Here is a 113,452-nt window from a genome sequence, read left to right as displayed (position 1 = left end):
TTTGATTTATTGGTTTTCAAAAAACTAAAAAGAAATATATATAATGAACTTTATGAACAGTTTTTCGTATATATTATCATGCAATTAACCTTTTGTTTGTTTTCGCACGCATCGCGTGCATACAAGACTAGTAGTCATACAGGCAAGCATTTGAAGAAAACTTGAGAGGGAGACCTTTGATTTAATTCCATTTCATAACATTGCTCTAATGCTCTTTTGTGGCATTTTATAGACAAAAAATGAATTATAGACAAAGACTATTATAGAGTCATGGTAAACTGGTTATATTATTCTTATGATAACAAGGTTTTAAAACATATGAAGCAAATTTTCTGAACTTTTATGTTTTCATATGTGGCGAAATTGAGGTAAGTGAATATCACTTGTGAAGTCATCTTTTGCTCATGTTGATTTTGGTAGAAACTTTTATGGATATAGGATGACTAATATGTTGCTATGAACCAATATTATTTCCTAGTAAAAAGAAAAAAAAGGGACGAACCACATATTATATTGATAAATCACTATTTACAAATTCTTATATACAACGCGTCACACTATTAATTGATAGTGTACCACGAGTTATTAAAAAGATATAAATCATATTACTGATGTTAATGAGCAATTGATTACATTAGTGGATTATACAAGATATTTTCTTAACTGATAAACATGAGTAGGATATAACGTGACTATTGCTATTGCATATATTAGGATCCAATATTCCGATACAAATTCTAAAGGGGTCATTGCTGTCAGAGGACCAACTCAACCAAAAGTTTACGCTGATGATTGAGGCTCCAAGAATAGATTTATACTCTATCACGCCCCCTCACGCGAGACCCCATTGGGCTTGAAGTGTGGATGCAGCACAGGCTCTCTCATACCTGTCGCTAAATATTCCACTTAGAAATGAGGGGTGGATGAGATTTGAACTTATGACCTTTATGTCACGCTGGCTCTGATACCATGTCAGAGGACCAACTCAACCAAAAGCTTAAGCTGATGGTTGAGGCCCCAAGAATAGATTTATACTCTATCAATTGCTAATGGTTAATGGTGTTACCGAATAAGTCGTATCTGTATTTCAGCGTATGCCAATTCATATAGGATAGCGTATGAGCCGATTATGAATCAAGATTATGCTAGTTGGTTCGGCTTGGAACCTCGACGTGCTACCTACGAAATGGTATCAAATAAAGGTTCTTAGCTTATTTTCAACTAGTCTAATCTACAAAGCTTTTCCCTTCTTTACCTTGAAGTTTTAGTATACATTAAGTGATGGAAAAGAGACAATTAGTTTGAGAAGCACAGCTTTCAAATTACAGAAAATGTGTGATTTGTAAAGATGTTTAAGCAATATACACCTAGAAATCAACAAATCACAAACTAAGCATTAACTTCATCAAGCATTCTCAAGGCCAAAATCCTCAAGTTATCATCCTAAAACTTTGAGCAACAGTGAGTTTTATCATACAAAAGATCAGGTGTTAAAAGCACGTTTTAAGGCCTTTTTCTGTTCTGATGTCAAATTAGTAGGAAACTTAATCTTGAACTTGATTCTCAGATCACCTTTACTCTTGGGATCTTTTGCAATAGGCATCCCTTCCTTAGTAATAACAAGCTCATAGTCTGGTGTGATCATATCTCTGACAGGTATGGACAAGGTCCGGCTATCTAGCGTTGTAACCTTGACCGTGGCTCCTCCAATGGCCTCCGCCAAAGTCACATTCTGAGTCATGATCAAGTCGTTACTGTCTCTCGTGTACACGTCGTGTGGCCTCTCGTCGATCACAAATACTAAGTCTGCTGGAAGCTGGTTTGGTTGCTCATTTCCCTTGTCCGGAAATGTTATCTTCGTTCCTTTTTTCCATCCAGGCTTTACTTCTATTGTTAGTATCTCTGTTTCTGGTACTTGACATCTATAAATGAAAGAATGTTATGGTTGCTTAATCAAGTATCACTTTAGATATTAAGAGGAATATGGTAGTACTTCATAATAAGAGAGCAAAATGTTTTCAGATCCTTAGTTAAGCTTGCAATCTAAGGTTAGATACATCTGTAATTATGAATATACACATTGAAATATGGTTGCATAATCAGATTTGATCCATGATAATTATGTATCATTTTAAAACTTGGTCAAAACTCAAAGCTAATGAACACAGTAACCATGTAACATTATATGTCGCAACTAATTAGAGACGGAGGGAGTATATATCAGGAATTACCCATTTACATCTGTAATTATGAATATACACAATGAAATATGGTTGCATAATCAGATTTGATCCATGATAATTATGTATCATTTTAAAACTTGGTCAAAACTCATAGCTAATGAACATTGAACACAGTAACCATGTAACATTATATGTCGCAACTAATTAGAGACGGAGGGAGTATATATTGGGAATTACCCATTAGCATCGACGATGGTCCTTGAGATCTTCATCTTTCGTGTCGATCCAGTATAGAGTTCTTGAAGTGTACAAGGCAGCTTATTTTCAATAGGAGGTGGTTTCTTTGGTGTAGTACTAGCTGTTCCACCTTCATTATATGTTCTATATGTGCTCTCATTTCCACCTTCACTATATGAATATCTTTTGCCTCTTCCACCACTTGGTGATGACCCAAATTCAAAAGGACTAGTCCCAAAAAATTCAGCAAATATGTCTTCTGCACTTCGAGGATTGAACCCATTTTTGTTGGTTCCATAGGGGGAGCCACTTGACCCTGCTGGTGCATCCTTAAGACCTTCTTCACCATGTTGGTCATAGAATTGTCTCTTGTTTTCATCACTTAGAACCTGAAGGTTTTTTAATAGAATTATTAGTCATATTCGTCGCGCTATCTAATAGAGTGTTTAAAGTGACCCGTAACAAATAGTTATTAGATTAGCTCGTAAAGGTGTTAATTTAGCTTAATACATAGATTAGAGTTCGAGGAGTTCTTAGATCAGACAACATTACTTGTCGGAAGAGCTTTTCCACGTTAATTAGTAGGGCTCACTAGGATCGAATTTGAATTAGACAAAGTCTAGTACACATTACATAATCAGGTGCCTTAGTCCTTACACCAATAAAATAGAAGGGTCCCAAATTATCAAATGGTTCAAACAATAAAGAAACCTCAAGCTTCTAGGTGTAAATTTTTTAGTATATACCTAATTCATTATTTATGAGTACCATTTGGTCTTTTGGTGTATGAAGAGTCACAAACGTGTGAATTAGATAAGAATTGATTCAATTTACGAGTATAATTTTCATAAGACTTTGTCAACTAATTTAGCCGATAGCTTGATATCTATTTATGAAATTCTTGATTATTCTTCTTTATTTCTTAGATATTTTTGCCTGAATACATCTAACACAAAAAAATAATCATCAAAGATGCTAAAACTGAACCAAGCACACCTTAATATATAATATGGTTAGCTTTCATTCTTAGGTGATGACTGCTGAGTTTGTTTCATTATCCTATTTCTTGCTAATTTCCATTTCCTAAATTTATACATATTCTACTACTTCCTCCGTTTTAATTTAGTCGTGACACTTTTAAAATCATAGACTCCTAAACAATTTTCGGAGATGAGAGAGATAGAGAAAAATAAATAAAAGGGTCACATGTGATAGGAGATAGATAGAAATTATTACCCAAAATGAAAGTGTCACAACTAAATTCTGAAACTTTCTAAAATAAAATATGTCACAACTAAATTGAAACGGAGGAAGTATAATTTTGCAGTGCAACCAACTAACTGCCAAATTTCAGAAGTTGATCATCTTTTCTACTTCTTTTATAAAAAAGAATTACTACAATGCTAGATAATCTTCTTTTTACTGAATCTACACCATATCTAACATTGATAAACCAACATTATATCACAAGAACTCCACAAAATTACAAATAATTAACATATGATTAAAATTTTCATTTTCTGGACTAAAATACCTCAATTTTATGTTTGCATAATTACCCAATTGAACATAAATTCATTATATAAAAAAAATCCAGTTTTGCAATCAAAAAGCAAGAAAAACTATACTAATTAATGAAATTAATTAACAAAGGGAAATAAATAATTAAAAATAAAAAAATTTACCTCATATGCTTCAGAAATTTGCTTGAATTTAGCCTCTGCTTCTTTCTTGTTATTTGGGTTTTTATCTGGATGCCATTTCATTGCTAATTTTCTGTATGCTTTTTTTAAATCATCATCTGTTGCATTTCTATCTACCTGTAATTCATTGTAATAATCTACACCCATTTTCTTCTTCTTTCTATATATTTAACCTTAAATAAATCTGCTTTTCTTTTTCTCCTTGAAAAAAACCCAGAAATTTGATAAACTTCATGCACAATTTTGTAAAACTTTGATTATATTCTAAATTTCAAAGTTGTAAGCTTTTTAAATGGGTAGATTACACCCTAAATTTTAAAAATACACTTTTATTTTTTATTAATGTGATTTTATAAGAATTGGAAATGGATAGCTACAAAAAAAAGTACAGAAAAAAATGTAAAAGAATGATTTTTTCTGGCATTAATGAGGAAGATGATGATACAGATGCAACCTTATATTATAAGTTTATATCATGCACAATATTCGGGATATGTTTAAAAAAATTGAGATGGTTATGCCAGATCACCATGTTATAACTAACTGGAAGACCACTACTACTACTACAAAAAAAAAACTTCATACTATGTTTTGGAATTCAACATGTCTTAATTCGTTGTAGTTAGTAGTTTTTTTTATAATGAGAAATCGTAAATTAATTAAAAGAGAAAGTAGAATTTAATGCTAATATAATTAAATCTAAATCAAATAAATAATTTTAAAGGAACTTTATGAGCTTTTACAGTTCATAGAAAACAAAAATAAGCAAAACCGATAAGGAGGGTATGCTGGTCAATGCTTGTGATGATGGAGTCAAAATGTTAATGGCTGATGACAGTAGGAAGAGTTGCGAGTGTCAGTCACGACTTGGACAACGTACAACCAACGACGTACGTTGCACCTCATCGCATGAGCAGTCCCAACAATTTCCTATAGCTTGGGATTCTGGGCTCGTGATATGATGAACAATCACGCTCCTTTGTGACTCAGTACTTTCTCTCTAGAGTATTTCATGTTTCTCCCTGAGATAGGAGAAACGCATTGGAGTGGGCGTGCTGAAAACCACCAGATACAATTAGGTTGTCGTCTTCATATTTGAATTTGTCAAGGCAAGAACCATAATCCCCTCAAAAAAACAAAAGGCAAGGACCATAGAGGTCAATGCCAAGCTAAAAAGAGAGGTAAATAAAGTGAGCTCTCGAACACACCTACGGGTTTGTGAAATCGGAAAATAAAAGTCCTAATCGATCGTGAAAAACGTTCATCGCCTCGTCCACACGCACAATCCTCTTGATTCACCTTATCTCTCATCACAGAGTCCAAAAACACCACATATTCTACTGTTATAATTCCCCACGCCTTAACCAATTGATAGAAGTCACAAACAAGAGTGTAAAGAACACAAAAACAACTTATTCCTACCATGTTAAGACGAACCACACATATTAAGAAATCGATTAACAAACTGACATTTACCCTACCTAGGGGAAAAACCAACAACCAGGGGGAGGAGAATCCCAAAGACGAGGGGAGGGCCGGGGGAGGGGATCGGGGTGCCCGACACAAACAGGGGAGGGGGAGGGAAAAGGGGTGCCCGACAAAACCGGTGGAAAGGGAGAAGGGGAAGCCCGACACAAAACAAGGGGGAAAAAGGGGCGGGGAAACCCGAGAAACTGTAAGGAAGACACCATAGGGATGGGGGAGGGGACACCGATGCGCTACAGGGGAGGAAGATGGAAACCGATAAACATCGGAAAAGGGGACGTGGCCGACGTAACTACGACGGTGGGGGATCTACATGACTGTGGGGGTGGGGGAAAACATCATCAACACCAACGAGGGAGAATACTTGGACCACAAAAACAAAAAGGGAAATAGGGAGGGCTTGACTGCCGGCGTGAGGAGCCCGAGGTGGCTCACGCTGCAGTCGAGCCTGCTGGGGTGGTAGTTTTGCCGCTGAGTGTTTTTAGGGTTTGGAGGCAGAGGAAATCTTTTAGAGAGAGAGTGTAGAACCCCCGTATGTTAGTTTTCGGAGTTGTAGTACTAGTTAGTACACAGACTTAACATGTCTTCATGTCTTTCAAATTGAATTATGTTTTATGTAACTAATATTACAAACAACATAACGCAAGATCCACGACAGTGTGGTAATTTCATTCTAGTACAATATTAAAAACTAGAGTCTAGTTGATGTTGGAGTTGTCAAAAAGATCATTTCGTTCAACTTACTTTTGAAAAAACAAGATAAAAATAAGTTAGGTTAAGATAAGATAAGATAATCTGAATAAAACAGATTAACTGTATACAATTTGACCAAAACACGCACATTAAAATATAATTGATAATATCTTGTAAATTGTAATGTTATACTTCTTGAACTTGAAAATTTATGATTGATAAAATAAGTTTTGATCTAAATGTGCGTGTTTTGGTCAAATTGATTATATATTTTAGCCTAATATGCACAAGATTGACGTAAACACATTAAATATTCTCAAAGAGGGTCATTTACGGTCTAAATTTGTAAACCAAACTATGACTGTATAACTTTTTTTTAATAAAGGTAGGGAAAAAGAAGGTCAGGAGACCCTCCGCACGAGGGGAGCTCCAACCAACAAGGAATGAATGAAGAGCTAAATGAGTACAATTTTCAATAAAAAACTAGAATCTATGAGGTGGCCAACATTGGCAATTCAATCTGCTGCTTTCATTGCTTTCCCGTAGACATGTCTAATAGTCCAAGAAAAAAAGGAGCGGAAAGAAGTCTGGTTATCCTGAATGATGTGAATGATCTGCCAAGGGGGGACCAGATGCCTTTGAAGGAGTTGATAACCATGAAGTTATCTCCTTCAATGTGAAGATGAGTAATAGCATTTCGAATAGCTAGCCAAACTCCAAGCTGAAGGGTCGTAGCTTCTGCCACCGAGACTGAAGATTTACCAAGGTTTAAGGCTGCGGTTTTGACTAGGTTGGCGTCAAAATCTCTGATGATAAAACCTGCTGCTGCTGAAGAATTACGAACAGAACCATTGAAGTTGAGTTTTGATGGAGGCTCCAAAGCCACCAAGATTGAAGAAGGGTACTTAGGAGTGGAGGAATGGAGAGAGAAGAGTGGAAAAAATATATTGAAAACCGTGAAAAGTCAAAAGTAACATCAATTAGAGAACCTAAATAATTTTTCATGTTGTGCTTAATAAATTTCTCCTCCATCTAAAATTAATTCTTACATATTTTTTTGGTAAACAAAGTACCATAGGAATTTAGTTTTAGATACTCCAAAATAAATTGCTAGAAACAAAAATTAGGGGGATCGGAGATCCCCTTCTCCTTAGGTACATTAAAACTACGGTTTTTTCACCAAAGACCCCCGAGTTTTCAAAAAATTCACCTGGTACCCTCCAAGTTTTCAAAATTCACAGGGTACCCCTAAGTTTCAAACTAATACACGGGGTACCCTTAAATGCCCTTAATGACTAACGGCGTTAACCGCAGTTAGTCATTAACCCTAATTTTCTGTTTTCAACTCTAATTAACCTCTAAACCTAACCCCTACCCTAATCCTAAACCCTAAACCCTAAACCTAACCACCCTTCCCCCACCCTCCCACCACCCCTACCCCCTGTCCTACCCCCACCCCACCGCCCCAGCCCCCCTCCCTCACCCAGCAGCCCCCCACCCCACCCTCGCAACCCCCACCCACGCAGCCCCCACCCTCCTCCCCCACTCCATGCAATTTTCGCAGCCCCTAAAATCTCACCCCTCCCCCACACCCGCACCCCCCAGCACACCCCAACCCCGCGCCACCACAACACCACCTCGCTTCCATTTTTGCACCCTCCCCCACCGTCGTTGCACCACTCTCCTCCAATTTCCGCGAAACAAAAAGTCCCCCCACAGCGAAAAAAACAGAGGGAAGAAAAAGGGGTTGCGGGCGGCGCGGGGGGCGCAGGCGATGGGGTGCGAAAATGAAAGGGGGTGGTGCTGTGGTTGGCCGGGGGTGGGGGAAGGTCGGGGGTGCGCGACGGGGAGGGAGGGGTGGGGGGACTGCTGAAATGAACTGAGAGGGGGAGGAGGGCGGCGCGAGGGTGGGGGAGGGGCTGCGGGGGGTGGGGTAGGAGGGCGCCGCGAGGGCGCAAGGGTAGGGGAGGAGGGCGGCGCGAGGGTGGGGAAGGGGGCAGGGGTGGTGGGTTAGGGTTAGTGTTAGTGTTAGGGTTTAATGTTAGGGTTAGGGGTAGGGGTTAGGATTAGGGTTAAGATTAGGGGATTAATTAGGGTTAAAGCAGAAAATTAGGGTTAATGACTAACGGCGGTTAACGCGTTAGTCATTAAGGGCATTTAAGGGTACCCCGTGTATTAGTTTGAAACTTAGGGGTACCCTGTGAATTTTGAAAACTTGGAAGGTACCAGGTGAATTTTTTGAAAACTCGGGGGTACTTGGTGAAAAAACCGTTAAAACTAGCCATAGGCCAATATTATCTGCAAAGTTGTGCTCTCTTCCAACATGTTTAATCCTTCACCTTCTTGAATATCTTGCACAAGTTTCTACAATTAGTTAATTCTCCTGTTCACTCAAATCTAGTTTATTGATTGATTATGTACAAATATCCTTTATAATAGTTATGTAGATTTTACTTGGTTTGAGTATTGGTACATAAACAAATTCAATTCTTAATTAATTTTAGTTTTTAAAGATAACTGACAATTTTTCGAACATCACAAAATTTACCCAAGATGGGTTTGGGCCGACATATTGGCCTGAAACGGACCATCAATTTAAATTATAAGTCCGGTCTGGCCAAACCCGATCCTTAATCACTCATATAATGCAAAACATCGTGGGTGGATTAGATTAATAATAATTTATTATGCATCTAAACTTACTTTATTGCACAAAAACTGACTATATTAGAAAAAAAGAATCCGACTATATCTTTTTGAAAACTGACTATATTAGAAAATTGACTATATCATACAATAAATGACTATTTACAAGGTGATTATATCATACATATATGAAAAAACATTGACTATATCAAATGAACATTGACTATCTCATATGATTCTCTATATACACCTCATCCGTTTTTTTAGATGACCCATTTTGGCTTTTAACACTATTCACATATGTGACTTTGATTATCCTTTGTGATTTCTACTTAAGGAAAAAATATAATCATGTGAAATCAAATCTTAATAGATTCGTCTTACTATATATTTTTCAAATATCAACTTTTTGTAATTTTTGCTCAATTATAATTAAAGATATAAAAATTCAAAATAATACATTGACAAGTATGCCCAGAGGAAACAAATCAACTAAAAATAAATTAAAAAAAGATATAAATTATTGTAGACTCGAAACAATTAAGTTTTTTTTTTTTGGCACCCCAATCCAGACATCAAGACGAGGAATGAATTTTATCCTAGAAAAGAATAAAGAGCAAAATACATTTTGATTTTTGTTATGCCTTTTGTTTTTTGTTTCGTTGTCGTCACAAATTAGTGACGAAGCAGATGAGAAGAGAGAGAGAGAAAGGAGGTGATGACATGAGGTGCAAATTGGCGAGCTATGCACCACCCAAAATAGGACCTCATATCTTCTTTAACCAATAAGATTTTGCCACTCGTATATATGTGGATTTTGTACTTCTCAAATATAATCTAAATTCTAAGGTGTACTTTTGCTATAACTTCAATTTACTAATTATCCATTCAAATAATGATAAGTTTATCTATCCACATAATTCTTAATTTTACCCTAAATAGTTACTAATACATATATACAACTATACAAGTAAAGTATTGATAATGTGGTTAACACTTAACACCTATATATAAATCATGATTATACGAGATCACTCATTATGCAAAATTATTATTTGGATACGAAACACTGTTATTTGATCTTAAGACATGTTACAAAAAGAAGAAGCTGAAAACATAATCATGATTCAACATTTATATCAAAAGGATTCTATTTAAATAGTAAGACTTATAATGACATTACTCCCACTTGTTCTTACATTAAGTGTTCAACATAATAATCAATTTAATTATTTCATGAAAAAACATTAATTTTTTTTATCTCGAAATAATTCTTTTATTCGTTATCCTGAATAAAAAAATGATATATGCAGCCTTGTATTGCATAAAATAAATTAAAAGTGGAAATATCAAGCAATAACGAAACATTAATAACACCAATCGACATGTGTTTTTCTCAAAAGCTCCTATATTAATGAATTACCATCATACGATATGTATAAAATACTTATATTTATCTTTGAATCCTGCATATAACAAAAACGTTTATTATTATGATTCGCCAACACCATTACCTAAAAACCTACTTTTTAGAAATAAAGTTCACATAAATTCTTGATCCCTCCCCAAAGAAAGTAACTTTAATAAAACAACATTAATAATAATGACTACTAAGGTAGTCATTCATAAAAATTAGGAAAACTTGTCAGAAAAAAAACATTTTAAAAGTTCAATTTTGCGAAAAAAACCTTATAAAATATTCTTTGCAAAAAGAAACAACAAACGTAATTTTTCTTGCAAGAAGAAACTTATTCCCATTTTCCGGTGTGTTTTTTCTCAATTCCGGCAATACCCTTCTATTTTTCTTTAATTAAGTGCAGCAACACTTCTATGCATCACAAAAACCACACCGAAAACTGAGAATATGTTTCATCTTGCAATAAAATTTAAGTTTATGGTTTTTTTTCGCAAAAAATTTTTTTTAAAAGGTTTTTGCACACAAAATTGAACATTTAAAAGTTTTTTTTTTTTTACAAAATTTTCAATTAATCACCCATAATTAATTTAATCCTAAACAATTAAAATTAGAAAAAAAAGAAGGTATGTTGGTTGAGCTATAAACCTTTTGAGACCCCATATAGTCATGGAAACGTGGACAACCACAGCCACAAGAACAAGAAATAAAACAAAAACACACACAAATAATCTCAATCTTATTGCACTCACAATACTGTTAACACACCCATAACAGATTTTCTCTCTCACTTTCTCTTTCTCTCAACTGTGAAAATAGTGTGAATTTCTTAAGCTTTACACTCAAATTCAGGTAAAGTTTCCTTCTTTTTGCTCTCCAATTAATATGTAAAGTTTTTGTGATCAAGCAATAAATGATCATTTATTTTGTGAGAATTTTGCTGTTTCTCTGATTTTGTTGCTATTATTTGCAATCTTTCTCAATTAATTGATTGGTTGTTTTTTTGGTAAATCACCCATGAAATATATACTGTTGCATTGATTTAATTTTGCTTCATGGAAAAGATTTAAGCTTTTAATTATGATATATGGATTCTGAAGCTTGATTTTTGTGCTACAATGTGTAGTTCATAAGTATTTGTTTGAATTTTGATGAAGTAGAATCTTGTAACTTCTTAAGAATGGAGTTTGAAGTTGTTATGTTCCTTGTTTAATCCGCCAAATTTTTGTCTTCATAAAAAGAGGATAGGTAGTGTTTGTGTTGGATCCTAAAAGCTTTCGAGTAATTGTTGGAAATTGGAAGATTATCAACCCAGAAAACAAAAAAAAACCCGAAAATGACTGAGAATTTTCTAGATTAAGATCATGGTTGAGTTGCCTCAATTGATAATACAACTTCCATCATCCTACATGGGACGCGGGTGTAATTTTACACTCTCTGAGATTCTCACACTTGCCAATCCATGTACTCGTGTGCAAAGACGGAGGAAAATGTGAGAGGGTGTAAAATTAGACTCGGATATATGTTGAGTATTGACAATTAATAAATCATATGATCATTGAAAGTGAGATATATAGCAAAAAATAATGAAATTGTGGTTATTGTGCCAGTCTTTTTGTCCTGATATAAGACTAATTGATTTTACGGCATTATGAGATGAAGGTAACTTTAATAGACAAATACTAACTTTCAAGTGTTATGGAGTTGTAAATATTCACTTCTGCAAGGCAATGACCTATGCCCATAGGAATACACACGAGCTACATCTTTGAGTGCGATATGTGTTCCGGTAGGATAGTTTTATTTATTGCCTAATAAGCCAGTTTTCTACTTCCTCCTTTCATATGTAAGTGCAACATTTGCATTTTTGAGTTCACAAAATTTGACCATATTGTTATACTAATGTATTAATCAAAACCTTACCATGTGAGATCTTGTTGGATTTATTACAATATCTGCTTTTACAATATCAATTTTTCATATCTTCGAATCAGCACATCGAAGACCATCAAAAGTAAGTGTTGCACTTATCTCTGAACAGAGGAAGTATATTGGTAGTGACTTGTCTTGCCTGTTGTACTTTTATTTTCTATTGCACACTCGATTCCCCTCCCTAAGTGAAAATATGGAAAATTAAAAATATGACGAGAAGGCTAACATAGAGATCTCGGGCAGATTGTAGAAGAATTCCCTTGGGACAAGGTGATTCATTTGAGCTTTGGAGTCCAATGCTCTGATGGTGTTGCATGTTCAGGCTTACAATGGCCACGGCTGCTGTCGTTGGGCTTAGTGCTGGCCAAAGGCTTTTAAGCTCCTCCTTTTGTTACTCTGATCTCACAGAAAAGCTTTCCTATACCGGTGAACAGCATCAGATTACTCCCACAAAAACTGTAATTGTTGCCAAGAGAACAGCTAATTTTAATCAGAGAGGATCATCAGTCAAAGCTCTTAAAGAATGTATAGATGGTACTTTCATTCCTCCAACTTCTGAAACATGGAATCCAGGATCTTCTCCTTTAGAAGAGGAAAATTCAAGTCCTGAAACTCCATTGGAAGCTCTCCTTTTGCTGCAGAAATCCATGCTTGAGAAGCAGTTAGAGCTATCCTTTGAGCGCAATAGCATGACTGATATGCCAAGGGAGTATACTTCTAAGGGATCACACGTCACGGCCTCAGGAATTCCTGCTCGAGTACGAAGGATTAACGCTAAGAAGAGAAGTCAGGGGAAAAAGATTTTTACAAAGGAAAGTGAGAGAGGGAAACCTCCAATGGCTACTGTAAGTCCTGAGCTACTCCAGAATCGTTCAATAGGCTATGTGAGGGGTTTGACAAGTGATGAATTGCTGACTCATGCTCAAGTTGTGAATTTATCTCAAAAGATAAAAGCCGGTCTTTCCTTGGAGGATCAAAAGTCAAGGTAGCTAGCTTTCCTTTATTTCAGCTGTATCGTTTCTTGTGGTCCATCTTTCTCCTAACAATGCTGGATATCTTGCAATGATCAAGTGCTCTTTCTTTGTTCCAACTCAGATTTAGATTGCGTTCTCTACACCCTAAAAACATTTAGTTTAGAAACAAGTTTAGATTAGTTCAGATAGGTTTCAATAACTTTAGATAAGTTCCAATAATTTGTATCAATAAGTTCCAGTAAGTTTAGATAACTTCAAGTGAAGAGACCATAAGTCTGACTACAGAGAGTGAAAAATATCTTGGCACTTCCAGTGGTCTTCTTCTTTATTCCAAAAATAAGTGGGATGATCTCCATCAGGGTGGGGCAAAATTGTATATAAAATCTTCTTCTTTTTTATAAAATGTTTTTTTGGGTGTTCCAGAAACTGTGTATAGTATTGGTTAGGGGTTATTGTTGTTGCAGATATAATTTGTGTCAGTCATCCATGCTATGGCTTTCCCACTAAGTTCAAGAATTCTTATGGATATCGATCTTTTGACTGTGCTTTATCAGACTGAAGGAGAAACTAGGGTGTGAACCTTCTGACGAGCAACTTGCAAACTCCTTGAGGATGAACCGTGCTGAAGTGAGATCCAAATTAATTGAATGTTCTCTGGCCAGAGAGAAGTTGGCTATGAGCAATGTTCGGTTGGTCATGTCCATTGCTCAAAGGTATGAGAACATGGGTGCTGATATGACCGATCTTGTTCAGGTGACTTTTTTGTTCATAAACTTATGTCCGTGTTTGTTTATTCTATGCTTCATTTAGTACATCATCATGTGAAACATATCAACTTCTCATGTAGGGTGGACTGATTGGACTTCTCCGGGGAATTGAGAAGTTTGACTCATCCAAAGGGTTCAAAATTTCAACATATGTTTATTGGTGGATACGTCAAGTAAGTGAAATGCTCGTGTTAATTAATACAGTATATGTTTTACTTGAAACACAGTAATAATATGATTTATAATATCAATATTTACTTTACAGTACCCACATCTTTTGTATTTTTAAGTGATGTATCCTGAACCTGTTTCTCGCACTTGTCACGTACCTGAATTCGTGCAACTTAGTGTTTATCTTTCCGTCTTGTTTTAATTTCTGTACTTTGACTTCTTCTGCAGGGTGTTTCTAAAGCACTAGTAGAAAATTCAAGAACTCTGAGGTTACCTACTCATCTCCATGAAAGATTAAGTTTAATTCGCAGCGCGAAAAATAAACTTGAAGAGAAAGGGATAACTCCATCGATTGATGTAAGTTTTATTTCCTTTTGATGATGAAGAATGCTTCAAAACTTCTGTAATTTCAGTATGCTTCAGTTCTTGATCCTTCAACACTTCCTTTGGAAGAATGCAATTTGAAACACGTCTTCATTTTTATTTACTCATTGAGCCTATTTTCTTCTATGGTGTATTGTGCTGAATTGCTGATTTTTTTTCCCGCAGAGGATAGCTGAATCTTTGAATATGTCGCATAAGAAAATTAAAAATGCAACAGAGGTAAGTTAACGGTAGTAACAAAAATATAAGGATATATATAGTTTAATACCACTACTACAAATGGTAGTATTTCTCTTATGGCTTTGTTCTAAATGTTACTTATAATTGCGCAGGCCGTCAGATCTGTCTTATCACTGGACAGGGAAGTATTCCCCTCTTTGAATGGTTTACCAGGAGAGACATTTCATAGTGTAAGTACATTGACGAAAGAGAAATGACATAAGCAATGCTTCACCATCCAAACCCTCTGTAGCTGTAGTCATGCTTTTTGATTAGCGAAGTTGTTTTGACTTTCATGACTATCTGATCTCATTACCTTTCCTTGATTTTCAGTACATTGCGGACAATCGCCTAGAAAATAACCCGTGGCATGGTGTAGATGAATGGGCACTCAAGGTAATTTAGTTGACAATGTGCTTCATGGTTGTGAAAGACGTATTTGGTGGGTGGGAAATGTTTTCTAGGAAAAGTGATTTTCCCATTTTCCTTTGTTTTGTTTGTAAAGATAGAAAATGTGTGGGTAAAATCATTTTTCAATATTGTAATGCATATATTCTCCTCAGAAGCTTCATGAAACTAACATAGTACACTTGGGGGTGTTAGGAAATTATACCTCCAGGGTATTGTGATTCACGAAAATTCTTCCATTTTTTCTCATTTACTATTGTTTTTGCAGCACGAAGTAAGCAATCTTATAGACACTGCACTCAGGGAAAGAGAGAAAGAAATAATACGTCTCTATTATGGTCTGGAGGATGAATCTCTGACTTGGGAAGAAATTAGCAAAAGGTGAGGTGGTCTAAACATCGATTTCTTGCAACTTCTAGAAATGTGACTCTCCTCTTTAACCATATTGATCTTTTGCACTGTTTCACCAGTTCCTTGTGCATGGAATTATTTTTGAACTGCCGAGAATAATGGAAACTAAGTACATAATTTATTTACACAATGTATGTTCCAATGCATAACGTAGATCTGATTGTGCCAAACTACCTCTTCTACTACCTATAACAGCACATTTTGTTAGGGGTCGATCGATCTTAATGGATTGAGCATATACCATAATCATCGTTCTTTATGTGTCTTTTACATCCCCACAATTGAGTATATACCATAATCATAGCTCTTTTTGTGTGCTTTTATATTGCTTTAAGAATGTGGGTAAAAGTTAAAATAGAATTTCTCACTTACTAAGGCTAGAAAGTGGCCTATTATTTGAGCACCATAGAAATGTGCCCGATAATTTAGCTACAAACGGAGTAGAATCTTAGGTCGATCCAATTTCATTTTCTTTATCTCCTCTTGTTTTGAATGCTATAGTTATCTTGATCTATTTGGTAATTAACATGCCAATTTTCTGCTTGTTCAGGATTGGTTTGTCAAGAGAGCGAGTCAGACAAGTTGGACTAGTCGCGTTGGAGAAACTAAAACACGCTGCGAGAAAGAGAAGGATGGAAGCCTTGCTGGTGAAACACTAGTAAGGCATATGAATCATAGTCTACTGTAGAGCTTATTGACTGTATATATATATAACAGAAATGAAACATTTACATTCACTTTCTTACAGTAAGTATGAGTTGCATCACAGGGGCTTACACTAAACTTTTTTATTCTTAAAACCCTGTCTTTTGTTCCTGGGATCAGGAAGTTTGTTGTATAGTTGCATGTAAGAGGTCACAAAAACAACTACTTATGCTTCATGTATTAATACAAGTTTAAATTTTGATAAAAATAGGTATTTGTTTAAATACACAGCATATGATTTTCTGAACTTTGTGCTCTTCCTGTTCTGTTAATTAATTTGCAGCAATAAAGTATTGATGACCTATACCCAAAAGATTTATGTTTGATGTAAAAAAAAAAAAAAAGCCTCTGCTATACATCCAAGTGTCTGTATATGATTGGGCGGTGACGCGGTGATTGACAATTTGACATGTATGCTCCACATTGGTTGGGATTAGAAATTCTAAAAATGATTCTTTTCAAATATTGTAGCAAGCTATTCATTTAGGGGTTTGATCCTTACCAGCCAATATGTTGGTGTTTCCTACAGACTAGTAGCCTTGTAAGAGTTAGTCCTTGGGCTGACTTAATTTCCTAATAAAAAAATAAAAAAATATATAACTTAGAATTTGTTTTGTTGAAGTACTATAGTAACATGCATTTAATTTGTCTTGAAAGAAGGTTGTTATTTTGGTGGGGCACATGTTAACTAGGCTCCTTATCTGATCCCGGTCATATGTTTCTAACTAAAAGTGAAACTCGTTACTTCCCTCTCTTTTCTCACGAAGTCTGCTAAAATGCTTACGAACCAATTATAACCATTAGCAGAACAGGCACATGATGGTACTCAAGGCTATTTTTTTGCTCGTTGCTCATTTGAAATCTCCAAATGAGCATAATCACATAATAGGTAGGGCTCAAATGAGCAAATGGACAAAAAATAGCCTTGGGTGTACCATGAACATAGTACACCCGGGTGTATAATAAAAACACTCGCACATGATCGTCAATTTTATTGTGAAAATATTGAAAGTTAGCCATGAGCTTTAAGCAAAATTAAAATCACATCTTTGATAGAATATAGTTTTGGGTTGACATTATGAACAACCTCTCTTAGACATATATAATAGACAAACACACAATTACTGATTTGAACAATAGCTCAATAAGCCTAGTCTACATAAAATAACTAATCTATGTAGCAAGCTCAAGCTCTTTATTTGACACAAAAACTTCATAGGCAGTATAATATCCATCAATACGTGCATGCTTAAGTTGTAGTTGTTGGGCTTCAACTTAAAAACGAACGTACGTCCTAGACAGCATGAGGGCAGCACCTTTGGCAGTTACCATAGTAGTCTTTACGACCACAACAACCAAAACGGCAGTTGTTGCCATGGCCACCAGGATATCCGCCACGGCCGGGGTACCCACCACCAGGGTATCCTCCACGGCCGGGGTATCCACCACCAGGATATCCGCCACGGCCAGAGTACCCTCCACCAGGGTATCCACCGTACTTGGCATCTTCTATGCCATTCACCTTGTTGTCAACTGCATGACAAATTATGAGCATATGAAATGAAGTCATGAACCAATAAATACATAGTGAATCTTATAAAGGAAAAATGGTTAACCTGCTTGGTTAATATGCCTCTACCAAAAATAATAATAATGAAGAGTACGGAAATGTAAAATATGTTATAATCTTTATTCTATATGTGAACTCCTGACGCTTTGGTCCATCCTTAATTATCTAAATACCCTCAACTATCAACAAATATTACAAAATCAATTCAAAACTCTATTATTTATGGCAACTACCTACTTAAATTAAAAAAAGGAATTAAGATAACTATATCTCTATCTTTGTTATATATGAATAATTTTATAGAGTTTGTCTTGTAAGAGACCACCTACTTTTAAATTAAAATTAGGCAATGGTAAGCTCAATATTAACAAGAGAATTAGCCAAATAGTAACTAGGTTAATTTCTTTTTGTGAATAGTTTAATTCATTTAGTGATTAGGTCTACTTTTATATTAAAATTAGACCGTCTCTTTTAATGATTTTTGAATTTTATATACTTTCGCACGCATTACGTGCATATAAGACTAGTTTATAATTATATCAACTGATTAGTATGAAACTGGTTGGCAGTGTCATTGTGTCATCCCCAAGTTTCGTAAAATTCAGGAATAGTGTTTACTTAAAAACAATTTATTACGAGGCTTGGCCCAAAACGGCCAATATCATACCAATACTAATATGTCCGAACTAAAATGTGCTTATGATCCTAGCATAAAATAATTCAACATGTACGTGTGTTACATTTCAAAACTTTTAACTTATATAATTAAATCAACTGATTAGTATAAAATCTATGTGTGTACATATCACATATGCATATGAAGAATGTAAAGCTCACCATTTTTCTCAGCTTCATTAGAGTGAACAGTAGTAGTTTTTTCACTGGCTGATTCCTCAGCATAAGCTATCACAAAAACAACAGCTAAAATGCACACTAAAACTAAAGCTTTTGAAGCCATACTAATAGTTTTTTAACTCTCACGTACACAAACTGTTGTATATGGAAATTAAGGAGATTGTTGTTGATATAAACATGCATATGCTTATGCATCCTTTTATACTGTTGTTTCTTCTATTTTTTTCAGTGCATTGGTGGGTATGGGGGTGAGAAAGACAGGAAGTCTGAAGCCATATGTACAAGGAATGGGATGTCTGACTTGTACATGCAGTTGGTTGTTTTGATAATATACTTATTACTCAAATCGGTTGTTTTCTTATATTATCCCTAATTGAGACATTTATATCCTAGTAGTAGTAGATGTGGCAATTGTGTGTCCGAATTTTTTTGCTTTGGACAAGTCAAAAATGATTTTTTAGTCTATTTTTTTGCATCTACTCGATTTTAGCCCGAAAAGCCTGCTCATTTTGTCCCGAAATAACGGGCTTTGGGCACAAAATTTTGGCCCAGCCCGACCAACTGGTAAGTTTTTTAGGCCCAACCCGGCCCATGATCACCTCTAATAGGTTCGTTTGAAGTTCAAGCCTATTGTGTTTGCAAAGGTGGAGGTTGGATAGGGTTAATATCGTGGTGAGCCCAAATATATTAAAAGGCATGCGTGACAATGTATACACGCCACGTGGCACCTCGATTACTTCACTAGAATTGTCCAATGTGTACATAAGTCATGTCAAATAACAAAAATAAAATCAACTTGCAACAAGATTTAAACCGTGACATCTTGCTATTATAGCATGACACAATTACCATCTCAACCAACTTTTAATCATATTTTAAGTGTCCACATTATTATATTTGTATCTTTTAAATGTTGAGTTTTCCTTAGTATATTTTGATGGGAATGGAAAAAAATACATATCAAGTTCGAAAAGCAATACTGACCCGGGACAACTCCCGAGCCAATATTCTAGTTTTACCATTCATAACTTGTCATTTCGTAGCTGATCATTAACATTCAAACATTGGTCCCATGAGTACGTGTATTTCCTTGCTTCTTAAGACTAGTTCTCTATATTTTAGCATTTGCCTTGTGAAAAAGGCCTCCATACTTTGTTGTGATAGTGTATGAAGTTCCTTATAAGCCTCTATGAGACTGAAAACTAGAGAGTTTTATCGAAGTTGAATGATTTTATTTATTTTTTGTGAAATATAATCCAATAATCAATGTGAAAGCCTTGTTTTGAAGAGCTTGTTCATAAAATTGGTATTAGCGTCTGCGAAGTCGTTAAGAAGCTTGTAAGGCAAAATGGGTCACCTTCTTTGCTCTCCATCGAGTCCAATCATGAACGTATTCCACTCGGTTTTCTCTAATCACCCAAGAAAAGAAATTACTTCTAGTGTTCGTTTGTTGTTGTTTTACCAAGTTTTTGGCGTTTAAAGAGGCCAGAGGAGCAAGAAATGAGAACCAATCCCATAATCTCTTGAAATCGGGAGAGAAGCGCTAACCAACTAAGCTATCCCTCACTCTCAAAGTCTTATAATATTGTTCTTATATGTGCTTTCTAGGATGTAGTAATATCCAAGTCATTAGTGTCTCCCATGAAAAGGTCAATGACCAAAGTAGTGGGTAGTTCTTTAGTTATCTTTTTTGTTCTCTTTAAAAAAAATACAAAACCAAAAACAGAAAAAGAATCTATACTCCCTCTTTTTTTTTTTTTTTATCACTCTCACTTTTTTTGTGCGCGTCTCCCAATGCACTTCTTTGAACTTAAATATCTTTCATTATATATTAGTAAAAATTATAACGATTGAATATTAATAATGTACCAGTTGAGACGAATCAAACAAGATCCCACATGACTGTATTTTTTCTTATAGATTGAAAACAATTGAGAAGATTCTCTCTATGTATGAATAGTGCCAAGATTCTAAGTGAGAAAGATAAAAAAAAAAAAAGCAGAGGGAGTACTTTAGAGCACGTTCGATATTAATGTGGTTTTCTATGTTTTGATTTTTTGATTTTCAAAGTCATGATATATGTCCTGTAATGAATAAAAATTAGTCAAATTTATTGAAAACATAATGATTTTGAAAACTGACAACTGAAAAGTGAAAACCACTTTTTCTGGTTTACAGTTTTTGGTTTTTAATTTTCAAAAAAACTGAAAACTAAAATGAAAAACCGATAACGAACGGTAGGTAGTTATTCAATTAAACCTTATTTTACAACAAGGAGAATCATAGCTAGCCAAACCACAGTAGGAGCAAAATGATATAATACTTTGCAAAATCCAATTTTCCACACATTTTCCAATCAACAGACCAAGAACACTTGCTACATTATGTAACTCAATATGAGCATCACAAATTTATCCTAATTTCAAACACTTGGTAAAATACTAAAATGTAACCTTTGCAACTAATGTGGCACTGCTGAGCCCACACCAAAAAAAAAAAAATGATCCCCATCAAAAAGCAAGCAAATATTAACCTAGTTTGCTGCATTTCGTTTCAGACAAACAGTCGATTGACCAATACGATCAACGAGCGATGACTCTCCTAAAGAACAAAGAAATTCTTGTTTGGAGTAAGTAGCAAAAAAAACTATACAACTAAAAAGCATAAGGGGCGCCAGTGCAGTGTTCTCCCGGTATCAAAACTATCACACTTATCAACTCTTCTATTCACAGATATGAATATGTAAAACTAAGTAGAGCTGTTGAAAATTAATTTCTTGAGAGAGAAGTCAGGTAGCAACAGCTGATTCACTTGGAAAAGATGAACTGCTAGATTCACCTGTTACATTTGCAGCCTTCACAGATGAGCACTGACCCGGTGACACAGGCTTCTCAGGTTGTTCAATGTCCAAAACATCTGGAAGGTTATCAGCAGACTGCATATAGAGCAATGACAAGTTAGTAGTAGTAGTCGACAGGTTTGAAACTGCTTGAATAGATGATAGATCTGTTGTAATGCAATAGGAAAGCATAACACAACAAATTGCAAACTTGTCAATGATGTAATAACAACTGTATATGAGAACATTCAAGCGAACACAAACGATGTATATACCTCCAAGTGAGTCAGCATCTCAACTGCAGAGTCCAAGTCACCTCTATTGACATGATAGACATCGGCAAGAGACTGATCAGAAACACCAGGAAATATCATCTGGAGATAAGCTAGGTCCATTTCAGACTCTTCATCCATAAATTTACTATCTTCCTGAGAATTTTCAGACGATACACCATCAGCAGCATCAGCTTGTTGGCCCTTCAGCTTGTAGCCATCCACATTAGGCTGGGCATCAGAAACAGCAGATTGCCCAGAAAGGGTCTTTGAGGTTTTATCCTCATTTACCTCTCTTTTAAAGAGTGGCACATATGATGCCGCATACGGATTCAAAGTCGATGTGCTTGATTTCATTATAGCGGGTGGGCAGAAAAACACTGCAGAAAGAATGCAGAACACATCAACAAAAGCCACATACGCTGATACATCCAATACCAAACAAGGAGACAAATATAAACTTTCAACTATTTACAAGTGCCTACATGTCACAGAATAAGATCGATGTTAGTGGAGTTAATAGCTAATAAGTCCCAAAGCAAAGTCCAATGTTCTGAAGCAATGAAATGTATTGTACTATTGTTTTAACTTTCCAGAACTAATTCGTCCATTCGGCAATATGAAAAAATTAGTCAACTACTCAACAAGATGACGAAATAAATCCCATCTACTACTAGTGAGTAACCCCTTCAATGCACCTGAATTACTCAATTTCATTTGATCCAAAATATATGCCATTCTACAATATCATGTTACACATGATATATCGCTTCATATTATAAATGCAACATCAAATTCCATTTTACAATTCATATACTTCCTCCATTCTGAAATAAATGAAACGCTTCTCTCAAAAAGCTCCCACATAAAAGAGAGTGGCGTCACAATCTATTTCAGAACAAAGAAACTACATTTTCAACAAACTTAAAAGAAATCCAGAGATGTAGTCCCAGCTACAAAATGTAAACTATAAAGTATTTCGAGACATTCGATCCCAAAATCATCTATGCAACGCGAATTCGCCAATGCCAACATTCTTGAAGAAACCAAAACAAATCAGCAGATCATTCTTGAAGATATCATATCAACATCATAAACTTTAAAGCAAATTGAAGAAGAAAAAAAAAACATCCCAGCAATAAAGTAGGTATTATTAGGTAAGTAGAAGTTAGTTACTTCCCTAAACTTGACAAAATACAAAAAACACCAAGCTAACTTTGCTCAACATTTCCTAAAATCAATTTCATTTCTTTCTCACCATAATCAATTAGTGCAACAATTAACATCAATCAACAATAATCCAATCAACCAATTTCCCCCCCCAAAAAAAAAAAAACTTGCATGATCAAATTTCAAATATGATCAAATCCAAACACAAAGCAAGATTATAACTCAAAAAACAATAAAGAACAATTGATCAACAATCATAAACCAAAAAAGAAACATTACCCATCAAAATTAAACATACAAAAACCAAAATTATTCAACCTGAATCAATCAATAATCAAAAAATAACAATAATTGATGAATCAAAAGAAAAAGTGAGAAAGAATACTTACAAAAAAGAACCCTAAAAATGGAGAAAAAATTATGATGAATTGATGAAAAAGTTGCGATTGAAGAAGGTCTACAAGAGAGAGAGAGGAGAGAGAAAATGATGTAGATTTGTGCAGGTACTGCGCCTTTTTATATGGAGAAGGTGGATTTTGTGGAAGTAATAATGGAGGTTGAAAATGGTAACGGTTTTGGTTTGGTTACTACATGATCGTCACAATCAAGACCAATAATTATGTAGGTATCACAAATATTCAATATTATTATTATTATTTTTGTGAACATAAAATTTATATTTTTTTATTTTTTGTGTTGGAATAATTAGTAACCAATGAATGAATCCTGAAATAAACAATATCAATCAAATAAAACAAAATCTCTAGAAATATTGCGAGACCAGGTAATGGTGTTTTTTTTAAGCTAAATTTAAGGCGTATAAGAATGTGAGGTTATTTTGGAGGGATTGACGGGAGATGAGGAGAATCTAGTTTGTTGTGTTTATGATATTATATGCTTGTTAATTATATCGATCTTGTCTTTGTTTGTTTTCATTTTGTTGATCAGCTTATTTGGATTTGTTTTAATGGTGACTTTATATTTTATTATTTTATTTGTCTCAAAAAGATCCACGAATAGATGGAGTATGAGGGTAATTTTGTTGTAAAAGTAGATGTGATAGGAGTTAGTGCGTGAGCAAATAATATTTCAAAAAATTAATATAATAATTGGTGGGATCATGTCAAAAGTGTAAGTGTTCAAACTCATTCTTGAACAACTAAAAAGGATATGTTCGGACTATTTAAGGACAAAAGGAGTAGTGTATATATATAAGAAAATAATATATATAGTTATGTGGGATCTTGTTGAATTCGTCTCAATATGTATGTTTTAAGATGTTCATTTTACGTAGGTTTTACTTGTATATGATTAATGATAGTTTCCAATACGCACACTAAAAACTGTATAAAAAACAAATAGGTTTGAACATTTTGCCACAGATATAATTTTTGATAATGTCTTGAACTTAAAGTGTTAGAGCACCTATATTGGGGTTCTCCATTTGTAAAAATCAGAAAATAAGAACCCTCCCACCAATGGAGGTACGTCACTCATAATGAAAAAAAAAATAGGGAACACCAATAAATAGGTAACCATCTAATAATAATGGCCAATGGTGTGCTGCCATGTGGAAGAGAAATGGGGAGAATCCCACGTGAAGATGCAATTCCAGAATTTTGTTTTTGCAATAGAAATGTGGTGGAGCATAGATTAAAATTATTTTCCCCTAGTTAAGTCATGTGATTTCAATAAAAGAACCATAATTTATTATAAGACTTAATTAACTAATTGAGTCAACCCAACATGAACTCAAACCATTTAATAAATGGGTTGCTTGTGTTGAATTCGAGTTGAAAATTTTAACTTGAACTCAATCCGTTTATTAAGTTCATCGTGTCGTGTCAATTCATTACTTGAATAGATTAAACAGTGGAAACCAAACGAGCTAATTTCGTGTTTTTCGATCAAATCTTTTACCAGCACTATTCGAATGTAAATCGAACATATAAAATGTCATCAAAGTTAAGAATTTTGGAGACGATTATCAAAGTAAAAAAAAAAAAACTTTATCTAAATACTCGACGTACCCCAACATCGCGGATCTGAAATTTCATCCACTTATCAGAGTTTATTGTTTAACAGAATTATGAATTTATTGTACCACATAATACTAGGTTACATAAACAATAATTTGAATTTTTTTTTTAGGAATGCGAGGAGTATTTAAGTAGGAATATCAAATGTGCGCCTTATTAATATCGTCCCAGACCTCGTAAGCTAAACTATATATTACAAATTAAACTTATCGAGGATTCACTTGAGAAAAGATAAGAGAATTCCTCAAGTGAATCACATGCAATTTCATTCCTAAACATAAAAAAAAGAGTTTGTCTTATAAGAGACCGTCTATTTTTAAATTAAAATTACGCAATGGTAATCCCAATATTTAAAACAGCATTAGCCCAATAGTAACTAGGTTAATGTCGTTCGATGACTAATTTAATTTATTTAGTAACTAGGTCTACTTTTATATTAAAAATAGACAATCTCTTTTAATAATTTTTGTAAAAAAAATATAAGATGAAAAACGACGCCACTACTCCACTCTCACACCCCTCAACTAAACCCACTATTCATACAAAAAAAAAAAAAACTAAACCCACTAACCCACCTATAACTCACATAGTCACATTACATAACAACATAGTACAAAAAATAATAATTCCTCTTACTAAGCACACTGACATAGTAATTAAGAATTTCCAAAAAGAAGAAAAAATAGAAATAGAGGATAATTCCTTCCATTGTTAAGACTTTATCCTCCCTTAGCGCGGGAGAGTGAGAGACAATCAACAATCAACAATCAACAATCAACAATGGCTTCTGTTTTTCTTTCTTCAATTCCACCCATTTTCAACTCTCTCTCCAAACCAATACCTCACACTCTTTTCTTCAGGTACTTTTATCCCTCTTTTTTACATGCACTTTTCTTCTTCCTTTGCTTTTTTTCATTGTTGTTATTGTTCTTGTTGTTGTTGTTGCTAATATTGTTGTTGTTGCTAATGTTGTTATTGTTGTTGTTGTTAATATTGTTGTTGTTGCTAATGTTGTTGTTGTTGTTGTTGTTGTTGTTGTTGTTGTTGCTGTTGCTAATGTTGTTAATGTGGTTTGTTATTGCAGTATTTTGTTATGTGATAACCTTGTTTTCTTGGGTTTCAGAAATCAGATAAATTTCCCTGTTTTCCAGAAAAATTACAAATCTGAAGGGAAATTTATTGCAAATTCCAGCATTTCATCTTCACCCAATTCAGAATTTGGGTTTTACAAGAGGGATTTGTTGCTCTTTGGCTTCTCTACTTCCCTGACCTTAATCTTCCCTAACCTTGGTAAGCTCATAATTCTGCAATTTGTTTTGTTTATCATGTTATTTTTGGTATTTAAAAAAGTGGGTTTTACTCTGAATTTTTAAAAATTAAAGAAATAGTGCAATTTGGTTTGGTGTAATTTTGTAGGAATTGGTGCTGAGGAAGAGGTGAAAATGGCTAATTTTGTTGATGATATAAATGCATATACTTACTCATATCCCCTTGAACTTCCCTCCAAAAAGCGCGTCTTTAAATGGTATGATTTCTTTTTTCTTATATTATTGATTACATATGAGGACAATTGTATGATTTGAAACTCCAATGCTATTTTACTTGGGTTAGGAGAGAAGAATTTGGTACTAGTGGCCTATGTTGTGTGAGTTCATCCTTATGATTTAATTTGATCTACTAATCTAAGTTTTGTATGACATATGGTCCTTTGATTGGATTAATCTTTCAAAGGTCTAGGACTTTGGGTGATACTCCATCTTTTTTCTATAAGACATACACGAAATTCAGGGATGAACTTTGACACTTAACTACTCATTTACTCTCAATTTGTTTTGATGAAAATTAGAAGAAAATAATTATATGAGAGTATTCTTTGACAAGTCTAATGGCATAGTTTTTAATACTTATCTGGGAGCTTATCGTCTTCCCTCCAATAGCTCCGTCCTTGTGTCCTTGTAAGATGGTTGTACGCAGTTCACCCTCCTGATGCCTTCAATCTTGAGATATCAACTATTATAAACAACTCTTTTTGAGGCATACGTTGATAAGAACAATAACTTAGCATATGTTGTTTACTTCTACTTCTAGAGGGGTTAAACCACGAGCGATTATGATTAAGGGCTTGTTGAAAGCTTATATTAACCATGTACCACCGTGATACTAAAAAGGGTTATATCTTTCCTTATGTTCTATGTCCGCCATTAGTTTTATTTTCCCTTCGAATTGCTCTTGTTCTTTATTTTTGTTGGTGATAATGAACAAGGGAATACGTGAATAACAGAATGGATAGAGAAGGTAATCTTGTGTTTCCTTATTGTAGAGTGAGAAGAAGTAGCTTGTGCTTCCTATGACATTTTTAGTCTTCTTTGTTTGCTTTCGCGAATATAATGAACTACTTCTATTGCAAATCACTTCTGTTTGTCCTTAAATGTAGGGACCTGACTCTTTTCATCTATTTTAAGGGTGGAATCCAGAAAGCCAGAAAGGTACTCATCAGCTGCTCCTCTGTCACGTAAGTTAGTCTTTGTCTCACTCTCCGCTTAGAAGATATTCACTGAAATTTTGCTGATTTTTAAATAAGTAATCTTTATTCAATTATTTCTGAAGGTGATTAATGTAGTCATGAGTTTCTGTTTTTCTACCATATTACATTCCATATGCGTCTAAATTGTACTGATGAGATATTGGTATGTATTGATGAAGCTATGCGGTGCTAGTTAGTGCTGTGTTGTGCTATCGACAACCTCATCATATCTGTTACGGTGATGACCATAAACCATCTTCCTGCTTATGAGTATCTATTTTATCTTGACATATTAACTGACTTGCTATATTGATTCAGATAGGTCCTCCCAATCCAGAGTTCTTGAAATCAAAAGATAAGAGTACATGGAAAGCAAAAGATGTTGCTGATTCAGTTTTGTCTGACAAATCCGCATTAGTAATTTTCCTTTTTCTCTGTTGCTCTTTACTTGGCATGGAATGAAAATGTGAGTGATGATCTGGTTCTGTCTTCTCTAACGATGCAGAAAAAGTGTGTGAGAAAATGTCAATTTAATGGATAAAAGAGATAGGTATTGATTGTAGAATTCTATCTTAACCAGAATCTAGTTATCCGCGCGTTAATTCACTGAAAAATGGGAATTATTGCGGTGCGCAGGAACCACAGGCGATGTCATTAGCAGTCATTTTGTAATTGACTTATGTAAATCTGTTTCATGTAGCCTATACATAGTGTTAGCTGTATCCTTTTTAGTTATGAAATGACAGTAATATGACTTAAGAGGCATCCATCATCGTATTTCCCAAAATGCCAAAAGTAGATAGGCCAGGTTGCTGCTTGGCAATATGAATATTCTTTGAGATGATGCATCCCTTAATAATTTCAGATTGCGTATAGACTTGAACTAACAAAGCTTTGAATGTTTGCAGCGAGTTACTTCAACTCAAAAACTGGCTGAGAGCTCCATACTTGATGCACATTCAGATGAAGTAAATTCTCAGAGTTCTGCTTCTTTGATGTTTTAGTTGACCATTAACATCTACAGTTATTACATATAAACCTTCTCTTTCAGCTTTTAGAAACAATGTTGATTTATACATTTACATGTTTGCAGGTTGATGGTGAACAATACTGGTTATATGAATACTTGGTCCGAAAATCACCAACCAAATCTGTATGTAACTTTTCATCAAATTGAATTCAGTGGCTTTTTTTTTATAATTTTGATATGCGACTTTATCCCTCCCACCATAATCTGTAGGCCCGGGAGTCGAACAACTATAGGCAATATGTCGCTTCTACCGCTGAGCGTGATGGTATGTCCCTTGTCACTGTGTAGCTATATGACATGCCTATAGAAACCAATATATTTCTGCTGCACGGAGTAAAGTCCCCACAAGAGAGCTTCCTCTCTTTGATTTACATATCTTCAAGTAGAAAAACAAAATTAAGAGCACTGAAGATTAGGTTTTGCAATCAAAGAAAACAAAGGGGAGGATGAAAACCAATATTGTCCTCTGCCATATTTTTTACAGTATCATATTATTCAGAGGCTCATCTAACTCATGCAAAATTGCAGGCTTTTTATATACTGTGAACGCTTCAACTCTGAGCAAGCAATGGGAACTTGTAATTTCTCTTCCCTTAGCTTTCTCACCCTCCACACTTTGATATCGTTGATTACGATCATCCACAGTTCTCATTGAGTTGTTCTTATGGTTGTGACTATTGACTATTTGGTGCAGATGGGACCTATTGTGAAGAGTACGGTGAACTCCTTTCGGCTTCTTCCTGCAACTGAAAATTATGTCTCTCCTTCCAAGGATCCTTGGAGATTTTGGTGATTATGCTTTTTGATCAGTCATCTAGTGCTCGTGGCCTCTTGCTCTATCCTATATGTGGGGGAAAACGTCGAGTCAAATGCATATTGATGATATTTCCTTTGCCTTATCGAGTTTTGGCACATTTCAATTATGTTCTTGATCTGAGCAATGCAAAAATTTTCTGATACACGACATTGAAAGAGAGTTGAATGTATATGTAGTGGCTTTTATGTTTCTTTGCGTAGGTTGGGGAGAACTTATTCATGTTGATTTATGGATGAAATGTTAAGCAAACACATACATGTACATCTTCATTATTTCAATAGCACTTAATGAGTAAAAGTTATTTCGAAAACCGGCACATGAAACATCTAGTATTTCTTATGAAGTACTTCCTTTGTTCTTTAATAATTGTAACGGAAGGGTTGCACATTTTTTAAAGAGATGAGAGAGACACAGAGAGATGAAAAAAGGGACCCATGTGATGAGAAGAGAGATAGAGATAAGACATAGTCAAATTTAGTAATGTTGCAATTAATATGAAACTTCCAAATAAGGAAAATGTTGCAATAATAAAAGAACTGAGGAATTACTATCATATACACGTGGGCCTGTGGCGCTCTCCCTTAGGTTGTTTGTCTGCACATGATCTATATACAACAAAAATAATTAGTAAATGCATTGTATAGGATTTGATCCTATGACCCTCAAGTTTATATATTAAAGTATTAACCACTAAACCAAATGATATTCGGTGATATTATTTTAAAGTAAATTATTAATAATAAAACTATAAGTACTCGAGGCGTTGTCCAAGCATAGAAACTAATGGTCTAATTAATAGGTGATGAAGAATAGTAATTTTCATGCCAATAACTAGCTCGGCCCTGAATCCTGAATTGCCACTCTGAACCAACTAAAGCAAGATCCAATGCCGGGTCCAATCCATTATCAGGCTCAAACTTTGCAGCATTTAAATGCTCTCATTTAAGTCTAACCTGAAATATGGAATGAAAACATGAGTATCAAAGGATAGACTATTCTTAATTCTGGTCCAAGAACAAGCTTCAATTGATCAATTGCAAATCCACTTGTGGATTTTTACTTGTTCTGTTTGCTTTCCAACTTCAGACTGTTTTCCTGACAATGCCGGAGGTAGCACAGGAATGAGCCTAACAAGCCCAGAGACGAATATATATATTGCTCGGGACAACTTGAATAGAAATTCATGGAGGCCTGAGCTTGGCTATCTTCTAATACAATCTTAATTGAAGGTAAACCAAGAACATAATGTGTCAACAAGAGCTCAAATTTAAGTCAGAGGTACCTGAGGGTTGAAAGAAGCTGGAAGTTGAAGTTGCTGGTTTCGAGCCAAAAGATCGTGAAACATATCTTGCAGCAACCAATTGGTTATAAGTGTCCTTTGGGAGTCTTGTTCGATTATCCAGGGCAAACATGGTTTTGCAGCTCTTCATTATACTATTTTTGGTGATGCAATTCAAAGTAAACTCAAGTTTACATTAGAGCCTATTACTCTTTGTGATGATAATGCTGTAAATTATCAAGTTTATGGCAAGATAGTTGCACGTTACAGCTGCTACAAATACTCGACGCATTATAAGAAGAAATATTATCAAAGTAAGCTCTTAAAAAAGGGCAAGGAGGAGACTGTAGAACTTGGTGTAATACCTTTGTCACAATCAGTTGTTGCTGTCCCACTTAATGGTAGTACTTCACTGATTGTTTCAGCAAAACTGCATGTGTTCCTTAATGGTAACCATATTGAGACTGTGCAATATGTGCAGACATTTAATCCTCCATCTCCGAAAAGAACATGTTTCAAAAAAAAAAATTGATGAGTCTACCAGTAAAAACTTTCGTTTTCAAGCATCTGTCAAGTGGACCAGATTCAATCTCTAGCTTTTCATTGATCCAAGTATAAATTCATCACTGTTTATCATTGAATTCTAGTGGGTTGTAATCTATGATTAGGATTTGTGTTTTGTTGCTGTTTACAATTGGAGCTTAAGTTTGGTGGAATCTTGTTTCTTGTCAGATCCATTTGAATTATTTGTGTTTGTGATTGTTGTTCTATAGAATGAACTTGATATTTTGCATGATTGATTGGGAATATTTGGGTATATTTGCACATAACAATTTCCATTTAGCTGGATTTTCATTTATTTCTGTATATTATATGCAAGCCGTTTGAAGCTCTTCAAGGAGTTGAAGATCTTTAAGGGAACCATGGATATGAACCCTTATAGCTCTCAAATCAATGTCGGTCGTGCTCAAGCCATCATTAAACTCTTCACCTAAAATATTTTAGCATCTTGTCATCTAAGTTATCTAAAATGCTTCCTTAAATGCAGACACCTAAAATATGTTTGCTAAGGGAAATTGTTAATTGAAACTTCTTCGGTATTTTTTACTTTACCTATTTATATCTACAGATTCTAAGGCACTCGTTTTTTACCATTGATATATCTAATTACGCATTAGTAAAAATTATGAAAAGGTAATATTTTAAAAGTTTACATCAACATATATCTAACAAGATCTTATATGACTATATTTTTACTTATACGTTACTAATGAAACGTAGTCAAACCTAGGTTTAATTAATCCCTTTAGTTATTCTGGTGACATGCTCATCATGAAATGGTGATGTTCAATAATCACTACCCTTATATATATTGAGAGTTTAATTATACGGTTATTTCACCAAATACCCCCGACAAATCAAAAAATTCACAATATACCCTCAATGTTTCAGAAATGCACCGTATACCCTTGAGTTTTCGAAAACGTGCACCAGATACCCTTCTCCTAACTTCCGTTAACTCACCGTTAGCTTTATTTACCATTTTGCCATTATTAACCATAAACCCTAATTCTAATCTAACCCTAACTCTAAAACTAACTTTAAGCATAAACCCTAACCCCAACTCTAACCCTAACCCACCCCTAACCCTAACACCATGGCAGCCCCCACCCCTCCCCTTCCCCTCCACCCAGCCCAGGCCCCCGCCCCCTCCCCTCCCCTCCACTATCACTCCCCACTCCTCCCCTCCTCCCTTCACTGCCGCTGCCCCACCCCTCCCCTTCACTGTCGCTCCCCACCCCTTCCCTCCCCTCCACCGCTGCTCCCACACCCCTCCCCTCCACTGTCACTCCCCACTCCCTCCCTCCCCTTCACTGCCGCTGCCCCACCCCTCCCCTTCACTGTCGCTCCCCACCCCTCCCCCCCTCCACCACTGCTCCCCCACCCTCCCCTCAACTGTCGTTCCCTACCCTCTCCCCGTCGATTTCCCCAACCCCCCTGACAACCCTTCGAATTTCCCGCCGATTTCCCTAGCCACCCTTTGATTTCCCGTCGATTTCCCTAGCCATTAATTCCCGTCGATTTCCCCAACCATTAATTCTCGTCGATTTTCGCAGCCATTATTCTCGAGCTTCATGGTCGCCGGTGTTCGAAGGGGATGGGTGGGGGTTTAGCGTTCGAGGGGGAGGGGAGGGATGGGGTGGGGAATTTGAAAGGTCGGGCTGGAAAATCGACGAGGAAGGGTGAGGGGAGGTCGGGCGGTGAACGGACGCACGGGGGTGGGGAGGTCGGCAAGCGCAGCAGCGGTGAGGGGTAGGGGCGGGGAAATCACGGGGAAGAGGTGAGGGGAGGCCGGCGGTGGGATGCGCAGGGGTGGGGGGAGGTCGGTGGTGAGGGAGGGGTGGGGGGAGGTCGGTGGTGGGGGAGGGGGAGGGGTAGGGTGGGGGTTGCCAAAGAGTTAGGGTTAGGGTAAGAAGAAGGGTTTAGGGGTAGGATTAGAGGAAGGGTTAGGGTTAGATTTGGGTTAGGGTTAGGTTAGATTAAGTTTAGGGTTTAATGATGGCAAAATGGTAAATAATGCTAACGGTGGGCTAACGGAAGTTAGGAAAAGGGTATATGGTGCACGTTTTCGAAAACTCAAGGATATATGGTGCATTTCTGAAACATTAAGGGTATATTGTGAATTTTTTGATTTGTCGGGGGTATTTGGTGAAATAACCGTTAATTATATAATTTTCCATCTTAAACATACTGTATATTAATTTAAAGATTGCATTTTGCAAACATTAATTTGTATATAATCTACAATTTATTTATAATGTAAAGATGAGTAATCTAGCTAGAGTCGTATGATTATAAAAGGGCACTATAATCTATAAGGAAAAGCTATATGTTAAGATGTAACCCTAAGGGCTGTATATAAGAAGTTAAAAATGAAAATAAGTTATATTACTTGATCATTTGCAAAATTTTACTATAAATTCACAATTTATTTCCATTTTAAATAGTGTATTTATGTCTCTTTGACATACCATTAAGTCACGAGAAGCCATAAAACTATCGTTAAAAGAAGCTTATATTAAAATATGTACAAAGTTGCACCCAAAAAAAATATGTACAAAGAACATTTAGTCCAAACATATCACCTTCACATAGGATCCTTTATCAAAATTTACAAGTTAAACCATTAACAACCTCCAATGCGAGTTGAGGTTTCATCATGTAATCTCGCAACCCTATAGATTTAACAGAAGAAATTAAACCCTTAAATCTCGTATAAACTTCTTTGCTTCAGCTAAGGTAACTGACATCCACATACATATATGGTAGAGTACAAATAAATGGATGGTACGAGGCGCAGACTCGAGAAGCTCTTTAATGGCTTCAAAACAAATAATCAAATGAATGATATTCTTATTTACATAATCCAATCAGCTCCTTAGAGTAATGAGTCCTAAACCACTTACATTCATTGCTTCTCTAACCCTTATCCACATGTCTTTATGTTACACCAAAAAAAGGTACAATGGGGCACTTATGAACAAAGATATGGTTTTCCAGTACAAAAATGGGTACTTCTCTATGTACAAAATTCAATTAATTCCTACACGAATCGCTATTTCTAAATTCCTATTTTCAATCTTGCATTTCTGATTAGAGATTCATGAAGCAGGCAAGCCAATGAGCTAATCCTGTGATGTAGTAGAATATTCGAAAAGAAGTCGTTTGGAGGGTACAGACTGTAACAGTACCCTTAGGCGACTAGTAAGCTGGTATATCAACGTCCATTGCATTGCCATCTCTGAGTCTTTCATTTGTCTAACAATTGAAGCCTAAGAAGGAAGAGCATTTCATAAGATGCAAGACAAAGAAAGTGAGAAATGAGCAATGCTTAGATCTTATACCCGGTGTACACACTCAGTCAAATTTCACCCTTCTTCCCAAAAATTTTGCTACTTTAGGTATAATCCCAAGTTTGGCGGTACGTTCTCAATATAATACTATGAGTCTATGAGCTATTAATCTTCCTATACGACAGACCCAAAATGCATTAGCAAAGACAAAAAGGAACATGGACATATAATACAATAGAACATGCAGCTTCAATGAAAATAATGTGTAGCCTGGAGCATACAGGAGGTAAAGTGCCAGAAAGAGGCCATTGGTCAGGACATAATGTCTCTCTCTCTCTCCATTTCGCACCCCCCCCCCCCAACCACCCCAAACCCCCATCCCAAATAGAAAGTAGAATGGATGGCAGTATAACCTGTAGTCGTTTGCCAAGTTGCACTTCGACTTCCGTGCCAAATGATATATTGCTGGCCAGAGACTTGAGAGGATCAACAGTTGGGTCAACAGACAGGAGACTCGGGATTTGTGGTGCATAAACAAGCCTCCATCTAGCATGCCCAAACTCACCCTTCCCCTCAATTCTTGGCATTAAAGTTTCAAGAGTAGCAGTTGCAAGTTTCTTGAGTGCAAGCTGGCCATCACCTTCCAAGATTGACTCTGCCAGTTGACTTTCAAATACTCTAGCAGCCTGGAGAAAATGGAATTAATCATCAAAAAAGACACAATTTGAAAAGACAAGACCAGGTTTTTCCATAATGCGAGATTTCTCAAAAAGATCAAGCAGCACATCCCTATCAATATAAATTTATCAGCAAAAAATGATAGAAAACCATAGAAAGACCAGTTTAATATTGGATGAAAAGCATATAAATGTACGATCATGTCATCCACAATGAAAAAACAACCACCAAACGTGCAAAAAATTACCTCAGTAGGAGAGAGAACATCCTGTTCAACAGAGCGTGTAGAGGTCACTACCAATTTTTCATGCCAATTACTAGCTCGGCCCTGAATCCTGAATTGCCACTCTGAACCAACTAAAGCAAGATCCAATGTCGGATCCAATCCATTATCAGGCTCAAACTTTGCAGCATTTAAATGCTCTCGTTTAAGTCTAACCTGAAAGATGGAATGAAAACATGAGTATGTATAGCAGAATGTAGCCAGATAGACATTAGAAAAGAATTGAACTTTACCTGTGTTGCAACAAGATTAACATCACCATTCTCAAATGTAAGAAGTCCTTTAGGTTTGATCAGTTTAGGATGTGCCACACCATTCAGCTCCAACTCCCCGCTCACAGCAAAATTCAGTATCAAAGGATAGACTATTCTTAGTTCTGGTCCAAGAACAAGCTTCAAATTGATCAATTGCAAATCCACTTGTGGATTTTTATTTACTTGTTCTGTTTGCTTCCCAACTTCAGACTGTTTACCTGACAATGCCAAAGGTAGCACAGAAATGAGCCTAACAAGCCCAGAAACGAATATATATATTGCCCGGGACAACTTGAATAGAAATTCATGGAGGCCTGAGCTTGAATAATACAATCTTAATAGAAGTAAAACCAAGAACATAATGTGTCAACAAGAGCTCAAATTTAGGTCAGAGGTACCTGAAGGTTGAAACAAGCTGGAAGTTGAAGTAGCTGGTTCTGAGCCAAAAAACCGTGAAACATATCTTGCAGCAACCAACCGATTATAAGTGTCCTTTGGGAGTCTTGTTTGATTGGATGGCAATCTATTGAAAGGAGCAGCTCCACTACCCTTATCATGTGGTAGATATGCTTCTCCATGACTCAATTTTATCTTCCCAGAAATACTAGGTTGCAATATAGATCCACTTATTTGCAACTGAGTGTCAACCTGTCCACTATAAATCAGATAAAAATTAGTCTTGATAGGAGAATGTAACAATAGTTGGAGAACCAAATAGACTAGAAATACATGTGACACCTCCTACAACCAATGAATTAAATTACAAAAATGAACACAATGAGACAACGAAAGAGGTAACAAGCACCCACCTTAATACATTTTTCGCCCTTACTTCCAGGTCTTCACATTTCAAGTCAATCTTATCACCAGGGGAAGCTTCAGCTGTTGTGAGGGGAAGGTTCCCTTTAAGCAGTAGCTTTCCTCGTCTGCTAACCCTACTCTCCAAGGAGCTGATGCATAACCTATTGGATTTCACAAGAACTCTACCACCCAAGTTGGTAATAGGTTTACGAAGTACTGGTGAAGATATAGATGCCCTGTGGAAAGTGGCAGATCCATCAAGCTCAGGTTGTTCAACAGTACCTCTCACCTAGTCAATTGAAATAAAGTACGTGTATTAGAGATGCAAATTACAAACTAGTTCATATATATATGTATATATTATGTCCTTTTTTGAGCTAGAAATGGATGGAGAACGCGAAAGATCCAATAAACAAACCTGGAGCATGATTTCTGCATTACCGTGAAGCCAATTAGCATAAGGAGATAAAGCAGTTAATAACATCATGCCCCCATCCTTTATATCAGCATCAACTCTGACTTCTCCAGCATCTAATAAGTTCCAGTTCAATCCCCTCAAACTTTCAGCGAGCTGCATATCCCAAACATCTTCATTTCTATCCTTCGAAGCTTTTTTATCTGCATCACCATCACCAGGCTCTCTACCTTTAATTTTAGCCCAACCAGGACTCCAGTTTGATCTGCCACCATTAGTAGCTGTATCTTCTTCTTTTGAAACACCGTTGTGCACAAAAGTTACTGGAATGCTTCCTTGAACATGAACATGACCATTTTGAACAATAGGTTCAAACTTGGCATTGAAGAGAAAACGACTTCCTGAGGTCAAAGAAGCAACCACTTCTGCTCGACCAAGATCTATACCTCCAATAGCACCATCCAAAAGCCTTACTTGAACATCACACTCTGGTTTCATGAGATTTCCTCGTAGATCCCCTTCCATATGGAGTATCCCTTTCACAGGTGCTAAAAATTGCCTTAATGAAATAATTGCATCTGTGGTTGAAGATTCAATGACCTGCATAAGCATAGGTACTAAACTAACAGGAAAATTGAGAACTGCAAAATGAAGATTTGTCTTGAGTCCCAACAATGTCCCATCTGCATGAATGGTGGCATTGTCCTTCTGGATGAAAATCTTTTCAAGGCGTAAACCATCATCATGACTGTATGAACCAATTGCTTGAACATGCTGTGTTTGGTAAGCTCCCCACTCCCAGTCATCCCCGTGCAAATCAAATTCTGCCTGGAATGCAGATTAGTTTAAGCTAATTGTCAGCATGTAACGCCTCTAACTCTACAAACTCAGAATGCAGACGTTCAGTTAGTAATAAGAGGCCATAAAATATACATGAGAATAGGAAAATCAAACTGCAACGTAAAGCAGATGGAACCAAACTCAGTTAAAGCAACAAACTAAAAGATACAGTAAAACTACACAACCACCAGATGGAAGAACAAGAGTGCCACTGTCAACAGGTGGACAGGCCCCATCTTTACAGACGAAGACAAGTATAAACGGTCTGGAGTCTGGAACCTTCTTTCTTGTTTCTTTATTTTGCAGGCCTTCCCCCCCCCCCCCCCCCCCCCTCTTTTTTGATTAGCAAACATGAGCAATAAGCACATTGACCTCAAGGACTATACTTGCTTGTAGATAGCATTACATTGCAAAAGCCACCACCACCGAGCAATATGGATAACAATGATGGCGTTTGATTAGATCCAACCTCTAATCAATATTTAATAAAAGGAGGTTGTTCGATACAAAAAATACCAGGACTAAGAAAGAGAAGCAATGAAATGTTATCTTTTACGGTTTTTTCACCATATACCCCTGACAATTTTTTTTTTGCACCGTATACCCTTTCAACTTTCCAAATTCATCATATACCCCTCACATTTCGAAAAATACATCAACTTACCCTTTTGACTAACGGTGTTACACTTCCGTTAGTCATTAACCCCTAATCTCCCCTTAAATACTAATTAACTAACCTAAATTAAACCCTAACCCTAACCCCTACTGCCACATCACCCACCCTTACTCCACTGCCACATCACCCACTGCCCATCACCCCACCTTACCCCACTGCCACATCACCCCTCACCTTACCCCCACTGCCACATCACCCCCCACTGCCACATCACCCCTCACCACCACCCCTCCTTACTCCCCGGCAACCCCCTCCCCACTCCCTGCAACCCCACCCCCCTCCACCCTCCCCGCATCCCCCTTCCTTCTCCCGTCGTCGCGCAACCCCCTCCCCTTTCCCGTCGCCGCGCAACTCCTCTTTCCCCTGACTCCCCCGTAGACCCGCATCCCCCTCCCCTTTCCCGCACAACAGTCGCGACTGAGGAGGCGCCACACGAGATTCACCACAGCGGTGCGCGACTGAGTCAGGATTTGCGACTGAGGAGGTGCGACTGAGTGACGAGGCGCGATTGAGAAAGGAGGCGCCATAGGTTTTCGCCGGTGATGCGCTGAGGGGGTTCGAAGGGGATGGGGTCTACGGGATTCGAAGGGGAGGGGGAGGCTGGTAGGCTAGGGGTTTGGTGGGAGGCGCAACAGGTTGGGGGTGGTGGGAAAGGGGAGGTGCGACGCGGCTGGTGGGGCTGGTGGGTGGCGCAACAGGTTGGGGTGGTGGGAAGGGGGAGGCGCGACGCGGCTGGTGGGTGGCGCGACAGGTTGGGGTGGTGGGGAGGGGGGCTGGAGTTGTGGGGGTGGGGGTGGTGGGTTGTGGGTGGGTTGGGTTGGTGGGCTTTTAGGGTTAGGTTTTTTAATTAGTTAGGTTTAGGGTTAGTGTTAGTGTCATGGTTAGGTTTAGGTTAGTTAATTAGGATTTAAGGGGAGATTAGGGGTTAATGACTAACGGAAGTCTAACACCGTTAGTCAAAAGGGTAAGTTGATGTATTTTTCGAAATGTGAGGGGTATATGATGAATTTGGAAAGTTGAAAGGGTATACGGTGCAAAAAAAAATTTGTCAGGGGTATATGGTGAAAAAACCGTATCTTTTACTCCCTCTTTAATATACAAAATTCTACACTTGACATGAACAGAAAGCATCACATCTTTCTACACAGTATAGCCTATACTATCTTAGCCAATGAGAGCTAAAAACACACAAGAGATTAATTTTAAAACATAATGACTTTTCAAGTAATACGGCCTATGAGACTCAGACATATAAAAGTGTCAGGCACACCGAGATTCAATATTTCGCACCTGGAGGCCGCGTTCTATAATTGGACATGGGAGCAAGGAGCCAAGGACACAACATTCATGAAACATATCCCTAATTCAACATACTTTTGCGTGTCATTTTACATCACAAATACATATTTAGATTTACTCGTTTGCTAGTTCTGGTTAAAATGCTTATTACAAGCTCATTTCCTAGCATATATAGCATAACCTTTTCTTTGCTTTCCCTCTATTAATTAGTTTTTTTCTAAAATATGTGTATCAGTGCCAGGCACACTTTCCCTCTATTAGGCGAAGCGACGAAATTGGAAGTCTCAGGTAAGTGTTGCTTAGCCTTGTAGGAGGATTCATTTTCCAACATAGGTACTCATGAGTCAAAGTAACATAACTTACAGTAAGGGCTCAGAAGTACCTACCACTGTATCACCATTTCCACCACCACTTGCATCAAGAGATCCATGCCAGAGGCCTTTCAGTTCAGATAAACCTGGTAGACTTAGATCTTCAGGTACAATTTCGTCAGATGAAGTATAATTTCTCCTAACGACCTGAAAATCCATAGTATTCTACCTTAGCGTTTGTCAATGAAAGAGAAAAAAAAAAAGGAACATTATGCAACATAAGTATTTGGACATGGTACGAAAAAAAAGAAAGAAATGTAATTCATCTTCATCAAATCGCACTACTTCACTTTTGCGCTAAACTGAGATGAACCACAAACATGTTTGCTAATTAGAAGTAAATGAGAGAAACATGCAACTGTCACAGCACTAATTTTAATTGTAGACTAGCTTTTATTTCTACTAAAACTGGTGCAAATAGTTAAGGACGGACTTACCTCGAGCAGTTCTTGGAGACTTCCTTCACTTAAACCCACTGATTGCAAACTTTTCATGAAGAAATCCTGCAAGCATTTTGAAAGAGAGAGAATTACTTCGGCCATATCAGTGCCTGCTACGGAAGGGAAACACATTGCAGAGTTCTGATCTTGGGTTTCATGAAGCTACTGCCAGTGAGGCATAAACTAGTGGGTGAGTACAAAGCACACAACATATGCACAGGCGTAATAAATTACAGTAGTGGAAGTTATTGAGGAGAACACAACAAATTTAAGAATATCGAAATATGGAATATAAACATTAAACTACTCAGGTAATTTCTATAAATTACATTAACGCCCTCTTACAGGGAACCCAAGTAGAAACTACCCCAAAGCCCCCCCCCCCAACCCCCCTTGATGAGAATCGAACCCACAACCTGTGGGTGGAAGATGGAAGCGCTTACCAGTTACCACCCTCCCACTTCCTCATTCTCAAAATACTCAGGTAATTAGATGAAGTTCAAAAACAAAATTCTTAACACTTCCCTACGTGTTTTAGATTTTACTAAGAGATACAAAGTGACCCATGTTAAGAGGTGCAGCCGTGCAGGTGCAGAAGTAAGACAGAGAGGAAGTCATTCAAGAGGAGGAAGATATTTTTCATGGAAAGTGGAATATCTATTTAAAAACATCAAAAATAGGGATGTGGGATAGCTAAGTTCAAGCAGATGGAGTAACTCTTTCAGCTCCATAACAAATGCACAGAAAGCTTCGCCTAGATATTGACACCAAATACCATGGTAAAATTTTATGGAGCTTAATTATGGTCAAACAATTGTTGTTCCTTTGCCTTAGAGTATAAGATTAAACCTTTGATCTAGAGTGAACAGCAGGGTCAGTACTCCGGGAAAGAAGCCTTGCAAGTGGAAGCATTTCAGCAGCTTCAGCTCGAGGAACTTCAAGTCTCATTCTCCATCGACCCATTGATGATATAACACTACCCAGATGCCCAGCCATTCCCTTGCTGAAAAAACCACCGCTTTGCTTGGGACTAGACTTTCGGTCTCGTGTGCCAGGTAACACATATTCACCTTGAAGCTCATACCGGCTGTAGCTTTGTTCCAAAACAGTCTTTTCGACGGTAATCTAGAGTTGACAAGCCAAAAAATTATTAGTTAAAGAGTTCACGGTTGTGAATGCAGGGACAAATTAAAATTAAGACCTGACTCTCTGTCACACATACATTAAAGTACAACAAAATAATGTATGCATCCATAATGCTGATTGTAGGTGTGCATATATGCAGAACTAGTGCCTAAGCATAAGACAGTATATCAGAGGGATTAAAACAGTGCAACAATTGAATTCAAGTTTAGGCACTCCGCTTTAGAGAGGTGAGGTCTCAGAAGTGGATCATGTACGGTGTTTTTTTGTGCTCAATGCAGCACATCCTGTGTCTTTGCTCTTTAGAATGTTAATTTCAAAGGAGCCAGGCCCAAATTCATGCTAAGAGAATTTCTAATTTTCTAGACACTCATTCACGACGCATGGTACTCCAATTTACAAATAAAATAGGTGTCTCCTTATGCTTTTTTGATTTTCTTCATCTTTTGCCAGACAATGATATACAAGAGGCTAGCATTGACTAAGAAGACCTCGCAAGACATCAATAGAAATGAAACAAGAGGATATGAGATTTCCATGATTTTACAGCAGTTCCCTTGGTCTCAACTTGGACTCACGCCTAGCAGGTGTTTCGGGATTGAGGGGTGTATTCCTGTGCATGATTAGACTTTGTTTTGCATTTCTACTACAATGAACCAACTATTAATCCTCTTTGACATAAACATCTTATATCTATAAATGAAACTCAATTTATTTTTTTGAGGTGGATCAAGATATTATCAATACAAAATTAGGCCTGTCGATAATAATTATATACCTACTACTCCCTCCGTCTTTTTTTAGTTGCTACATTTTGCCATTTTCGGGTGTCTCAATTTACTTGCTACATTTGCTAAATATTTCTACTTTTAGTATGTGGTACCCACATATTATTTACCTTTGTACCCTTATTTTTGTCTTCATTACACAAAATGACAACTACTTTATGCTTTATTGCTCTATTTTTCAACGGTCCCCACATGTTTCCTTGGCAATTGTGCAAAAGTAAATGTAGCGACTAAAAAAAGACGGAGGGAGTATTAACCAGTATTAAATGGAAAATATTTTTCTGCAATGTGAACATTCACAGGAAAGAAAGTACAACCTCTATCGCTAAAGGATTGCTACATTTTAGATTGTCCTCGAAACATTGCTCCATCACCTTATAAGGTAACATGTTCCCCACAATCCCTCTCTACTTAAATACTGGCCCACATGCAAACACTTAAAACTACCTACCCACTCCCTAAATATCCATTACGATTGTCTGTACAATATGGTACTCTTATAAGGCAGGGAAAAGCTTATATGTCCATAACAACTTTTAAACATAAAAAAAAAGAGTTCTCCTAACCTAAATGATTATACATAAATTAGGGATGACTTCATGGGAGAACCATCCTAATGGTGAGAACCATTAGCAGGGAAAACACATCCTTCCTCAAAAAGTAGAAAAGAGCAAACGACTAAAGCAGTGGCATGGTCCAGTCAGGGGCTCCCATGTTAACATCAGATCACTCAAGTATTTCTCCAGCACATACAGCTTACTGATGCTATAACCTCTTTATATCCTCTTCCTTCCTCTCCTGGACCACAATTCCTTCAAACATCCATTCAAAATTGGTTGGTGGACAATAGGGAGGCCAGTGGTCTCATTCACCCCCAAGCACCTCCTTGCCCTCCCAATTTGCCATCTCTCTCCTCCGCTCTCCCCTCTTTGATCTAGCCCTCTTCCTTACTCTCTTCCTGGCCATTGCTAAGCTACATCCACTTCCCCTGTGGACATACAAAAATCCTGACCAATCTAACCCCAAAAATCATGGATCAAAACGCCTACCAAGCAACATCAAGGCTGCAGGTGGCTGTAGAGTGCGTAAGAGCCTAACAGGTGGGAAGGGGATAGATAATCTGAGTTCTTCTATTATTCTTATGTTTTTAGTATTATATACAGTTTCTAGATAACAGAAAATCCATTAATGTGACACATGACGTGCACGATAATTTATGGGTGACTTCATCTCAATGACAGGATCTTTGCTTGCTTAAATCTCACCTCAAGATGGTTCCGATGATCATACATGTAGAAATGTAATTCAAGGGAAATATACAACAATCAGTCCGCATGAGAATTACACAATTACTGAGGTCTATATTCCTGATGTTTGCAATCTTACATTCTTACCCCTGTCATTCAAGGCTGGTAAAGAGGAGAAACAAGTACCCATAAAAAGTTAAGATCAAAGAAGTAACGAAGTAGATGAGAGACGGAAAAACAGAGAAATGTTGGGAAGGCCATAACCTCCAATCAAACAACACCAAAGGTAGTAAAGGTCCCACTATAGGGATATGCAAAGCGGCTCCTAGGACAATATAATTTGCACACGATAACCCTTGTGGTAAAATGAGCTGAGTGTGTCCAGACGAGAATAATTCATTTTCTTGGGAAGTTTATTCTCTCGCAGAGGTATAGTAGCCTTACTATTTGTCCACGTAAGCCAGCTGCCCATAGATTCATATACAAGAAGCAACAACACTGTTTCTTCCAAGCCATCAATCGCCTAAGAAGATCATAGGTGTCCAATTTTCTTTGTTGGCCCTCTTATCCTTATTCTGGAAAATTAGTATATGCAAGATTTACAGAATTTGCAAAACATCTTGTCATATGTTGATAAATTTAGGGATAATATTTACAAAGTTCACTTTTGAAGACATGTAACTTCTGATACCACAACATTTACGTTCTTTATTTATCATTCCCTACCTACAGCAAAAATCTTGTCATATGTTGATATTTTACGGATAATATTTATAAATCACTTTTAAAGACGTAACTTATGATACCACAACATTTACGTTCTTTACTTATCATTCCCTACCTACCCCAAGCACAAATTCAAGATCATGTAAAGTAAAAGATAAGACAAATAGAAACATAAACAAAATAATATATTTTTGTTATGCGAAGATGGCACGCTTGGTATTGGAGAGCAGAAAGATGCCAGTTTAGGAACTCACGACATCTCCACTCCATCTTACAGCAACATCCAAGGCTTCACCTAAAACTCCGCTAAATTTCGGCCGTAGCACGGAAAGAACTCCGAATCCCCTCCTCTTTTGAAAATTCAGTTGAACTTCTGCCTGAAGGAAAAAGAGAGCCATTTATTTCAATAACAAGGTAGACACTGTGCTTATGTAGTTATTGAGTTCCGATAAAAAAGAAATGACATGAGTTACCCTCTGCATAGTTCCCCTGAGAGAAGCAAGCTCTAACTCATCCAGTGGTAAGTTCCGTATCTACACATACACAAGCAAATTGCTTACATTTACAGAAAACATGTAATATAATGCGGCCATAAGATTAAAGAAAATAGAGGATATGCCTCTAAGTTAGCTGATTGATGTGGTTGATAGCAAATATTCGCTTTCAGTTGTCCTTTCTGGAGCGAAAATGACAGTAATTTTCCTTGAGATTCCTCAGCTGTGTGATGTAATAGTCCTACAATATCCAGAGAAAGACTCTCATCTGGCCTTCCAGTAGCGTCCAGCTGAATTGCAAATTTATCAGTCAGAATAGTCTATTGGTAATTAAAAGTAAACCCTGAAAAAATGCTTTGATGCAACAATATTTGATAAACAGTGGGTTTATACAAATATCACCAACTCAAAAAAAATTCATATCTTGATGGTTGAAGATAGGTGACAACTGATTAAAAGAAGTTAAGTTGCTATCTAAATGGATAGCTAGAAATGGAGCACCAATGTGACTATTCGTACCACTTATGCACCTCAAACATAAACTAAGCACAGTAATCTTTTTGGTGTCAATCACATGCCTACCAGCACTAGATATACATACATACACATATAACTTAATCTATGGATGGTGCTACATTTGACATTGAGTTCAAAAATTACCTATGCAGCAAAGGAAAGATCTACTAATACTCATTTGAAGCACTTTAGCCTTCTGAAACTTTAGATGATCAAGTTAATTTGTAATCTGTTTGATTTAGTAAGGTGTACATATAGTCATGAAGAATGTATGCCTGACACAAACTGAAGTCGGCTCCTCTCAAATTATCTGTTGGGATAGAGTTCCCAAAGAAAGATCACCTCATGAATTCTTGTTGAAATTAGTATCTTTTAAGTAGAGAGCAGGATCATTTTCGGAGGGCGTGAGAAAGTGTCCACTAACTTCTCGCTTGATTAGCCTTTAAAAGTTTGGTTTAATACAGAATATTGTGCTGTGCAAAATCTCTGCAAGCATAATTAGAGGCACTAAGCACCTCTCCTCAAGTGCCCTTTTGCAGCTGCTCTTTTGGTGAGATGGTACAAAACGTCTAGACACAGACAAATAATGACTGCCTTCAGTCTACACTCTAGGCCAAGTTGTTCAGCTACTAGCAGGATGCAGAACTCTGGCATTTTCCTTACAAAATCTGCAGCTGCTCCCCATAGTTAACTATATAGGGAAGGCAGAAATCACTCTTATTTCCATTATTCTTTCGCTTTTTGCAGAATGTAAGGATCTTATCATTGACCAACTAAGCTATAACTAGTTGCATTGCTTTGTTATTCCTATAAGAGCCATAAAGTATTAAAAAGCTAATATCAACAGTTTGCATATCTAATTGTTCCCTGTATTCATACAAAATTCCTTTACAGCATAACCAAACTACTCTTCCTCCACCTAGAGAATAATAGAGGAATCAAGGGTTCCGAACAAATTCCATGTGCCCCATAAAGGTGAACATAGAACTTGAATAAATGTGTCAGCATTAATGCAGAATACCTCACACGGGTATTATGCTTAGTGCAACATAATACCAACCAAATGAATGCTATATAAACACGACACAAAAAGTGTGTAACAAAGAGGCCCAAGGAACTGTTGACAGATTCATCACCCAAAATATGAGCATTAACAGAAATGCCATTGCATGAATATTACTAAGTCAGATGGTATAAAGTTTTGATTAAAACTTACCTTGATATGATCACGTGAAAAGCTCATATTTCCAGCTAATTGAGGAGCCAGCATCAACTGGTTGAGCTTCAGGCCAGAGACTGACACATCACCTACAAGAACATCCATAGTTCTATCACTAGCATTCCGTCCATCACCAGGAGATTGGTCAGTATTACATAAAGTCCCTGTAACCTGCCCTTGAAACTTGATTCTTCCGGTTGCTTTAAGGTTTACAGGTCTTGGAGAATCAAACGGATAGGACGAGAGCATATTAAAAAGCTCAAACCCGCGCATGCGTAAGTCTAATTCAAGTCCTTCCATGATAAAGGCTTTTGCCGTCTTCAAGTCATAATCTTCTTCTTTTGACCAGCTTTCTTCAGGATAATACGTCAGGACTTTTGAATACAAATCAAAAGCAACTGAGGAAGAATTAACAGCAATATAGTCATGACAGATTATGACATCTCCTCGTGCATCAACAAATGAACCCTCAGCTTTTGGTGCATTCCATTTAACATCAAATCTCCTGTATTTAGAAAGATGACAGATAAGTAAAACTGCTATACGATAGAGAACGTAAGAAGCAATTGTGAGAACTGGCAGGTTAGAGGCTAAAGAAGCAGCTTTCAGAAATCAGAAAATGGATTGATATCATTTCGAGACAAAGGGTCAAAAAGTGTCACATTGAAGAGAATGATCGTAACACAAGTTCTCTTCATCTGTGTGCAAACAATAGAGGCAAGCTCTCTGCCATTTCATAGCATCCGAGATGAGAGGTCTATTCTGAGGTCCTCCCAATAGGAGAGGTAATTGTACATATATATGAGAACATACCATGAAGAGCACCCTGTAAGCCCACTCATTGATCACCTCTCTCTTAACTCTATTTACAAGCAGGCAAAAAAATTAGAGAAACCTTTTTCAGAAGAGGAACTTTGAAAGGTGGTAAATGATCAGCAGAGAGATAAAACTCCAGCACCTCCGCCATATTCATAGATATACGAAAAGACTTGCAGCACGGAAATGAAAGCTTATCTCAAGGGGGTAGAATGACATCAATTAGAAACACCAATATTAGTATGTTATGTCATAAACCTGGTTAGCGCAGCTCCAAAGCTAGAAAATATGATCTAGTTCCTATGGGCTAACAATGACTCTAATAAGGGTTTCATTGGGTCAACTCGGAAGATGTGTGTCACCCCCGTCCCCAAGCACGGTGAAGGTCTTAGCATTAGGCCAAACCGTACCATGAAAAGATATCTTAAAGCAAAGTGGCTCTGGAGATGAGGCATTGTGGAAGAGTATCAATATGCTCAAATATATTAAAGAGGTTGGTGTGGTGCAAGTGGAACCAAAAAGAATCTCTTCATCACAGAATCAACATTTGAAGATCCAGATTAAACATGTCTTCAAGTCTTCAGTTGTTTCAAAGTAAAGAGTGGTTCAGCAGAAGATGTACTTTTAGCTTGGAAAAGAACGATGAAAAAAAATTATCTTCCTGAGGCAAGGAGGATAGGTGTGTTGGCAATAGGCGGCAATCAGACAGAAAGAAACCAATTGACTCTTAACTTTTGAGGGTAGAGTTTATCTAAGTCAAGCTTTCAAACTCGAGTCAAGTATAGCTTTATAAGGTTCTGAATGGCCTTGATGCTTTTTATTTTTTGGTAGATAAATTTCTTCATGAAAAAGCTCGAGAGCTGGAGTCTTTTTGTCTCTATCCCTCCTTTATATATGAACGACTCCCCCATGGTATTTTATATATATGTTAATTCTAACCATGTGCCAGTTCATCAGTGTCTATCTCTATCTATCTAAATCTATATTACATAAACAGAAATTGCAGCAAAACCAGATTACTTAAAGAGGTGAAATGTAGGGGACTAGAGTCTTAACGGTTTTAGAAGGGATCCGGAAACTTTAGTCTCGCCCTTCAGTTCCCCCAATTTCATAGGTAACAAATCCAGAAAACCAGGTATATATCTATGCAGAATTTTGTTGAAAGATAAACTTCCAGAGAGATTCACATCCAATGCTGTCTCATCTACCTCGGCCTGTTCAAAAACAAAAGAAAGCATGTTCATAATAAAGCAAGCAACTGGAGTTTCCAAAGGAAATAAATATCTTCAACATAGTAATGTAAATATTATAATCCTCAATATCAAAAACTTAGAGATCTCAAGGTCGCCAATCCTCTTGAACTGCCACCAGCACAGAAAAACTATAAATGAGGATACATTTAAGGGAAAAGAATTTTGAAGCCAGGATAAAACCTTCGAAATTAGAAAACTTAATTTGCAAAACGGCACAGTGGAGTTGAAAGAGGACAGTATATCTAGTCAAAGAATTCAATACAAGAAAATGGGGACCAACAATGCATATCATTAAAGGGATAGGCCCCAAGAAATTCTCTTCAGAATGGAACCAAAGGGAAGCAAGGTAAAGCACTCTATCCCGCAAAAGGGAAGCAAGACAAACCAGTCCATCCCACAACAACGCCCTGTACATAAACTAAGGAGTATCTTGATTACTTACCCAAACCTACCATTATTACCTTATTCTCATAAATATAGTTAACTTTCTGTTTATAGATAAGTCATAAACAATTACTTTAGAAAGACATCAAGGGGATTTCATCAATATACAAAACGAGGGATAAGGGGAAAAAGTTTTAGCCCTCAAGCTATCATGGAGCAATCAATCTACAAAATCAGGAAATGTGATGTGTCATACTGAGACTAAAAGGTTTTTCCTAACATAACGGAAATTTAAAAGGTGCTTCCAACCAATTCTTATACAGAGTTGTTTCATAATTGAAAAATGATGCTCGTCCATCACAAACTGGTACAATTTGAAGGAGTAAATTAGAAGAAAAAAATGTAATGTAACCAAAATAGCAGCACATCTCACTAATACCCTACTTAGGCTCCAGAGTCCAGCCTACGGCAAGAAAAGGTATGGAGAGGTCAGATGTCAGACATACCCCTGCAACTGCAGAGAGTCAGACATTTAATTAATCTATTATAATCTAAAGCTGAAACACTATAAGATAGTAATTCGTTCAAATCTGTTAAAACTATCTGAAGAAGTGCAGCAAATTTGTTTGATTACAATAGTTTGTTGAAATTTCTGGAAAATTGCAGCCACTTTGTTTGATTATCATATATAATGACTAAACAATACATTACCTCTGGGCAAATCCAAGCATTCCCTGCCCCTCGGATTTCACCACCATCCACAAGGCTAGCTCGGATTCCATATAAATCTGCAATCTGTTACATAAAAAATTTGAAGTGATTTGATTTGACTTTCGTTCTAATCAATGAAAAGGGAGGATGACATCAACAACAACAAAAAAAGTAAGGCTTCCCTGCTACATGATATGGAAATAGTCAATGAATCAATCGATAATTTAAGTCAAAATTTCTACTCTAGTTAGTAGGATCTGATTTCCACTGAGGAAAAATCCTAGTAAACCTATGTTAGTCATGAATTCATGATAAAACTAGAATCAATCTTCTTAAAAAGTCAAAAAAAATACAATAAGATATATATGATAATAAAGGTAAAAGCACCTACTACAGGCATGTTAGTTCATTATGTTGCCAGGGAAGGGTTACAAACGGTTGAAGGCCTTCAGGTTACATAAATGTACAAGATAGAACATCTTATGAGACCACTGTTTCACAGGTAATGCTATAAAGTATAGTACCAAAAATTCCACGAGTATAATTGATCCAAAAATTTAATTTCCGGACTTGAGGTAAAATAGATCACATAGAAGAGGCATTTCAGCCTGATACGACCTAGCTCGAGGATATCATTCAATGGAAGTGCTGGTGTCCTTGATATATCAGTGTGTCTGGTATGCAAACTTACCATTTATGCAGAAATCATACTTGACAATTATGCAGAGTGTTAAAATTCAGCTGTTAATATATCAAGCTAGCTTTTCAAATTCACTTACACAATTATCAGTGTTAAATGTGAAATTAGCTGACAAATAAGAGCATGGAATACGATCAATTGCTGCCACAGCACCAGCATCTTTGCTTTTTACTACTGCTTCAGATGCAGATGATGCAGGAATATCAAAAGCTGAAGGACCCATCTTTCTTGCAACCATTCCACTGCCCACAAAAATAGGAGCGTCCAGTGGGCCTTGACAGTTGAAGATAGCAGTCACAAATCCAGCCACCTGTAACCAAACATAGCATTTATCCCTCTATCTATTTGAAATCAAACAAAACAAATTTAAAAAAAAAAAAAAGAAATGTGTGCCAACAGAAAAGTGCTAAGAACCAAGATGATTCTTAGCTAGTTTCTCAGCATAACAGCAGATTTAGAGGAATTAAGAGGACTAATGAAGATTTACGAGAAAATTACTAAGATATGATTGTATTGATGATTAAAAACGACTACAACCTAACCAAAATTTGAAAGATTGGAGCTCTTCCAAGTAACCATTTCCCCACCAAACTTATCAATTTTCAAGATCCTTTCACATTCTATGTTGCTCTAAATTTATACTATTTTCCCTAACAAACTATCCAACTTATTCCAAAGTAAACTAAAGAAGATAATATCTAAATTACCCTCACCCCCTAACATGAGTTCTTAGCAAAAAAAGTTAAATCACAAAAATATGCTTCATACATATGATGATACAACCAACTTTTCATCCATTCATCTCTAGTCTCCATTATATTTATCGGTTATAATTTGCTTCCTCAGATCTCATAAAATCAAGTATACTATTCCATGTATCCTTTTTCGTTAATAGAGGCTACAGCAACATAGCCAATTAATTTGTGTTGCTAATACAGCAATCAGCACGGAACATCTAAGAGTATATAAAACTTTTTGATAAGCATCTTTAAGTGCACAGATTTTTGAGCTTATAGACCCAGTGTTGGACATGACCTTCACACCTCATCACTCCAAAGGAAGAATCAGGCACACTATAGGAATCATTTACTAAAATATATCCCCTGAAAATTCTAACAATCATACTCAAAAACTAGGATGAAGAATTATCAGCATTCCTTCTGAGAACCAGAAAATTCACTGCTTAAGAAACCTATGCTTCAGTTCTGAGAGCAGCGCTAGTGCCTCCTAAACTCCAAGAATGATCCAGCTCCCAGTCCTTCAGGTCAAGACTCACGTTATTCATATGCCAAATGACATTATGTATTTACACTTATCTTTTGAGCAGATTTTTCTTATCAAACTGTTTCGCATAAGCACAAGTAAAAAGTTTACAGTTCACACCACTTCAACTTTAATTAAAACAGAAAATCCACAACTTAAAGGCAACAATATATAGAAGCAAAAAAGCTATAACATTGCATCGATCATGAAATTCCAGCAGAAGTGACATTTAACCACCTAAGCGCAGTTTGGTTTGGTTTCTGTATGACCATATCTGCCAATTCCAAGTGAAACTAGCAACCTATATAGCTTTAAAATCTTGTCATGGAGCTAGGTCAGGTTAGATAGACAACCCCAAGTCCACTGCATATGAGAACCAGCTGACTCAGAACCAGTAGAAAAACAGCCTTGCATAAGAGACGATCTACTTACTGGGAATAACAAAGGCTTCATCTGGAAAGTTTTCATAAGAGCATTTACTTCAACACAAGGAACCTGGACAGACAGAAGACATATTTCAGACCTCTGCTTTAAATTGACCCAATTCAAAGGTAACAGAGAACAAAATGACATGCTATAAATCAAGCAGAGAGGTAGTGGCGTAGTGCCTTGATTTATAGCAGTTTAAAAACACTTTCTTAATGACTGCACAAAAGTATATTTCACCTTCCTATTACTAATAGCTAGTCCTCATTCAAAAAAAACTTTGCAGGACTCCACGGTTACTGGAACAATACCTGGCACATTAGATGGAACTCTCCTTCGTCAGGATGAATGCCAAAATCTCCAGACGCTTCTAAAGGAACACTTCCAAACCAACCATTTGCATTGTGCAAAAAGATCCGTTGACCACGAAAGCATAAACTTGCTGACATGTCCTGGGAACACCAAAGATAACATCTGTAGTTAATAACACTGCAAATTTTGAAATGCACGAGCTTTTTATCATCCAAAACCAGAGAAACAAATCCAAAGGATTTTTTCAAACGGAGTCATTCTATCATAGGTAATTATCCACTAAAGCAATGATAAGATAAGCGAATAGTAATGCCGTTATAATTAAATGATTAGGAATGGTATTTTAAGTCAGTTTCCCTTATCTTTTTCTAGATTCCATCTCTCTTTAATTGTGCATTAAACGTTTAGGCACACTGTATAATGAATAAGGGAGTCCAATGCTTAAATAAATTAAAAAACAGAGCCTTGATCCTCCAACCACTCTATAGTTAGTTGCTTTACTGTATTCATGGAACCTCTTTCATGTAAAGCAGTATAATTTAGGGGGCTGTTGTTTAGGGGGTTAAAGAAAATGGGAAAGGAAAGAGCATAGTTGTTTCCATTTGATATTGTTTGGTTGGGGGGTTTTGAAATCTCATTTTCCCCTTTCAGATTTTATATTAATTTAAACTCCTCCACAGCCCTGGAACGGAAAACCACCATCAGCACCACTATGAAGCCACCATGGTTGAACCACCACCACCATTAACACCTATATACCCCAGCTCTACCAAAACTCCACTCCCACAACCAACCACCAACAGGTTACTAACACTGGCACCACCAATCACCACCCATTCCTTTTTAACCCTTCCCTTTCTCACCAGAATTCCACTTCCACCAAAATCCACAACACTGACCCCACCACGACAATCCCAGAACCACAGTCTACCACAACAGCCTTACCAATATGGACCATCGACATAGGGATTTGTGAATGAGAAATACAAGTTTCCTGTTTTCATAGGAATCAATGGGAGAATGGAAAATTGCTAATAGATCATGCTATCCCACCACCATTGAACCCATCTCCAAACCACCAACACGATCCCAAACAACCAACATGATCCCAAACAAGAAGACCCACCATCTTAATTTGACAATACCTTACGACCACTACACTGCACCAACCAACAAGTAACAAGCAAACCCTACCCCTCACACAACCACCGATTGAACCAAAATCACCACTGTCAGTACCAAAACATCACTACCACAAGCACAACCACCACTAAAGTGAGAAGAGAGGGGTTATATTCATATATAGAGAGAGAGCAAGAGACTAAAGAGAGAGAGAGACAGAGATAGACAAACATGTTTCTCTTAGATTATATTCCAGCTTTTAACGATCAAATTCGACCAGAGAAGCTCCAAATCTGGAGTTTTATGGTCGTAATTGACCATAAAAGCCTCTCTACTCCAGATTTTTGGCGGGAAGACAACGATATCATTGGAGACTTAGAGTAGGCCACGATGTGGAGACTGGAGAAATCTGGTGGTGGTGTTGTAATGGTGGCCCATTATGAGGTAGTGTTTCTAGAAGCTGGGAGAAGGAGGACAGATAATGATGAAGAAGGGGGATTTATTACTAGCGTCTACCAAACACAATAATGTTTTAGTTCCTTTGATCTCTCTTACCAAACACACTAAGGAATTGGGGGTATGAATTAATTGCCTTTCCCTTTCTTGATTCTATTCAAATCCTTAGTAGTGAACCATATGGCCCCTTAGAACTACTTAGCAAACCCTCTAGTATTTCTTTGGACAAGAATTTCACAATTGAAATGAAAAATGTGAACTAAGCCTTGTCCTAATGGTGCTTGGTGCTTAATCTCTGCCTATGCCCTATGGTCCTTTTCAACCCAGCCATATTTGGTCCAATTTCTTTACTAAGCCTGCCTTATGGGGTAAGTGCTCTCCTTGTTGGCTCGTTGATGGGGACTTGAGTATTTTTCAATATTGTTGCAAGAGAATGAAAAGTTCTAGGATTACTAGTAGCATAAAGTATTTTGACTCAAGGATTCATAATTGTGATTTGTTGATCAACATCTCGAGGATGCTCAATCTATATAAATAGTGGTTTGTGACCATATTTCAGCCTCTAGGTTAGATTAGTCCTTTGCACTAAGAAGGATCAAGGAGTATCATAATTTGGTCCAACTCTTGGGTAACAAGGTGATTTCTCTATTAGTTTCCTATAATTTAGAAGCCTTGTTCACTATGGGTCCAAATCCAAGAGCTTTCCGTTCTAAGAACATGTAGGTCACCATTCAGATTTTGGGAAGCAAGGAGTAAGGGAAAGATCATTGAATGGATAGTTGGAAGAAAGTTTCTTAATGAAATATCTTAAGGTTTGTAAAGATATAAGGTAATCAAAAATGTGCACGTTTTAGATACGGAGACTACTTAGGACATCTCTAAGGGTGAGTTGTTAGAGTCTTAGAGAGAGGGCCCTTGAATAATTTTCTGAGTAATAGAATTTGAAGGAGAGGAGTAGGAACCAAAAGTTAAAAGTGAAGGTAGGTAAGGCAGGAGTTACTAATTTTCTCTTTATTAAGGTAATTGATAGTTGGGGAAGTTGCATTAGTGAACTTATACATAAAAGGGCAGGTTATGCCTTTATGGATCGAAGGCCATTGTTGAGGACATCCTTAAACTCTATGAGGATACTTTTGAGAAATTTGAGGCCTATGTCAAAGGGTTGGATCTGGTCACCAATTTTGAGAATTCAAAGCTCTTGATCTAAGAGACCCTTTGCGAGGAGATCTGTAATGCAATCTTCAGCATGAAGCATGAAGCATGAAGCATGAAGTAGTCCCCAGGATCTGATGGTTCGAGCTGTCCTATTCTAGGATTGTAAGGATGTAGTATAAGAGGAACTAATTAAGATGTTTCAGGAGTTGTATAAGATTGGAGTGGTGGGTTAACATATGTCTCCAAAAACTCATTCAAGAATTAATTCTCTGAAAATTAGAAATAGAGCCAACAGCCTCCTCAGTCCTCGCTCTATATAAAATAGTAGCCGGGGTCCTTTCGAGTAACTTAAAGTCTGTCCTTTCTACACTAACTTCAAATGCAGGCAATGATTTTATGAGAAATCAAGAGTCTTTGATACTGTGTTTGTGCCTAATAAGAGTATTAACCAGGCTACGAGAAGGCTGAAAGATAAAGCATATGATATCAGTTAGGGTTTTACAGAAAAGGTGATGGAATTTAAGGGCTTTGATTTTAAGCATTGGAAGTGATTCAGGAAAACTTTCTTACTTGTTTCTCTGCTAGTAAATTGGCATCACTAGAGGTTTGGGACAGGGAGGTCCTCTTGCCCTTTTCGTCTTCGCTTCAGTTGTTGATTCTTTGGGCCCTTTTATTAGTGGGGGAGGCTTTCGGTTTTGTTCAGGGATTGCATATTTGCATTGGGGAAGGGATGGAAGAAATTAGCCTCATTCAGCAATTTGTTTGACGATCCCGTACTAGTAGTTTGTATTGACAAAATCAGTCATTTGCTGCAACTAATATGTAAAATAACCAACTATTAGCCACTAAAAATGTGCACGAAAAAATTTGGACACGCATAACTATAAGCTACAAATTCAAGTTCTAAATGGGCATTCTTATTGAAATAAAAGGAGTAATAAATGTTCTCGCCTTCAACAAAAAAGAAAAAAGACAACCAGCAGCACATACGGTTTGATATGAAACGACAAGTAGAAGCACTAAAATTATTGCTAAATCATGAGTGTATTTGAGCATCATATAAGTATCATCAATGAAACAAAATCCTCCAGGTAAGAATTCACCCAAATCTCAGCACTCAGAAACTAAAAATGCACATGATACATAGAGAAGCAAGCAGCATCAAAATATATCCATTAAGATAAAAGGAAAAAGAATGCTGCTGTATGTATGTACGCAAAATATAGTAAGAAAAAGATGGCGAACATACTGAAAACCATGAGGGTGCATCCAATATCTGGAAGGACAAATCGGTGACATCCAGCTGACCATGTAAGTTGGGAAAACTTTCCCCACTGGACATGCAAATGTGGACCTGCAAGAAAATATAACATAACACTTATGAAGAGATGAAACATGCCACACTTATATCCACTTTACAACCCAAATCGGCTACTCCTCTTGGAAAAAAACCTCTCCTAATTCAAGGTGAGGTATGACCTTGATCCAGCAACAATGCAAGAAACTACCGAGAACCCCGGTTGATTGAATTTAGTTCATATTCGACTGAAAAGATATTCAATTTGGTTCAAATTACTCGAATCATCATATATTGTTCTAGTGTCAACTAGCTGATCATGGAAATTCGATCAATATTAGTCAAATGAAGTTACAAGTAATTGGGTAAGAGTCAGTCCTTCCGGGTCCAGAACCTCAACTACGTCTTATGTAAAACACAATTATACAAAACATATGCATTCTGATTTCAGTAAATTCATGTATAATGTTTAATTTGATCCGAACTGGTAGCATGTCATCATATTATACACACAATCATTCAGTGACAAATTCAATTACATGGGAAACAAAATTATGAACCAGTAGAAGAAAAGTGCCTAGATAGATACTTAATCCTCCTCAAGACACACAGCAGTCCACCACAAGCAATATGAATTAAACCAGAGGCAACAAATCTTATCTAAGAGGCAGATAAGCACCTCACCACTTGCTCTTCCTTTAGACCATGCAATTGGAATTTCTAAGATCCTTTCAAAAAGCTGTATAAAAAAAGAGAGAGAAACCGTCAATACAAGTTAAGCATATAAAATGATATGAACTAATACCACAATTTTGCACAAAAGTCAGCATATACCTTACCGGAACAAAAAGGTTAGTAACTTTCAGATTGGCATGCCACTTTTGCTCGATAATATCAACAAAAACATCTGTAGATAACCAGCCACCATCATCAATTGCACTCTCTGATCGCCACATCTTACAATTTCCAGTAAGTTGCACATGTACTCGGCTATAGTGATTTTGAAACTTTATATGTCCATCAACATTCTCCATCTCTCTATGAAGAACAGAAAGTAGCGGCTAAGTTAACAACAACACATGGAGACACTATTTACCAAACAGAAGGAAGACAAGGAAAGGTCTCTTCAACATTCTTAAAATCTTAGGAGTATGGCTGATTAAATCTGGAGAATTTACCTCCCAAAATCTGGCTTCTGTCATACTCAGTGTTGCAGTACTTACAGTAATTAAAATAAATAAATTGGGGGGATATGAACATATATCTTATAAGAAATCACCAAGGTACGGTGTTTAAACCATCAAGGGAAAATTGAAAATAAGTTTTTTCAGTAATAAAAAAACATCAATCATTAGTCATTGCAGACAACTCGTCCCTTGGTACATTAGGAGCTGCCATCAGAAACTGCACCATCCACCACTAAGTCAAATATATTGACCTACATTAGAGAGGAAGACCTTGCAAGTTCTCCGATCCTAGATGTGCCAAAAAGATGCAGAGAGAGTACATGCTAAAGCCACCATCCACCACTAAGTCAAATATATTGACCTACATTAGAGAGGAAGACCTTGCAAGTTCTCCGATCCTAGATGTGCCAAAAAGATGCAGAGAGAGTACACGCTAAAGCCCATGTACTTTTTACAATTATTAAGCAACACTAACGTTCCCATGATGCAAGAACCTCTATATAACCACAAAAGTAAAGTACCAAAGACTGAAACCATGACATCAACAATTGAAACTTACGGTAAAAGCTTATGCCACATAATCAGAAAGAAGTGAAGCAGTACTGAATCAAAATCTAAATCAGCTTTAACCTTAAATTGAGTAAGACAAAGACCGCAGCAACAAGCATACATATATACTCTCTCCGTCCCCCAAAGGACTTCCCATTTCTCCTTTTCACATTTGCCAATGCACGTTTTGTATCATTAATATCTATAATTACATATCAGTAAAAAATATATAAATTGATTTCCGTAATGTACTCAATGAGACGAATCAAACAAGACCCCACATGACTATGTTTTTTCTTATATATTGGACAAAATTTATAAGATTTTCTTTACTTATAAATAGTGCCAATTTTAGAAACGGGAAGTCCTTTGGGGGATGGATGGAGTATTAGGCAATAAGATTGTGCTAGTGCTCCCAGTTCCAAATCCCCTTCCCACTATTATAGATACATCTTTATCCTACCCGTCACCCCCACAAATCAAAAGGGAAGAGAAAGGCTGTAGATCCCACATATCTAAATTAGATGTTTCTTTCCCAGAATTAATATTACAACTATAACAGGCTGATTTCAAGGAACATGGGAGGGGAAGACTTTCTAAATAGCCCCCAAAACTATGATGTCCCTCTTTAATACATTACAGCAGTAAGCAATTTGAAAAAGGTGCCTCAAAATAGAAGAGGAAGCTAAAATACGGCAAGCCCTGGCAATTGCATCCTGCATAAACTTTCTTGTTCTTCCTCATTTGCTCTTTTCTTTGTGTGTGTTTGTGCACTTTTCCTCTATCTTACCTCTAACGTCACTACACCCACAGATCCATCTCATATCCTAACAAGGGGGGTTTGTACTAGGTTGCAATGGCACACTATAACTTAGTTGAACTTCACGAACTCATTTATGTCACAAAATAAACAGAGTTGAACTTGAGTAATGTATTAAAGAGGGACACATTAATTTTAAACACCAAGCATACATTTCTGCGCGAACAGTCAAGAGTATCCACGGCTAAAAGAAAAATAAACCATAGTCCAACAGAAAGCATGACATCAGAGGCATAGGGCACAAGAATTAATATGCAACAGAAAGCTCAAAGTTTTATCCCACCAAAACAATCAATCAGAAATTAGCCATCGATTTTCTAACCATCGAACAAGCTATCTAGGGGAGTAACTCAGCCATAAAATGCAGAATTTTTACAAAAATGATTTTACCTTGGTTCAGCATCTCCATATCCAAGCAACATCAGAGTTCCTCCTTTGAAATGAACAGAATCAAGAGTAACTGGTAGTGTTTGATCAATCCTTTCCGCCCCAATATTATCCACTTCTTCAACTATTTCTGTGACAACATCCTCAAAATTATGACCCATGCCATTTTTTAACTTTTGGAATGGACCAGACACAAGATAAGAGAATTTTTCTCCAATGCTTCCTGAAGATATATATGAGCTTGATTTTGTACTCAGAGGCCATGAAGATTGTGCATCATTACCCACAGTTGAATGCTCTTGATTCACAGTAGCTTGATCAAATGATGTAAGATTGCCTTGATCAGAAGGTGTGCCTCTGACAGACTCAAAACTTTGGTCTTCCGTTCTGTCTGATCCATTTGACAGACTTTCCTCTCTGCTTATAACATCAATGCCTTCTGGATCTCTGCTACATATATCAGTAGCGTCCTCTTTTCCAGCGACATCAACATTACCGATGCGTGGCAATATGCCCCTGGTCATATCAGCATCATCCACTAGAGGACTAGATGAATGAGAAGAATTGGACAGAGCCTCATTCACAATCTCGTGGTCCAACCTTGAGGATAAATGTGAACCATCAGCATGATCTTGTAAAAATGAGCTTTGAGTGCTGTGACTTGACACTTCAGGCATCCGATAATATGCATCTTCCTCACTTTTGGCATCATCAACCTCACTACGATAAGTGGATGGCTTACTGATATCATGTAAATTTTCCGGAGAAGTGTATCCCTCACTTGAACTTAGAGACTGAATAAGTTCTCCATGTCCAAGACTTTGGAAGTACAAGACAGCTGCAGCAGCACTTCGCTCAAGAATCCTTCTTGTAGCAGTATCCCCAGAAAGAGAGAGGTCTTTCCCATTGGCTTTCCTTTTAAAATTCGGTATTGCTGGACCAAGTATTCGAGAAAGGGACTTGAGCCTTGAACTAGGAGGACTTACACCAAACGACTTCTCCAAATCATCATGCTTAACATCATATGGAACACCTGTATCCTTGGAATGATGATCCCTCCAATGCATCCCTTCATCCCCACAGAAGTTTGACTGTTCACTCATCGATTCTGTTGAGCTGTTTTTACTTGCCTCAGCATAAGCTTCAGTAGAATCAGAGCCATGGTTAGGCACAATGTATCCTGCCTCTGCAGCTTGCCTAGCACCATTATCTCGTTCTCTCATCCAGCAAGCACCTGCTTCTTCTCGTGCAGCTCTCCTAATCTTGGTACGATTGTCAATTCCTTCTTCTGTTGAGGCATGCTTCTGCAAGGTACCTTCAGTATAGGGTATTCCTAACCAGGTAAAATCCTTCTTTTGTACAACCAACAATGTAGGGTGAGACAAAACTGCATCAATCACAACCTTTCCTCTCCTCAAGCTAGCAAAAGGATGAATCCGGAGCTTTATTGTGGGGGCCTCACCACATGAGAATTCTTCTGAGTGAGGCCCAACAGAAGACGACTCCAACGTAATGCTCAAAGGTGAGATTCTTCGAACCTTGCCAAAATCAACTTCACGTTGGATGTATTCACTCAGTGCTGAACAAACAGAAGGCAGCAACTTCAATTCAACATACTCCTTTGCCTTAGCACGGCTATACCACAGCAACAAGCACACACCAGATATGACAGCTGCAAAAATCGAGCACCTAAAGAGAAGTAGCCCTTCTTGCCACAATGGGGAAAGAGATTTCACCAACTCTTTGCCTCTAGAAAAACGCTCTTTCACATAATTTACCCTCAACCCATTTCTAGATTCAACATCCTCATTCAAAAACTTGACAATTTTCCCATAAATTTGAGGAAACCAAACCCCATTTGGTTGCCAATGATTCTTTCTCCAACATCTACATCTTAATGAGCTTCTTCTATTTTCCGGCAGCCGTCTTCGTCCCAAATAGACAAGACTACTATCCTTTCTTCCATCTAAAGAGCTACAAATGGGTGTCCCAATAAAAGGGGAATGAAGCTTAATGCTCATCCTCTTTCCCTCTCAAACACCTGCTCCAATTCATTGGTCGAACACTAATAAAACCTTGCTTATAATCCCATTAATCCAAACTATTGCACGATTCTTACAAAAATTCAAATCCTACCCAACAAAACAAAGAATCAAACCAAGTAATTTAGCATATCATTTTGAAAAAAATATCACAATAAATTACTCTTTTTCTACTTTCTATCCTTCAAACCCAAAAACCCACCTCAAGTAAGCTAAGATTCCTTCACTAAAATAAACTTGCACATAAAATTCAGAAGATTCTGAAAAAACAAAGGAAATTTCTGGGTCCCCTTACAAAAAAAGTTAGGAAATTTCTGGGTTTGGCGGGTAGAATTTATGGGTTTAACTGAAGTGAATAATCTAAAGAAGCATTGCCAAACAAGTAATAAAAAAAAAAGTGCGTAGTAGTAAAGAAGAAGAGAAATTACAAACCTGGGATTTCTTTCCCTTCTAATTTCTATCTAAAGAGAGAGAATTTAAGGCTTTATGTATTGGGGAGAAACGATGAATCATTATTTTTGATTTGTATACGGAAATGAGTACCATTCATTAGAAATACAAAAAACATAAGAAGGGGATACACTCACCCTCTTTTTTGAGCAAAGACAACATGTTGATTCGGAATCATTTATTTTCGTCACGAAAATACCGAGCTTGGCTTGATTCGGCTCGGCTCGGCTCACTCCCACCTCATGATTTCAATTCTAAGGGTCACGGCTTTACGGGTTTGAATCCACTAAGTTAGGGGTACTCGGAAAAAAATTCTCTTACAACTCCCCTCCTTCTAAGTGTCTGAACCTTTGGATTGGGCCGTATGTGAAAGCAGTCCAAAATTTCATTATAGTACAAAACAAAAAATAAAAAAAATATTCGTTATGGAAATTGAATTGCCTAAAAGTAATATAAACTCTTTACATTCATTTTTTTTTATTTAATCTAATGCAAATCTTTAATTATTAATATTTTTCATTGTGCACAAGTAAAAAATTTAGGATTTTTTGTCCCAAACTACCTTTAACTTTCAAGTTTTTGCGAGAAACTACCTTATAAAAAAATTGTTGTCCTAAACTACCTTACTTTACAATTTTGTTGTTGACAGCTACCTTGTAACACCCCGATAATTCTCTCTTTCTAGAAAAAAACGTTTCGGCTTACTCAGAATTTTGCAGCGGAAAACTTACTAAAACAAAACCAACTTTATTAAACTGATGAAATATGAGTCAAACCATGTTTGAACTGAAACACACCAACTTAAAGCTAAAGTCTGAAAATATAAATTCCTAGAAACAACTTAAATACTACTAAGGTCACAAAAGCCTCTCCATTCCAGATTCCCCAATGGTATGCATCTTCGAACCTGTAATGTCAATGTTGTCTTGACTCTGCTCCCCCGAAGGATCACCACAGGATCAATAGGCAAAGCCATGATCACAAACACAGACAAGCACGTAATCAGCAAAGCTGAGTACTACATATCAGACATAAATAATCCTAAACATGATACTACACACAACTTGTAGAATAAATAATATAAGCATATAACAAACTGCAGATGACTCTTACTGAACTAGACTCTAACTTTTATTTCTTCTTTAAATGGAATAGTTATTGGGACGAGTTGTCTATACTGAAATAGGAAATACGGTCATGACTCCGTAAACCAGAATGACCTACGATATCGAGGAACCTTTGAACTAAAGAGGAATGGTGATCAATCCAACCTCGAAGAATACATATCACGGCGGACTATGTATCCCAACCCTTAGTGTCCAACTCTAGACGTGCACCAGTCTAAAGTCTATAACCTATTCTCGTTTCACTTTACGTTGATTCATTTTATACTTGTGTTGACACCAACCAAGCACACAATACTCACAACTAATAATCACATAACATCACAAAACTCCTTTTTAATCTTAGAATCAATAAGTGTTCACAACTTAGCATCCAAGACTCTTTTAACTTCTTTTATTCTTTACTAACTTGCCTGTTGAACCTAGCCAACAGTAAATTGTACCTTTATATAGGTATAACTCAAAATTACCAAATAAGATCCTCGGTTCTTATAAGATAAATAGATAATCTCAAAGAATCCATGATTCCAATTTACTCATTAATTCACTACGAATTAATACCAAACTAAACTTAGTTGCTTGCATCAAACTTCCATACAAACAATCTACTTAAACATATTCTTAGTTTACATGTAGCATACAAGCAAATAACATGTAAAGCCATCTCAGTAAATCATATATATGAACTACAAGGTCCTATACATGATACTACAAATTAAAAACATCCCTAGAGCATGTTTCTAACCATTTAGCACGTAGACTATGTACGTACCTCGTATAAACGTAACGGTAGGCCACTTTTAAGCACTAAAAGTCCCCTAAGTGAATTCTCCGCCTAAAACAACCAAGAAATCGAGTAAAATACTTGTACTAAAAAAAATACAGCAACTTTAAAACGTCCCAAACCCTTTTAAACTTCTTTAAAAATCGTTTTTATAATTTAAACTCTCATTATTTTTAATCCCTAGTATAGATCAAACTATTCTAGTGATTAAAAACCATTAAAAACCTTAAAATATTAACTTTCTGAATTTCCAGCACTATAAAATTTTCTAAACCTTCTGAAAATATTTTAAATGAATATAAAAATCGTATTCCAATCAAAATTCATATTCATACTTTAATATACGATTTCTAGTGATTTAAAACCCTAAAAATCACATCTTTCATGATTAAAACTAAAAATAATAAATCTGAAATTTTTCTTTTATACATTGATCCGAAAAATACATATTTCATAATAAAAATAATAACTCAAATCGTAATCATGCAAATAATAATAAAATAATAATAAAAATTAGAACTTTAATGGAATCTTAAAGGAGAAGTAAAGAAAACAACCAAAGTAAGAGGAGGAGAGAGGGCGCCGGACTGAGGACAGCAGCAAGGACGGGAATCACTTTTTCGGCTTCAAGAAAAGGTTTGTGACGTTTCTTGTTCAACAAGAAACGTTACTTAGCGAAGAAGAAACGATTTTTGAGAGAAAAGATGGAAGTCACGCTCAAGAGGAAGAGGAGAGAGAAAATGTCGAGTGAGAGAGAGGAGGCTCGAAATCACGTGCAAGTGAGGAGAGAGAAAATAAAGTGTAGGGCAAAATATTTGGGTTTTAGGATATTTAAATAGGCTAATCCTATTGGGCTTAGGAAAAAGGAATTAATAATTAAAACAATAGGCTAATCCTATTGGGCTTAGGAAAAGGAATTCAATAATTAAAACTTTGATGACTAACAAGATGGGCTTGTTAGGACTTTAGTCATCAAATTATCCTTTCCCTTTTTATTTCTTTTGGGCTTTCGATTCCATTAAGTTTCTTTTCAAATATACTTTTAATAATTAAACTCTTATTTAAAACACGCTTAATTAAAATATTACAAACTTTATTAACTTAGAAAAATATTTTTAGTTGACTTTTAAAATAGTCAACCCTTTTTAAAAGTCAAATCATTTTCCAAACTCATTTGGATTTAATATAATTACATAAATAGCTTAATATATTTATGAAAATCCTTTAAAAATGTGGGGGATTACATACCTTATGCCGGTTTCCGGCATTGACTTTTGTTTTTTCAGTTCAAAATTGTGGGAAAAACAAAATTACCCTTGTGGGAATTGAGGAGGGTGATTGTTTCAATTTTAGTTTAAGTAGAAGAGGAATTTAATGGTGGATTGGTGGTACAAAGTGTCACATAGATATGAGGGAAAGAGCGCGCGCACACCGGAAAATGAGACAATTAGGGTGGGGAAAATTAAAAAAAGGGTTTGAAGAGGTCAAGTGATATAATGTGATAATAAAAAAGCGGAAAAAACAAAAGTCAACATCGGAAATCGGCCTAAGGTAGTTGTCAACAACAAAATGGTAAAAGTAAGGTAGTTTGGGACAACAATTTTTTTATAAGGTAGTTTCTCGCAAAAACATAAAAGTTAAAGGTAGTTCGGGACAAAAAACCCAAAAATTTAAAAAGTTGATATTTTGGGGTTGAATTGTGGATTTGATTTGCTTGGTTGAATCCTTGGTTCGTTCGAGAGTTTGGGGTTAATTGTGGTGGTGAAGGTAGTTGGTATGGTGGTGACAACGTTGTGGTGACGAGGTAATGGTGGTTGGTGTCGACGAAAGTGGTTGGTGTGGTGGTCAGTGATTGTCGATGGTGAAGGTGGTGATTGGTGTGGTTGTATGTGGTGAAGGTGGTGGTCGGTGAGGAAGCTGGTGTTTGATTATGTAATTTTATGTCTCCTCCTTTTCCCCTAATACACCACCTAAAATACAATTACCAAATTATCTCTAGGAGTATGTTCCAACTGACAAGGTAGTTTGTTGCACTTATTTCGTTACGAAAGAAGTAAATATTTTTATTTAGATTCTTTATTCCCCATTTTCAATTTATTTTCCAATAGTTTTTCATTTCATATTGCATTTTAGTTATGTAAAAAAAAAGAATATTAACAACTTAGTAAAAGTTAGAAGGATGGATTCATCGCTACACGGAAGTTTTGGTTCTTGATGCAATATTTTACAACTAGGTAAATTCCGAGCATTAGTGATTGTCTTTTAAATTCAATAAGGTTGCGATTGGATACCTATATTTCATTTCAAATAATACAATTTAAATTCGGAATTTCAATTTATGGAATTCAATTACAAGTCTAGTGTTTGGGAAACTTAAGAATTTCAAATGTAGAATTTCAAATTCTAACAAGTTGTTTGGGAATTCATAGAATTTCAAATGTTGAATTTCAAATTCAAATACTGTTTGGCAAACCAAGCAAAAGTGTGGAACTGTAATTCGATCCTACAACCAATGAAATAGACTAATCACTAATACATAATAAAATTCAGTCTAACTTTGCTCCCCCGGTAGATGTTTTAGCATATCAAACTCATTCATCGGCTCTTGTTCCCTTCGTTAATTTGCTCATATAATGTGAAAGTAAGAATCACATCCATTTGACGATTCCACGCAACATATCTCCTTTTACGTGGAGGACCCATAGGTTCTTTGCCTTGTCTTTTGGAATTCATTGCTCCTACATATCGCAAAATAGATATACTTTGTTATCCTCCATATTTGATTCGCATATAGACTATCTTCTTTCCGCCTCTAATCCTTCAAATTTAAAAGAATCCCCTTGGCAAATAATCTGAGCTAATAATAACCATTAGGTATGTCTACAACAAATCTTCAACACTTAAGCTGAACACATGAAACCAAATCAGTCAACTGCTTCATTTCATGTCTACTGTTTTACAAATTGTTCCAAAATTACAGCATCACATAAAACTATAGGTGATGTTATTACTGTTGCAAGAATCAAAATGCTACATTACATCATCACGTTTCCATCTCAAAAAAGTAGCAAACCATGAGAGATAGAGGTAAAATATCTAACTTTGGATCAATTGACAAAAATCTGGATCAAGCACCTCAAGTTTGCTCTTAGGTAGCTCACAATCGAATATATATACTGCTTGCATGAGAAGCAATATCAAAATCTTTGAAGATAATCACTCTTGACGAAAAAAGTTTAAATAATTGTGATGCACCTTCCTCTTTTTTCTCTGACAAGTACCTAGCATATCAGATTGCCAGATCGGAACGAGTATTATGTCAAACAAAGTCATTTGTGCTCATATTTACTTTGGCAATAAACAGAGAAGAAGAGATAAATTAGCTATTCCCCTAAAAATATCCAAACAAGAAACAGGTACAAACCGACTAAATTTCTAAGTCAAACAATAGTAAATCTGCATTTGATACTACTATTTCTGGAGCAATTTGACAGAATTATGACCTTATCAAAACCCTAATTTACAAAAGTAACTCGATTTTAACAAGCAATTTCTCAATCGTCGGCGAATATTCTTCGAAATCATCAATTATTGAAAAATCGAAGTGAAGGAACGTGCAAATAATCATACTGAACAAGATGAATCAGCAAGTTCGAGCAAATAAATTACAATAAAGTTGGATATTCAATTAATTAGATTTAAGAGAAGAAAATTTTAAAATAATCTGACCTTTGAAGAAAATATGCAGAAACAATCGTCCTTCAGAGAGAGAAATCGAGCTCAAAAAAGCTCCAATGGAGGAGAGAGAAGACGAGAGAGAGAGAAAATGTGAAACATGCGTGATATGTCGTGGTAGTTCAGGGGGAGAAGAGAGGAAGTTTGGGATTTGAAATGAGAGTATTTTAGTTTGGATTTGAAATCACATGGGCTAAGGTATGTTTAATATGAGTAGGGAATTGGCCCAAATCCAATTCCAATTATTATGACTTGCCAAACATGTGAATTGGCCCAATTACAGCATTTCAAATCAAATGGTCATATCCAAACAGGCCATAAAGAAAAATAGATCCTAACTTCTAAGTAAATTAAATTCTAAAAAAATGGTCACTTGTAAAAGAATATTAAGTTTATCAATGCAAGTTTTTTTTTATTCATATCTAACAAGACCCTTGCTTATATCTTCAACACAATCATTTATAAATAACCGAGAAAAAATAAAAAATGCAAAGCAACTCTAATGGCTTTTATTTTAATAATTATTGTTTATAAGTGTAACGCCTAGGAAAATTACATAATCTTAATCGACAGCGGAATCACAACTTAAGCATGTGGGTTAAGGCCCACTAATCATATAATAGCCTAAAATGATCTTGTAAAGTAACCCTGCAATAAATGAAAAAAGTAACTCCTAGTTTTAGTAAAAGTAGCCCGTTATAATTACAAAAGTAATCTCTTATAATTACAAAAAGTAAACCCTATGTACCGTATAAATAACAACTCTTATAATCAGTAAAAATAACCCTTTAGCATTACTAATAGTAACCCCTAATTTTAGTAACGTAACTCCTTAACATTCGAAAAAGTAACCCCTAGTTTCACTAAAAGTAACACCTAAAAATTAGAAGAAGAAAAAATCAGAAAAAGTAACCCCTGTTAGAAAAAATAATCCATCTGAAAACGGATTCAAAAATGACCTCTCTGAAAATGAATTCACGCTTGAACTTTTTTTTAAAGAGACACGGAATTCATTATTAGGCCTAGCTCGGACTTTTTTATTAGCTGGCCACACCATTTGTTCAAGGTGTGACATGCCTCATACAAAAGTTTGTGTTTTTTCATTATTTTCACACTTTTAATCAATAAATTATCTCACGTCATTGTGTAAGAAAGAATTTGATCAAGTGAGAAAGAATTTGATCAAGTAAAATTTTGTTAAATTCGATATAATGCCTTCCAAATATCAAATTTTTATAATTTTTACTTAAATACAATCAATATGTTAACTTTCAAAGAAATGTCTCGAAGGAGAAAGTAGATAATTTTAGATGGTGTTTGGTATGAAAAACATAAACGGAATGGAAAGGATTTGGATAAGGAGGAGAAATGGAAATAATAACCGTTATCTTTAATTGTTGTTTGGTATCCTAGTGGAATGAAAACAATTGAGAAGATTATGATTGAGGAAGGAAACCTGATTTGTTTCCACTAGTTTGATAAGGGTAACAAATGAGGGGATTATGTTTCCCATTGGAAACGGTATTTGTTACTTAACACTCATACCAAACAATTAAAAATGAAAACACTTATTTGAATCCGTTTCCTACATCAAAATTTTCCATACCAAACACCCTCTTAGTGTTTATTATGAAGGTTAACGCAGGAAACGTTTGTGTTCCAATAATCTCCCCACTCAAAAACAAACCACTCATTGTTCCAGAGGAACACACATTGTGTGTCACGATCAAACCACATCAATAAAATGCTAGAACCTTCACCTTCGGATAAATGACTTTTTTCATTGTTTCTAACCACACTTTTCATTGTTCACTAATGTTGGTAAGACAACCCCATGATACAAACTTAGAAACAAAAACACATTACAGATGAGAACTATTGATCAGGTCAAATTAATTCACAAAAATTGGCTTCTGAAAGTATCAATCTCATCCACAAGGACACAATGTACACATTACCCGCATCTGCTCAACCAGATTCAAGTAACATTTAACAGAAGATTTTCGATAAGAAACTGTTCCAAAATGGTAGTATCACATTATAACTACGCAATAGTAAAGACCTCAGAACTCAGAAGCCAAAAATGGAGAAAATTTCCTGACTACATAAACAAGGCGGTCCAAAGCAAAAGAACATCTATCCAAAAGTAGAGCAGATCCCCCAGAGTTTATTTGTGCACCAGCAATGAACGACCAAAAGGGAACACTTTGATCTGTGTACAAAAAAACAAACATTCATTGTTTACCGCACAGGTTGCTGGTTGTAATGGTTCTTCTCTTTCTTCTTGGCAGCAGCAAGCCTCGCACTCCTTGCAGCAGCCTCTGATGCAGCTGCTTTTGCCGGAGTAACCATTTCTTTACTTGATTTCTTCTTCTTTAAAGCAGCCACCTTCTTTAGGCGCTCTTTGACATCGAGAGAAGTTGCATCCTCTTCTGTCTGGTCAGCTCCAACTGATTCATTTGGTTGAACTGTGGCCTCCGAGCTGTTAGGCTGATCTTGAGCTTCCTTTGTTTCCTTGGATGTTTTGTCCTTCTTTTTCTTTTTCTTTGCACTTTTAGACTCTGGAGCGCCACTATCCTTCTTCTCTCCATTCTCTAAAGCACCTTCTACCTTTTGTTCATCTGTTTTCTTCTCTTGTGCAGCATCTACAATAATTGCATGCAAAGAAAAAAAAAATTAGCGAAGCGTTCTTCCCAGGAAGCACATATATAAAGAAGATTGTCACCAATTTCGAAATCAAAAGCTCTGATTCACGTAAATAAAACCACAAAAATATTACAAAAACCAGCAATCAAACAAAAAACGGGAATGTATCACCAATTCATCATGACATTTGCCACTCTCAATCATTCTTTCAAGTCTTGATTGACAATCCATCCTCTTCAATAATCACTCAAAGAACAACTAGTTATTTCATAAGTCAAAAATTAGTATTTTACTAAACAAATTGTGCATATCTTGCAACTTCATGGAAATCATTAAGCAACTATATCTACTAAAGTTTGAACAAACGTTTTCATCAGTCCTTTCACTGCAATGAAAGCCAGCTAGGTTCTTTGCAATGACACAAGAAAAGGCCGCTAACAAATGTCCACATACCTTGACCATTGCTGCTCTGAAGTCCAAAATCAGCAAGAAGAGCTTCTAGCTCCTCAAGCTCCTTCTTCTTCCGTTCCTTCTTTGAAAGCTGCCTCTCGGTTTCTTTTGGTGGAGCAGGCACTTCAGGAGCTTTAGTAACCACTGGCTCTGAGTGTACAGGAGCATCTGATTCATGTTCATGCTCTTCATCAACCTCTTCATCACCTAAATCAAGCATATCATCTTCACTTTCACTCTCCTGAAGACAGAAAAGAGGACATAAGCTACCCAAATACAAGAGGCACTAAACAAATTTTAAAATAAAACAACAGCCATAACAAACAGGAAACTGCTGTGACTGACACCTTAAACAGCGTAGAAATCAACCAGAAGATCAGAGGGTGAACACACACAATACTTAATACATGTCTGAAGTTCTGGATGAAACAGATACATACAAAAGGAAACACGCAAACATCAAATCGCGAAGACGATGTGTCTGCAAGAAAACACACATTGTTCCAAGAAGAAAGGCATGCGAACAACCATTGTTGCACATATATTAAAATGCTAAAATAGCATTTAACACCCATGTTGTATTTGCCAACAACAAAATAAACCCCCTCGAGAAAATGACATATATACTTGGTTGCCTGTGGCATAATATAATACCTTTTGCAGTCATTAATGCACTGCATAGTAAAAAGAAAATGTCAAGTTACTCATATGGATCTCGGAAAAAAATTTAGAACATGTCCTATAAACCTAGAGGAGGCTATCAGTAAAGAAATTATTTCCTATCAACCCAGATGAGGCGATGAACGACACATAGAAGCATGTCTTTTAGAAACCAATAAAAAGGGCCTCTTAAAGAAAAGTTCAACGCATAAGAACTCCATGAAACCGACAAAAAACATAGTTGCTAACTCCATGGAGGTATACGCAATTAGATCTTGTGCTGTGCCCATTAAGCACCGCTTCACCAGCTTAGAGGCCCAAGGCTGACATCAATGTATACATGGAGCCAGTGACTTACTTAGTAGTCAGTACAGCAACTAAAACTTATAAAGAAGCAATTACTTCAATATAGTGAGTGTAGAATAAACTCTTAACATAGACCATCTCCTGAGATTCACATGATTAGCATGAGATGCATCCAGAGACCAGCACCTAACCAGATGGTGTTGCACTTAAACAGCTCCAATAAATGAAACAGAAACAATAAATTAAACGTCTCCTTTGCCCATAAGGATGTCTTACAGCCAAAGTTGTACCAGGGAGCAGAAAACAACCGTCTTCATATAGCCCCCTTAAGGAGATAGCACCTTCACTGTAACCCTAGACTAAATCTTGCACAAAGTACAGATACAACTATTTCCTAACTAAACCAGCAAAATCATTCTCATCACGGAAAAGAAGCTTAGCACATGCATTACCGCAATATGAGGCCTTATAATTAATAAACACATGAAATATCTATTAGTTGCTAACAACATATGGGTAACATCAAACATCCTTATCTCAACAGTGCAAGGCATAACATCTACCAATTAATAAAACAAACATGTTGAGAGGAAGCAATTTGCTTTACCCAACTAACAAAATCTTCCAATTGTGGCGAGGCAAGGAGAGCAAAGGATGAAACTAGCACACAGTACACTCTTTATTGACTTTTTCTCACACTAACATCCACAAAGCAATTTATCATCCTTAGAACCAACAAAAACAAGTATCACCACTAATAAGGCCAAAAGGATAATGATTTCAACACAGAAAAAACGAGGATCGATTAACCAAAGTCTTCAAATTACTACAGTACCTAAAGAATCTTTCTCATACCTCATAATTGTTATTATCAAAACTATCCACACCATATGGAGCCAAAAAAGGTTCCTTCTGATTTGACCAATTAATCATTACACTAATTCAACCAACACAATAAACCTTTTTTTTTTGGTAAATAAAACTAACACAGAATACTAATACACCTAAAAACATGTAATTAAAGGCATATTTGTATCAAAATCATTTGACTACATACATATAATCCAACTAATATTCTACACCAACAAAAAAAAAGTAAACAGCAAGCAAGATATTAATAAACTCAAACAAGTTAGAATTACAGTAATTCAACAAAATAACTGACAAAATCAAACCTCTGCAAGGGCACTAGCCTCGTCGTTCGGCTGCGAAGCCGGAGCGCCCCAAATAGACGGCAGTGGAGCTGTGGTGGTGTAGAAATCATCATCATCTTCGTCCTCCACATCCGCCCATGACTTGGCGTTCAACGGGGCGGGTTGCCAGAAAACTTGAGGATCTTCCTGCTCCTTCAAAGCAGCCTTAGAAGAGCTCTTACTGCTGCTACTCTTGCTCTTATCCTTGTTCTTCTTCTTCTTAAGCGTATCGAGTGCGGCGAAAACATTCGAGTTGTTGATAGTAATTGACCCTTCGTTCTTCCTGCTTCCTCCACCCACCATGTTTCTTGTTTCTCTCTCTCTTCAGGATTATACCCACAACTATTTTTAAGCTAATTCAATCCTCCAAATAAAAAGGAACAATTGTTCAACAGTTTTATTAGGAGTGTGGAAATTAAGTTTAGATGTAAAGGGGATTTTTTATCTCTGTGAGATTAGATGAAATTCTGGGTATTGTTTCAAAGTTGAAGATCTACAACAAGTTGAATCTTTCCAAATAAAGAAAACCCGAATACTATTATACAAGAACACCAACAAAACCACCAAACAAACAGAAATTCTAAACTTCAAATTTCGTAAAAACAGATCAAAATTCTTTCACTTAAAAGGGAAGAAAAAAGGGTATTTCAATTAGAAAGATTTAAATTGATTTACAAAAGAACAGGATTAAGAAAAAAAAAAACTCCCTTGAAAATCGACAATCCCCGGAAATAGCGATGAAAAACAATCAGGATAAGAGAATCGAAAGTTAGGGTTTGTGTTATCGATTTTAAGAAACAATCAGATAACGGATAAAAAGGTTGATTTTTCGATTTGAGGAAAGTGGGAATTGATTGTGAAGCGAGTGATGAAGAAATACGATAAAATTGGGGACTCGGCTGTGCGAGGGTGTTTGTGTTTTAGGGTTTGTGAAAATAAAATGGGGGAAAAATCGATGGTGAATAGGGGCGATGAGAAAGGAATGAGTGGTGAGAGATTATAAATTGGCTAACCGAGTCTAAGATTATAAATGGCATGTATATGTATCATGTATGTATGGGCTCCTCAATTCCTAGCTTGCTAAGATAACGTATGGGGTAAAAAAAAAAAATTGAAGAAAAACTGACGACAACGATTTCAATTATGGACGTTTTGTCATTTTCAGTTCATAGTAGGGATTATTTCTGGGTAGTTCCAACTATGCATCATTTTTGCTAGATTTGATCCTAACGGTTAATGACCTGCTAGGTTGCTATAATAGGTAAAATGAATTTTCTTTTATTTTTTTCCCCGACTTTTATTTTCTCTCTCCTCTGATGGGCATCCACCTGTCACATCCCCCACCTTCATAACTTCCACAGTCCTACTCCCACACAAACCTGCTAGCCCTTCAACATCCCCTTCTCCAACCCCAAATGTGCAACCCTTCCCAACAGGCCCACCACCAATAATCAGCAACATAAACCCCCACCCTTGTAGCCTACCCTCAACCAAATCTCTTTTATCCTTCTCTCATTACATCATTACCAACCAACTGCAACCAACGTCGGCTCACTGAGTCCTTACACCACCGAGATGCACCGGCACACGTACCCACAAGGCACCTCTCCCATAAAGAGATCCTTAAAGTGCAACATGTTTTAGAATCGAGTTACCGTGTATGCTCGACTTTAGTAGTTTTTTTTTATTAGAGGAATAAAAAGTGAAAACAACTAGATTTATTTTTCCGCATTTGATGCCCAGATTGAAGAGTTCTATATGTAGCAATATTGTAGTTAATATTGCTTGTTAATTAGAGTAAGAAATATTTATCACATTCACAAATACATCCTTTATCGAACTAGAATGTGCTCTTCTTGAGGAAATGTAAAGGTTAAAATCAGGCTCGGATGATAAGAAATGGGAGATTAATCTTTTATGAGAAGTGTGAAATTGTATATATACCAAGGAATCAGAGAGTTTGTTGAAGGGATGTTATTTTACTTCATCGAAGATTCGAAATATCTAGATTAGTCATGAGGTTACATTCACAATTGAATTAAAAAAGTTAAATGGCAGCAGTAATTCTAACTCTAATGTATTAGTCATGATGTTACATTCACATGAGGCCAACATATGCTTATGGATGACTATAAAATCTAGATAGATATCGATTGTGCTAAACCATATCGACAACTTTGTCTTAGGACGTCGATCACAGCCTGATTGTGTCCCACAAAAAGTCGCCTGGAACTACCAATCTGAAAGAGAATTTGATTCATGGGTGGTCATGGTGATGGCACATGAGGGGGTGGGGAAGGAGAGGCAGAGGGGTGGTAGGGGATGGAAAATCAGTTTTATAAAAAATTAACCTGTTGAATAGTAACCGGTGAATTGAGACCGTTTTCATAAAACATATCCCAAAGTTGAAACTGTTCAAAAATAATCCTTAGTTGAGACTGAAAGACTCCCGTAATTGGGATTGTTCCTTTTTTTCCAAAAAGTTAAGGCAAAGGGTAAAATAGCCGAGTTCAGCTTGGATATCATTTCTTAAGATATAAGGTAAATGAGGTAATTGAGTTCAACTTGGATATCATCTTTTACGGTGTGAGGTAAAGGATGTAACCGAGTTCGACTTGGATATCATCTCTTATGACTTAAGAAGTCTTTTGTTTCAATTGTGAGTAAGTCAAGTTACTCGCCAGGTTGATATATGGGGGGAGGTAAGTGAAGAAAGTTCTCTAGTTGAAGTTTTTTTTTCTTTAATAATTTTGGAAAAGAGAGTAACTCAGTTGGGCTTGTTCTCTTATGGCTTAAAAGTCTTTTACTTTAGTTATAAGTAAATCATGTCTCTTTGGTGTAAGGGGGAAAAGGTAAATGAATAATAAAAAGAAGAATAAGAATAATAATAATGATAATGATAATGATAATAAATATCATAAAGTAATAATAATAACAATAATAATAGTAATAATAATAATAATAATAATAACAACAATAGTATTAATAACAATCATAACAATAAAAATAATAATAAGAAGAAGATGATAATAATAATAATAATAATAATAATAATAATAATAATAATAATAATAATAATAATAATAATAATAATATCGATGATGATGAACATCATCTATGTGTTGTTGGGTTTGAGGATAATTGGTTAAATTAAGATAGGTCGACTGCGTTTCTAATTAGGAAATGTGATTTGTACAATTCTGCTTACTGTCATAATTGTCACGAGGATAACTATTTAATTGGTTCAAATTGGATGGGAACCCCAGGGTCACTTATTTTCATTGTCAACTCAACTCATGCTCCTTTTGAAGTTGTTTGTTTATAACGAAAATCTAGTAAATGAGATTGAGGATGAAGAGTTAATTTATAATGATTTTGCGGTAAAGGAAGTAATTCATAATGCATTGCATCATCTAAAGTATGGCACCACTAAAGAAAAACAATACCATTTATGAAATTTTAGAGACTTGAGGGGGGAACCAATAAATTTGGGTCCGAATTGAAGAGGTTCATCTTGCAGCCCTAAAACAGAAAAAATGATCTATTTTTTTATAATTTTTTTTTTGAATAGACTCAAGATATGGATGTTATTAATGCTACGTATATAACTCATATACCCAACATATATAAAAAAAAAAAGCTCTCTCTATGGTTGATTTTCGCGCTATCAGCTTATGCAATATTAACATATTATATATAAATCATCTCCATAATGATTGCTATCAGATGAAAATTGTTCTCTCGGATATTATCTCGTACAATCAAAGTGTTTTTATATCGGGGCGCCTCATCTCTGATAATACTCTGGTAGCTTGTGAGACCTTCCACTGTATGACATTATGAATAGTGTGTGCGTGCAAGAAAGAAGGGTAACATGGTTGTGAAGCTTGATATGAGTAAAACATATGAACGAGTGGAGTGGCTTTTTCTGGAGAAAGTTATGAAGAAGATGGGTTTTACTGATAGCTGGGTTCGGTTGATTATGAGATATCTTTCCTTTGTATCTCGTTCGGTTATGATTGATAGAGTTCCCTCATAAATTTTTATTCTAAAAAGGGTCTTAAATAGGTGACCCCATATCTCCTTGTCTTATCCTACGTGCATATAAGTGTTTTCCCATTTGATACAAAAGCAAATGAATCGTGGTTATATAGAAGTGCTCTGAAGGTCTCTCCCTCTATTTGCAGATTGCAGTATTTTTTTTGCAGAGCAAATGAGAGATATGTGAATGCTTTGAAAAAGAGTGGTTGATTGTTATAGTACTACATCCCGACAAGAAATTATTTTTCACCAAATTTGAGGTCATGGTGAGTTCAAATGTGCAACAAAATAGAAAAGAATAATTAGCTTCGTTGTTGGAGGTGAAATTAGTGAGCTCCCTTAGGAGTTATCTGGGTGTGTTTACTTCTGTTGGGAGGTCATAGACTCGGGCATTTAGCTTTGTAAAAGAGCGGGTATGGAACAGACAAAGGGTAGAAACAATAATTCTTATCGTTCGTGTGTAGAGAAGACTTGCTAAAGGTTGTTGTCAAAGCGATTCCCACCTATATTTATGAGTTTGTTTCGGCTACCTAGTGGTCTTTGTGAAGACATCCAATCTATGGTGGTCCAGTTCTGGTGGCGTTGTAAATAGGATGAGATAAAAAAATCTTGGGTGGCGTGGGATAAGTTTAGTACTTCAAAGTCTGCAAGAGGTCTGAGATTTTGGCAGTTAGAGGATGTTAACGAGGCTTTACTGGTAAAGCAATGTTGGCGAATATTGAAAAATTCGGAGCTTCTGTCATCTAGAATTCTAAGAGTGAGGTACTTTGCTTAAATTGCTTCAACTATCTTATTTGATGTGTGATGGAAGCTAAATCAATGGTTTTTGGGCAGAAAATGAATCCAGTATAATGTCAAGAAAGTACAATTTGAATGTGATAGTCCTAAGGTGGTGAATCTGATAAATAATAAGATTTTTTGATGGGACGCAACTAGGATAATAGTAAAGGAGATTTGGTATCTTTCTAGGTTGCTTGACATTTTTTTTTGTCATGTTTTTAAGGAAGCAAACCTCATGGCTCGTGTAATTTCTCATCTAACCGCAATTGATTTCTCTACTAATGTGTGGGTTGGAGGTGGCCCTAGTGTGTTGGATGATGTATTAACTACAGATTATTGTTGGCTTAATAATAACATAGAATTGCTTTGGGGTTGTTCCTTAAATAAATGACATCATTAAAGAATATCAACGCCATTTATGAGATTTTAGAGCCGAACCAATACATTTGGGTTCGAATTAGATGTGTTCATCTTCAACCTTAAAACAAAAACACACTGATTTTTTGAAGTTTCGATTTTTTTGATCCGATCGGCTGGACATGTTATTTTGCTTTTTTATGAACTAGGTCTGAACTTCTATGACTTCCTAATTTTTTCATTGTGATATTTCGCAAGGTCGAGCAACTAATTTTACATGCAGGCAATACATGCAACGATAACTCATTATAAGAGTGTAACTTGACATTTTTTTTCAATAAATGTTATGTTTGTTCAACTTATTAGAAGTTATTTCAGCAAAAAATAGTTCAAATCAGTTTAGATAAATCAAGCAAAAATAACTTGAATAGAATGGAATCAAAGTAGTTAAAGAAAGCATGCACTTCTAATTAGAACATATTGCTACAAAAATATCCAGAAGAATATTGCATAATAATTTCTTTTATCAAGTTTATCTAATTTGATTAACAACCTTGTTCATAATTGCAAATATATTTATCCATAAGAATATTGCAATATAATTTCTTTTATGGTCTGTGTGAATCTAATCAACTCTGGTTTCCACTTTCCATAGCAGTGGCATAACGGCTGCACGACGACGGGGGAGCTTAATGAACGTTGATGGTCAGTCAGTTCATTGCACTCAAGCTTCGGCCTTGAGTCGGCTACTCCTCTGTCATTTCTCATAATCTCATCTTCCAATGGAATTTCAAAGTTGATACAAGGTATTAATTAGTCTCCTAAATGTAATTATTTGTTGTTATCTTCAATTGTTATAAATTTTAGTTTTGATATAATCGATGTAATTGAGTAGTTTTAAATTTGAGTGAGTTTACATTGTTCGCAATGTAATTTTTATTTGTATTTTTTGGGTTGTGAGTCAATGAATTAATTGCTAAACTAGTGAATTTCTTCATCTTAATATATTGTTAACAATGAGAATCGCATGCAATAAAGTAGAGGAGGGGGACCTCGGATTGGTTCGTTCAAAAGTGTTTTTTTAAAAAAAGGAAGAAGAAGAATGAAGCAAGTTCTCCTCAACCGCAAACATCTAAAGCTAATCAAGAGTATTCACCTCAATTGGATGATCCAATAGAAACTCAAGAGACTGGAGATGGATCAATACTCATTACACATGGAAGTAATACATTTGCATCAACTGAGAGGGAAAGCCAACTTGATGTCAATTATCTTCCACATACATGATCCAACCAAAAGAAGAAAATTGGTTGATTATCATCTGATGGACCAAGATGCATTGGAGAAAATATATACAAGGAGTTGCTTGTCAACCAAAGAAGGACATATTTCCTCAAACGAATTTCGAAGAAGGTAGATTGTGTCGCTTCAATTCCTCTTAGTCTAAGAAATATACTTGGCTTGAGTATAGTGTTTCAAAAGATGTTGTATTTTGTTTCAAATGTTATTTGTTTAAGAACGAAATTACACACCTTTAAAAGATTTAGTTCTCTCTAAGATTTCCTCTCTAACGTCCTAACGCCAGTTTTAAGTTTCCTCAAATGGATTCTCTACCCTTGACTCGGGTCAAACCTCCAATATCTCCTTTGCATATCAGCAAACCCCTAATATGGAGGAGGATGTTGTTTCAGTGGCTAAGTCCAAGGCACCTTCATTTAGGGAAACAGTCATAACTTCTTCCCAATGGTTTCATGAAGCTAAAAAGTTTGCAATTCAAGATCCTGATTAGAAGACCCAATCATTTCTCCACCTGTGGATTTGAAGGTAGTTCAGTTTTCTATGAAATAACTTAATCAGCTAAGAAAATCATGGAAGCTCACAATCATGGAAAAAGTTTTAGGTCTAACAATCAGACATTCTTTTTTAACCCAAATAGTGAGGATCATGTGGCAACCAAAAGAAAGCCTTGAGGTTATCGATTTAGGAAAAAAATATTTTCTTATTTCGATTCTTCATTGCCGATGATTATGAACGGGCTCTTATGGGAAGACCTTGGTTCATTCTTGATCATTATTTAATGGTCACTAAATGACAACCAAATTCTAGGCCTTCAATCTAGGGATGGCAATTGGGCGGGGCGGGTGCGGAGGATGGTACCCCCACACCCGCATCAAATTCTCATCCCCATCCCCGCCCCACCATCCATTACGGGGGGAAATTGTAGACCCACCCCAACCCCACCCCCGCACCCGCGTCATACCCACTTCATCCCCGCAAAAAATCCACCAAAGAATTTGCCATAAGCCCATTATAGTTGTCTACTTCACAAAATCACAATATAATATAGTAAAAGAAAAGTTGAAATACATTAACAAAGGCAAATGTTTTATTACATTTCAAAAGTGTCTTCAAATACATTAGTAATATATGTATATAAATAGAATTTTAATAATAAATATGGGGGGCGGGGGTGGGGTGGGGTGGGGGTGGGGCGGGGTGGGGGTGGGGCGGGCGGGGTGGGGAGGGTATAACATAAAATCCACACCCGCTCCACCACCCATTGCGGGTACAATTTTAATCCCCATCCCCGCCCCATCCCCGCCAAACCTAGACCCATTGCGGAAGGGTCTCCTACTTAACCCGCCCCACTGCCATCCTTACTTCCATCATTTCGTTTTAAAAGATGATGGTCCCGATAAGGTTTTTAGAGCTCCATGTTGAGGATTATATAACAAAGATGCTCTTTTTGAATTTGCTAAATTGGTTGGTTCTCCAGTTAGGGTTGCTTATGTTACTGATCATTTAACAAGAGCTCGATATCTCTGAAAGTTAATGTTGATCAACATTTGATGCCTCGTAAATGGGTCTCTAACACGTAGCAACGAATTTCATATTGATATTTCACATTTATATATAGTTTTAGAGGCATTTTGATTGCATTTAGAACTCCTTTTAGAGCATTTAGGTGCATAATGGCATGAATTACGTAAGTTGTTCTACTACTCCATGTTTGCGTGTTTTGATGATTTTCAGGTTACTTTGATGAACATTGATTATGATTACCTAAGATCGCCTATTAATCATTGAAGATGAATATATCTTGCACAAGGATCACAATGCATCCGTTTGGGACAATTTCGAGTTAGAATGAAGCAAAGAGTTAGTGAAAGAAGTGTCAAAACTGATATATATTCACTATTTTGACCATAACTTTTGATAGGAAATTGATAATCAAGAAATTCTAGTTGTATTGGAAACTAGACTTCAAGGGATTTCCAATGATAGGTCACACGTCCCAATCCGACTTCTAGTTTGAGAGATACAGCTTTCGCAAGTTGACGCAAAATCGTAGTTTTTTAGCCCGGTCGACCGGGCGAAATGAATTTTTCACCAGGATGCAAGGCATGTTAGCCCGGTCATGTAACACCCCCAAAATCCATATACGTCTACAGCTACGTCGCATCGACTTTGGGAGTGTTACCGCAACGATGAAACACAAGGCATAATAAGAAACAACGTTAAATTAAAAAATTGTTTCGAAAACTGAAATGCAGCAGAAATAAACTGTAATTACAACTCGGGAATCATCAACGACCCCTTTTATTCAAACCACAAACATTTATGTAAGTCCTAGAAAATCCAATAGTACTTAATTCAAAATGCTTAAATTCAAAAACTAAAGATCAGCCTCCGTATGCTTGATATCATGCAGCAGCACCAACACACCTAGTCTGCTCCCCATTGTAGCATCAATGATTCATCACAGCTCAACAAACACATAATAACACACAATCAGCTATGCTGAGTACGTAATGAACCATTGAATACATATAATCATAAATGATGCACGCATGAACAACCTTAAGCATGATACTACGTTATGTTACATCGTCCTTTAATCTTTATTTATTTGGCATCGAACGGGCACCGTCATCTTACTAGAATCATACGGGCTACTGAATCCTTAATAGACAACTTGGTCTATTAGATGAAATGCAAATACGGTTTTGTTCCGTCTCACACCCATCACCTTAGTATGCATACCCCCAAGATCGTACGGAACCTTCCGCCTACTTGAGTTATCAAAATATAAGGACACTACTGTCGTCACAGTAGGCCTGCGTATGAGTGTAGGACAAGTCCCACACTCCCCCCATTGTTCATCACTTGTAGGGAGTCCAGCTACAAGTTATTGCCGTAATTCACTTTTTATTACTGTCCATTCTTTTCATAACCACATAGAGTCATTTACATGTTTCTTAGTCACAGTACTCAAATCGTATCTCTTGTAACACTCTCGTTATACTATGGATCAGATGAATATAAATACATTGCTCATGTTCATAATACGATAGAATTACGCAATCCAATGCAACATATCGACTTCAAATTACAAACATATTACCAAACAATCTCAATCAAACGTTCCCTATCATGATTCTAGGTTCCAATAGAATAAATTGCAACCTAATCATGATACTAATACTTGGAATTAAACTGGTACGCGTACGTACCTTGCAATGGAGAATTTCCGTTGTTTTAACCGAACGATCCGCTAATGAAATTGGGACCTAAACCGTTAAATAAATAATTTAGTGCTACGTCCTTGATAACAATATCAACCAATACGTAACTAAGAGTATAACGATCTAATAATTTGAAATAAATGATAGCTAAACTCCTTGTTCATGAACATCCGTTTCTTTTCTATTCTAATGAGTTTAGCGTCTTTTAGGAGTCAAAGTTAGTGAGCAAACTAAACTTAGTTAGTGTAATTAGTCCACTACCTTTACCAAACCAATTAAGTCATGTGTCCAACCACGTCTTATGTCCAAAAATCTTAGGTCCAATCCAGTCTTATGTCCAAAAGTCAGGTCTTATGTCCAAAAGTCCGGTTCGCATAATAAGATATGTACCTCCAACTAATAACAGTAATATAATTTGTTCTACTTCCCATCTTATTTAATTACAATCCTAAACCAGATTCTCAACTCAAATCAGAATAATAAATTAAACTAATTATACGGTCTAATTAATTACTAATTAACTTGAATTACTAATTAACTAATTACAGCTTAACATAATTATGAAAACAGAAAATATAATTAAACTAATATAATATGTTCAATACATAATAGGTTTTGTACCACTGAACTCGTCGGCGTCAAACTCCTCCAATGAAACTCCGGCAGCCCTCGTTCGCCACACAGCCACACTCGCGTCGCTGCCCTTTGCTCGACCCACCGCGACCACAGCACAGCAGTGTCGCACAACCCTTGTCGCGGACGCTCGCACTACCAGTCGACTTCGCCCTCGACAGAATCACTCGCACAAAACCCTCGAACTCGAACCCTTGCTCGCACATGCACAACTCGAACGCCGCTCGAGTCACACACGATACGCGCACAACCTCGTCCAACCGTCGAACCCTTCGTTCGCTCGCCCAACACCTTCGAACGCTTCAACCCCTCGCACAACACGCACGCTCGAATCACAACCCTCTGCACTCGACCCTCACCCGCTCGCACACACAACTTCGACGCAGCACTCGCACCCTTCGACGAGGCTCAGGTGCAAGAACAGTGAAGGAGAGGGAGAGAGAGCGAACTTGAGAGAGAAAGTTTGAGAGAGGAGAAAAACGACTGAGGAATGGAGAGGAGAGAGAAGAAAGAAAACAGCTGGGAGGGAAGAGAGAGAGCGCTAGGGTTTTTCTGAAATTTTCTATTCCTTCCTATTCTTTGCTATTTATAGTACAGTACAACTAGGTCTAAATAAACTCGGTTTTAGTCTTTTAAAATCCGAAAATAACTAAACTAACTAAACTGAGCCATATTATATATTATTATTATTATATTCTTATTATTTAGTAAATAATACTAAAATACCTTTTCATTAACTTCTTTATATTTTCTTAATTATTACGACTTAATTCCAAAATACGGAGTATTACAGGTCAACCGGGCGAGAAAGGAGCCAAAATCGCTTGCGCGTCCGACCGGGCGGATTTTTCTTTTTGTCGTAGAAGTTGAATCACCGTCGCCCAACCGGGCCGTTTCCCGAGACGGTTATTTGTGCCGTTTTTAGCCAGTTTTATAAAAAGTATAAATAGGTTTTTAGTATTTTCGATTAGACTATCTTATTTTCTACGTTTTTAGGGCCAAACACTTAGTTTTTCTCTCTCTAGTTTTCTATGAACTTTTACATTTGAAGATTATAGAGATTGTTGATTTCCTTTTCATTGTTCTTCAATAATTCGGTATTCCTCTTTGCTTTCTTTAATTTAATGAATTCTTTTACTTTGATCATGTTTATTGAGTTTATTATTATCATGAGTGAGTAATATATTTCTAGGGCTTAGAGAGGGAAACCGTGTTTATACCTTTTTTATTGTGGTTTGATGCTCTTCGATAATTGGATTGAATTAGAATAATTTAATTCATGTAATTGCGCAATATCATGAGTTATGTTTACCTAATAAGAATTAGAATTGAAATATCGTATTCATCAGAAGCTTATTAAAATAGGTAGATTTGATTATGTTGAGCGACCGTACTGGCATATGTTAATTTAAGAGTTGTTAATGTCTGACCAAGGATTAGCGAAATACTCTATTTATTCGAACCTCAATCCAAGTATTGTTGAACTATATTGTAGTGATTAGATTGGTATAAACATGGTGGACCGATCAATTGCCCTAGGTAATTCATAGTGAGTGGACAATTGTTAAGAATAAAAGAAAACCCTGGCCCAAATCTCAATAGTCCAAGCATCCTCTCTAGAGTGGAAAAAGTATTACCGTTAGTTAATGAATTATGTGGCGAAAAAAGTTGAGAAATAGTATGAGTAATTAATTTCAAAACGACTGTTTAGGTACTTATATAAAATGAGACATCTGCATCCAGATTATTGATGTGATTAAATCATGAAACGATTCCAAGAGGTGAAAACTCGACGGGAGCAACCGTAATTTTATTTATGTATTGGAAACTTTGTTCTCTTGATAAATTAATTATCTTTTTTCGTGGACTTAATGGATTGTTATTTTACATTTTGTATGTGTGAGTTGCGACATGATTATAGTGTTTTTTTCTTCCCAAATAAATTGTGATATGAGGTTAGAATTTTTTTGAACCGCTATTTGGAATTTCTATATCCGTCAGACCGTCACCGGATAACCCTAGCCTAAAAACTAGTTGATATCTTAGCATGACAAGAACATCATATTACAAAGATCATAAAAGTTCTCTATTTTTTTTTACAAATTCATTCAAATCTATACTAATATATTAAAGTCATTCCTAAACAAGGAGCTGTGCCACGAAACGTTGTACCTTAAAGTGCCACTTCAAATAAAACACATAGAGTAAAAAATGTTAGAAAATGCATGGTATAAAATTTGATCCCATAACTTCAAAACTAGTATATCAAAATTTTAAACACTAAACCAAATAATGTTTCATACTATAATTTTAAAGTAAAATATTAATAAACAAAAACTACAACGATCTGACACATAACCTAAAAACTAGGGTTCATTAACAGATCGGGTCGGGTCGGGTCGTGTTCGGGACCGGGTTAATAATAAACATGTTGAACATGTGACAATCCAAACTGGACCCATTTATTTAACGGGTTGAAAAACTCAACCTTGACCCTACATGTTTATTAAACGGGTTGCGCATATAACTCGTTTAACCCATTTACATATTTATTACTAGTAAATTTTTATTTAAATTTATTAGTTTTTAACAATAAATTTACATGAAACTATGCATGATTAGATTTTCTTTTCACTATTTGTTTTCTACAATTAGTATTTTTAAAATTTTCACCAAATTTAAAACAATATTTTAGGAAATTTATATTCTAATGAGTTAAACAAGTCAAAGCAGGTTAATTTCGAGTTGAATATATCAATCTTAACACAACTCATTTAATTAAATAGGTAAGTCGTGTCAACCTATTTATTTAAATGAATCAAAATCTCAACTCAAACCCGTTTATTTCAATCCAAATTTGAATTCGATAAACGGGTTGCTTCACTTTTTCACATCTCCACTAAAAGTAGTTTTTCCTCTAAAGAGTATCAAGGATTGCTTGTCAATATGTTTAGCGCACTTAAACAAACAACACATGGCACAATAGTAGGATTACCAAAAAAACACACGTGGACCTATTTACACGCACTCTCAAATCAACCACATCACTACAAATACTGAAAAAAGCGTAATTTAAGTAATTAAAAAATCCACGTGTCACACAATTTCATACGAGTGCACATGTATTCAGTGCTCTCTCATATAGAGGAACAAAATTCCCTCTTCTTTCTTCTTTAAAAAGCTGAGTGGCATTTTCGTAATTTTTTCACTTCATTTAGGTTAAATTATTTTACCTTAAAAAGGAAAAGTTGAATAAAAACTTTCCTTAAAATATTTATTTTCATTTTTCCAATTTTCAGCTAACTACTTCACAACTTGGCCCCACTTCTAACTTCTAATCTTAGCCGTCTATTGCTTTCTCTATTTAACTGTAAGAAATGAAATCCTAAGGCTCATATAATTTTAACCAAGTTTCATACTATTAAACAAAAACATACTTCTCCCGTTTTTTTACCTGTTATTCTCTTTGTTTTTTTTATTTATCATTTTCACTTAAAATCTTGACACTATTCATATTTAGAGAGAATCTTTTCAATTTTTTTCAATTTTGTAAGAGAAAATATAGTCATGTGGGGAATTGTTTGATTCCTCTCGATTAGTGCATTATTAATATTCAGTCGTTATAATTTTTACTAATATATAATGAAAGATATTTAAGTTTAAAGATGTACATTGGAAGATATGCACAAAAAAGTGAGAAAGATAATTTAACATTTTTTATCATCCTTTGTAATTTATACGTGAATAAAAATATAGTAATGTGAAATTTGTCTTAATATTTTTTAATATGTATTTTTTTATAATTTTTACAAGAGAAAAACTAAATGCAGTCTAAAAAGCTGCATATATGAAGCTAACAGTAGAAAGCAAACATTAACGGATCATTCATTACAAATATTAATGCAAACTTTTGTCATAAATTTATAACTAATTTCCATTTTAAGCAATCTATTTATATTTGATATCTATACTAATATATTAAAAGGCTCCCTAAGGAGTTTTAGTTCATGTAATCCATGTACAATAAAAAAAATTAGAAATTGCATAGTATAAGTTTTGATCCCCTGAAGTCAAGTTCATGTACTAAAGTTTTAACCACTAGACCAAGTTGTATTTAGTGTTATCATATCAAAGTACAATATTAATAAATGAAATTTTTTCTTACCCGGGGCAAATCCCGGGCCTAATAACTAGTGCAATTTTAAAAGCTGCACATAACATAACCCATTTTACAAATACAAAATTAGAAATATATATTTTCAAAGTTTTACATTGACATGTCTGATAAATAATATAAAATTACAATAAATTTTTATGATTCTTTTTTAGAAATGTTTTTTTTACTTTTGTATTTCATTTTTTGTTCTTTTCATTTTTTCAAATCTAAACTAGTAAACTCCCTTTACTCTCTCTAACATATGTGACGGAAAAACGAAACCCTAGCTCTATGTTCTATCTAGAAAAATCCCTAATTAGTTGCGAAATTTGTTAAATCAAATTGGGGCTAACGCAGGAAAAAGCTCAGAATTAAACCCTAATTTCTGAACAAAACAACTTTGATCGCTGGAGATTTTGTGATGTGTAAGGTATGATTTTTTTTTTTTTTTTTTTGTGAATTTCTTGTTCGCATGCGGTTTTAATTCCAGTTGTTTTTGGTTGGATTATGATGAAATTAGGTTTATTTAGGGGTTAGATCTTAGTGGTAGAGTGATTTTGTTTTCAATTTTTTGATTTTGAAAATGTTGAGAGTTTGATTTGTTTTTGTTGATGATTAAATTGCATTCTTGTTGGTGAATTTTTTGGTGTCAGATCTGAGGTATTTGGTAAGGACATGAATGGTGGACATGTAGGTTGGGGATTCTGGGTTATGCTTAGTAGATTGACTGCATGTTAATGGAAGATAGAGCAGAAAAGACTCATGGTACTGAGAATGCTGAGAAATCTATGTCATTGGATCTGCAAAGGGTATATAATCAGAAGCCCTGGGTTTCTGCTGTCAAAAAGCGTGGTTCTGGGAACGGTAGTAGTAGTAGTAATGCCTTGAAGCGGAAACTTGATTCTGATGATCAGAATGAGGCTAGGAAAAAGAGTAAAAAGGAGGTGTTCTTGAGTAGTTTGTCGTCTGGGAAGAAGAGTAAGAAGAGTGCAGGTGGAGTCTCTGAGGGTAGGTTGAAACCTGTGGGCGCTGCCTCGGGTAAGCTAGAGTCACGGGAGGATGTGAGAGGGGATGGTGATTGTAGTGGTTTAGGTGGCATTTCTCTTAATCTAAATAGTAATGTTACTATTCCCAAGCGCCCTCGAGATTTGGTCCGAAGAAAGAAGGTTGAGCCAGATGTTGTGTCAAAGCAGGAGAGACCATCGAGTAGTATAGGAAATTTAGCTGAAGGAAGAGGCAAGTTGAATGGCACTTCAGACTGTACTTTGTCACAGAATGGCAATGCTAATGGGAAATTGCCTCAGAATGGTGAATCTGAGGGTACTTCTAATGGCAATGTCGTAGTGAAGGTCAAAAGGAAAAATAATTCTCATGATCATAAAGAAAATAGGTCTAGTGGTCCTGACTTGCTCCGGCATTTGAAAAGAGATGATTCTCATTCCTCTTTACATGATGATTCAGTGACGAAGAAAGCTAGAAGAAATCGTAAGAAAAAAAAAGAAACCAGAATCGAAAGGCCTGTGCTCACAGTGGAAGCTAAGCAAGAGTCAAGTAGGATTTGTGATGATTCTCAGGATGATGAGGAGAATCTCGAGGCAAACGCAGCTAGGATGCTTTCATCCCGCTTTGATCCAAGTTGCACGGGGTTCTCTGCCGGTGGCAAGAGCTCTAAATTGCCTTCTGCAAATGGCTTGTCAGCATTGGTCTCTTCGAGTACGGAATTGGCTACTACACATCCACATTCCAGGGATGAGTCAGATATTGCATCTAGTGATGCTGAAGCCAGAGTTTTACGACCAAGGGATCAGCAGAAAGCTAAGGGGCTCTCAAGAAAACGTCGTCATTTTTATGAAGTTGTATTTAGGGATTTGGATTCTTATTGGGTACTTAACCGAAGGATCAAGATTTTCTGGCCATTGGACCAGCGATGGTATTTTGGTCATGTAATTGGTTATGATCCAGAGAAAAAACTTCATCATATCAAATATGATGATCGTGAAGAAGAATTGATTGATCTGCAACATGAGAGGTTCAAGCTCTTACTACTACCGAGTGAGGTGCCTGGTAAGGTTGGGAGGAAAAGATCAACAGCACATCCAAGAAAGGGGAAGCATGGGGAAACTGCTGATATAGAGGAGAAGACTAATAGCAGCTGTATGGAATCTGAGCCAATTATTTCATGGTTGGCGCGATCTACTCTTCGCAAATCACCACCCGTTGGAGTAAGGAAGAAAAAGAGAACAAAATCTCAATCATCCTCAGTTTCAGAAGGGAAAATTGAGCCATGGGATAGCTTGGAATTGGGTTCTTCTGGGCGTCATACTGATAATTTTGCTTGTAGTTCTGCATTGCTAAATAATTCAGGTGATACCATACGGGAGAGCAGGCTGACTGCAGATAACTTTCTCTCGAGTGATGATAGAGCTCCAATAGTTTATTTTAGGCGGCGTTATCACAAGAAAGATCAACCACCATCTAGTGTTCTTGAAGGGGGTTTGTGCCTGCTATCAGAGAAGCCTCCAGTACATGGAAATGCACCTGAATTTGTTGATTGTATAGACCTGGATGTTGACATGCCATTGTTGACCACTGAGTGTGGGTATCCTGCTAAAAGATTGTGCAATGATGAGCTTATTTGGGACATTGATTGCTCTGGTCTTCTAAAGCTGATTACGCCAGTAACAAGTTTAAAGGTGTCTAAGTTTGATTTGAGCTTCCCTATGCAAGGTGTTAGCAGCAAGATAGTTGGATGGCAGAGGTTCATGTTCATGCTTCAACACGGTACTCTGATCTCTACGTGGCCTATAGTCCATCTGGAGATACTGTTTGTTGACAATATCGTTGGTTTGCGGTTTCTCTTGTTTGAAGGTTGTATGAAGCAGGCGGTCTGTTTTGTTTTTTTGGTCTTGGCTATTCTTTGTCTATTTGAGCAGAAAGAAATGCATGATGATCAGCAGTTCCCTATGACCTCAGTCAGGTTTCGATTTGCTGGTTTACCTTACCTTGAAAAGCAGCTCGTGTTTACGTTTTACAACTTTACTGAGATGGCAAATTCCAAGTGGTTGTACCTAGACAGAAAGCTGAAGAATCACTGTATGCTCACCAAGCAACTGCCACCATCAGAATGCACTTACGATAATATTGAAGCACTCCGAAGTGGTTGTAATCAATTAAAATTGACCAATGTTTCCCGAAAACCCTCTTCAGTGATGGTAAGGACTCTTTTAATTCTTTCTCCTGCTTAAATATATCTCCTGTTCCAACTTTTTTTAATTTTGCCATTGGCAATGTTTTGAATATCGATACTGTTTTCATTTATTGGTACCACCATGTGTTCCTTCTTTAGTGCACCACTTACAGAAGCAATAATAACAATCTAGGGGTGAGTTTGCGTATCACTATAGGAGTGCACCATTTTCAATATGACAGGGCTTACATTACGGAATTGATCAGCTAATTTATTTGAAGATGTTATAATACTTGCCAGAGGAAGTATATGTTAAGAATTATTTTATCGATTTCTTGAATAGAAGTCAACGATTATGGATTCATTGGGTGGGGAAATTATGTTCTTTAATTATCTGGGTGCTAGGTTTGGGCACGATGGGGTGGGAAAAGGAATGAAATTTGATGAAGTGAAGTGGTTAGCTATTGCCTGGCCTGTCTCGGTTTTCTTTTGAGTGTTGTAAATCTGTGATGCTGTCTGCCTTTCCACCAGTTATCTGAATGCTAATGAAATGTAAGTGAATTTGACATACCAAGAAACTTTTGTCACCTAATAGTTTAATTTTAATTCTATTGTCTCTTATTATTGTTTTCTTCAATTCTTTTGATGTGTATGTTTTTTAGGTTGAATGATGCTGAAATAGTGATATTGATTGAGAACTGACTTTTACCGAAGAATTTTAGTTTCTATAGGAAGATATCTCTACCTATTAATAGGCAGATTACTGTTAAAAGAATCTCTAGGTCAGGTTCCACATATGATCATAGGGATTATCTAGAGCATGTTTGGTTAGAGAATTACCAGATTAGGTTACGGAATCTATTCATCTTTCGGTTATTAAGCGCTTTGGTACGAGTTTGCCCTTATCTGATTCCGTTACTTCATGTAAACGAACATCCCTGTTTTGTTTTCACTGCCCAATCTGCTGAAAGCCTGAAGCAGAATACATTATTTACTGGAAATACAAAATCCATCCTTTTCTCTCCCTTCACACTATCTTAACTCTTTATCTCCTCCTTCCTCGTTGAAGCTTTTGTTGATCGGCCTTATCTTTTATAGGGACGGTGGAAATGGATGTCTGCCTTTTTTTCGATTGATTATCCTCATCTTGAAATTTGTGGATTTTAGTCTTATATCTGCTTATTAATATCATTTTTTTAATTGTTCACTTTCTTTCTGTCCTCACAAAATTGCAATCAATAGTATATCAAAATCTGAATTTCTTATTTAGAAGAAAAAAAACTGCATATGAACATGATGAAAGAGCACCATGGGAAGTGATTCCATACCTTAGCTGAACACCTGAACCAAACACTCCATAGAAGAAACACTTATTATGACCATACCTACTTTTTTTTTAATTGACTAATTTCATTCCCTTTCCGTTCCACAGCTTGAATCAAACATGCTCTGGGAAGTTTGATCTTTTTCCTCATTTTACTTTCTCTCAAGATTATGCCACTATGCCGCTGCTTATGTGGGAGCCTGTAATAATTTGTGCAAAACCTTACATTCTCCAATACAGCAGCTGTAGAGCTCCTTACCATTAGTTTGCATTATGGAAAATTATTTTTCTTGACTGAGCAAGTGAGCATTTATCATCTCCCCTCTACATGATATAACATGTAAATGTAGGAATTGAATTGATTTTTAGAAACCTTGAATGATTTCCTGATCCAATTAAGGATAGATAGAGTTTAGTTTCTGTTGTATCTTTCTTTAGTTAGAAGATTTATTATTGGATGTGTTTTAGGAGTATTATCCAACTGCTGTTCCATGTTGGTCTTTCTAGTTTAAGTTTAATTTCGGATAACCTACATAAATAGTAATTGTCTCAGTTTAAGTTTGAAAGTCCTATTGTCTGATAGGCAAAGCTATGCTGCTGTACTTACTGGTGCCTGTCCTAATACTTGGATCTTGTTATTTAATCAGAACTTACAGAAAAGGTCTAGGCAGCGGGGTACTAGCTTTTCTTCTAGGCATTCTGGTTGTATCAAGTTGAGCGGTCTAGCTTTTGCTAGTGATGATATACTCGGAAGATTTCCTCCATTTGCTCTTTCCTTTGGTGCCGCACCTTCATTCTTTCTTAGTCTGCATTTGAGGCTACTAATGGAACGCAGCATTCCTTCCTCCAGCTTTTGGGATCAAGATCCTGTATATTTGATGGATCATCCAGATAATGAGGGTGGGTTAGTGGCTACCGACAAGCTTCTGATTAAAGAGAATTCTATTCTTTCATCAGTTTCTGTAGGGGATAATTCACTGGTCCATCCAAATATTAGATCCGAGTTAGACTCTTGTTCAAACATAGATCTTGGCAATAATCTCTCTGTGGATGTTGCTGAAGCAATGACTTCGAAGCCTTCCCTTGGCTCTGACGATTCTCCAGAAATTGAGGTTGATAGCATGCTTCAGCTTGATAAAAGAAAAGCTCAGCTAACCGAGAGTGAGCACACTCTTTCATCAGCACAGCCTTTAGATGTCGATAACCAGCATTGTACAGTTGGAAGCAAGGTGAAAGGTGGACCTCGTAATGGCATGATCACTGAACTTCCTGTCCAAGGGGATGCTGATACTGGTGTGCAGAATATTCGAAACTCTGTTGTCTTAGCTTTGCGTTCCATCGGTGGAGTATGCACTCCAAAACCCACTGCTTCTCAAAGTACGTGGGACAGGAGTAGAGATGGTATTTCCTGCTCTTTAGCTTCTGCAAGTATGCCGACTGGCTGGATCGACGGGAAACAAGATTTTCTCCTTAGTGGCTTTGGCAATGGACCTAAGAAGCCACGAACTCAGGTTTCATATTCTCTTCCATTTGGAGGACAGGATTGTAACTCTAAGAACAAATTTCATCATTCAAAAGGTTTTTCTCATAAACGCATCAGAAGAGCTAGTGAGAAGAAAACATCTGAAGCTTTTGGGACTGCTCAAAGAAATATGGAATTGTTGTCTTCTGAGGCAAATATTTTAATTACGGCTGGGGACCGAGGATGGAGAGAATGTGGGGCGAGAATTGTGCTTGAGCTTTTTGATCACAGTGAGTGGAGACTTGCTGTAAAAACTTCAGGCGACACAAGATATTCTTACAAAGCTCATCAGTTTGTGCAACCTGGAACAACAAACCGGTATACTCATGCTATGATGTGGAAAGGAGGAAAGGATTGGATTCTGGAGTTTCCAGACCGGTCTCAGTGGGCAACTTTCAAAGAGATGCATGAAGAATGCTATAATAGGAATTTTCGCGCTGCTTCCGTGAAAAATATTCCCATCCCTGGAGTTCGTTTGATTGAAGAAAATGATGATAATTCTCCTGAGGTACCGTATATTCGCCCTTCTCCGAAATACTATCGTCAGGTGGAAACTGATATCGACATTGCTATGGATCCATCCCGTGTTTTATATGACATGGACAGTGATGATGAGCGGTGGATCATTAAACATAGAGGCATAGAATTTAATGAAAGGGGGTGTGGAGATGTCTCTGATGAGATGTTTGAGAAAACAATTGATGTGCTTGAGAAATTTGCATATGTCAAACAATGCGATCTCTTCACTTCGGATGAATTAGAGGAAGTCACGGCTGAGGTTGGGCCACTTGAAGCCATGAAAATCATTTATGAACATTGGAAGGAGAAGCGGCAGAGAAAGGGAGTGCCTCTCGTTCGGCATCTACAGGTATCTTCTAGTTGGCTAATTGGCCCCTTAATGTTCTTGAAATTAATGCATTTTTATTTTTTTGAGGAGTTTTACTTTGTGTAAACTCTTATTCGTTTACTTTTACTGTCTCATTTGTGACGGAAAACGATTTCTTATGACGATTCATGTTATGTACGTCCTCTACTTCTTTTAGATGAAATATTTACCTTTTTGGTGAGTGAATTAAACATCAAATGTTGCATCTAAAAAAACAGAGGTGGTATAAATCTTTATTCATTTGCTTCATTGAATATTTTTTTTGATGTGAAGTTTTAGAATAATGAGGATACATTTGTAATCTTATGAACCTGAACTGGTTTTATCCATGTGATGCCTCCAAAGAAGCAGTTGCTTGCTAATGGAGGTCGTGCTATATGCTGAAATTTATCGTCCTCCTTGTGCACCTTTTTCTTTAATTTTTAAAAAAATTGAAGAATTAATATGAAAAAGGAAGTTTTAGAAAGCATGAAAGAGAATAAAGAGGGAAGGATAAGAGTATTTCAACTAAAGAAACGTTAGGAGTTCACTTGATAGAGGGAAGGGAACAGAGTTGAGAGTTTCTTTCTCTTGGTCTGTATGAGCCTCTTTTGCTTTTGGCATGTTGCCTTGTTGATTTCTTGTTGTGCACTTGGAATTAAATTTTTTGCTGATTGAACCCATGAAATGTCGTGCCTCTTCTAGAAAAAAAAATATTCAACTCCATCTCAAATTTTATTTAACTGGTATATTGGTATGCTATGTAGCACAGAAACCTCTAGGTTCAGGCTTTTGGAAAGATGGAAACAAATTTGTTTTCAGAAACAAGGGTGATGCATTTATCCATCTATTTTCAAGTTTCTTTAGTAGGGAAATTGCTGGGGTTTCTGGAACGAAAATGTTTTGAAAACAGCAGAGGCTTCTGTGCTTCAAGGGTGGTATGTATTACAGCTTTAGGGGATCCTTTATCTGGAGACACCGAGACAGTGCTGTTAATATGGATGTATAGGGTGATGCAAAAATGTCAAAGGTCCAATCTTTTAATTATAATTATTTATTAGTGAGAGACTTTGGTAAATGCCTTGTATGATGAAGGATAGTTCATGTTAGTTGAGAGTATTGCAAGGATTGAACTTATAAGGAGTCATTACATAATTTTAGGATTAGGGAAAAAAAAAGAGCAATTTGAAGCCACGATGTTCATAGTGTGTGATGCATCATGTCTAATTTTTTATGTTTGACAAAGATACTGATGAGGTTCTTCTTTAAAAAGGCTAGTAATTTGGTTATTTAATCCATGCCTTTGTCCTGAACTCTTAATAGAATTCCGTGTGTTTGATGCAGCCTGCATTATGGGAGAAGTATCAGCAGCAAGTAAAAGAATGGGAGCAAATGATGGCAAAGAGCAACGTGGTCACATCCAGTGGGTTTCAGGAAAAGTCCTCAACAATTGAGAAACCTCCAATGTTTGCTTTCTGTTTGAAACCACGAGGATTGGAAATTCCTAATAGAGGGTCGAAGCAGAGATCACAGAAGAAACTTCCTGTTGGTGCTCTGAGCAACGGAATTCCTGGAGATGCGGATATTTTTCATTCTCTAGGTATCTTTTAAATGTTTTTTTTTGGGTTGAACTAGCCCTTGTTATTTTGCCTTCGAAACTGATTTGCTATATGAATATTTACAGCTGGACGGCGATTAAATGGGTTTGCTTTAGGGGACGACAGAGCTGTCTACTCTGCATATAATCAGGGCATGTCTGATTCTTCTCCTGTTCTTCAGGGATCAACAAGGGTGTTCTCCCCCAGAGATCCTGGGACTGGGGGGTACTTTTCATTGAGTAGTGATGGGTATGAGAAAAATCATTACCCGAAACTATATAGAAACAAGTCGAAGAAGTTATGCTTTATACCATCCTCAAGTGATCAGCTGCCATATTCTTCATACAACCAGAGGACACCTGCCAAGAGAAGTTCAGCTCAGTTATGGAGCTCTTCTGAGTGGCCCAGTCAGATGCGTTATCAACCTGATGGGTTTCAAAGGCATAACTTTGATCAACTGGGCCCGACTGAGCTTGATGAGTTTAGGTTGCGTGATGCAGCAAGTGCTGCTCGACATGCCGTCACCGTAGCTAAAATGAAGAGGGAAAATGCTCAGAGAATGCTTTGTAGAGCAGATCTGGCAATGCATAAGGCAGTTGCTGCAATCATGACTGCTGAGGCAGTTAAAGCTTCATGCAGGGAGGCAAATAGTGATGTTCAGATGAGTGAGTGAAACCTTTTCCTCATCTGAAGAGCTTGCCTGTCACACGGGATCTCTTCTCCCAATTGTATCAGGGGATTGAATATGATTGCCGAAAGGATTGATTTTATTCCCCAGATGACTGGAATCTGTAGATACACAAGTCCTCTAACATGGTATGAGCTGACTCAGAGGGGTGTCTGAAACTTGTTCTTTTGCCGAGTTGTGCCAGGCTTTTCAGATCACTAGATTTAGTGTATCAAGGCAGTATCAATGGGTGGTTTGCTATTAGTTTGCTGAGCTGCTGGTTTTCTCATTAACTGAAAAGTCTGAAACCCTCCTCCTGTTTGTGCAGGTAATGGGTGCATGAAATTTTTGTTTCCATTGTACAGAATTTTTTTATCTCTTCTCCATTCCCTCCTATAACCTTTAGTTCAGCATTTAAGGAGCGTGCTAAATAATAGAATACACTCCTTGAGATGTTGTTAGAACATCTGATTGGATTCCTTTAGCGGTTGTCTTATTATCCAGAGCACTATATAGGAAAAATATTTCCAGAGGGTAAAGAATTGTAAGTAAATGCTTTGAAAGTTGAAAAGTATATGAGAGGCCTAATATCCACTGCTTCTCTCTCTATATCTTTCACTTAACAGCTTCAAGTGTTGCCTCGTTTTTATATCTTTTTTCCCGGTAAATGAGTGAAGTTCGTCTTGAAGAGCAAATGATACATGTTTGTGTCCGTTACTACGTGTGATCAACCCCTTAAAACACTGATATTGCTGTTCTGATTTTGATTTTGTAACATATTTGTCGGAGTGCTTATTTTCCTAGGCCAAAAAAAATAGCAATTCATTGTATGCATTCACAGATTCACTGAACATATGAGGTTCTATTTGCAGGTTTCTTAAACTTTCCTCAGTCTCTCTTGTTCTTAGCTTTATATGTCTGCACTTCGATGCAAAGTGAATATTCTTCTTTTCCTCGTGTAATGATCTTGTGGATGTGTGTAGCTTTTTCTTTGCTCTTGGAGCCAAATATTGTTCCAGTTGTGGCTTGTTGGACTGTTTTCTGTTGGTGTTCTGGAGGGACCCAGAGTGGGAGTGAGAGGGGTTGTTCTGTGGGGTAAGAAAAAAATGTTCTGCTTGTTGCATTAACTAGGTGACTCCATAGTGTAGGGATAGTACAATGTTTCTATTCTTAGCCGGGATTATTTTTGCGAAGTGGCCTTGGTTTTTTAGTCATTGTCATTTTTCATTGGTTTAGTTCTGTTGATAATGGATCTTTTGTATCACTTAGTGATCATATTGCCTATTTCAGTTGCGTCTTTGTGATGCCGCAATGAAAGCTAAGGTGAAGTTAGCGTGCTTTGATGTAGAATCCTGCTTGGTTGGCATTTTTCATTCTGTTCTGCAAGAATTTTGTGATTTTCTTTCAGTTAAGATTCTCGGTGAAGCCATGAAGTAGTGATTCGGTATTGTTTTCTTCATCTTTTTTTTTGTACAAAGAAGGATGTAATTCATGTTGTAAAGTTAATTGTAGACACGATGGAGAACGCAGATATTTATAGCATCTGTTGCATAAGAAGGATGTTAGGGGAGATGCAATGAAACAGCGCAATTTTTATGAGTTTTTATTACTTGTGGTGTGTTGCATGCAAATATGCAATGTTGGGTGGGCTATTTGCTTTGTATTAAAGTTGCGAAGCAAATGTAAGGTGGACACAACCGCATCAATAGTAGCTTGGTTTGAGCTTTATTCTTGTCTACACCTTACTTGAAAAAAGTATTCAAGTTTTTTTTTTTTAAAAGAAGCTCAATTTGCAACTCTTGATTAACTTGTAATATTTGTACAGATGAAAGATCAAATATGTTTTGACCATGTATCGTTACACACAATATCAGGTGATCTAGGTGCTTACTAAGCAACCTATAATGTTCTTTTTTGGCTCGTATCATAGCTACAAATAATAATGTGTGCATTATGATGCCTATTTTCATGGTAAAGCGCATAATGGGGGTGTTATGTATGGGTTTAGAATTTGTTTGTGACAATTCATAAAAATGTTGGCAATACTTTGTTTGTTTAATGAAGTAAATAGACTGAGAATAGATAACAAAATTACAAAAGATACCGAAAGAGTCGTTATAGTCCTTTTTCGCTTCATTTTTTTTTTGACAATCGAGAAATTGTACACAATTAGAAGAGGAAGTATAACCTAATTCTAATGCAATTCAAACTAAAACAAGCAAATAAATGTAAAGGAGCCTTAAGAGCTTCACCTTCATTAATTGCAAATTGGTCATATCATTTTCCTTTTCAATTTCTACCTATAATGTCTCCATGTGTCTTATTTTTATAGGTTTTGATGTCATTAATCCTATTCTCATATTTTCCCAAAGTTTCAATCTCACTAAACAAAAAAGGGAATATAAAATGTGGGGTATAATTTCCCATTCCCGACTTCTATTCCCACTAAATAAGTATACTATCAAATTAATATTAAAAAATTTAACAAACTCACTCACCATTGCATTTATGTAATTTTTATGAAAAATATTAATAATAAAAAATTTAAAATTATAAAAAGTTCAATTTTAATATAGTATATAATTTATTCGGTGTTGGTTACTTGAAATCTAGTTAACATGTCAATGGTAGTAATTAGCATATCATATCTTGACGGTATCTTATCAAATTGCTAGTGTATTGCATCCAAAAAAAAAAAAATTGTCGAATTTTTTTTATACTAAATAAAGACTTTTTTTTTCATAAATTTACAAAAATGTCATGATATGAGACAAAATCTCCAATAGCTCGTGGTATACAAAAAATAGTTATCTAAGTAAAAAGTGTATATATAAAATAGGTATTAGCATTGCTTTAAACTGTAATGATACTCAATTTGATATTGAAAATGATGTTTTCCTAAAGACAATAATTTCCTAGAGTAGTATAATTTGTAAATACTATACTCCCCTTTGGCAATTTTTTTTGATTCGGTAATTTATTAGCCAAATTAAGCTTAGTCTCCAGAGACTGGAGGTTGGGGATTTATAACCGGAAGCAAATATCCACGCAAACGTCCCAAATATGGGGTTGATGAGAGTCGCCCCAAATATATATATATATATATATATATATATATATATATATTTAGAATTAATTATATTAAAGTATATCGAGTCCTCCTAATAATTTTTTTTTGGGGTATAACAGGAAAAGTTATGGCACCCTTCTCTCAAGAGAGTGACCTAACAAATCAAGAATTACCAAATGATCAAATGTAGGATCAGTTCTAATGTCAACGTCCACCACCACCACCACAACAGGAATAAAGTGACCTTTTTTAGATAGATAGTCTGTTGTGCAGTTGGCTTTGCGGAAAATGTGATTTATGGAGCAAATAGTTAGTTGACTGATTTTCAACCGGATGTCATTGATGAGAGTGTGAATGCTCCATGGACATGACCTTTAAAGAATTCGAATCACCACTTGATTGTCTCTTTCGACATCCATGTTCTGCTTGAGCTCTTGTGCCAAAATAAGACATTGCGCAAATCCCAGGCCTTCCTTAGCCACAAGAGCTTTAAGTGTGACCAAAATGATATGCTTGGGCTGTTTCCTCCTAATAATAGATGACTACGTAAGTTGCTGATAAAATAAGCATCACATCGTTCTGCTATGCCTATGGTGCTACCAAAAATGGCTTCTTACACCGCGAAATCAGCAAAACCCTCAGCCTATCTTTATCAACAATTCTCTTCCTTAGGTAAAAATACTAAAATAATTATCTTATTTTCCTCCTTTTAGCTATCTTCTCATTTCATGCAATTTTTCCGCCATTTTTTTGTTTCATTAAGATTGCACTTTGTAGATTTTTTTTTTTTGTTAAAAAAAAGTTTCCCACATGAATAAATTTGATATTGACGCTTTAAATTAATATGGGTTGCTGCTAAATTTGAGATATTTCATCTAAATATTTCATTTTTTTTTTATTTTTTTTGGCTTGGTATTGTAAGAAGGTTGTGAGGAGTTTTTATATGATGGGAAGGTCCAAGGAAGAAGATAAGATTGAGAAGATAATTCGTGGATTATTAAAACTCTCGGAAAATCGACGATGCATTAATTGCAACAGTTTGGTAATGCTTGTTTAGTTGTTATTGTTATTGATTGAAGTATTCATTTATGAAGAAATGAGCCCCCCAAAGTTTTCATTTCTTACTTCCTCCGTTCCAAATTAGTTGCAACACGAGAGGGAGGCGCAAGTTATAAGGAATGTATGTAAAGGGGATAGAGATAGAGAGAAGTAAAATTAGCCAAGGAGCCAAGGAGGTACCCATGTGATTATAAGAGATAGAGAGAACACATTATCTAATAAAGTAACAATGCAACTAATTTGAAACTTTTGTGTAGCAACTATTTTGGAACGGATCAAGTATTTGTTGGATATGGTTCATTATTATAATTGAGCCATTTGATAGATTGATGCTCTTATGGTCATTGGGAACTTATGAAAAAAATTACATTAAGGACTATAGACATTCTTCTTGTTGCAATGTTACAAGAATGGTATTATGCGGTGATCAATTGAACATATCACGGTTTCCCATTTGACCTTTTCAGCTTTTAAGCGAACTCCAATAATTGAATAATTAATGTTATCTGACGTTCAATCTAGGTTTATGTAGATGTTATATACCTCTGTGGTGTCTTTGTGTAATACTCCCTTTATCTCAAAATACATTACCTTGTTGCTTTCAGCACATAAGATTAAGGACGGAGTATAAGGTGGGTCATTCAGAAGTCATTGAGGTTAAAGTAGTGGATATGATTGGAGATAGATGGTAATGCGATATTGAGGATAGAGAAATATGATTGAAGATAGTAAATAATTAGTATATCGAAAAGAGTGAAAGAGTAGATGTGATGGGAGATAGTAGTTGATATTATATCATAGTTGAGATCTAGTCCCAAGCCAAAATTAAAAACGATTGAAGTATTTCGAGACATCCCAGAATGGTAAAATGGGTAATTGTATTTTGAGATGAGGGAGTATCGTCTAGTTGCTTTCTTTGAGAATAATGTCCACTAGAGAAGAAAGCTCATTAATTAATTCATTACCATTTTCCAAGTTTTTATACTTTAGGGAACAAATTTAGGTGTTTCAATTTGGAAAAATTGATTGAAGATAGTAAATCACTAGTCTATTGAAAAGAGTGAAAGGTAGATATGATGGGAGATAGTAGTTAATATTATATTATAGTTGAAATCTAGTCCCAGCGGCCAACTCAAAAATGAAAACGGTTATTTCTAGATATCCCGAAATGGTAAAATGGGTATTGTATTTTGAGATGACGGAGTATCGTCTAGTTATTTCCTTTGAGAATAATGTCCACAAGAAAAGAAAGCTCGTCAATTAATTGATCTCCATGTTCCAAGTTTTTATACTTTGGGGAATAAATTTAGGGGTTTGAATTTGGAAAATTTGATGGGAATTCCGTCCAATCTTGACACATCACCTTTAGTTGATTCAAACATTGAATTATCAAGAAAAAAATCTCTAAGTATGGCGGTACCTTCTTAAAATGATCCATAATCAACAGTAACTGAATCAACTAGTTAAACATTTTAATTTTAATTTTATTTCATTAAAATGTCTTCCACTCGATATTATTAGGAGGTACTCAAAATGTTGTTCACACCCTTATTGACATAAAAAATGTGGACCATTTTGTGAAGATACCCCACACTTTGAGCTTATTCCTAATTAGTACTTGAGTTAGTTGCAATAGGGGGGAGTTACAAGTTTTAAGGAGTGCATGTGAAGAGATGAGAGATAGAGAGAAATAAAATAAAGGACCCATCTGATAAGGAGAGATAGAGAGAAATAAAATCAGCGACCCATCAGATGAAGAGAGGTAGAGAGAGCATATTACCCTATATAGTAATGATGGAACTAATATCAAACTTCCTTTAATTTGAAACGGAGAAAGTATATAGTTGGGATTGATAAAGAAGGTTGAGCATAAGTTGGGATTAATCAGAATTTTTCTTTTTTTCTAGGGAGGCTTATGCTTAGGAATTAGAATTGTATACATGGTGGAGTGGATTGGATTTGCAACAATCATCTGCCTTATGCAATCTCTTTTGTGCTGTAAGAAAATCTGTGTCAAATTTTTTGGCAAATTGGTTTTTGTATGAACATAATTCCCACTTCTGGAATCAAGGTTTTCTCTTATACTCATCATGATAGCCTGTACCTGAAGTAATACTATGTTAATATTTCTGTGCACTAACTTACATGTAATTGTAGCCTGTATGTTTCTTTGCTGTGCTCCTGAATGAATATCTTATTTTTAATCAGGGTCCGCAGTATGTTTGCACGAATTTCTGGACATTCGTGTGTACAAATTGTAGTGGAGTACAGTAAGTATCTCTGTGCACTTTCTCTGACACAAATCCCTGCTCCTGTGCTAAATTTTTTGCAACATATATGCTTTTAGCACATTTCTTAATTTCAGTTAACAACTAGATTAAAAATGTAGGTGGGGGAAAAAAGTAGTGAGAGAAACAGAGAGTTGCAACCAAATTAAAACATCCCAAAAAGGACAATATGAACTAATTTGGGATGGTTGGTGTAGTTTATGGATAGTAGCTTATGAAGCTTATAATTGTGCCTTTGATCCTTATGGTGTCGTTTTTCTTGGTGCTCCCCCCCCCCCCCCCCCCCCCCGATATCGATTATTATTTAATTGTTCCATCATGGTAGGTCTCCTAAGATATGAATTCATGATTTTATTTTTCCAGTCGAGAATTCACCCACCGTGTGAAATCTGTGTCGATGGCTAAATTCTCCATGGAGGAAGTTAGTGCTCTCCAAGCAGGAGGAAATGAGGTGTGTCTTTGTTTGCATTCACATATATATGCAATGGTTTTCTTGAGATTTAAGATCTAACCTACTTGTATTCTCAAAGAAAGCAAGGCAAACTTATTTCAAAACATGGGATCCGCAACGTAACTTCTCCCCAGAAAACAGGTTTGTGCTTTTATGAATTCATAAAACTGATTAACCAACGGTGAATGATATTTAAGTGCCTTATGGTCTGCTGGGTTGGATGCAGTAATATTGATAGAATCCGTGATCTTATCAAGCATGTCTACGTGGATAAACAGTATACTGGTGAGACTCGTCCAGCTTTGGGTCCAAGGTTGCGAAATGTAAGCCCCTGAACAATTTGCTATTCTGTTTGTCATAAACTATGGATTATTTCTTTTTCCCTTTTTAGGCTTTGACGTGCTAAAGGTTGCCATTGTAAAATTTGTGCAGGAAAATGTACCAATTTTACTAGATTGTTCTTGTTTATTTTTTAACAATAGCTCCTTTTATTGATTGGGGGGGGGGGGGGAGGTTCATATGCTAAGATTTCACTTGGTTTTCTTGTTCCTCTATTAATTGCACTCATTAGTAAATATGAATATATCCAGAGTGACATATATGAGCCTGATGAACGTCGAAGGGGAGATGTCGGTGAGAGTTCTACTTTCCACGAGAAAACAATGGACAGAGACAGATATAGTAGATATTCATGCGATGAAGTAAGAAGTCCGCAGAATTTGAGGGAAAACTCTAGATATGGTAATCTTCGGACCAGTTCGTCACGTATTGAGGGTACAGGGGGTAGCTATCAAGTGGATGATATGCGAGAACACTTTAGATATGGTAGTGGAAGGGCCAAGTCTTCAAGTTTTGATGGTAGAGATGGCCGCTTTCAAGTAGATGATTCAAGGGAAAACTCCAGATTTGGTGGTCCCATGGAAGGCTCATCTCGTTTTGAGGGTAAATTTGATGGTCGCTATCAAGTGGATGACACTAGAATTTCTGGGCGGGCAACGACCCAAATGTTTACCACTGAAGACATTAAGCCCAGAAGGAGTTCACCTGATCGTCAGCAGAGCAGTGATACGAATAGACCTACTGTACAACATGTAAAAGAGATTCTAGGAGAAAATTATCTTGCTTTACGTGCCGCAAATCAGCCTAAATTTGCTGATAGGAGATGTGTTAGAGCTATTGCATATCCTCAAGTGAGTTCTATGTTAAATTGTCAGATTGATTGCATGTTTGAGAAATGCAACTAATTCTAGTTTTATGGTAAAATTAGTTCCATGATCTGTGCAGCAAGGACGTAATAATTACAGAGAAAATCATAGAGGTGGATACGGTGTTGGTCATTGTCAAAAAAATCACAGACAAGAGATTGGCAAGAATTCTAGAAAGAATCATCGAAGAACTGTTTCAGCACAGGTGAGCTACCTACTGGGACTTTCTATAAGTTCATGTTGACCTCCTCAATTTAGGGGTTTAGATCTTCTTATGAAACTTTGTTTATTGCTTGAATGTTTCATCTTCTATCTTCTTATATGCAGCCCTCAGAAATGTATTCAACAATTTCCATTTAAGAATGTAGTGACCGATCCAAATTGTACATCCTATGCTACTTACAAGTATTTTCGCTCTTAGGCTGTACTTAAAGCTGTATGCGCAACTGAAATATGGAATTGCACAATAAGCACCTCTGAGACTAATTTATTAAATTTCATCCAACTTTGATTGACATATGTACAAAAAGCTTCTTGGGAAACGAAAATTTGACTTATCTATACCTGAATGGACATTAATATGTCCATTGGCAAGTTCCACTAATTGGTACGACTTCACGATGCTTTAGCAGTTCAATTGCTACTTACAGGAGCTGAGAGAGTAGTGGAAAGAGGATAGTTTCAGCCTAGTTCAAGAGATTCCAGTCTCTCCCCATGGTTCTCTTGGAGATATTTTGTCCTAGAAAAGTTCTCCAAGTTGTTGCTTAGTAGTTGTACTGTAACTGTAGTGACTTCTTGTGATTCTGTACGTTGAAGGAGATATTTGACTGTGGACCTCCTTGTTTTATCATATTAATATACCATATATGAGATGGATTTTTTTTACCTCATTTGCCTTTTCTTTGGCTAATTAAATATGTTGTCCATCTTCCTGGACACAGAACTCTGTAGATTCTGGCAGCCAAGTACCCTCATACAGCAATGCTGGATTGAAAACCAAAAGTGAGAGTGTTGGATCATTGCTTGCCATTGCAGATGTTCCTTCACCTGATAGAGTTGTTCAGAAGGCGGGTCCACAAACACGTGTCTCCTTAAAGCAACCAGTTAAGGCAAATGCTTGTGATGCCCCTAAGAATACCTTGGAGTTCTTGCTATTTGAATTACCTAGTCCTGCTGCTAGCGATCAGTCAGGAATACCCTGTCATGACAATGGTGTATCAAGTGCATCTACAGGCAATCCATCAACATGGCATCATGAACCAGCAGCTTTGGCAAGCGGTAATTGTCTAATGACTTCATAACAATTGTACTTTTTGCATGGCGCTAATAATTATATTTTTCAGAATCTCCTTCACTTGAAATAGTGCCAATATCATCTAGTTTCTCTGGAGATTCTTCACATGTTGCAGCAGCTCAAGCATCAAAAGCTAAATGTTCTTCATCTGCTACTAATGTTGCCACAACATCCCAGACTGTGCAAACAAGCACACCAGCAAGATCCACTGATGCAAATGCACCTATTGTTGCTACTTATCAGACGATGCCTGATCTTCTTGGTGACGATGGTGTGCCTGTAACAGATTCAAAGTCTCCTTGTTCCCAGAATCTTGATCGTTCCCATGTGTTTGTTTCGGATATTAATTTGTCTATTCCAACGCGTCATTTAAACAAAGGCTCAAATGACCATGTAAGAGTAAGACTCAATGTACTCATATTGTGTGGTGGAAAAATCAGTTATATTTACAATAGAACTTATTAATGTTAAAGCTTAGTGGTCCAGAATAGCTTTCCAAGTAGATTTTGTTTTGTGTGAAAGCGTATTCCTACTTCATATCTTACTTCTATTGTCCTGAGCAACTAGAAGAAACCCAAACTTTGCAACTTTATACAGATGAGCTGAAGTTCTATTTCTATGCTATTAGGCTTGGAATATATTGATCAATTAGGTTTTTGGTAAATATGGATCAATGTGACGAGAAAGAAGGTAAGAGAGGAGAAGCTAGGAAATTCTTTTATCCAGCCCATGAGGTATTGACTAAAAAACCAAAATGATGAGTAAAGTCTTTTCCATCCATTCCTCTCCAAGCCGTCCTGTCTAAATAACCTGTGGAAGTTCACATGGTATGACGAGTAAATTGGGCACTTTGCCGTTTATATTTCATGCACAACAATCTAAATGCAGTTACATTTTCATATTAAGGGAGTTTTGAGTTCAAGCAATGCATCATTTAACAAATCTTGAATATGTATCTGAGATAGGTATCAAGACTGTTTGCATAAAGTTTGCAAACTTTTCAGAATAGGGAATTGGCTCTAAAGAGTATGCTGTCTTGCTTTAATTTGTGAATGCTTAAGATGGACAAAGCCAGTCATATTGTTTCCTTTTTCTGTATTCTTTTCAGCCAACAACATTATCCTCAGCACTGAGTGTTCCAGTAGTTTCTGAGAATTGTGCTGCACAATCGTCTCAGTTTGCTTTAGGTCCAACTGGAGAAACAGAGTCTTCTGCAGAAATACAGTCTTCTCCTACAGATGCAAAAGCTGCCGGAAGGACAGAACTTCCTGCTGTAAGAACTAATGTTTTAAGGTTGTTAAATATATGTCCCATATTGTCACTTCCTCGAAGTAAGAAACTTATATTTGTCTGCAGGAACTTTTTGCTTCTCCCTACAAATTAAATTCAATGTCATCATCAGTGTGGCAACCAGGTCCAAATTATGGCATGGGCTTTCACATGCATTATTACCCGCCTCAGGTGGTATGTTTCTAAGTTTTTTAGTTGGTTATGTGATTAATTCTGATGTACTTCTTATCCTTTTTTCTTACTACTTAAGATCACTGAAGATTTCACCAATATATAATGACATAATGGTTTGATAAGAGGAGAAAATAAATGTTTGATTGTATAAGAGTTTTGGTAATATCTTCAGATGCTTGGTTGTTTTTGAATTAGTCCGTCTCTTATGTGCAAACGTGGATTCTGTATTTCAGCAGATACCGCTAATTCCAAATGTGGCCAAGTCAACAAATCCATTTGACACAAATGACAACATTGCTCAACCTGATGTCAATATGGTACAGTTTTCATGAATCTATGCCACCATAAAGTAGCTTCGTAGATGCTGACAGATTTTTATTGTAATTGACCAAAGACGTATTGAACTATATGATTGATATTGAGGTCACTTGATGTCGTATTAGGATCTTGTAGTAGAAGATGAGACTTATTTGCTGAGCGTGCTATATAAAGAGTTAAACTAGGGCTGCGTGTTTTGTAGAATAAATTGTATTCACCTTGTGATACTATGGAGAACAGAATATCAAATTTTCCTTTTCCCTTCTTGTATCTTTTTGCACCGAGATAAGGAGATGAAGCTGATAGGCACAAATGATCTTCATACCACCTTGTCCAACACTTCAACCCAAGTCAGCTTATCATATAATATACAAAGCAATACCAGCATAAGTCTTTAAATGATTGATGCTGTATGTGATGCAGTTTTCCTCCAAAGGAACCCTCCAAGGTGGATTGCCTAACGTGTTCTCACCAGCAGGCATGTCACATATTACAAGTTCTGGACCACATTTTCCTGGTTTTGCACCAACAGTTTCACCCGCTTGTCCTGCCGGTATGCCTCATCAATCACCGTGTGCTTCATCCGGTTCTTCATATGTCCATATAATTATCAAGTTTTGCCGATGTATGTGATGATAGGCTTGTTTAATTTTACTAATATGTACTTCAAACGTTTCAGGTGCATACATGAGTCAGCAATTGTTCCAAAACATGTCACCAAACAGGTATTTTATGTTTATACATCAGTTACGTGGAGACTGTAACTCACTGAATGCTAATTTTGTTTTTGCTAAGTAGAAAGACATAAAATAAAGCATAGAGACTATAGGATAACAATCTGGTGATAGAATAGGTCTGTTCATTTGCAGGAAAGCCTTTTCCTTTCTATATCATTTAACAATTAATGGACTTTTAAAAGCAAAAGGCAAGATTTACTTTACTAGTTTCTCGTCAAGATCGTTAGGAGCTTTTTCCTTTCTATATCATTTAGTTTGCTGAGTAGAAACACAGATCGTTAGGAGTTTTACTTTACTAGTTGTTGAGAAATTAAATCTTGCCTTTTGCCTTTCATCTGTTCGCCTTGGTTGAGCAGTGGATCTCAATTGTTTCTTTCTGAATCTGAGGCAGGTGTAAATAGTTAGTTTATGGATTGATTTCAAGCTTTACATAATAAGCTTGGCCTGTTGGCCTGTCCCAAGCCTGCTTGGTGGCCACCCATTCCGGCCAAGCCCGCAATAATCACCTCTGTACAAATGTTGGTGAGCTCATAAACTCCTAACGATCTGTGTTTTATGTGACTTGATATTCCGCTGCTCCACTAACCTTCATCACGAGCTTTGGTGCATTGTATTGAAATTTTAACAAGAATTCCCAAAAGAAAAATAGATAATTAAGTGGATCATCCCTTTGGAAGCTGGAGCTTATTTAATCTATTTCTTTTGTCCAATGTAAACTTAAGTGCTCATTTTTTGTGTTAATGTTGGTGTGCAGTATACAAGGAGCAAGTGGCTTTGGTGGCGGAGTAGGATCGACATTACCATTACATTCAAATCAACATATCCCATATCGATATCCAGCACCTACAGATCAAAGCTCGTATCCTAAGGGTGGAGGAAATCCATTTGAGTAAATCTTCCACTCAAACTAAATCACATTTTAATGATTTTGCGATTCTTATCTTTGCGCGAGGCTCTAGATACAACCAGAATGCTAATACGATTAGAGAAATCGAAGTGATTGAAGTGAATCCAGTGTTGTCTTATCTATGATCAACTTATGGTCTAACATCAGCAAGTGATTTTGAAGAGCATTCTATGAGGAGGAAAGTATAGGTTGTAAAACATTTGTGTATATCCCATTTTATTCATCACCTTTTGTCATGATACTTTTGCATGTTGGTACAAATTGTGGAAAAAATTGTAGAGAAGCTGCAGATTGTGAAATCCCAAAGTTGTTCGACTTGTTTTTAGTGAATTCAGTATGCTGTATAGTAGAAAATTTTGACCGAGGCACTTGTTTTGATTGATGCGATTTTCATGCCTTATACTTCCTCTATTTCAAAATAATTGCACCATTTGGCGTTTGGTCATTATTGATGAACCAACTTTGACAAATCTTTCCTCACCATTATATAAGAAAAAACATAGTCAAGTGGGACTTGTTAAATTCGTCTCAATACAAGGATTTTTAATATCAACTTTTTATAATTTTTTACTTATACGCAATTATTAGAGATATTAACGTTCAAAAAAGTATTTTGGCAAACTTGAAAAAGCGAATGGTGTAATTATTTTGAAACAGAGGAAGTAAATCACTATTTTGACTTGTCATGATTGGCAAGTTCAGTAATTAAGGTAAAACAGTCCTTTTTTTTCTTTTTCTTTTGAGGTTAAAGAGAAACACCCTACTAGCAAAATCTCATATGTTAAAACAAACAAATTCAACTAATAAGTTGTATAAACCAAATATGTATCATATTTTCTTATAAGTTAATCTAAGTGAATTTTCTTGTATTGTGTTATCCTACTTCTTCCTAAAGCAAAAATAATTTTGCGACCCCACCACAGATAACAATGATTGGAAAAAAGAATGAGAAAATTCACATGCCAAGATAGCTAAAAGGTTCACATGTGACATCCTTCAAACACCCCTTGTTGGCTTAGTTTGATCTGCACTCTAAGTACACAGATCTCCCTACAAAGTAGTACGTACCCACATACATATAAAGAAAACCAAGTTCACAAATCGAAATGCATGTAAATGAAAACTTAAACAAAAATTATTAAAAGAGACGGTCTAATTTTAATATAAAAATATACCTAGTTACTAATGGATTAAGCTAGTCACCAAAAGAAATTATTCTAGTCACTATTGAAAATCGATGAAAAGGTTCGCATTTATTGGTCGAACATCACGCTTTTTATTGATCAAACATACATTGTTTTGAAATAAACATAATAAAAAACTTAAAAGAGCATCAGGAGTTGGCCTCATCATAAAAAAATTAAAGAGATGTTCTTTTGATTTGCCTCAATATTTATTTTACGGTTTTTTCACCAAATACCCCTGACAAAAAAATTTATTCACCAAATACCGCAGCTTTTTTCAAAATTCACCAGATATCCCTAACTTTTAAAAAAATTCACCAGATACCCTTATTATTAACGGACGTTAGTGCTCCGTTAGCCTGTATTTACAAGTTTGCCATTAGTCAACTTAATTAGTCCTAAGTCAACTTGTAAATACAGGCTAACGGAGCACTAAAGTCCGTTAATAGTAAGGGTATCTGGTGATTTTTTTTAAAAGTTAGGGGTATCTAGTGAATTTTGAAAAAAACTGGGGTATTTAGTGAATAAATTTTTTTGTCAGGGGTATTTGGTGAAAAAATCGTTTATTTTATTAAAATAAATGTTCATTTTCGTGCCACTCGTATAATACTGTACATATTTTGTTCTTATTTTACTGCATTTTGATGCGTGAGAACGATGCTCACTATGCATACATATGTACCATATATCTGTTGGTTCCTCCTCCAAAGTTAATTTTTTTTAATGGTTTTCAATGTACCCATTCACTATTAACATTTTTGTTATGTATTGAGAGATACTCCTATATATATGAAGGTAGATATTTATCTCTATCTCTCTCTATCTCCACACATAGACATACTTCCAAATGCGGCACTCGAGGATATAATTCCCCTTACATTTCCCTCCTACTCTTAATCGTCTGATCTCCAATACTAAACAAAAAAACATCGTACAGGTTGAGGTCTAGACAAGACCCTTCTCCTTTCTATTAAAAAAATTAAAATATACTTCGTATATAAAGATATAAAATGTAACAACTTCTATTTTCTCTTAAAAAATTGGAAGGACTAAAAAAATACTAGGTGGGTTTACCTCTAGCTTTTATAAATACCTCCAACTAACCTCAAAGTATGTGCCTCATATCATATGCCTTGTTTTGCAAAGTTTCACTTACTCATTTGCTTAAGAGAAAGCTACAAACAAAGCTATATAAGAGAAGAAAAAAGAGAGAAAATCTAGCTACAAAAGAGGAAAAAAGATGAATTATTTCAAGGGAAAAAGTAAAGTTTTAGCAATATTATTATTGATTTCAATAATGAGTTTTAGCATTATGGCAAGAAAATGCAATGCTACAACATTTCAAGAATGTTATATACCATGTTATATTCTTTGTGCTATTCAACCAACTCACACTCTCTCTTATTGTGCTTTTGAATGTCTTAGAGATTGTATTATTCCTTCTAATAATACTTATGTCACTTCTTTCCATTTTTGTAATCTTGGTTGTGCTTCTTCTCATTGCACCAAAATTAGTACCCGCAAAAATCCAGGTAATGTGTACATTTTTTTGAAGCTATTTACTCGTTATGAAATAAGTGAAACGCTTCTCTCAAAAACCTCGTATATATAACTATATAAGAGATAAATATTTCACTTATTTCAGAACGTAAGAATTATATGAAAAAGGTTTTTTTTTCTTCTTTGGGTTATTTTTTTTTGAGGGGAAATGGGTTTTCTCTTTGGTAAAATCAGGAAATTTCTATATTCTTTTTTTTTGTTTTTTTTGGGTTTTTTTAGGGTAATAATACATATGATGAGTTTTGATATTATTGTTGTCATAATTGTAACCAAATTGTATTTTTTTTACTTGAATTTACAGGTGGAAAAGAAGTAGAAGGCTGTGTTAGATCTTGTTCTGGAGTTTGCCAGAAGAATTATTTGAATAACTTAACTCCATAATAAGATTTTGTTTGGCATACTTAATTCTTTTTTATTTTTTATGTTATTTTTATCATTTTATGGAAAGAACAGTATGAAAATTTAACGTTAGGATTGGATATTATGTGCTCATAAGTAATTCTTGTAGTCATTTGCCAGCTTCTTTGTTATCAAAATTATAATGTAAGTGTGATTATCTTTGATAATTACACAGTTTACACTATTATTCGACGTTTAACGGCTAATTTAGTTGCATAATAATGCATGATGTGATGCAAATGCAATCTTCTTATTTACTATTGTAAGCCTTGCTTCTTCTATGGCGCAAAGAGAGTAATATTTTTTTTTGTTTTGCTGCTTGACATACTCCCTCCGATCTTTATTAGTTTACTCGTTTTTTTTTACAAAGTTTTAGGAGAAACAATGTTGTGGGACATAAAAGGAAAGATAAACTATTATTTTATGTTAAAGTTGAATGTATGTGTGATGGAAAGTTAGTGGTCTGATCTCATTCCAAAATAAAAACAAAAAAAATGGATAAACTAATAAAGGACACCTAAGAAAGAAATACGGGTAAACTAATAAAGATCGGAGGTAGTATTCAATAGCGTAAATATTACATGTGCGATTCGTGTCATGCAAACTTTTGGACCATAAAAAATTACAAACAAAATAAAGTTATCAATGAAATCATTGCAACAAGGTTGAAGTTCATACTCATTTTAAGTGAGAATATCTTTTTAAATTTCGTATTACTCATGATATAATGTTCAAATGCGCTTTATCTTTATCATATAAGGGAAGGGGGAGGAAGATGGTATCCCCTTTAAATTACTAAATTACCCTTAATGATCTAATGGAATAAAAAAAATACAAACGAAAATAATTTAAGACCCTTTC

General features: G+C 36.2%; 9 protein-coding genes across 23 annotated transcripts; 4 read left to right on the top strand and 5 right to left on the bottom strand.

The window, feature by feature from the left end:
- Positions 1-1,374: 1,374 nt before the first annotated feature.
- LOC104887738 (uncharacterized) lies at positions 1,375-4,692 on the bottom strand. The gene is made up of 3 exons (XM_010672463.3): positions 4,106-4,692; positions 2,421-2,809; positions 1,375-1,922 (listed from the first exon to the last, which is right to left on the bottom strand). The coding sequence occupies exons 1-3, from the start codon at positions 4,268-4,270 to the stop codon at positions 1,484-1,486; spliced, it is 993 nt and encodes a 330-aa protein (XP_010670765.2). The 5' UTR covers positions 4,271-4,692; the 3' UTR covers positions 1,375-1,483.
- A 6,359-nt stretch (positions 4,693-11,051) lies between these two features.
- On the top strand, positions 11,052-16,579 carry LOC104887739 (RNA polymerase sigma factor sigA). The gene is made up of 10 exons (XM_010672464.4): positions 11,052-11,213; positions 12,537-13,278; positions 13,822-14,020; positions 14,115-14,207; positions 14,434-14,562; positions 14,755-14,808; positions 14,922-14,999; positions 15,142-15,204; positions 15,485-15,597; positions 16,178-16,579. Exons 2-10 carry the CDS (start codon positions 12,608-12,610, stop codon positions 16,284-16,286), a joined length of 1,509 nt encoding a protein of 502 aa, XP_010670766.2. The 5' UTR covers positions 11,052-11,213; positions 12,537-12,607; the 3' UTR covers positions 16,287-16,579.
- Positions 16,580-17,356: 777 nt separating this feature from the next.
- On the bottom strand, positions 17,357-18,947 carry LOC104887740 (glycine-rich cell wall structural protein). The gene is made up of 2 exons (XM_010672465.2): positions 18,740-18,947; positions 17,357-17,865 (listed from the first exon to the last, which is right to left on the bottom strand). The coding sequence occupies exons 1-2, from the start codon at positions 18,858-18,860 to the stop codon at positions 17,627-17,629; spliced, it is 360 nt and encodes a 119-aa protein (XP_010670767.2). The 5' UTR covers positions 18,861-18,947; the 3' UTR covers positions 17,357-17,626.
- A 2,127-nt stretch (positions 18,948-21,074) lies between these two features.
- On the bottom strand, positions 21,075-23,645 carry LOC104887741 (polyadenylate-binding protein-interacting protein 6). Its single transcript, XM_010672466.4, has 3 exons — positions 23,428-23,645; positions 21,872-22,248; positions 21,075-21,692 (listed from the first exon to the last, which is right to left on the bottom strand). The coding sequence occupies exons 2-3, from the start codon at positions 22,223-22,225 to the stop codon at positions 21,546-21,548; spliced, it is 501 nt and encodes a 166-aa protein (XP_010670768.2). The 5' UTR covers positions 22,226-22,248; positions 23,428-23,645; the 3' UTR covers positions 21,075-21,545.
- Positions 23,646-25,745: 2,100 nt separating this feature from the next.
- On the top strand, positions 25,746-29,697 carry LOC104887742 (psbP domain-containing protein 5, chloroplastic). The gene is made up of 11 exons (XM_057392391.1): positions 25,746-25,937; positions 26,201-26,367; positions 26,494-26,602; positions 27,540-27,589; positions 27,799-27,839; positions 27,920-28,018; positions 28,510-28,569; positions 28,695-28,754; positions 28,842-28,896; positions 29,160-29,209; positions 29,326-29,697. Exons 1-11 carry the CDS (start codon positions 25,858-25,860, stop codon positions 29,422-29,424), a joined length of 870 nt encoding a protein of 289 aa, XP_057248374.1. The 5' UTR covers positions 25,746-25,857; the 3' UTR covers positions 29,425-29,697.
- A 216-nt stretch (positions 29,698-29,913) lies between these two features.
- On the bottom strand, positions 29,914-62,235 carry LOC104887743 (hypothetical protein). Of its 3 annotated transcripts, XM_010672468.4 has the most exons (24): positions 62,084-62,235; positions 59,613-61,741; positions 57,506-57,704; positions 57,346-57,405; positions 56,619-56,723; positions 52,636-52,776; positions 52,331-52,393; positions 50,715-50,945; positions 49,936-50,019; positions 48,644-48,801; positions 46,769-47,276; positions 45,162-45,326; positions 45,016-45,075; positions 44,797-44,919; positions 41,488-41,763; positions 40,636-40,701; positions 40,214-40,345; positions 37,016-37,840; positions 36,606-36,886; positions 36,195-36,451; positions 35,776-36,014; positions 35,507-35,698; positions 34,995-35,267; positions 34,091-34,560 (listed from the first exon to the last, which is right to left on the bottom strand). In XM_010672468.4, exons 2-24 carry the CDS (start codon positions 61,628-61,630, stop codon positions 34,414-34,416), a joined length of 6,603 nt encoding a protein of 2,200 aa, XP_010670770.2. In that variant the 5' UTR covers positions 61,631-61,741; positions 62,084-62,235; the 3' UTR covers positions 34,091-34,413. The 3 variants fall into 3 exon arrangements, with proteins under 3 accessions (XP_048494076.1, XP_010670770.2, XP_010670771.2); XM_048638119.2 differs by lacking the exons at positions 34,091-34,560; positions 34,995-35,267; positions 35,507-35,698; positions 35,776-36,014 and adding an exon at positions 29,914-30,543; XM_010672469.4 differs by lacking the exons at positions 34,091-34,560; positions 34,995-35,267; positions 35,507-35,698; positions 35,776-36,014 and having other exon boundaries at positions 36,194-36,444.
- A 7,371-nt stretch (positions 62,236-69,606) lies between these two features.
- LOC104887745 (uncharacterized) lies at positions 69,607-74,026 on the bottom strand. The gene is made up of 3 exons (XM_010672470.4): positions 72,982-74,026; positions 70,844-71,081; positions 69,607-70,389 (listed from the first exon to the last, which is right to left on the bottom strand). Exons 1-3 carry the CDS (start codon positions 73,300-73,302, stop codon positions 69,986-69,988), a joined length of 963 nt encoding a protein of 320 aa, XP_010670772.2. The 5' UTR covers positions 73,303-74,026; the 3' UTR covers positions 69,607-69,985.
- Positions 74,027-87,703: 13,677 nt separating this feature from the next.
- On the top strand, positions 87,704-98,398 carry LOC104887746 (hypothetical protein). Of its 2 annotated transcripts, XR_789384.4 has the most exons (6): positions 87,704-87,922; positions 88,146-90,704; positions 92,651-94,393; positions 95,735-95,990; positions 96,075-96,983; positions 97,946-98,398. XR_789384.4 is itself a non-coding variant. In XM_010672471.3 (5 exons), exons 2-5 carry the CDS (start codon positions 88,224-88,226, stop codon positions 96,659-96,661), a joined length of 5,067 nt encoding a protein of 1,688 aa, XP_010670773.2. In that variant the 5' UTR covers positions 87,704-87,922; positions 88,146-88,223; the 3' UTR covers positions 96,662-97,264. The 2 variants fall into 2 exon arrangements, 1 of the variants encoding a protein (XP_010670773.2); XM_010672471.3 differs by lacking the exon at positions 97,946-98,398 and having other exon boundaries at positions 96,075-97,264.
- Positions 98,399-100,095: 1,697 nt separating this feature from the next.
- Positions 100,096-109,850, top strand: LOC104887747 (probable ADP-ribosylation factor GTPase-activating protein AGD14). 12 transcript variants are annotated; one of them, XR_002039340.3, is made up of 17 exons: positions 100,096-100,397; positions 100,651-100,767; positions 102,993-103,054; positions 103,436-103,523; positions 103,603-103,664; positions 103,750-103,846; positions 104,114-104,713; positions 104,808-104,933; positions 105,670-106,006; positions 106,072-106,421; positions 107,131-107,295; positions 107,379-107,486; positions 107,720-107,803; positions 108,228-108,357; positions 108,484-108,529; positions 108,933-109,063; positions 109,296-109,431. XR_002039340.3 is itself a non-coding variant. In XM_019248081.3 (16 exons), the coding sequence occupies exons 2-16, from the start codon at positions 100,669-100,671 to the stop codon at positions 109,432-109,434; spliced, it is 2,487 nt and encodes an 828-aa protein (XP_019103626.2). In that variant the 5' UTR covers positions 100,101-100,397; positions 100,651-100,668; the 3' UTR covers positions 109,435-109,850. The 12 variants fall into 12 exon arrangements, 11 of the variants coding, with proteins under 11 accessions (XP_048494073.1, XP_019103626.2, XP_019103624.2 ...); XM_019248081.3 differs by lacking the exon at positions 108,933-109,063 and having other exon boundaries at positions 100,101-100,397; positions 107,379-107,483; positions 107,723-107,803; positions 109,296-109,850; XM_019248079.3 differs by lacking the exon at positions 108,933-109,063 and having other exon boundaries at positions 100,101-100,397; positions 107,379-107,483; positions 109,296-109,850.
- Positions 109,851-113,452: the final 3,602 nt, after the last annotated feature.

Source organism: Beta vulgaris, chromosome 2 (assembly GCF_026745355.1).
Source record: "Beta vulgaris subsp. vulgaris cultivar EL10 chromosome 2, EL10.2, whole genome shotgun sequence".
In the NCBI taxonomy this organism is placed as follows: Eukaryota; Viridiplantae; Streptophyta; class Magnoliopsida; order Caryophyllales; family Amaranthaceae; genus Beta; species Beta vulgaris.
Note: the sequence above shows the minus strand (reverse complement) of the source record. Positions and strands in the feature narration are given on the sequence as shown.

What these genes read in the sequence shown, in the direction of transcription:
- LOC104887738 (XM_010672463.3), bottom strand. Translation starts at nt 4,270, where the DNA reads ATGGGTGTAGATTATTACAATGAATTACAGGTAGATAGAAATGCAACA. An exon ending in AAATTTCTGAAGCATATGAG is followed by an intron (nt 2,810 to 4,105) that starts GTAAATTTTTTT and finishes AAAAACCTTCAG; the next exon opens with GTTCTAAGTGATGAAAACAA. An exon ending in ACCATCGTCGATGCTAATGG is followed by an intron (nt 1,923 to 2,420) that starts GTAATTCCCAAT and finishes TTTCATTTATAG; the next exon opens with ATGTCAAGTACCAGAAACAG.
- LOC104887739 (XM_010672464.4), top strand. Translation starts at nt 12,608, where the DNA reads ATGTTCAGGCTTACAATGGCCACGGCTGCTGTCGTTGGGCTTAGTGCT. An exon ending in GGATAACTCCATCGATTGAT is followed by an intron (nt 14,563 to 14,754) that starts GTAAGTTTTATT and finishes TTTTTCCCGCAG; the next exon opens with AGGATAGCTGAATCTTTGAA. An exon ending in AAATTAAAAATGCAACAGAG is followed by an intron (nt 14,809 to 14,921) that starts GTAAGTTAACGG and finishes ATAATTGCGCAG; the next exon opens with GCCGTCAGATCTGTCTTATC.
- LOC104887740 (XM_010672465.2), bottom strand. Translation starts at nt 18,860, where the DNA reads ATGGCTTCAAAAGCTTTAGTTTTAGTGTGCATTTTAGCTGTTGTTTTT. An exon ending in TAATGAAGCTGAGAAAAATG is followed by an intron (nt 17,866 to 18,739) that starts GTGAGCTTTACA and finishes TTTGTCATGCAG; the next exon opens with TTGACAACAAGGTGAATGGC.
- LOC104887741 (XM_010672466.4), bottom strand. Translation starts at nt 22,225, where the DNA reads ATGAAATCAAGCACATCGACTTTGAATCCGTATGCGGCATCATATGTG. An exon ending in AGATGCTGACTCACTTGGAG is followed by an intron (nt 21,693 to 21,871) that starts GTATATACATCG and finishes CTCTATATGCAG; the next exon opens with TCTGCTGATAACCTTCCAGA.
- LOC104887742 (XM_057392391.1), top strand. Translation starts at nt 25,858, where the DNA reads ATGGCTTCTGTTTTTCTTTCTTCAATTCCACCCATTTTCAACTCTCTC. An exon ending in ACCTCATCATATCTGTTACG is followed by an intron (nt 27,840 to 27,919) that starts GTGATGACCATA and finishes ATATTGATTCAG; the next exon opens with ATAGGTCCTCCCAATCCAGA. An exon ending in TGTCTGACAAATCCGCATTA is followed by an intron (nt 28,019 to 28,509) that starts GTAATTTTCCTT and finishes GAATGTTTGCAG; the next exon opens with CGAGTTACTTCAACTCAAAA.
- LOC104887743 (XM_010672468.4), bottom strand. Translation starts at nt 61,630, where the DNA reads ATGAGCATTAAGCTTCATTCCCCTTTTATTGGGACACCCATTTGTAGC. An exon ending in TGAAGCCTTTGTTATTCCCA is followed by an intron (nt 50,946 to 52,330) that starts GTAAGTAGATCG and finishes GTTTGGTTACAG; the next exon opens with GTGGCTGGATTTGTGACTGC. An exon ending in CATTTAACACTGATAATTGT is followed by an intron (nt 50,020 to 50,714) that starts GTAAGTGAATTT and finishes TTTATGTAACAG; the next exon opens with ATTGCAGATTTATATGGAAT.
- LOC104887745 (XM_010672470.4), bottom strand. Translation starts at nt 73,302, where the DNA reads ATGGTGGGTGGAGGAAGCAGGAAGAACGAAGGGTCAATTACTATCAAC. An exon ending in AGGCTAGTGCCCTTGCAGAG is followed by an intron (nt 71,082 to 72,981) that starts GTTTGATTTTGT and finishes TTCTGTCTTCAG; the next exon opens with GAGAGTGAAAGTGAAGATGA. An exon ending in TCAGAGCAGCAATGGTCAAG is followed by an intron (nt 70,390 to 70,843) that starts GTATGTGGACAT and finishes CAATTATTGTAG; the next exon opens with ATGCTGCACAAGAGAAGAAA.
- LOC104887746 (XM_010672471.3), top strand. Translation starts at nt 88,224, where the DNA reads ATGTTAATGGAAGATAGAGCAGAAAAGACTCATGGTACTGAGAATGCT. An exon ending in GAAAACCCTCTTCAGTGATG is followed by an intron (nt 90,705 to 92,650) that starts GTAAGGACTCTT and finishes TTATTTAATCAG; the next exon opens with AACTTACAGAAAAGGTCTAG. An exon ending in CTCTCGTTCGGCATCTACAG is followed by an intron (nt 94,394 to 95,734) that starts GTATCTTCTAGT and finishes TGTTTGATGCAG; the next exon opens with CCTGCATTATGGGAGAAGTA.
- LOC104887747 (XM_010672473.4), top strand. Translation starts at nt 100,669, where the DNA reads ATGATGGGAAGGTCCAAGGAAGAAGATAAGATTGAGAAGATAATTCGT. An exon ending in GCATTAATTGCAACAGTTTG is followed by an intron (nt 100,768 to 102,992) that starts GTAATGCTTGTT and finishes ATTTTTAATCAG; the next exon opens with GGTCCGCAGTATGTTTGCAC. An exon ending in TGGGTCCAAGGTTGCGAAAT is followed by an intron (nt 103,847 to 104,113) that starts GTAAGCCCCTGA and finishes GAATATATCCAG; the next exon opens with AGTGACATATATGAGCCTGA.